The 144,179-nt window shown below is 45.5% G+C and overlaps 1 protein-coding gene across 1 annotated transcript; it reads left to right on the plus strand.

Annotated features, from left to right (window-relative positions):
- Positions 1-27,389: 27,389 nt before the first annotated feature.
- Positions 27,390-87,383, plus strand: HUNK (hormonally up-regulated Neu-associated kinase; the record flags this gene model as incomplete). Its single annotated transcript, XM_082011765.1, has 10 exons — positions 27,390-27,659; positions 46,935-47,227; positions 56,083-56,138; positions 61,733-61,868; positions 63,713-63,840; positions 71,325-71,460; positions 75,959-76,127; positions 77,222-77,305; positions 82,643-82,823; positions 86,737-87,383. The coding sequence occupies 10 exons, from the start codon at positions 27,390-27,392 to the stop codon at positions 87,381-87,383; spliced, it is 2,100 nt and encodes a 699-aa protein (XP_081867891.1).
- Between the last annotated feature and the right edge of the window lie 56,796 nt (positions 87,384-144,179).

A 144,179-nucleotide genomic window follows, 5' to 3' on the forward strand; every position in this document is an offset into this window, starting at 1 on the left:
GCACCGGTAAAGAATATGGTTAATAACTACCTTCAACAATGGGAGCTAGCGTTTTATGAGAAAACCGCATGTATGCCACAAAGTGTAGTTTCAAGGACATTTTCTAGCCAGTGGCATCTATTTAAGAGCGCATTTGTCAAGTGCTACAGTAGAGTATTTATACCATTGTCAAATCATCGCGATTTGGGGTTTGCAGTGTTGTGTGACATGGCATGTTCAAAATGTTACCGTTTAATTTAACAATTTCTTTGTTTAACTCTAGTCCAGTATATCAGCAAGGGAGTAAATTGGAAAGAGGAGACTCAGAATGTTACAGAAATTTCACAGAAAGTGTATTTGGTTTTATTTTGTGTTCTGCTGGTGAACTGTGCCTGGTGTTCAAGTTGTTAATCAAATGCAGATTACTCTCAGGAGTTGCCTCTCCCTGTCACCGATAGATGGCTGTCCAGCAGTTAACCCTCCTTAAAAGCAAATAGTTTGAAATCCAAAGAAAGTCGTCAGAGTGAATGGCCACTTGAGTAGAGCAGAACTCTTGTACTACTCAGATTATGAAATGCATAAGGCGGAGTTTGTGTACAGTTATTTATATGGCTGATATTCAGAGGAATTTTTAAAATAAGTTCTAGTGGCAAATGCAGAGCTCTGTCAGATGTCATGAATTTTTAAAGGTTGATCTTTTATCAGGAAAAGAAAATAGTTTTAGCTTTCATTGTCCTTTTTCAAAGAAAGCTGCCAAGCTTGAGAAGAGTGGGGGAAAAAGATAATATTGCCCATCTAGTGTCAGCATCTTTGCTTTTTGTGCTTTTTGCCAGTTTCAGCAAGGTAAATTACTTGATACATAGCTTTTACTACTGTTCTTGTTCATGTCACTGCCTAAAAGTTCACAAAAGGTAGCTTGTTCTGCCACCTGAAAAATAGAAACAGCAAAGGTAGACTGGGAGTATGTGGTGAGAGGTTGAAAAAATGCAAATTATCTCTGTCCAGTTCTTGCATCCACTAAAAAGCTTTCTGAGATGTAAGAATTATTTCTTTGAGGGCCCTTGATTTAGGGAGAGAGAATGAGTGAGAATAGACTTCCTGAATTGGTGATTCATTTTCAAGTTTGAAACCTGTATGCTAAATGGTGACAGCTGTTTCTATAATGTTGAGTACCTGACATTATGTTCTTTTCCGGATATACTTGGTAATACAAATACAGCACTCTCAACACACTACTAGTAGCTTATAAGAGTACAGGAAAAACAAAACCTTCCAAGGACAGGAAAGGCTGCCAGTGGTCCTGGAACATAACATTAAATTTGGGAATTCTTTTATTAAAACTTGAAAAGTTTTTTATATTATATATTTGCCTTTCATAGAGTGTCACTACAAGTTCTAGAGGTGACTCCTCTAAAAAGTGAGTATTAAATACTTTCAGTTTTCCTCATTGCTATTTATGTATTAGATATTTTTAAATCATGAATCTTATTTTTTTTAAATCTGCTTTTGTAGTATGTTTGTAATCAGACTTTGTGCATAATTGGGTTTTATGTAAATGGAGGCGGGGGGGTGACAGCAGGTGTGGAAATAATGTAGACACACCCCAATGTGTTTCGGAATTGGCTAGTACAAGCATGCTGGTAGCTGCAGTGCCTTGGTGCTTTATGGGCTAGCTGTGTTAGTGCTTACCTTGCTGTGCTAAGCTCTGTGACCATTCACCTAACAAGCTAAAGTCTGATGTGGTTGTGTCTGTGCTATAATGTGGTCCTTGTTCTGCCTGCAGTATAGATAAATCCTTAGGGTCTGTAGACCTATCCCTGGCAACTTCTGTTCATTGAGAATTAAATTCTGATTCCTCAGGGGCTGAATGTTAGGATTTGGGTGTGGGAAAAGGTGACATAGGTTAATTACTGCAGCTTTAGACTTAAGTCTGGGTTTTACTAGGCTATGGCTTTGCTATTCAAAGCAGATCTGCTTCATCAAGGTAATACGCTCAGTAATTTTGAAGTAAAATTTGCCATTGCTTGGATTGTATTGTGATTACCTATAGAGACAGGTGACAATTGTGTAACTTCTTAATGAAAAGCAAGTTCTTCTCATTATGCTTTTGTCAATTTTACACTTGCAGGTATTTGAGTATGCAGTAGGTTTATGATTTAAAGTTGCTTTTATAACAATGTTAAGCATTGTATAAATACGCAGTGTGTGATGCCCAGCATTGTGTTATATATTTGTACAAGGTAAAGCATGGTCCTTGCCTCAAAGATCATGCAATCCAGTGTGGCTCATAGAACATTTTAATATCATTCTTATTATTCCTGTAATTTATATATTAAAATATTGTTCCATATTACTCCATATGTCTTATATTTAACAGTTTTGACTTGTGTTGGTGCATGGGTTTAGTTTGTTCAGCTTGCTTACTTTTGTTTTTCAATAAGTGGGCACACCAATGTATGGAAATTGCTGTTGAGAACAAATTACGCTTACTTGATGTAATGATTCTTTTTGTACCAACTGATGAAATACATGTGCAAGTCTTATTCAGGCTTGTTGAAATCTGAAATGTTTTTGAATTCAGTACAGTCCTTGTCATTTTATACAGAATGAAATACAAGTTTAACTGAATTTCAGTTAGCTTAAGCATTTAAAGAGTTTTACATAATGATATGTCTGTCATTTTTTCGTGCAGTAATATTAAATCTTGATCTTTGAAGATGTTAAGAATCCTAAATTTTGCTCAGTCTCCTAAATTATTATTAGCATTGTGCTTCATTATTGACAACAAAAATGATTGACAACGTTCATCCATGAAAATATCATATTCCCTGTTCTTTGATTATGTATGACTGCCTATCAGTGTTTCTCTGGCTCATTCCATACGGATTATTTATCACTTGCACATTATCACTCTGTAATTTACTGGTGTAACTTAATTTCTGGGGCAACTTTTTTTTACTAGAATTTGCTGTAATCCTGTGTTCTATAGAAAGCAAAACTGTTTTTCCTGCAATGTTCAATATATTGCTGTGGCTTTGTATTCTTTATCAAAATAATATTGTACATGTGTCCCATGATTTGTAAGTATTTAGAATGTGATTGGCAGTCTGGGTAGCTCTACCTTGCATCACGGGGAGGGATTTGCTTACTGTTCTCTAAATGTTGGTATCAAATATAGGCCACACTAAAATCAGATCCCTCAAATCCAATAGGTCTTTGAGGGAAGAATTGGTCTTTCCCTCACTGTTTGTACCCTGGCAGGATTAAACTTGTAGGCCTGTGATTCTGTACTGGAGACTTAAGCTGATGCTTATGGATGCTGATCTGTTCTTTTACTGTTTGTAAACTCCAGTATTACTGATGGGCAGGCTGTAGTGGAACTGTGCCTTGGAAGGCTTTTGGAAACTTCATCGGAAAGGGGGTATTTTGCCTGCCAGCGGACTGGAGTGAATCAGTGTGCAGAAGCTTTGGACAGAGCTAGCTTTCAATTTGAAGTTCCACCGTAAGTAAGCAGGTATAGTTTAAGGTCTGGGGTTCTAACCTAGAAAATCTTGTAAAGTTTAACAGCTGGTCACCTTAGAGGTTGTCTCTCTTCCTTTGCGCTGCTGGAGTGATGGGAGTGACCAAAGTAAAACAAGGGGGTTCCGCAGGCAGCCTTCTGATGCAGGCAGCTGGATCTGGTGCTTGCACTTCAGGTATTCTAGCTGTGGGGCTGCCTCTTGTATTCTCAATGAATACCAAGATTTGAGCCTGGTGTAAAATACTTCCTTCTGTCCAGGGGGTTACTTTTGAACTACTTATTGAGGCAAGTTGCGGCAGGGGGAATTTATGGATTTTGTCTGTTGTGAGCATTTAGATTTTTATGCTCTGCCATAATGTTACTACTGTAGACTTAGCTTTAGTATTAAAAAAACTTGTTTCTACTGCTGATGAGACAATATCTAAAAGTGCTGTTGATGGGTATCTAACCACTGAGGGTGTGCCTTGTCTATATCTGATGATTAGTGTAACCATTTATTTTAATATTTTGCAGACAGGAGGAAGCCTCAGCCTTTAACAAAATATCTTTGATAACCCTATGGAAATGGGACTGCCCACTAATCCCCTGCCACCAGTGGATCTTGAATATTACAGCAGTATTTACAGGGATTCCAAATCATACAGCAAGATAATGAGCTCATTCTGCAACATCTCTGTGCAACTCATTAAGTAGATAGGGGTTTTGCACTTGAAAGCTCACAGGCTAGGATATTAACTTGGTAGAAGACAAACCACCATTTAGGTTTTCTGTGCAATCTAGACTTGCTTTTGCCCGTAGACACATGAGAACAGACTTCCCACTTTGCTCCTCCGTAGTTACCTCACCAAGCTCTTCTGGTCTGATGTGGAGGCTGGCAAGATTATGAGACTAGACAAGATTTTATTGTAGGTGCAAGACTGATGATCAAAGGATGTCAGAAATTACTTCCTTCTCTGGTAATACTGTGGTACTGCTGTTCGGCTGTCCATCAGAGGCTGCTGAGAGCCAACAGTGATTAAATAAAGACTAATTAATTCTTTTGAAAAATTCAGTGTTTAGCTGTGGCTTAATAGATGATGTGAACATATGGAATTTAAGACATAGAGCAAGGAAATAGATACAGAAATACCTATTATATGTGATGGTTAACTGTCTAGCACATTATGGGGTTTATAAGAACAAGTGTAACAAATGTGTTCACATCATCACATTGAAATTAATTATTCAGTGCTTTAGAAAACCTGCACAACAGGAAGCAAGTTTGTGGTTTTTTTTTTTAATTAGGAATCACAAATGACATTTTTTTAGTGAATCATGTATTTGAGAAAAAGCCTGCAATTCTAAGGCAGCTACCATGCTGACTCTGAGTCAATTTCTAGGCATGTGTGTAAGCCAATAGCAATAAAAATGTGAAACTGTTCACCACGTGTACAACCTCTGTCTCTTTCTGGGAACTTTGTGGTCCTAATTCTTTATCCCCTTTCTTGTTAGGTATTTTAAAACAAAGTATTTAATTGGGGATTCAATGAAGTTTTACTTCAAAGGGTTTTTCCTACCCGCCCACCTAGAAGTGAGGTGAGAAGAAGCAAAAAACCAGTTTGTGTCCAACTGGCTAGGAATTACGTTTCTTGTTTTCTGTGTTTTCTTGTTTATTTAGGAGAAGAAAAATAGGATTACACAGTCAACAGAAGCAGACAATGCTGTCTTTATGAAACCAGCTTTCAGCTTACTGTGTTTCTTATGAGTAAAGCCAGGAAACATTCACCTCTTCCAGCACCGATACCTATTTTGCAAAATTGTTTCTAAGTAGGATCAAATCCTGATGTCCTCATTTAAGCTCTGTGCTTCTGAATCTCACTGAGATAAAGCTTCCACGGGTTTGGGTGATAAGTTATTGCAGGCCTCGATTCCTTTGCTCTGTACTTCGTGCTTGGTTCCTTTACTCCGCACTTAACTTCCTACTGGCATCAGCAGGTCAGAAGCATTGGGGGCTTTGTCCTTCGTGATCATCACAAAGCCCACCAAGCTCACTTTAGGTCTCAAAAGAGTTTGTGCCAAACATCTTGCACAGAAACAATAAATAGCTCCCTGTTGTTCCTTTTAGCCACTCTCCTTCCCTCCCCGTATTACCTAGGGCAAAAGGGAGCATGGATTTTAAAGCTTCTATTTGTGTATAATCTGTTTGCAGTGTATTGTGTGGTCTGTGTTTACAGTAAGCTGTTCTGTTGAACCTATGTTAAAGTGCCTTATTTTATAGTGTCCATGTCAGGCATTCAAAAAACATGTTCAGTTCATTTTTTTCTTCCCCTGTAATGAGTGAGACTTAAAAATAGCCAGGAACTGTAGACATGCGTTTTTTAATTTGCTTTCTGTTTTTTTGAAGTCGGCTTTTTTGGTGTTTCTTCTTCACGCTGATGAGAAAGTTAGGTGTTTGTTTGTCGAGGGGGGGGGCGGGTTTAACATAAAGATGTTCATGTAGTCATCATGTAGTCACTACTTCAGAAGATGGGATTTTAAGGCAACTAAGTGTCATGGGGTGCAATAAAATTCTGGGTACTAGCAGTGATACTTGATTTACTATGGGATGTAACCATGAAGTATTTAAGACTAAGAAGGAATATGTAACTAACTAACTTCTAAGCATTTTAGGTTTTGCAATATACTGGCAAAAATTTCTAGTCAGATTATACTTGAGGGAGGAGAAAGAATTCCTATACAACAGACGATAATTCTTAGGCCTAAGCTTATGAAACGTGGCAGTGGGTAGGTGTGCCAGTCTTCCTGGGAGGTGCACGGACAGATTGCTGAGAGTCACTTGATTCAGGTGCATGCTTTCAGCAGGGTTCTGTGTCGCTGCTGCAGCCCAACAGCGCAGTACAGGGGTGACAAACGGCAGGTTCTCCAGAATTCTACTAAATTGCCCTAAGAGGGCTTTGAACGCTTTTCCTTGGTACTATTGAGAAGTACCTGTGGCACAATCCTCGTTTCTGGCATCTGTTTAGCTTTTTTCAGCATGTTGGTCTTGGGAACTCAGGATAAGCAGGATTCTCTGGGCCACTGGCTACAGCTGCCGCCAACTGGGGCGAACGACGTTGTCCAATTAAGGTGCACCTAAAAGCAAAGCTTTGCGTTTATCCTCCACTCTACCGACAGCAGAAGGATGTTTGCAGATGTGATGGCTCTGAACTTTAGGAAGAAGCTTTCACCTTCCAGATGAAATTTCTTCACATTCAAATCTGTAGGCACTCGTTCTTTCTCCACTACTACCTTTAGAACAAATAATTCTTCGCAGGCTTTATTCCTTAGATTTAAAAGTTTGTTTTGGGTTTTTTTCCCATTTTATTTTACCACTTCTCTTACAGTCCCCGTTGCGGCCAGAAGATGGCACTTATGTACGCACTAAGAAGGGGTAAATGAGGCTGATATAATTTATCTTTGCTGAAATTGTGTTTGTGGAATGGCAATAAATATCTTGGGCAAATGATAACTCGCAGGATAAAAGATCACTTTGATCTCATAGCACACAAGGGGCACAGATACAAGAACAAAGTCCAGGAACTTGTTACTCCACATAGAAATTCTTTATTTCCTCATTCAATAATAAGGATCTGATATGCCCCTGAATTCAGAAGGCAACCATCAAACAAAAATCCTGTGTGTTGGTGTTGTGGGTTTTCTTTTTTAAGGAGAATAATCTAAAAGCAGTTTCTACCACTCCTATTCCAGATGAGATTTTGTGCTACATGTTAAGACCTGGTCTAAAGATGATTTTCCGCTGAAACAGCTTTATCACCTATGGGTTTTTGTATTTGCCCTTCATCCCCAACTTATGGTATTTATGTCCTTCATGGAGACTGAGCTGTGCTGTTCTCCAGCATAACTAACCTCCCATGCCCATTTGTGATAACTTGATTTACTATGGGATGTAACCACAAAGTATTTAAGACTAAGAAGGAATATGTAACTGTTAATACGAACCTTTTCATCCCAGTATAATTTTGTCAAATATCAGGGACGTTGCTCTAAACTAGTCTTGTTAAAACAATGCAGCTCTTCCGTGCAGCCAAGTTCGAAGGGATGGAGCTCTGGATTTGCACGTTAGAGATTGCAGGGGGAGGATATAAAGTGGCTGCAATTCATCTAGGCAGTTTCCCAAGGCTGTCAGCATATTTTTGTGCAGATCGTGGGGCCCATCTAAATGGGAGCAGAAACTAGAGTGCTTTGTCTGGCCTGCTGTACATGGGGTAGCGCTGCCTAAAATCCCTGGACTCGTGCCTGTGGCATTCTCGCAAGGTCAGGATCCTGCCTCCCTATAGCCCTGCTCTTCAAATAAACTTTTTACCAGGGTTTGCCAGGGGTTTGATGATGTTGTCAGCTCATTACGCCATCAGCCACAGTCACTGACCCCTCATGATCTTCTGTCCATTTCACCTGCTGTTGCCCACAGCCTTCTTCCCACTACCATTTTTTATCACTGATTTATTTTCAGGATTCACTTCCAGACCTTTTGCTTTGCTCTCCATAAAAGCAGTAAGCATTGTAGTGGAGAGTGCCAGCTTGCATCCAAACTTCCCCAGCCTGTGAATCTGGTTTCAGTCAGAAAACTAAGTGTGAGAACAACTTGAAAACCTGTTTAATTTGTGTTTTCACCAGATGTCTCTTGGTAAGACAATCATAACATACATATATATAATATACATGTATATGTGTGTATATATATATATACAGACCCACACACATGTATACTGCACTGTGGCCACTGACAACCAGATTATTTTCTATGTTGCATGCAGAAGGATTCTTGCAGAGGATGGTTCATCCCCTGGCTCTGGTGGTAGTTCCTGTGATTCAAGGCCAAATTAAACCCTATCAAACCCCAGCCCAATCTTTGAAGATTCACATCCATGTGCTAAGCAATCCAAAGGGCTCCTGGGCCTTGTGAAGTCTGAAGACTGCAATCAACACTCTAGGAAGGGAAAGCGGTTGGAAAATACCTCCGGTGTCGATTGTATGCCAACATCAAATCCTTGACTGCTGGCAGGAGATAAAAGGCTACGGGCTGTGAAAGGAGGAAGGACTGCACGGAGCAGTAGGGGTGGGCTGGCTGGCTGCATCCCAACTGGCCGGGGGGAGGCTGCAGCGTAAGTGCCGGTGTCCTGGGTCACTCCTGGTCCAGAACAGGGTCTTAACTGGAATGAGGCACGGTTGTTACCCGGACTGCATGCTTTCATGTTTTGTTTTGTGGGGTTTTTTTGTGTGGAAACCAGGTCTCAGTAGTTCTTTGACTGGATGGCTACAGGTGCTTGGCAGTGAGATGTAAGCCTTCTGCTGCTGATGTGCACTGTCCAGCTGCACGGGTCGTAGGCTTCAAGCAGCTCTTGGCAGTGTGGGTGTACCTGCTACTAAATGTAATGCCGTGTATGCCGTGTAATGCCGTGCCACCTTTGACCGTGAACTGTTAGCTGGACTGTTACATGCTTCATTTGCAAAACTCACTGGTTTTTTTTGGCGAAGTAGAAATACAGTAATTTCAAATATAAATAATTAGCAAAGCAGACCCTGCCAAAATAAACGTTACTCTGCAGGTGTGAATATTCCCCTACTTAAACAGAAAAAAAAGTTACATGATGGGTACGTTGTTTCATGTGCTACCCTAAAAAACTCAAGTACTATGAAGAGAAGGGCATTGTAAGAGCCTGAGCTGGATGTGACAGAGATCTGGACATAAGGTACTGTGAGAGTCGGGAGACCTGGCTTCTTTTTGTCACCGCCCTACAGCATCCTTGTGTTGCTGCTCAGCTGCTTAGCCATGGCACCCTTTCGGTGAGATGTGGGTGATGGTGCCTCTCAGGAGAAGTTAATGCTCGCTTTGAGGTCCTAGGCAGATTAGCGTTTATGAAGCAAGTAAAGGACTTTAAGCAGTCCATTGCAAAGCAAGAGGACATGAAACATCATTACGTATCAGTTTGTATTTGACTCTGCTTAGTATGTCGTATGTTTATATTTCATTTGGGTAGAGAAAAACAGCTGCTGAACCCATTAGCTGAAATTAAGTCTACCAAAATAGCAATATACTGTTGAGATGAGGTTTTCAGCTAATTGCATAGCCTCCTACAAAACATATGTAGGTTGTTTTATCTTACACACACACAAAAAATCTCATTGTGTGCATGTGAAGTTAGCACTCGCTCATGCAGGGTGCTCGTCAATCAGGTCCGCAGATGGAAGCCCTGTATTTTTCTGCAGAAAAGCAGTAGACCGTTTGGTGTCAGCATAAATTCATTCCAGTGCGTCACACAGCACGTCTAGGTGTCCTGTCACCGTGGCTGAGGTGGAAATTCAGCCTATGGACTTTGCTGGGAAAACCAGAAGTTTCTAGTTAGGAAAGTGGTGGTTTTGGTTGCTGAAGCTCCTAAAACGGTTGAAGAGCACTCTTGAAATCCTGCTGTGAACATAGGGTGATCCTTGGTTACTTTGTGATGGTACTACAGGCAGCCAACCCAGGCCTGAGCAGCAGCACATTAAGCTCTCAAGTATGATAATGTCTTCAGGGTGCTAGAAACTCTGGAGGATGCCCTTCAGCAGCACTTGTTGTTCACAGGGATGGCAAATTTTACTTTTGAGGGTAGTCTCAAAGCTCTCTTCAAAAAGCAGCAGAGACTGACAAATGCAAAAGCATTATCCCAAAGCCACAACAGCACGCAGAAGACTGCGTCCCGCAGAAGTCCACAGGAACTGCATGGCCACGGGATGTCCTGTGTCTGTGCCCAGGTCCGTGTATGGGGAGGCAAAGACAGGTATGCGGGGGAGGGACCCTTGTCAGACGTCCCAGTTCCACCCACCTGGTAATACCACCCACAGCTCCATGAGGAGCATGGAAGTGGGAGAATGGCTGCAGAGTCTCCTCCATTGCCCTCCTGGAGGGGTGCAGCCCAGCTTATCCACGATTGCCAGTGCACATGGCGTTTAGCCCTAAACCTTCCCGCACCTCATGGAAGCAGAGAAGTCATTTGTTTTTTTTCAGATTTTCATCTTTAACTTCCTGTTAAAAAGAGCAGTGTTCCTCTAATCTCTCGTGTTACTCTGCAGACTCATTATGTATTTCTACTATATTGCCTTCTGAGAGCCTGCCGTGGCTCTCCAACCTGGCAATATTTGGGTTTGTGCACTGACTTTGCTGTTGCTATGCGACCAACCACCAACAGCAATTTCACAGAATCACAGAATCATTAAGGTTGGAAAAGACTTTTAAGATCATCAAGTCCAACCATCAACCCAACACCACCATACCCACTAAACCATGTCCTGAAGTGCCACGTCTACAGGTTTTTTTGAACACCCCCAGGGATGGTGACTCCACCACTTCCCTGGGCAGCCTGTTCCAATGCTTGTCAACCCTTTCAGAAAATAAATGTTTCCTAATATCCAATCTAAACCTCCCCTGGTGCAACTTGAGGCCATTTCCTCTCATTCTATCACTTGTCACTTGGGAGAAGACACCAACACCCACCTCACTACAGCCTCCTTTCAGGTAGTTGTAGAGAGCGATGAGGTCTCCCCTCAGCCTCCTCTTCTCCAGACTAAACAACCCCAGTTCCCTCAGCTGCTCCACATAAGACAAGTGCTCCAGCCCCCTCACCAGCTTCGTTGCCCTTCTTTGGACACGCTCCAGCACCTCAATATCCTTCTTGTAGTGAGGGGCCCAAAACTGAACACGGGATTCAAGGTGCGGCCTCATCAGTGCCGAGTACAGGGGCACGATCACTTCCCTGCTCCTGCTGGCCACACTAGTTCTGATACAGGCCGGGAGGCTGTTGGCCTTCTTGGCCACCTGGGCACACTGCCGGCTCATGTTCATCTGGCTGTCAACCAGCACCCCCAGGTCCTTTTCCGCCGGGCAGCTCTCCAGCCACTTCTCCCCAAGCCTGTAGCATTGCATGGGGTTGTTTTCACCCAAGTGCAGGACCCGGCACTTGTTAAACCTCATACAGTTGTCCTCAGCCCATCGATGCAGCCCATCCAGATCCCTCTGCAAAGCCTTCCTGCCCTCGAGCAGATCAACACCCCCACCCAACTTGGTGTCGCCTGCAAACTTACTGAGGGAGCACTCGATCCCCTCATCCAGATCATCGATGAAAGATATTGAACAAGACTGGTCCCAGAACCGAGCCCTGGGGAACACCGCTTGTGACCGGCTGCCAGCCGGATTTAACTCCATTCACCACAACTCTCTGGGCTCGGCCATCCAGCCAGTTCTTTACCCAGTGAAGACTAAACCTGCCTAAGCCATGAGCCACCAGTTTCTCCAGGAGAATGCTGTGGGAGACGCTGTCAAAGGCTTTACTAAAGTCCAGGTAGACAACGTCCACAGTCTTTCCCTCATCCATTAGGCGGGTCACCTGGTCACAGAAGGAGATCAGGTTGGTCAAGCAGGACGTGCCTTTCATGAACCCATGCTGGCTGGGCCTGATCCCTTGGTTGTCCTGTACATGCCCTGTGAGCACCCTCATGATTTGCATGACGCTTTCTTTGGACGATATTAATACACAGGAATTAGTGCCAGCTGTTGTTGGTGATGTCATTGTTCGCAACCAACCTTCTCCTTGCCTACCTCCTGCCTCTGGCATTGCTTCAAGTGAGTTACTGTATGTTGTTTGCTACTGGGAAGCGTGTAAGAATTGAATATTAACAGAAGCAGGACGTAAGTGCCATGAGGTTGTCCTCACTTCCTGAAAACATAAAAACACTAAAGGACAGAAATAAGAGTGTAGTCAAAGATTTGTGTGATAAGCCCTTATAGGCAACTGAAAGTTAGAAGGCCACATCAAAAAAAAAAAATTTTGGGGACAGTAGATGGGCAATTCAAACACTTGTGAAATCGGAGTGTGTTTTTGTGGCATGTAAGGAAACCTTTCTGGCTAAAGGTTCATCTCTCTGGCCATCCTTTTGGTGGTAGCACAGTACTCAGGGTGGATTTTCAGAGGCAGAAGTAGCACTCGGGCAGTTGATTCCTATTGACCGTCAATGGCAATTTAGTACCAGATGGCTGTCCCTGCCTTTGAAAAGTCTCTTTCATAGTGGAGGGATTTTTTTGTTTTTCTGTTTTGCTTTTTTTTTTTTTCCTCCCAAACCCGAACAGTATTGCTAGAAAGCAGTGGTTGGCATTGCAGCGACAGGCACCGCTGAGTGCCCCGTGGGCCAGCTACCTTCCCTCGCCAGCACTGCCACTCGTCTCCTTGGGGAAAGCGTTTTGGCTGGCATTTCCAGGTGGGCTCTGGCTTGTGGCATCTTTTTTCAGGCCATTCTGAATATCCTTTGTACTTCTAGAGGTGCCATTTGTACTCTAGAGTACAGCTAAGGGGTTTCTGTAAGGAGCATTCTTAATGTATTAGCTGAAGTGAATTATTTATTTGAGATCAGTGCACCGTGTTCTGTCGACGTACCATGTAAGTGAGTATATAAATAGAAGCATAACATGTTAAATATGTTATCTTAAAGTTAAACCAGAATAAATTGACAATTATGTCTTTTAATATATTTGCAAGGTCTCTACTGATAAGTTAGCTGCAGCCACAGTGCCTTCGTTAGCGTGATCCTACGTGTATGCATGTGTTTAATTTTACTAATGTTTACATGCCTGGGGATTTACATGTGATGAGAAACATACATTGTGAAGATATTTTCCAATATATTAATTACTTTATTCTGTTTTCCTGTAATTAATCTATATCCACAAATATGAGATATGTTGTAAAAATGTAAGTACATTTATAGTGGATTCTAGGAAAAATATCTTGTTATAAGCACACAGGTATAGTTGGAAACATATATTAATGTTGAATACATGTAGCTCTACATAAGATTTTCAATTAGACATTTTACTCAAATGTAGTGATTGAGACATACTTCAAAAGTAATTATTTCTGGCATTTTGGAAAGATTCTCAGAACTGTTCTGTGTTTTTGATATTACACTATCTGGAAATCAACCAGCTGGAAATGAGATATATTTGGCATGTACAGTGGAGACGTATGCATTATGCTTTGAATGACCATGAAGTTTGTAAGCATTTTATTTAGAATACTAAGAAAATGAAGCTCATGTAATTCTGCTTTTTGTACACATTTTGGTGTTTTTGAGGAATGTGGCTTCAATCTGTCACAGGATGACATATTTATCTTTGTTGTTATTGCTTAACCAATTTGGTAAAACCTTGGCTATTGAGAGTCAAAACTTTTAACTCCCTCAAGTAGTAATCGTTATATATAAAAACCATGCTGCTATATAAATAGCATTACTTCTAAAAATAAACTTTTGTAAGAATGGGCTCATTTTTAGTATTATGCTTTAAATAAATACATTTATCTATGACTTTGACCCACTTAAAACTACTTATTCTATTTGTTTCAAGAGAAGGATCTATTTTTTTTTTCATCCATCTTATTTCTTATCCTATATTATTGTATTTTAGGGGACAGATTAAAGGAATACTTACGTCATGACTGTAAGTGATTCAGAATGCCGCAGCGCACTTAATAACTAGGTATTTCGTTATAATCTCCTTGCTACATAATCTTCACTGTCTGTCAGTCAGTTGATTGTTTTTTCATACCCACTTTGTCTGGCACAGTAGACCACTTTGCTCTTTATGCGAGGGGCTTGCAGGATTTTTGGCGTCAGAAGCAAGCTGCCGATGAGAAGTAGGACTGGGCACTCGCCGCACTCGCTTTTCCTGCTCCGTCTCTGGTCCTTCAGGGGCCAGCAAGCAGCTGGAGGTGCCCTGGGTCCTGCAACTGGACATTCCTGCAAATCGAGCTTGTTACTGGTGGCTTGTACCATAGCAGCAGTTTTAAGCCATGGTAGTCTCCATTCTGAAGGGTGAGGAATTTCACGCAATATAATGCGGGCATGGGAAAGGTCTGCCTCGGGAAAATAGGTTGTGCCTTACGTTTTATGGAGCCACCCGTAGTTTTGGCTTTGCTGCCCACTCAGCTGACACTTTTCCATGCTCTGATGGTTTGTATTACAGAAGTCACTGCATCTAAGGATTTGTGAAATTTCAATTACTTAACCAAGAGGGTGAGCAGTCAACTTGCCAGGCCCCTCCCAATGCCATACAAAATATGTGTAAGTAAAGAGAAGAGGAATACAAGGTCATCAGAGATTAGATCACTTATTGTTCATAAATGAGATAGATATCCCTAACTGAAAGGAAGGTGAAGCAATTGAACCATTGGCACTTCTCAAAATTTTTGTGCCAAATTCCACACACACTCAGGAGCTCAGCACCTTTGTAATGTGTAAACCAAGATTTTCTGCATTTTGACTGTGACTAGGCATTTAAATAATATCACCAGATTCATCACATAAACAGGACTTTGTCCCATTTGTCCTTCACCCTTCCGAGTCTTGCAGCTTCTTTGCATCTTCATCGTTACTCTGCTTCTCTCTCCCTTTGCAATTCCTAATGGCAATCTTGTGACTAGTCCTTCAATCACCTTCCACGATACGTGAAGCTGGGTTCGTCAGGAGATAAAATATTTTATTAGATGAATGGATATAGCTGGAAAAATCTCCAGACAAGCTACTGAAAGCTGATCAAACTGCCTCAGTTGATTAAAAGGTAGTGTCTCTCCCTATAAACGATGCTTTTCTTCACCTTCCCGCTCTCCCTGTACCGCAATGTAACTTCCAATTCTGATGGCAAAACTTTCTCCCGATTGTCCCCAGAGAATCTGGTTCATTATAGTAGAATAATTCTAGTTTATGGTTCGTAATGCCAGATGGGCTACTGCGATGCTCTAGCCCGCCTTCCTGTTTGACACACAGCATCAGGCTTCTTCCTGTTTGAAATACAATGTCTTTTAGAAAAACATCTGATTTTGATTTAAAGAATTCCAAAGAAGGAAACTTTGCCATAACGCCTTGCTGGGTTGCTGTGGTGGTTAATTACCCACACTGTTAAAAATATGTGTCTTATTTTATAGTTTGAATTTGTCTAGATTCAGCTCCCAACTACTGGATCTCATTATAGCTTTGTCTGTGAGCCTGTGTTCATACTTAGACGTACAGGCTATGAGCAATCACCCCCTCCCTTTGCTAGGCTTAAAAGGACCAAGTTCTTCCACTGTAAAGTGTATTATTTAGGTCTTTCTTCACTCTCATAGCTCTTTTCTGAATTTTCTTCAGTTTACCAGCTTACTCCTTGAGTTGTGGGGAGCAGAACCAGATGCAGTTTTCCAGGTGGGGTTACAGGAGTGCAGAATACTCTGATCATTTAGCAGCTTTTTTCTTTACTCCTTGTTTTTCCTTTGTGTATGTATTGATGGGCCATGTTTTAAATAGACTACGATGTTACTGTTGATAGACAGAAATACTCCCCCTATGTTTCAGTCACATTATCTCTTTTGGCCGTTTAAGTTAAGAGGGGACACGGAGTAGTGAGCGTAGAAGTATCTGAAAGTGATACCAAAGCCAAAGCTTTAACGAGTAATTGCCCTTCCCTGCCAAATATTTCATGATACTTAGCGTTCATCAGCCAGGTGGATAAATCAGTGCTGATTCAAGGGAGAAAGCATGTGTTTGCTATACAAACAGGTGCAGAAATGAAAAACCTACTGGGTTTTGTAATAATCAACCTGATATCCTGGCACATTCAGACGCATCTTTGAGTGATGCTGTAATCGTGTAAATATACAAACCCAGGACTATTTTTTTCCCCTCTGTATTTTTCTTCTCCATTTCTCTAGAAAGTCTACCAGAAAAAAATGTAGAAGCTTTACTGGGACTCAGCAGGAACTGACTTCCAGTTTTCCACTGAAGGATTTACAAGGATGTGTTGACTGGAACCTCTCTGCAGAAAATTTGTAAATAGCACTTTCTACACGCAAAATGGTCATTCCATAAATATTTAGGGTGTAATTTGTAAAACTCCCTCACTAGGACTAGTCTGATTTTGTTAAACAGGAGTGTTCACATGGGCATGGATTACCTATGTAAAGGAATGTTTGCGAGATCACATCTGCCCAGAGCTGGACTAAACGACCTGTACAACACTAACCTAAAGAAAACATAAAGCAGAAGGGAAAGACAAAAAGGGCTAAGGCTTATTTTCAAGCCAGCTTCACGATTTTTGGAGGTGTGAGTAATGATTTTTAGACGCTCGGGTTCGCGTTACTGAACGAGGGCCTCCGCAGCGCCGGCTCTGCAGGTGAGCGGGCTGAGGAATCGGGCGGGAGGGCACAGGCCAGCCCTCCCGGCCGCGCTGGGAGGCTGGTTTTCAGCCTGCACCTTCAGGATCTTCATGTGGAGAAAAGGCTGGAGCCAAACAAAACCCTCTCCAAAACTGTTCTCTCAGTACGCTTTGAGGTTCGGAAGTTTTACCTCGGTACCCTTGAAGTTCAGGGGTTCGGGATTGCAGCCGGGCTGCCCCGGGCTGTGCGGATGTTGTGGGCACCCCCGTCCGGTGGCGGAGCCAGCTGCCCGTTGTTGAGGGCTTTGAAAAGACATGTCTGCTGGTGGTACCAGACCAAGGGCATTTTGGAGGCTTTATCCAGACCCGCGGTTGCAGCAGGGGAGCATTGTGCAGCGCCAGCTGCGGAGCGCCATGTCCTGCTGAACCGGCTGCAGTTGCGGCTGCCAGGCAGGCCGCTCTCGAAGGAACCCCTGTTTTCTGCTGGGCTGGGTAGTTTGCCACCCAGTTTCAGAGCCTGTGCAGCTTACTTTCTGCTAAAACCACCCAACTCCTGCCCTCTCTCTCTCCAAACGTTCAAAGCAAGTCCTCCCCTGGCATCAGCAGGACCGGAGCCTGCGTGGCCACAGCAGCCATCAGAGTGGGAGCCGAGGGCAAGAAGCCCATCTCCGTATTGAGGATACCCGTGAGAGAAAGGGCAACAAAATCTTGTGGAAAGGATTATTTCACCAACATCTCTTTTTTTTTTTTTTTTTTTCCCTTTGAGGGGGAAGTTGGAGACATGGGCAAATGTTCTAAACCACCAGTTGTCCCAGAGCTCCTACTGGTTTGTGTTCTTTGAACCAATGTGATAGCGGACTTGGGCTTGCTGCTACTATTTCAGAGACTGAAAAAGAAGGAAGAGAGAAAAAAATAACCTGGAGAGAACCAGAAAGTATATGGGAGCAAACATCCTTTGACTATGCAGTGAGTATCATTCAAGATAGATAGGCTGGTTTTGGCCAAGTTCCCCGTGAGGGATTTGGGGGTGGCTTGTGGAGGAGCTGCTGCTTGTTGCCACAGCGTGGCAGTCTCAGACGCCCAAGCCAGAAGCCGGGAGTGTGAGGGTGATGTGCAGCTGTGTGGAGAGGGAACGGTGCAGCCTTGAGAGATTCAGTTGTGCACTAAAACACGGGTGGGATGCAAATGAGCAAGGCTTTGCACAGTGTGTCCCAAGCTTCTGGAAGGAAGACTATGGTTGATTAAGGAAAAAAAAGAAAAAAAATCATACTGCAGGAGACTTTCAGGTAATTCACAAAATAATTACACAAGAATAATGTGTATGAGCTCCACACTATCAAGAGAGAGGCTCTTTATGAAATACACAGTCTCTGCATACTGTGTTTGTTTCTGGGCATCGGTTTCTGCTTCTATTCTGATGCTGCGAACCCCAGACCACCAGTTTGGACCAGTGAAACAGCACAGCTTGGACTGCGGCTGCCCGAGGAATTTCCTCTTCTCCTCCTCTAAGCACTATCTTGACAGCTGAGACCAGCCAGAGTGCTTTTGCTGACACACCCTGAATTTGAACATCTGGAGAGTGTAAGCTCTGCTTTCTTTGTGAAACATCCTCAGCTCAGGAATTTACTTCTCCCAGTGGCCTAGCAGAGCCGCCATCCATTGACCTTCAGGGCACAATGTAAGGCCCATCTGTTTTCTCAAATTTTTGCCTGAGGGTCTGGCAGGGAGGCTCATGGTTAACTCGTCCTGTAGGAGACTCTGCAAGACGAACAATGGCCAGCCTGGTATGTATCTTTTTTAAAACAATGTATATGTGTCCAGATTTTTACAGGGAAAGTAAACAAAATAATTTTAGTTTGCAGGCATTTTACAATAAATAAATTTATTGAAATAAATAAAACCCTCAGATTTTCTGCTAACTGTGCTACGAGGGTTCTTCATCCTTCAGCAACAACGTGATCTCTCCCAGGCTGTCCATTCTTGATCCTGCAAAGAAAGTGTATCTCACATACCTCCATGACAACAGACTGGCAAATATCATATGCTCTGGATTAAATCAACACCGAATCATTAAGCAGAATCAGTCCATGTGACAGAAAGCCCTTATTAAAACCAAAGGAATTTCAAGGTAATAAACATATTTTGTCTCTCTTTTTTGAGTTCAGTCCAGTTAGTCCGTCTTTTAAGCCCACAAAGGAAAAAACTGCAAGCCTGGCATCAAGCTGAGATACCTGTTCATTGAAATATCTATGGATGAAATGGTGGCTGGCAGAGTAAACAGGTACTAATTAACTCATGGAGGCTTTTGCCACAGATTTGCCATAGAGACGGGCTTTATGCCTGGTGGGAAGCAGACGTCAAAAACCTGTTAGAAAGTCCCCTAGATCACAAAGGGATCATACGATGATCCAGCTGTAAAGCTCTGACTCTGCACAGCCATCTGTTTCCACTTGAAATCGGATGCTTTCCCCCAAGTCATCCCTCCAGTCACCTACGCTCAGCGTGGCCGCCTGCTTCCTGTGCAGCAGCATCACATCTTCCTGTACCTTGTTTCTGCTTCCACCGCTCACCTTCTACACCTGCTTCAGCCTTTCAGTGCTTGCAAAGCTCAGGAACCAAGGATCAAGAGCCAGATCTTTGCCTTTTTACTTGCATGAGCTGACCTATTAAAACACGAATCTCCTAAAGAGAGAAACTGGGACTTGGTCCCGTAGTTATTTTCATGTTTGCAGAACACAGCGCACCCCTTTCTTTTTGCAAGTTAAGAATCATCCCATATAGAATTTTCTGCTAATTGTGATTTCAGATACTGAGTCCCATTTAGGTAAAATCACACAAACAGGATTAATGATTTAAAATCTATTTCATTTATTATTAAGCTAAGGTCAATATGGAAATGTTTCAGGGCTATGTCAGGTCCTGAATGTGTGCCAAAGTACTCACCTGTAAAAGATTGTGCATTTCATAATTGGGTTTCCCACCTCTGAATTTTTGATGTGGTTTCAATAGTCAGGCAAGTTGCATATGGAGACATGGCTGCAGCAAGTTAACCATGATTTGCAAATGAGATTTGCCATAATCATGCAGCAAGTCTATCCATACACAAAGGAAGACACTTGGAAAACTAATGTTCTGAGTTGCAAAGCATTGAGATGAATTTTCATAACTTAGTACAGGACTGCATTCATTTCAAGGTTTTAAATCTGATTCAACATATAAGGATTCTCAAATTCTAATTAACAGTAAATATACTAAAAAGACTTGTATTTGTAGCAGTTTTGTGATGAGATTTGTGTGCAACCGTCAGAAGGGTGGTTGGCTGAACTTTTTTATTGCTTTTCCTTGCCACACTATGCAATCGGGAAGATGTGTCATTCCTTTCCTATTTTTCCCAGGTGAAGTGTTCCCCAGGTTAACAGGCCACATATATGGTATATTATGAGCCTATGGGAACTTGTTTATTGACAGTATGGAGAGGAGTTATTACCCTGCATTGATTACGAACTGAGGAAGCCTGGGCCAGAGCAGAGATATGTGGGGCTGCTGTACGTAACATCCAGGTAACTCAAGCTAAAGCCAGCCTGAGCTGAACCGTAAGCGGGCAGTCGGCACAGTGCTGCCGACTGCGCCCTGCATGTCCACTCCTGCTGAACGCCTCTGTGCAGCACTCGCTGCATACCTTAAAGGAGGGAGCACGACTAAGTTAGTCCCCGCACACATATGGCTGATGAGGGTAGGCAGCTTGCTGCTCTCGTCCACGGAGGAAAAGCCTGCAGCAGGGCTAAAGCAGAGCTAGCAAAGACAGTGGGTGGTTTGACCCGAACGCTTCAGGTTGTGTCCTTAAGTAGTTGCCCTCCCTACCCCATACATATAGAGTATGTATCTGCGACAGTTTTGTGATAGTGCGATGCGTGCTCTTACCGCTGTAAAACTCTGCTTTCCAACAATTCATTCAGTCATCAAAAATCCTTTCAGGCTTAAACAAAACACAGAAATCTTAGTTCAGGAGTGAATCACTCTTTTGTTCACATTTTAGCACGGATGTAAACAAGGTGTTTGGAACATATCTTGCAAGAAAGCATTTTAATAGCTGACTTTCCTTGACTGAAAAAAGAGCGATTACTGTACGCACAAGCACACTGCGGACATGGGCTGATGGTGCTCAGCCTGCAGCAGCAATGGGAAAACACCAGTCCTGTATTAGACTCTGTGGTACTGGGATGTTTTCTGACTTACCGCCAAGAAAAAGGAGAAGAGTAAGGAGATAAAGTCTTAGGCTTGAGGGCATCTTGATTCTCATTATGCATTTAAATGACTCTTAGGGTGTGTTAACAGTGTACTGACATGACACCATGGAGTGACCCAAGAAGTCCACTGAACGGATTTTGTCAGCATTCGTAATGCCTCGCACCTTTTTCTATGATACACTATTTACCATGATACACTAATTCCAGAGATTCACAAAAGTCTCATTTCCTTTTTCTTTACATGTCATCTATCGCTGATATCTAAAGGCTTTTGAAAATTCAAAGTATTTCACATAGGCATAATTATACAGTACTCTTGTGTTCTCTCATATGTAAATGAAACTTAAATTCAAGGTCCTAAATTTTATGGCACCATGCATTGCAAGGTGAGCTTCACAGCAGTTTAATTTCAATTCAGAAACTGAACTTCTTAATTAATGAAATGTGAAAAAGAATAACAACATCAATACAACAACCTCCTGCTGTTTACTATGATATTAAATTCAATTTGGTTTATGATACTTCCAAGTCATCACATGCACTCGATTTTTATATTGGCTGCAGAGAACTATATTACAGAAGCCGCAGGGCAGAGAGCAAATGAGATTTTAGTGGGAGCACAGGAAAAGTAGAGCTTTTGATGCTCATAGAGACAATGACAGACAACCCCGTTGCCAACATATTTCTGTAAAAGTCATCAAATAGTTTCAATGCTTACTTAGGTACTTTTGTGTGTATATATATGTACACACTGAATATTTTTGAGGAAAAAAATTGTTCAATATTTTTCAAATACAAGTTTTAAGCTTATGAAAGCTTCACTGTAGAAGTCCTCTTCCTACAACAACTGAAAGGTGGAGTACATTCATCCTCTATGATTACATGACTACATAGATTTAGAAATACCACTGTCACTGTCAGCTGAACAGTATCTGCAGTGCCCATATGTAGGCACATAGGTCATAACATTATCAGTTGATGCCGGACATCACTGTCATACTGAAAGGGTTGTCTTCTTCACTGCTAGCCATGTTGCAGTAGAGGGGAGAAAGGGCACCCTTGCTGTGCAGGGTACATCATCTGTTGTTGTGGAAGTGCCAGTAAACTTAGGTTCTTGTCAGTCTGAACTCAGACAGGGATTTAAACACTGTAAAAAAACACGTGTCTTATAAATTCTTTAAAACGAAATACAAATACATTCTCACTTCAAAAAATATCATAAAGCCAAATGGTTTAAAGTAACGTCCCTGTAATATCTGAAACTCAAATATTACAAAACTAGACAGCTGTCAAAAGAACCACCACAACAAAAACCCCACTTATTTTAAAGCAGAATGAAATGCCAAAGATAGCATAAGCAATAACAGGATGACTTCTCCTTTTTTTAACCTGAGATATCAGTCCTAAGTCAGGGTTTCTTGTACAACCTGACTGAAGTCAGCAGTTAATCATTGACTTCAAAAGGCTTGGTGATGTAGCAGATGCATGGAGCTTACACAATTTGGCCAGAACAGAATTTACTCGTTGCTCTTGTGCAGCATACTTATGAGTTTACCTGCTTCTTCATTTACCATTGTACCATTGAAAAGAGCTGAGACTTCATCATTCCTTCACTAAAGGACCTCGGATCTCTTCAGAAGGATGAGTTGAGAGCAATTACTGTGAATTGCGTATGCAAGTGAGGCGTGAGGAGAATTCAAGCATCCCAGGCGACAGCCCCGTCCTTCTGCGAGAAGTGCTTGGAAAGCCGCCACCACCGGCTGCACCAGAAGAGGCAATAGCACAGCAAGGTGAAGCAATTTTTCTGATGGGCTCTCGGGCTCACAGACATTTCCTTTACAGTGCTATGCTCTGCTGCTGGGCCAGCGTTTTCCCGTTCTGCCCCCAGCCACATCCTCCTTGGACGTGGTACCGTACCCTGGGGACTCAGCTGTAGCATTTGACCCCTTGAAGGATTCAACCCAGGTAGACCTTGACACTGGGGATTGCGCCCAGGGGACTAAGTCTTCCTCATGGCTGCAAAACTCCTAGTCTGCAAGCTGATAATACATTTTACTACAATATTTTAAAATGCTGAAGATGGCAGAGGACAATACTGTCAGGGTATTGCTTTCATGGGTTTAAATCAAGCTCTGAGTTATTTTTAGTAGCTTGTTATTACAGCTTTTGCAACCTGAAGGCTGCCTTTAATTCATTAGTAATTTCAACAGTTAATCAGAAAATGTCATTACATAGAAAGACTGCATCTCAAAATAAAGCACACTGGAGTTAAATTTAAATTAAAGCATGGACAGAAATGAATGCAGCCTTTGATGCCCCTTCCATCCAGACTGCACCCTGATGGGCACAGCTGGACAGGATAGAAATCGTGAGTAGGCAGTAGTCTCGCCTGTTTAAAAGGATACTGTCAACTCATTAAGTCCTCAGGTTAAGTCAATTAAAAAAAATATTCACTGGGTTCTTTCAGAGCTCTCCTAATGTGTGCTGCAATGGCCATTTCTTGCCAGTTTTACTTTTAAAAGGGGTTGATTTTCAGGTGTTTGACTGAAAAACATACTGTTAGCATCTCTTTAATAATCACAGTGGCCAAACCCATGTTTCTGTTAGCCCAGTGGGAGCTGTGAGCCTAAACAAAGGCACGTACCTCTGTCTGTGTGTCTGTCTATCTATCTGAAAGCATGTTCCTTTGGGCAAGGGAAGGGTCCGGTTTCTTTTGCAGTGGGCGGCACCAGCAGGGAAGCAGATGATGAAGGCACACGGTCTCAGCTCACCTCTCCTATGCCAGTAAGGACTTACTGACACTGATGGGCATCCCTTTTTGGGCATCCATACTTACAGATGCTGAGGCCAGCGTGGGGCGGCTGAGATGAGCTCTATAGCCAGGGAGCAGAGGATGCAGGCCTGTGCATGCTAAGCATCTCTTTCTGCATAGCACATATTGCCATTTAAAAGATGCGCTGGTCTCCGCTGCTAACGAACGCGTTCTTTACCTTACAGCTCTTCCTGCCCCAGGGCAGGCTGTTGCTGTTGAAACAGGGCTACGCCTTTCCTCTGCGCTCCATCACTGCGTGTACGGATTAGCCAGAAACTGCATCCAGGCGTGTCTTCCAGCATTTTCTTGGGCAGCCTTGTTTCCTATTTCCTTGTTCCAGTTCCCTGCATAGAAGACACTTGGGAATTTTTTGCATTGTCTGTCTGAAACATGTATTTGGTCCACTAAAAAAACAACTATACAGCAAGTATAGTGGCAAACCCTCTTAGCATAGTCATATCTTTAAATAATATAGAATATAGCCTCTCCACAACTGGAAAGCGATAGGTACTTTTTATTCTTCCAATGTAACTGTCTTCAGTACAGCTTTTTCTCCCCCCCCCAACATTAAAAACTTCACGTATATCACGCTGATTGGAGAAGTCTGTGATGTAGACCCCAGCTCACCACTGAACAATCTGTCCTGACCTGTGCAAGGATTGGGTCGCCTTCCTTGCAAACACAGGGATGCTCCTGGCACCTTCCCACTTCCAGCTTTGATTTAGGAAACAGCAATAAAGTTCTCTTCTGGACTGCTCAGACTTGCTGGGAGCCAGATTTATCAATCCCAGTTGAATCAGGAGGGCCAGGAAGATCCAATGACAGGGGTGGCTTGAGGATGACATCGGCAGGGCACAGTGTGGTGCAGGGGTACCTGTGCTGCCCTGCTGTGCACTTCCACTTATGTTTCTCTGGTGGCCAGGTCAGTAGAGGAGTTGTCTTAAACTTCCTGGCACTTTTAAAAAGCCTGGATCATCTCACCAACCCTCTTTATAGCACAGCAGCACAAACACGCTGCCACAGCATTGCACCGTAGGGGAGAGCAGGGGCAGGACCAGTTTTGCCGTTAGGGATGTGCCAAAGTGCACCCCAGATATGAGGAACACAACTTCAGCACAGCAGCCACCAGTTCAGGCAGCGTGTCAGAGTCCTGTGACCCTACACCTTCCCACAGGGGACGGAACTGCTCCCGGGATAGTGGTAGGTCAGAGGATGCACAGACTTTTATTTCAGGTGGCTGTGTATCCATATATCCAGAACATGGGGAGAGTGTATGCTTTAAAACCAAAATATTATTTATTGGTTTTGAAGCTTTCCCTTCCCCAGTTTCATCCTACAGGGAAAGTGCTGGATTTCTGTTCTGTTTGACATTTCACCTGAAAACACATACATCGAGTCTGGTGGCACAGAGCCGGTCCCAGGCTTCTCAGCAATGGAACCACACTGTATTTAGCCACGGGGAATACATTTTGGAGGGGTCAGTAAAAGTTTCAGGGAGCTGAAGTTGGATGGTGGAAGGTGGCCAGCTGAGCTCCAGAAATCCGTGGTGCGAGTCTGCTTCCCCAGTTCTTCCCTGTTACGCCTCTGCCTTGCAGTAAGGGCCTGCAACCCACACTGCTATCACCGCTGTCTCCACGCAGCACGGGCTCCCTCCATCTCCTCTTCTTCTCTTCCCAGCAGACCAGACGCTTTCTTAGCCCCGCAAGGAAAGAGAAGAGGTCTGGATAAGGACTGCTCCTAAGTGTGGGAGGAGACCGGCACGACTCCTGACATGGCTGGGCCGAGAGCGCAGAGAAAGAGTGTTTGACTTGCGGCTGCATGGTGGGTGGAGAGGGCTTGTAGCCCAGCTGCCCCCTGACCAGCCCCAGCCGTGGTGTCATCAGGAGGTGGCAGGGCTCAGCGCCTCCGGCAGCAATGCCTCGTCCTGCACAGCCAGCCCCGCGCTCCTCGCCACCAGCCTCCCTGGGCAGCTGCCCACCTTTTGCCTAAAGCCAGACCCGGGTATGTTTTAATCTGATTAACTATGGCTTGGGAAGCCTGGACTGACATGGGAGAGACTTGCAAATTGTTATCCATTGCGATCGGCACAGTAAAATCATGACGTTGCTCATCTTTGGCTTAAATTAGGAAGTTTAACCAAAGAAGTGATGTCAAGGAAAGGCAGTGTGGAAGGAGCAGGTGCCTAATCAACACCCGTGCCCGCCAAAATCTGGTTAGCGACGCCGTTAGGCTGCTCCAGCGGAAGGGGTATAGAGGGGTATAGCTCTCCCAGCCAAGTGACAGAAGTGGAGTCGAGACAGAAGCGAAGGCTGATGGGCAGCTGCGTGGTGTCCGATTGGTTTGACATTTTTAAGAAGAGCTTAACAAGAGGTGGGAGAGCGCGCGGGGGGGGGGGGGGGGGGGGGAGGTGTGCTAGCCAGCCCTCTAGCGGGAAAAACACCTTCACATGGGGCGGGAGTGGGATTGCAGCAAAGCTCGAAGACGGTTTTTATCAGGCACAGCCGCATCTTTATGGGAGGTTTTCTGACAGAGCTCGCATCAGCTAGGGCGTGTGCGGTTTCTCCCCTCCCCTCCCCGAAGTAGTAACTAACACGGCTACGCGGGCAAAACTTGAAAACGTAGATGAAACTGAAAGCTAAATAACGGTCCTTGATTACTTTCCTTGTGACACCGCGCCAGAGGGAGGTTTTAGGTTAAAACCCTTACCGAGCCCTGAGGCATTTCAGTGAATTAACCGTTTTACTAGACCGTCCGCAGCACGAGCTGGAGGCGGCTAGCCTCGGTGACCGCCGGGGGCTCAAAGGAGGGCAGCTCAAAGGGCCCCCTCTCACCCCCCGCGCCGGCCTGCCCGCTCCCGTGTGCCAGGGCAGCCTCCTCGGCCGGGAGCCCCGCGCTGCGGAGCGGAAGGAGGAGGAGGCGGCGGCCGGCAGAGGAGAGCGGAGGGCCGGGAGGCACAAGATGGAGAAGCGTGTGGTGAACGAGGCGCGGAGCCGGAGCAGCGGTCACGATCGCGTCGCGGTCGCCCGTTTCCCCGCCCCGGGGGTCAGAAGGGCTCGGGAAGGAAGGTGGGGAAAAGCAGCACAAAAACCTATCCCCGGGCAGCAACAAAGCTGAGCCCCACGCAGACGGAGCCGCGGCGCTACCCGGCAGCCGGCACCCCTGGTTTAATTTCGGAGAGGGATGCGCTGCCACCCCCGATTCGGGGAAGGGAGGGGAGGAGAGGCCAGCGGGATTTGAAAACACCCAGGCCGCCGGGTTTGGATGGCATCTGCTCCCGCCGCCCGCGAGCGGATTAAATTACCGCAAACTCAAACTGAACGAGCCCTTTCCCCCTCCCTCCCCGCCGACCCCTCCCCCCGTCCCCTCCTCCCCGCTCGGCGCGGCCGCCTCGCGCCTGCAGCCGCCGCGGCGCGGGGCAGAGGAGCGGCGGCGGGAGCGAGGGCGGGAGGCGCCGGATCCAATGAGGGGCGGCGGCCCGGAGCACCGCGCCGCCGGCTCGTCCCAGCCCCGGCCCCCCGCCGGCCCCGCTCCGCCCCCCGGCCCCTCCGCCCCAGCCCGGCCGCCGGCCCTCTCCTCCGAGCAACTTTCCTGCCCGCCCGGTGACCGCCCCGCGGGCCGGGGGCAGCGGCAGCGCCGGGCATGCCGGCGGCGGCAGGCGACGGGCTCCTGAGCGAGCCGCCAGCGGTGGCGGCGGGCGGCGGCGGCGGGGAGGCGCGGCGGGCGGCGGCGGCGGGCGCGGAGGGCAGTTTGCTGGCCGCCTGGCTGAGCGCGGCGGCGGCGGCACCGCGGGAGCGGCTCCGCGACTTCCAGCACACCAAGCGCGTCGGCAACTACCTGATCGGCAGGAAGCTGGGAGAGGGGTCCTTCGCCAAGGTCCGGGAGGGACTGCATGTGCTCACCGGAGAGAAGGTACCGCCGCCGCCGGGCACCCCCAGCTGCCCAGTGTCTGCCTGTCTGTCTGGTTTGACCTGTCTCTTTCTCCCTCCCCCGTTTCTTCGCTGATTATTTCGGGGTCAGAAATGTGTTTTTAATGGCGAGACTTGTATTGCCGAGGACCGGGCGCTGCGCGCAGCCGAGCCGCGGTCGGTACGCGCAGGTACTGCTCGCCCGTCGGGGCGGCGGGTGCCTGCAGGAGGGGGTGCAGCCCGGCGACTGGGAGTTGCTGGTAGCGCTGCGCGGCGAAACATGCGATGGGTTGGTTTGTTGGGGTTTTTTGTTTGTTTGTGGGTGTGTTTTTTTCTTTTCATTTTTTCTTCCCGGGGTGCCGGTCAGAAAAGTCCCTGGAGAGTCTTTGCTTTTTGTTTGTTAATCCTGAACCCTTCAGCGGAGGCTTTTACCCATCGATCACGATATGTCACAGCGTTATAAAGAGTAGTCGGGGCTTGGCTGAGTGGGTAAACAGAGCAAGAAAAAGCTCACTCGGGCTCCCCCGGTGAAGAGTTGTTTGGAGCTATCTGACTTCTGCCTCTCTTTTATCGGATCCCTAACAGAGGGCTGCCCAAAGCGGGACGCCTCGCTCTTACTGAAAGCCCCTTGGACCGGTGGGGCTAAGTACAGTGTAATTTCCTCCAGCTCTAGCAGCACTGTAAGTCTGTTGCTGTTACCATTGCATCTCGGTAGCTTGCGTTCCTGCAGTCTTCTGTTTTGGTTTTTTTTTTTTTCTTTTCTTTTCTCATTCCGGTAAATTTGTCACGGAGTGGAATTTAATATAGAGCTCTGAATTTCATCATGAGAAGAATGATAAGGTTAGTGATAATTATCATAGAGGAATGCAAAAACAAAAAAAATTTTTGCTCTCTTCTGTTACCAAGCATGTGCTTCTCCTTGGTAACAGATACATCCAATGATCCTCTAGCTGATAAAAGGCACATGCACACACATGTCCTTCCCACCAACACGTTTTTGGATTGCTACATTTATCTGTCTGTTAAGAGGGGGGGAAAAAAAAAAAAGACCCACCACATGCCCCTCTGTCTTAGCTCCCAAACCTGATGCTTTTTTTCCCCCCGCCCCACTCAATGTCTTGAATAACATACACTGTGACAAAGCAACAAGCAGAAACTCTAGTCGAATCACACTTCCTTCCTGCTGAGCCGCCGTGTCCCTCTTTGCAGACAGGCATGATGATCTCCGAGCCCCATCTGACCTGATCTTGTACCATGGGATCAGAGGAAGTTCTTGCTGTCGACTTCGGTGGGTGAAGGATCAGTTGTGTAGTTTCAAATTGACTAATAAAAGGTCTAATCTTCCCAGAAAATCCACCTATTTAATTCCAGCTATTTATGGATAAGCAATTTGAGTTAATGGGTAGGAGATAAGAGTAATTAATGATTTGCTTCAGGTGAGGTCCTATCTCAGTGAGGTTCCTTGCTCTAACCGGAGGGGTGAATGCTTTCCATCCCACGCCCGACCCCGTGTGAGAACTTCACCCTGAGTAGAGAGCTGATGGACACTCTGCTCTTCTGGGCATATTCCTCTGCCGAGCTTTCACGTGGCCTCCAGCCAAAGGCAGCTGAAACGTGCCCAGACTGGCTCTGCCTCACAGCTGCCAGCAGCTCTGCCGACATGGAGCCCACCATGGGCGACTGAGCTTTGCCTGTGGTACAAGGAAGAGAAGAAAAACATCTGCTTATCCCGGACTCCTTTCTTTCAGAGTGCAAGGCTGTGTTGGAGAGGACGCTGAGGCTGGCAGGGGTGGGAATGGGATGGGGAGCGAAAGCGCGAGGCAGCGTGAAAGCGGGGACTGGCAGCAGCAGGTCATGGGAGGAGGTTCTGTGAGAAGAGGATGTTTTGCATAAGAAATAGTTTATCTCCATGGCAAAGTACTTCCACAAGAGCATCCTGTTACACGAAGGGCCAGATCCATTGATTAAGCTGTATTTGTACCCTCTGAGAAATATTTGTGAACAGCGGACCAGGTACTGGAGAATTGGTTACGACAGTGCCAGCATCTGAGCCCAGATGACACTGACGCTCAGCACAGACCTCCTCCTCCAGACATCAGGTGGCCAAAGTCAGGCTGGAGTTAACGGAGCTGTCTGAGACATGGCATCAGTAGCTGCATGTGATGGTTACCTTCTGTCGTCTCTCCCTACCCACGTCCATCCCAAAACTTGTCTTGTCTCGGGGGAATATCCCCCAAGAGTGACACGCTCCTCCAGAGGCTGGAAGAGATTGCTCTGTAAGGGCCTGATGCTGCCCCTCCTTCCGTGGGGTAAGCGAGCCAGAAATTGGCCATGTATAGTCTTCCATGCCGCTCGCTTGCAGAGGAAAAGTCAGTCTGCAGGAGCGTATACTTAATACGCTCGCAAGTGGAGTTCAGCAGAGCAAAATGTGGAAACAAAGCCGTCTCCCGTGGACAGCTCGCTGGATCAGTGTAATTGCTGCATTTTTCTAAGCTGATGTTTTATGAGCCTATTATTCCAGGATTAGTGCCTGCATGTATTTTGAAAGCGGGAAAAAAAAAAGTAATTGACATCTGATTTTCGTCTTGTAAAGCCGTTGTTGAGCAAGGGCATTGCCTAGATTTCAATAACGTTGCCATAATAATGTGAAGTAGAGGTCTTACTACTCTTGTCTGGTAGCTTTTTGGCAGAGCCTGGGCCCTTCGGGTCACTGAAATATCTAACTTTGGTAAGGAGAGCCCAAACAGGTTTTGATTTGCAGCAGACTTTAGCAACTCCGGAGGAGTTAATGTGCATTATTGTTTCAGAAAATTGTGTGTTTAGAAATGAAATCTGTGGATTAATGAGTCCCCAGCTAGGCTCGGATCCATCGCACTGACACAATGCATTGTACAGAATCAAGGCAATGCTGAGGTGATGCCAAAAATCTGCCATTACCTCACCCTGAACTTGCTAGAAGCTAAAGAGGTCTTCAAGAGAGCATGAGATGTTACATACTGTGGGCCAAACGCTAGTTACTTTACCAGCTGCTTTGAGGGCAGTCTGATGGATGATGCATTTTGAGTGACCTGTGTGGGACGGGAACCAGCAGCTCCTATGAGCACCTAAGCACGAGAGGGTGAACTAAGGTGAGGTTTTTAAACTTTCCCTACGAATGTCCTTAGCATTGGACTTTAAATCAAATCTTTTATGGTACTTCTTGTGGTTTATGTTGCCATAATGTCAGGCATGCTATTATTTTCTGGGCTTGAAAAATGTTTGGTAGTGCCTGATGCAATTACGTGTATTTTAGCTGAGCGCAGGAGAATGTTGAACAGATTATTCTTTCCATTGCTTTTGAATAAAAATATCACAGCCTATAATCTGACATTTTTGGGTAAAAGGCTGATTTGTCAGATCAGCTCAAGCAGTCTTTATTGCTAATCTTAAGGAATCATAGTTCCTCTATGAAGAGCAAGCCAATTTAGCTTTAAATTGTGGCTCTGAAACCCCGCTGAGTTAGCTGTATTGTTATTCAGCTGACTTTGGGAGCCTGTGCACAATATACTCTCAGATTGTTTCAAGCCTTCTGCTTGGGGCTCAGAAGGGTCAATCACCAGGCAATGGGAATTGGGCAAAGGCAGATACTGCAAGATAGTATTTTTTGCATTTTTAGACAGCTGAGATTATGTTGCCATCATTGCGGTGCGGGTGGTATGAGGCTCTGCTAGTAAACTGAATAGATTGTGGTATCTGCTGTGGACCTCAATGAAATGTCCAAGTAATTCCATATAGTGTTGCGGAGTGACAAATGTATTGACAATATATTGAGCCAAAGTTCTTGTAATCTCGGTTCAAATCTGTTTACATATAACTACTTTCAGGTGTAATCCTCAGTGCTACAAAAAAAGTCATTGAGACAAATTGGGTCATTTGATTTCTCATCCATCAAAAAATTAGTTTATCATTTTCCTTAGTGCTATTGTTAGGCTGGAAAAAGGTACATTTTTAGTTACAGTTAGGCAAGTGGCTTTCTGCAACAGTGGGAAGCAGCTAAAAATACAATTTACTGGTTTCTTCTATGAAGGCAAAGCAATTAATATTAAAAGTGGCCTTTTCACAGAAGGGTTCATGTTCAGAATGCATTTCTATATTAAAGAGGTGAAAACAAAAGAAGAGGCATATTTGGGCTCCCTGGAGGTGATGGCGTGGGTAGGTGGGCAGAGCAGCCTCCCTGCAGAGAGCTGGAAATGCCTCTTTCGCCCCAGCAGGCCCTCCTCGAAGGAGGGAGGTGTTTCTGAAGGGCATCTGCTGTCGCCTGCAAGTGGCACATTGCACTGCGTGCGTTACGCAAAACCACACACCGGCGTCGCAGGCTCGTTTCTGTGTGAACTTCGTGCCCTGCCTTCGCCTTCCGAAGCGCTTTTTGATGAGTATGGGGGAGGGGGTGAGCAGATCCCAGCCCTTTTGGTAGGTATGGGGTGACTGGGGCTGGAGCCACTGCCAGGGAGTCCATGTGAGATGCAGGTCGTGCAGGTTATGTGACTGCTCTACATCCGCCAAGGCAGCCATCTCCTAAAATGCTTCTCGTGACTAGGCACAGGCTGACGGTTTAAGCAGCGTTTACCTAAGTGAGAGTATAGAGAAGTCCGTTTGTGGCGGTATCGGTCCCTGGCCCCGCACTCCACCTTTCCCATTGCAAGCCCCCTCCTATGGCAGACCCCTCCATCCCCTTCTTGGGTAGGACGGAGGAGGCAGATCTCATCTCGGCCCGTCAGGACATCTTACCTGAAGCAACGTCTGGAGCGATTCGTTTCACACAATTTCTGTCTTCTAGCAACCGTTTAAGAGAATATAGGCAAGTGGACGCAGAGAAATATGGACAGAAATGGTGCCAGTAGATAACAGCAGGTGTTATGATGCTATATACACTTTCATATGTCACGGTGTTCATTTTTCCTTGAGTAAATTCACTGTTTTCCTGTGTCTTCCACCATAGACTTCAGGGAATCGAGACTTGACTTGGTGGCCAAAGGCCTTTGGGCGTGTTGGCAAGCAAGATCTTGCCCCGTTAATGCCCTTGGTAACCGTGCCTCCCCCTGCGACGCTGCTGCTCTGCATGTGGGAAACCAGCCCTGGTGGAGGCTCCCCACTGAGGGCTTCTGCGCTGGGACTTGCCATTGTCAACCTTGTCCATATCTCAAGATCTAGGGTTGCCCAAGTAGTAGTACTAGCTTAAAACCTGGGAAATCTGGTGTATGCTCATACAGAGAGTTCTAGGATCTTTACTTTTGTCTGGTTTCTGAGGTTTGGGGGCTGTGAGCGTGTGTGTGTGGGGGGGTCACTTTCAAACCATCTTGCCGACCAAACAGGCCAGGAAGTTACTTCATTGCAAACAAAAGTTGAGTTTCTAAGGTGGTTACTGCCTTTCAGTTCAACCCTTCCCTTTTTTGACCCCCAAATATTGTGAGGTTGTAGGTAAAACTGTGAAGCTTGGAATGCCTTCATTGCTTTCAGTCCCTCAGAGGGTAAAGCCACAGGATCTTAATTTGAAACTTGATTTGTTATTTTATGTTCTTCCTCCAGTGATACGTGATCAGTTTCCAAGGTGCGTTTGTTCTCTCACTGTAAGTACTTAGTTAGTAGTTCTCTTCTTACCTGTTTCTCTACATATTTTTAAATTTTAGCTATATATATATAAAAAAAAAGTTTTTTTTGAAAAGTGCTTACTGCAAATGTGCATGGTGGCTTTCTCCCAGGATGCTGTTCACTTATTAAGAGCTGCCAACTGTTGCACCTGGATGCTATGTGACTTAATTATATGCACTGAGGGAATAAAATGAGGGTGTTTCTACAGCCTGAATTTTGACATTTCCTTGCTACTAAATGTTTGCTTTCATGGCTTTGACACGATTCTTTTCACAGAGGCTTGTGTGCGTGCAGATGCTTAATTTGTATTGAAGGTACTAAACATATGCTTTTGGTAACATATGATACTTCAGAAAATGATCTGAAGGACAGTGTTGCGGTTGCAGTGACATCAGTGAGGACTTGGCTGGAAGTAGGACCAGAAGGTTGGTTGCTGTGTCAGCGCAGGATTCCCTGATAAGTCTTACAGAGCGTGCAAGAATTCGAGCATAATGCAGAATAAATGCAAACTACTGATGTGCACTACCTGCTCAGTGTGCTATATGATCACCTGCTAAGAGTTTGTTCATCTGGAGAATAACCAGTTCCATCAGGCACTTGTTACAACACCACACTCTTCCCTCCAACCCTTTTCTATGTTGCATACGTGGTGTCAGTGGGAATAGGCTTTAATAGGCGAGAAAGACTGTTCATTAGTGCAGTCTGTCTTCCAGGAAGATTGCTTTAATATTTTTCAGCTGTGGCTTGCAACTTGTTCTGCAATGAGCTGAACTAATGCACATGTGGCAGTTGCTTATCCTCTTGAAATAATCTGCTTTCAAGTTTACATTCAGCAGTTTTAAGGACATCACTAACAGTGCATGTCAGCAATGTGCTGCTTTTCGGATAGACTGTTTTAGTGGCATATGCAGGATTGAGAGAAGCCGAGTGTTTAGGCTGAATTGACACCAGGTGTAGTTCTTTTGTGATGCTCATGTCTGGATCCTTGTATTTGTTCTTGCAAGTTTTGTATTTTTAGTATATATTTAATGACAATGTAAAGCTGTATGCCTGTTTTTGTAGGCATGTGTTAGCCTATGAATGTCTTGGTAACTAAAATATGTCTTACTTTCTACATCTTGCAGTTTGCCCTGTCTCCTTTTACACCAATGAGGAGAATGCTACTGTAGCTTCATGCTTTTCAGCGGGCATAACACATTAGGCATCTTTGCCTCTCTGCCCTTGTCAGTTATTTGTTAGCCTACACTTGGGAAAATGAGCAGCGCTTACTATTCACAAGGATATAACCCCAGAAGGAAAGTGGTCCTGAGATGGCAACTGAATTGCAATAGTCTGTCTAAAACCTGAGCTGTTGTGTTGTATGAACAACACTACAAAAATGAGCTGAGAGTTTACGTGCTTACTATGGTACTCATGAAGGTTATGGAGAAGCATCTAAAACTGTCCAAAGCCAATGATTAGGTTGATACCAGCCAGAAGAAGAATTAGGTGGATTGCTGTGTTGGTGCTCACCTAGCAGCATGGGATACAACCGAACCAAAGCAAAACAGATTCAGACCATCTCGAGTACTCCTCTGCTTGCCATGTAGCCACAGTTTGCGTTACTTCAACTCCAGATTGGCTTAGCTGTTATTTTCAGATAAGCTGAATAGCAAAAAAAACCTGAATCTCTTGATTCTGTGGCTCTGTAAAACTTCTGCTGTGCTTCCCTGATGAGTTGTCTGTTGGCTGATCTCCTCAAGGGTGTGAACTCAGTGGTGCTGGTGTTTCTGGTGGGCTGACAGAGGTCGTGTTAATGAAGAGAACTGGGTAGGTTTTTCCAGTAAGCTCTACTGGAGTAAGAGAGAAGCCACCATCACAAGCACAGCTCTGGGGCCCATGCTAGGGTGGAGGTACCCCTTTCTAAGCTGATAAGGCAAAGCCCTGCGAAACCTGTGTTGATCTGTTTTTAGGATCGGTGCTTGCAGGGAGCAGGATCAAACCTCATCCTTGCAGAAGGAGTCTGGGAGAGGTTACCGTGGCCCCCCCCCCCCAAGGAGACCACCTGCAAAAAATGAACAGAAAGCTAGTGCTGGCCTGACCAAAGTTTTCTTTACTGTCAGTGCTCTTGCACTGCTGAGGTCTAGGTCCATCACCTTTAACACTAGGCCCAACAGGGCTCGTCTCAGATGCAGTGCAAGATCAGTGGTACTAGTGCTATGAGAAAAATCATTGCAACAAAGAGAACTAAAAAAAGATAAGTTATATATAATAAAGTTCCTTTGCTCTCTGCCTGTTGTGGAAGATTGTCATGGAAACATTTTTTTCAGAGAATAAATTTATTTTCTGTGAATAATGTCCACAGAGCTAAGGGAGAGAGCATATTATTTATATATAAAAACTTTATTGGAGACACCCGTCTCTTGGCTCCCAACAGTTGTAATGTTTTATTGGCTGTGTTTTAAATCACTACAAAGGAGGGTATTATCTGGGCCTCAAAAGCAGTGACTCTTGGGTTTTTGTTGTGGGGTTTTTTTTCTTTTTCCTCCTTAAAGCCATAAAGCTATATTGGTATTAAAGCCCTTTAAATCAGGGACACTTAGTCTTCCGTAAGTCCAGTTATGCATTTGATCACGAAAATGTGAAACGGGGACTATTTAATATGAAACACATAATGAGTCTGTGATACGGACGATGGGAAGTGGCAGGAGCTGCCAGGTTTCTCCTGTAGGGATCGGTGTTGGAGGAATGTCGTTTTGGCATCGCCCCTCTGCTTCTGCTTCCCCACACGTAACCTGAGATCTTCATCCATCTCGCTGTGACAGAAGAAGTTTTCAGCGTTAGGAAGGCAAGTTATGGTTTACCAGAAACAGCTGGATGGGATACAGTTAGCTTGCGACCGAGACGGCATCAACCGTGCCTTGCCATGCCCCAGCTCTGGTGGCCGCTTCTTGTCCTGACAGCCTACTAGGGCCACGTCTGGGCGGAGAGGGCCTCCGTTTTCCATCAGTTGTCACGCTGGCCTCCTCCGTGAGGGGGTTTGTGGGTAGCCATCAGCTTCCATGGACGTGAAATAAGGACCTTGCTGGTCTGAACGGGTTTTCCATCTGCTGCAGTGACTGCACGTCAGGCTCTCCATGCGCTTGTGTGACAGGCCCTGAAAAATGTCCGTCCCGTTAGCTGGTCATACCTTGAGCTCAAAGAGTTTTCACATTAAGTGCTGGGCGGTGTTTCAGCGTGTCAGCCCTACCTTATGAATGGGGGTCAAAAAGCACTTTTCTGAAAAACAGCTAATATTTGGAAAGTGGTACTTGATGAATATTTTACATCTCAATGGCAAAGCCAAGCCAGCTGTCCCAGGCGTTCAGAGACACGCTTTCCCCTTGCAGGCAATGGCTCTGGCCCAGGGTCTGGTTTTGACAAGCTTGTAAGGATTTCTTTTGGAACCTCTTTAGTGCATCCTCATGTATCTCTGCCTCTGGCTTTCTGCCGCCACTACTTCCATCAGACTCTGTGTAATCTCTCCTGACTTGTGTAGATATCTTTAGAAGCCAGGGAGGTAAAAATGTGCTACTCTCCCTCGGGGAATGCAATTATGGCTACCCCATTAATTAGTTGACGAGGAGAGTGGTGAAAGGTCACTGGAATTGGTTTCTTTCTGCCAGAGGCGGGATAGATCCCCTTCATGACCCACTCAAGACATGTGTTCCTTCCCGTGGATGGGGCTGGGCCGTAGCTGTGCAGGTTCCGGCTTCCCGGGCTGTGCTCTGACCCTGTGGCATCCGTGCGTTGTACAAATTCTGCTGCTTTGGACCTATAGCACCGAGAAAAAATGTAATTCGTGGGGGTGTCTCTGTTCAGAGTGGCTGGGTAGGGGCAGAATTATGGCATCTTCCTTGCCTCAAAACCATCTCCTGCTGCTCCCTGTGCTCTGAAGGCCTGGCCATTTCAGGTGGCAGAGATGCCACCTGAAAGAATATGTCTGTCTTTCAATTTTCTGAAAAGGGAGTGAAGCAGCAGATGAGAGGGAAGGGGGCAGCTGGCTTTATGGAAACAGCAGTGCAGAAGCATGTCCAGGAGAGGATAACAATAGTTGCCCATGAAGTATGGCATGAAGTTACCCATAAATATGACATGAAGTAAAAAGCATGTTGAAGAGAAATATGTCTGAGAATGGCTCTGCTCAAGTGAAGCTGAGCTGCTCTGTGGAAATGGACCACATCAGACAAGGCATTAAATCAGCGATTACCTGTGCTCTGTTTCCTTCCTTCCTGACTGAAGTAAGAGGAAAAGGGAGGAAGAGCTGCAGAAATACGGGGGATGCCGTACTGTGTGGAAGGGCACCAAGGCAGAGCATGGGGGAGCCCTGAGGAGTCCGTGCGCACAGCCTTGCAGTACCAACAGCCTTAAAACCTTCATGTGGTCTGCCCTTGCTCTTAGCATAGCAGGAGCAACCCCACAGTATGTCCTTAACAAACACCAGTGCCTCGACACATCAAAACTCTTGTCTCCCCATGGAAACGCTAATTTGACTGTGCCGATACAGTCAGCAGCAAAGCCGTGGGTGATTTGGGCTGTCTGCAGCAGCATCAATATTTGCACAACTCCTCGTGACACTTCATGTCTTCTGCACTGGGGAGCTCCAGCAAGGATGTCAGAGAGAGCCTGCAAAATTTACATCCCTTGATGTGATTGCTGATGGCTCCCAGAGCGTCTTGCCTAGGTCAACCCCCATTCTTCTGCGTCGTGCCTTGTCCCTCACTGCTCTCTACAGGGACCAGAGACTCTTTGCATATGCACAGGGACTGAAGCCCAAAGGGATCACAGCAATCATACAGCCTGATGTTCTACAGAAGACAAGCCCCAGTATTTATTCTCTTCAGGAGTATCTGTATCAATGCTTTGTTGAGCTATTGCATACTTTTAAGAGAGGGTGGAAAAATTCAAGATCTACATTCATCTCTCTGAGATGAGATGTTTCTATCATTACTTCATCGCACCTAAAAAAACATGGATCGTGTTTATAGCCTGTGTTTGCCCAATTTACCTTTTGGGAAGTTAATTTTAATTTTATTAAAGAAATTTCTGTTATCAGGAATCTTTTCCTTGTGTAGGTACTTGCAGAAAATCGTCAAGTCAATGCTTAATATTCTCCTAATTAAATAGTTTGAACTTCAGTCAGTTACTATGACAAACAGTTCTTGGACCTCAAACTGTTCCTGAAGCTCTTTTCAGAACTCTTTCCAATTTTTTAACATCACTTTTAAATTACTGGCACCAGAACTGGATACAGTAATCTAGTAATAGTCCCCAGTGCCTCGGACAGGTGTAATTAATACCCTTTCTTACTTTAACAAATACATCCTGCTTATGCTTCTAGGGATTATTTTTAAGTTGGCTGTGGCATCAAGAGGGCTTATGTTCATTTGCTTATCTAAAGTACTCCTGAATCCTTTGCTACATTGCTGGATACTGTTGTCTTTGGGCTGTAGGCAATGGTAAGATTTTCTTTTTATGCCTTGGCGAGTTGATTCTTTCCGTTCAAGCTACCTTGAATCTGAAGTGTATGAGTGAACATACTTGGAACTACTTTCTTATTTAGAAGAGTTTATGTTTCTTCGGGGGCTGATTTCAGGCTTTCTTGACTCTGTCTAGCCTGCCAGCAGAGAGAGTGGCCTCTGCCTACGGAGACATTTATCCTGTACTCGTCTCTACAGCAGCTGGTTTTATGTATTGCTAAGCTTGAAGCTCTTGGCTTATGCTGTCAGAGACTCAGAAGAAAAGAGAATACTTTAACAGAAGTGACTCCGCTCTACCTTTTTTGATTGCTGATTTTACTAATGTCAGAAATGCAAAAGGAAAAACTATATATTCAGCTGTCCTACAAAGAGCAGATATAAAAACTATCAAAGACTGAGCCTCACCACTCAGGTGTGAAGCAAAGAGACAGTAACAGCTTGTTTAATGTAAAACCTCAATGCATCTCTAATTGTATACCTACTGAGCAGCCATTTCACAGTGCATATATGTGCACGTGCCTGCACATGTTTAACTCAACTTCTGTCCCCCCTATTCCATTTGTAGCAAGCATACAAAGCAAATATAAAAGTTATCAGATGGCCGTCACTGAATGGTTGTCCTTTCCTATCCTTGATAAATAGGAGAGGCCTTATTCTTGTGGAAGAGTCTGCCTTTACACGTTGCTGTGGGTTCGGATGATTGCTGTCTTCCTTGAAGTGAATGGCTAAGCTGCAAGCAGAATGGTTAGCAAGTCACCTTGTGATATCTTGTGATACCTTCAGAAATGCTCTGATTTTCTTTGAAAGCAGTTCTTGAAAGGTGAATAGGATGCTAACATTTGTTAGGGAACTGGGAAGCCACACAGGATAGCCAAAGGGAGTCCCACCAAAAATGCCACCCCGGGAGCCTCTTCAGACAGTTTCTCTGAATTGAGTGGTATGGGCTGCAAGGTAATTTGACAAATGCCTAACATCAAGCATATTACCTTTCTTACAGTTTCATTGTGTTTACTCCCATGGTGAAAGTTAAGTTTGTGTTACTGTGACGGGGTCTAGACCCATCTGTGTCTGACAGTCCTAAGGGAAGAGCTGTGATTTCTCTCTGTCTTGAGTGGGATATGTGTGGTCCTTTCTGAAGGTGCACACTTCATTTATTTCTGGTATACATTTGCTTGGATGATCCTTTCTTTAAAGCTTTATTTCTTAAAATATTGGAACTTGCTATATAAAAAAGTTACTCCTTTGCTGTACTGTAAAATTTGTTAAGCTGTAACAGCTAAAGGAAGGAACGCTACCCAGTGAATGAAGTTGGCATTTTCTAATCCTTGGATTCAGTTGTGAAAAGCCCAAACTGAGATACCCTTGAAGGAATTGCTTTCAGGACCGTGCTGACAACTGTGCAGGCTTCAAAGTTGGGTCTGTTTAATATGATTTGAATTGGCCACCCAAAATCACCAGCCTGTCTTGAAAACTAAGTTCAGATTTTTGTGGTGAGAACAGTGGTAAATACAAAGCAAGCTGCAAGTGTTGCCAGAAAGCTATCACTGAAAGGAAGGAAGAAAAGAAAATTAATTCATTGCATGAGCCTTTTTGGGCACTTCAGAAGAGAGCTGGAGATGGGCTTGCACTAATGATGGCTGTAAAATATCTGCATGGTCTGGCTCTTCATCTCATTCTCCTGGCTAAGCTTAAACCAGACAGTAAAGGTATGTGGGTTTAGGTGCAGAAGTCCAAGTCTCAGGCCTTCCCAGTGACTGTCCCCCCCAGGTGCACCCTGTAGCTTGCAGCTTTGAACTTCATCTGAGTGTTCAGGGTGCACCGGGCCTTCTGTGGCCCAGGACGGTACTGAGAGTCAGCACTGCTGTCTGGCTTGGCATCATCTCCGGCAGGTCTGCCAGAAGTAGGCTCTGGTAAAAAAAAGAGGAGGGGGGGAAGCAGGGAGAGAGAAAAAAAAAGAGAAAGAAAAGGCAGAGGGGTTGACACTCCAGGAGTTGAACAGTCTCTGCAGTATTTGAAGTTGCTTCTCTTGTGCTATGTTGGTCTCCTGGCCAAGTCCCACAGTGCTTGCTGGATTCTTATTCAAACCAGTTTCCTCTCAATTCAGCCGGACCTCCCTTTGGCAGAGGTCTACAGGAACTGCCTTCCCCTTATTTAAAGCTAGGAGAGAATTTGCAGAAGGAAACAATTCAAGTGGTTGGGAAAGTGGGGAAAACACTTTAAAAGTCCTCAAAATGTCATACCCTAATTTTGCAAGGTCATGTGCAATCTTTTGTTCTCTGTAAAGTTAAACATGTTATAACATTATTTGCCAGGCTGGGGCCGTTACTGTGAAACTGTTCTAGAAGTTACTGCAAGTGTCTGATGTGAGTATCATTCAAGACCTCTTGACTTTGTCTCGGCAAACAGGCCGTTGAGAAAACCTGTTTTCTGGCAAACAGGAAAGCTTGCTGCCATTGGGGTGCATCCTTTTGCCAAGAGACAGCCTGTGCAAAGGCACCCCATCTGGCAAGCAAGAAGCCCGGAGCTGAACTCAGACCTGGATTCCCTGAGTGCTAATGTGTCATGTGACTGAAGTCACTGCTGGTCATATGGTTGTTACTTGGTTTTTATTCAGGTGGAATTGTGATGTGTCTTAACTAATTGAAGCTTGAGATGTACCGGGGAAACCTAGGTAGAGGGATAGATGTTTTACTGTAAAACCATAGCTTGAATAAAGCTCTTTGCAGCTCAGGGAGATCGGGAACAACCAACCAAAAACCAGAAACCTTATTGCCTTCTCTAATTGGCACAGAAATGAAAACTAAATTATAAAGCAAGTAATTACTCTGAATATGTAGCAACAGTGGCTCTTGACATTCAGCACTTCGATTTGGCTAAACCTTTGCCAAAAGTTATATTGTTGCCATACAACCTTCCATCAATGTTGTATGTAGTTGAAAATAGGTTCTACAGCAGGCTTGGATCCACCCCAATATTATTATGGTTTTGTGTTCAGCTTCATTCTGGTATCCAACATTTGGTTTCCCATCAGCAGTAGACTGCAGGCATACCATGCCTTGAAATTCTTATTGAAGCACAACAGAAATTGGAAAATACAAGTTGCCAAAGCAGGTTTCCAACACCGAGGGGTATTTATGGAGGGTTGGTCTGAAGGAAAAAAAAAAAGTCTCAGTAAGACTGAGCCGCACTCTGAGAAAAGGACACTGCTGCAGAGCAGTCAGGTGATGGTCTGAAGAGACCTTTGCATGTCCTCTGGGTAAGCAAACATCTCTCCCTCACTAACAAAAGCATTACTTCTTGACCTGTGATTTTTTCCAAGTGTGGCTGTTGGGGTTATAAATAGGTGGCGGAAGGGGAGGGGGAGAAGATGACTTTGACTTCTGCCCGCTGAGCACCTGGGAGGTTCCTCCTGCCTGGCGCAGCAGCTCCGTGGGCTCGGCGCGCTGTCGGGGCACGGGTCTAGGGAGCTGCCCGACGCGAAATGTGCCTCTTGCACAGCGATACGGACGCTACGCCGGGGCATGCTTAGGATGTGCGTGAGCCACCTTCCGTGCTTTGTTGCAATTTCTTATGTGGAGGCACAACTGTTTACAAAGAGGATGCAAAATATTGTTTTCTCTGGACGCAGCAATGATCTAGTAGCCGAAGCCCTGGCTCCCAGATTTCTCCAGGCAGTATTTGGTCCTTTAAACTGCCTCTTCGTGCTTTCTCTCAGGGCCATGCTGTGACTGGGTTCTGTGCAGTTTGGTGCCAGTCAGCTCCACCCCCCGGCCTCTCCACAAACCCTCCTAAAACACTAGCTGGCAGAAATCCTCCGCCCATGTGTGCCAAACGTGTGCCTTTGTTTGGGTGATGACACGTGCCTGTATTTGCTGATGGTGTTTTAAGCAATGTCACCATCTCCTCCAACGATCTGTGGAGAAGAGCGGTGCTTGCACTTCCCCGTCACCTCTGCTCCAGTACGCGTTAGGCCAGCCTGAACTATTTTAGTGCAACGATCGAGAGAAACAGCAATTGCTCATACGATGTGTCACACCATGAATTTCAGGAGAGTAATTCATTCCAACGGTGTAATTCTAGGACTCGGGAACCAAAAACATGGCCCATTACTCATCTTTGTACCTCATAATGCAGAATAACCTAAACCATTTATTTATTTACACAGCAAAGGCTTAGCCAAATCAAAGTGTTGAATGTCAAGAGCCACTGTTGCTACATATTCAGAGTAATTACTTGCTTTATAATTTATTTTTTATTTCTGTGCCAATATTAGCCAAGAATTCGAATCAGGAAGTAGGCAAGATGCAGAGACAAAGAGCCCCGACTTGAAACTTGGGAGAGCAAAACTGAATAATTGATGCCTCTTGAACAGGTTATGAAAGCTTGAATGTGTTTATTTTATGGTTATCTAACATCTACAGTATTTATGCTACTGAATGCTTTTTCCTTCTGCATGAACAAAATTTTCAGGTGTATGCACACACATATACATCGTACAGGAGGCTGTGTATATTAAATGCGTTGGGGCACGTTCAGTCTTCACTTACCTTGGTCTAACTCTGAATGAACTCAAAATCAGGGATATTTAGCTAAGTCAACGTTGGAGTGGCTGAGTGCAGAGTTTGATCCCTAGATTTCCTCAACATGCTTCAGAATAAATTGTACATCAGGGGAAAATCTAAGAAACCCAAACAAAAGAAAAAATCCCACCAAAGCTCTGCCTGACAGTGCTGGCCCCTTTGCACAACCCTTGTGCCATGGGATGCATTTCACTTGGAAAGGAAGTGAAAGAAAGGAAAGCAAAGTGATCCTACGAGAAAGCAAAAGCAAAAGTGCAAGGGAAAGGGTGTTGACTAGGAGGACAGAAGAGTAAGTGAAAGGAGTAGTAAGGAGGAAGACCTGGGAGGAGCAGAGAGAAACAGGAGCAAAAGCTCAAAGCTATTACAGAGAGTATCCATATGAAAGTTGGTAAGTTGCTTGTGTGTTTGGGTCAGCTACATTTTTTTTCTTTAGATAGATAGAGGTTTCTTTAAAGACCCTGGCTTTTGAATAGAGATGGAGAGGATGGCATCTGTCCATGATGTTTTCGGGGTGACCCGTGCTGCAGCACGGACCTATTTGAGGAGGCAGGGTCCCACACGCATCTGTCCCAGGAGCAAGCAGTATCACACTGAAGCTTGTTGCCTGCCTGGTGTGGGAGATGCAAGTCTCCCGTAGTCTTTACTGGTGCTTTACTCTTCTCTTTCCCCTATGCAAAGCTGTTGCCGGAACAAAACTCTTGTTTCCTCCTTTGTCAGCTCTGTCAGCTGTGCTGATGGATCTCTTGGATGCGATGCTGCAAGGGGTGTTGAAGGAGGAAAGGCGGTTCGGAGTCAAGGGTGGGTCTGACAGCAGCTTTGCGTGTCTGCTGGGGTAGGTAGGGTGTCTGACCAAGCGTCTGTCAAAACTGAGGAGAAAATTTGTCCTTGAGGCACAGAAAGCTAATTCTTTGCTATAGTGAAAAAGTCACCAAGTAGTCACGTAGCTGGCCCTGTCTCCCGGGTTCAGGTGGTTGCCCCTGCTCCCCACAGCTGTCCTCAGCCTGGGCAGCAGACGTGCCTGCGTTTAGTAATGTGCTTTTTTTCGGTCAATGAATCAGAGATGACTTACCAATATGGATAACAGATTACTGTTCCATACTGTTAATACTCCCATGTTTTGTATCCTGCAGCTGTGGAACATACCAGCTTTTTTTTTTTTTTTTTTAATTTTTGCAGAGATTGTGTTTCCAGCAGACAAACTGGCATCTCATGTGTCTATAACCCCTGAATTTGTTTGTCCTCACCAGAATAACTTCTGTGGTTTGCTGTCTAAATAATCCATGCCAGCCTCTGTGTTCTCAGACCTATCTCATTAGATGGAAGAACGTACTAATTCAAGACTGTTTCCTTGGTGAATCACCTGAGGCTTTCAAAAGTTGTGAAGTTAGGATGTGATTTGCATGTTGTCTTATCTTACGGCTAAATGATCTTTCTTTAATGTGACTAGTCAGGAATGTAGCTTCCAGGCTTTTATGGTCCTGATGCTGCTCTGGGCTTTACCGAGGCAGCTGTCTCAGGCGTGGTGTTTGGTTTTATCTCTTTTTCAAGGGTATTTCATCAGAATGATCTTTTAGCAGCAGAAATGTATCCAGCTAATAACATGCTCAGCAATCCTGACTTACGGCTCTTAAGACAGACCATGAAGCCCCAACTCCTGTAGTTTTATTCTCCAACTCCTCTACTGATAAAACTTGACTTTGATTCAAGGCGTTTGTGTCAAAGGGTCTGGATCTATTTTTGTTGTCGTATTTCCAGACCATATTTTTTTGTTACTTTTGTTCTCTAAAGGAAAACCAAAATGTTTCACTAATTTAACCTTTCCTTTGCTCACAGAAAAAAAATAAAGGTAAGGCTAGTCAGACTGGGAGCTGTCATGTGCTTGATGTGTGCTTGGCACTTTCTCAAGCTAGGAAGGCAGCCAAGTATGCTTTGAATAAGTTTGTCTCCCTGTTGCCAAAGCCCACCAGCCTGCAGTGCCGTGAATTGTAACGATGTTGTTGGCTGTAGCTGAAAGTGAGTTTGCTGCAAGTAGTTAGTTCGTCGGCAGTGAAGAAGAATTTTGTGTGAGCTGGAGATGGTGAGAAGCCTCTTGGGCTTGTGCTGTTGTCTGCATGTTAAGGCTAGGGTAAATAAAACTCTCAGGTTTTCCCCACATTTGTTATTCCTTCTCTTCGTAGGAGTAAGATAATGCAGGAGATTCTCTAAGGCCAAATCAAGGCAGACAGCAAAGATGCAGGTGCAGCATCTTTGTGCCTCCATCTGGGGTCAGATGGATTGTGGCATTTTCTGTACGTTTTGTTGGACTTGTACCCATAAAAACAAGACTCTGTCACATCATGTAAAATTCAGTGTCATGCAGGAACACCAAGCACCGTATTTCCCCCTTCCTTATCCTGACATGCAAGCAGCTGTCACTTGGGTGACGATGGGTGAGCTGCGGGGTCCGAGTGCACGCGGTGAAGGACTTCCTTTGTTGCAGAGCTCTGAGGAAATGAGGCGCCCGGGAGGAGGATTTCTCAATGCCTTTTATTGCTCAGCCTGGCACACACTGTTAAGTCTTTGCCCGGAGCAGATGACCTGGAAGTCTGCAGCACCCAATCAACATAAGAAATCTTGATAAATAAATAAGTGGCTATAAATTTGAGGCAGAGAAAGAGCAGATACTTTTACTGCAGCTACTTAGTGAATCCATTGAAACAGTAAAAGGAACCAGGTGCTTTAAGCATAGAAAAGAGCGATATCCTAACCAGTCCCCTCCCTTTGTTCTCATGTGGCATTCTGCACCAGCAGTGAAGAGGAGAGCACTCGGATCGGCGCTAGCATGTGCTGTGTTGTAGATCATGGTACAGAGTCTCCTTAGTTTTGTGTTATACTTTTAGGATGGCCTTCAGTTGACTTGGACAGCTGTGAGCAGGCATGCCGCTAAGAACTTGCATTAAAAAAAAAAAGGTTTGCCCTTTTGGATTTTGCAGAGTTGGTCAGTTCTAGAAGTAACAAGGGGATCGTCTTTCATGTATGTTTTAAAAGAGGAAAAAGAAATGTGCCAGGAGAGTTGTACCAAAATAATTTTTTGGTTTTTTTTTTTAATTATTCTTCTTTTTAACCATGCAAAACTAACATGTGGCTATAGTTTGAGCAACTTATCATATCCTCTCAAGTCATATGTCCAAAGCCAGGTACAGCCAAAAATGACACTTACAGTTTGTAAACGCCAGCCTGAAGACTTTCTGAGAAAATCAATGAAATAACTGTCCAGCAATAAGTGTACAAAGTATTTGGGTATGGTTGATGAGATTGTCTCCTCCCCTTTGTTGTCTATTTCCCTGCAATAACTTTTACCTGTCATCGTTTGAGAGGATGAAGAAAGAAATTGTCGGGAGGGGGTGTAGTTGGAAAAGCAGCAGTTTCTCTGACCTGGGCAGGTGTGCCTGAAACTGTGGTGTATCAGCTGAGACTGACATCCTTAGACTTAATTTTATTTAAAAAAATAAACTAAGGTGGTTTATACAAGGTTAAAGCAATAAATCATTGGTGTGACTGCTAACAACCCTCTCTCCTCTGTTTTTTCATTAGGTGGCAGTGAAAGTAATTGACAAGAAAAGAGCTAAAAAGGACACTTATGTCACCAAGAATCTGCGACGGGAAGGGCAGATCCAGCAAATGATCCGCCACCCGAATATTGCTCAGCTGCTGGATATATTGGAAACTGAAAACAGCTACTACCTTGTCATGGAACTGTGCCCTGGTGGCAACTTGATGCACAAGATCTACGAGAAAAAAAGGCTTGAGGAGCATGAAGCACGCAAATATATCCGGCAGCTTATCCTGGCAGTTGAACACCTTCACCGGGCAGGAGTAGTTCACAGGTAGTCTTAAAAACCCTCTCTGCTTAAAATTTATCTCAGGGCCTCGAAGTGGTATTGTGACATTTATTGGTATTGTAAGGAGTGTTCCTTTTAAAAACATTCCTGACAGCTTTTTTGGCTAATCTTCATGATATTGTTTAGATGCAGATGTTGTAGACATTAGAAAGTATTGGCAGAAAGCACTTACGTGTATCACTTCAGGTGAGCACACGGGAGCTGTGCTGACTCTGTGTCCTTAAAGATAAGCCTGTGCTTTGCAAAAGTAGGGCTCTTTTCCTGCAAGTAGCACTATTTTGCCTCTTCAAAGCGCTGTGCCAACATTAACTAATGAATCATTGCACTATTTCTTTGAGGAAGTGGTTGTGTCAGTTGTTTTACTGGTGGAAATACAGCAGTATGGGGAGATGAACTGATTTACCCAAAGCCTCGCTGTGATACCTGTGGGACAAAGCCTGCATGGGACCGCAGAAGTCCCTTGCTTCTGCTTCTTTGCTCTTTCCACTGGTTATATTGCCTTGACAGGACCTCACAAGTTTGAATACTGTGAAGTACAAGGCAGAGTATGCAACCGTTCAGTTCATCTCCCAGTGTCTTCTCAAGGGAGATCCAGAGCTATTGAGATACCTCACTTTCTTTCTGTAGAACCTTCTTTCAATCGATGTGTAAGCAGGATGTGGATGTCCTTGCATGAGGTGGATGCTGAGGAGTTAAACGTTTACCTGGTCTCAAGGAGAAACAGGACAAGTTCATCAGAGAGAAGCCTGCAGAGGGTTGCTGAATATGCAGTAGCTACCTCTGCATGAAGTCCTTGAGCAGCAAGTGGTGGAGGCTGGGAGCGTACAGGTGGAGGTATCACACGTGATTGCCTGTCCCTGTACCTTTTTCCACTTCTGTGCTCTTGGCTGCTATGGAGACAGCAGGACAATAGGCTGGGTGAACCTTTGATCTGAGCCAGTATGTCTCCTCTTCTGTTCTTAGGTGTATTTATAGGGTATTGTCTAAGAAGGAGGCTCCGCTTTCTAAATTTGGGCCAACTGGTGTTAAGTCTGGACTCCCACATACTTCCCGTATGATGCTGAGCAACTTGTGTAGGCCCTGTCCTCTTAAGTTATGTAGGCATGTCATAGGAGCTAGACACCTGAATACTTTTGAGGATCTGGATCTTCATTCCCGTGGCTGTACTGACTCTCTAGAAGATGGAGAGCTGTTGTACACACCTGTCCACAGGGCTGTTGTGCAGGCAGCTGGCAAACTGCCTGAAGACAGCCCACAGCCAGGTCCTCCAGCTGTGCCCTGCTGTGTGCTGAGCTGCCTACTGCTGTGCAGCGCTGTTGGGTGCATCGGGATTGGTGGAACTCCATGTGTTCTGAAAACTGCTGTTTTTTTGTCTTGAATCTCTCTGCATGTTCCCTGTGATCCATTAGGGATAGGTAGTACGTGCACAAACAACTTCGGGTGTACTGAGGTCTTATCTTGAGCTAAATTTCTGGTATGACTGTAATATAAATATTTGAGTAGCCACCAGGTCTATTCTGCAGGTTGTCTTATCAGCAGCTAAACTGCTGACCTCCTTAAATTATTAACCCCACAATTTGGGGCATGGAAAAGGAAGAAGACTGCTTGCTGCTCTAAAGGATCAATTGATATCTGGTATGTACAGAGAGAGAGGGGAAGGAAAAAGGTGAAAGTTTCCAAGAGGGGCAGAGGAAAACTTGGCAGGACCAAGATGATTTGTGTTTAGCTTTTAACAGCAATATTGAGTTCAGCAGCAGTTCCTCTCCCTGAAAAATTTACCCTCTGCATAGTGGCTGAAGTGCTTATGGGGGATTGGTAGGTTTGGCTTTGATGCTATTCTTTTTTCAGAGAGAATTCAGATCCACATTTTGTACCAAAATAGCTCATTCACTAGGTTCAAGCTAGAATTGACAGGCTACTGTGGTGGGAAGAAAGCAAGGCTTTGGGGTCCAGAGAGAATGTGAGCACGGGTTCCCGAATGGATGCTGCATGCTTGCAGCAGTTCTGGCCCTCACCCACTCTTCCACTCTGCTCTGTGAACATAAGTGCAGCTTACAGACACTGAAGTGTGAGGGACCTTCATGAATGGAGGGAGGAAGCAGCCCTGGAAATACTGACGTGCTCTGCTGCATCTGGCAGCTGAGCTCTCTCCGTTTAGCCCCGTGGTGTTGGATTAATCCTTACCCCAAAGGCAGCATACTCCATCCACTTCATTTCTCAGATCACAGCACGGCACAGAGCTTGTTCTTGGGAGTCTTCCATCCAGATAATGAGCAGGTCCAGTTCTGCCTAAACTGATAAAATTTGACAGAATCACAGGCATTATATCTGCAAGTATTTCCTCTAGCTTAACCATTCAATGTCTTGACTTATTCTACAAACAAAGTACAGAGAGCAGCATAGAGATGCAGAAAAAACACTGATGACGTGATCCAGATTTATTCTCCTGGTTCTCTGTGAGGAGGAGAGGGAGAAAGAATAATAGTTACCCCAGGAGTTGTCCCTCAGGGTCTCAGGCTTTTGACCATGGCAACTCTAAAATCAGACTACGCAATGAGCAACTGAAGAGGGGGAAAAAATAGTGCAGCAGTCTGATTCACTCTCACCCTGGATGAAATGGTAATGTTCTGTTGTTGTTATTGTTATTTTTAAAGAAGGTAAAAATAACAGCACTTTCATCTATGTGGTGATCTGTGGGTGTTTGCATTCAGTGTGTGTGAAACAAAACACAGCATCCTAGGCCAGAAAGCAGTCTACTGTTTGCCTCTCTCCAAATGCTTTCATCATTCATGTTGAATGGGGCAGGACATTGAAAAGTGTTCACTGACTATTTTATTACAAAAGTCACCAGCGTTTTTGTCTGCATTGTTTGGGGAATAATATAGATGACTTGCCCTGTTCTAATAACTCAGGATGAAAAAAAGCCAGATGAAACAAGTTGCATGAAATTTGGTTACATTATTTGATGAATATTACTCAGTAAGCTTCATGACTTACGATCAAGACTTGGCATGGCAGAAAAGCACTGTGATCTTTGGGCAAGAGCTGGGACACAGAACTCAATGGAAAAGCTTCTCTTAAGAGGCGGTGATGTGCAAACAGCCTAAAATGAAAAATCTTCAAGAAACCTCATTTTATTTAGAGAGGTTAAAAAAACAAAACTCATGTTTGACTGTATAGATGTATTTTAAATTATAAATATTTCATCTCTTACGATGGATGAAGACTACAAGTTCCTGAGTGCTGGAGCCACATCTTTGGTGAGGGGTGTCCAGTGTTCAGAACTCCTTGGCTGCTCACTGCAAAAAGAAATGCTGCTCTTTATATATATAATTGCATGTAATCATTTGTGTTTCATTCCTTCTATCAGAAGAGCTGGTTGGTTGCTAAAAATACACTTGCAACAAGCTCAGCTGTGAATCAGGTAGGAATATTTATCTTTCCCTCTGACAGAGGAAAACAAACCCAAATGGCAGTATCTGGTGGAGCTTTCTCTTTTCAGAGGGTGTTTACATAGGCCTTCATGCTGTCAAAAAGCAGGATGAACAATAAGCCCCTTGGGAGTATAAGGACAACAGAGAAAATGAAGTGAAAGCCTTGATGCTTGCCACTGCATCCCACAGGAAATTCTCAACAACCCTTTTAAAGTAATTTTAACAAAATTCAATCCCATTCAGTGCAATTACTGTCAGGATGTCAAAGAAAAGAATTTAATAATGTATTGGTAGCAAAGATAGCTTTCTGTATTCCCCCTTTTTTTGTCTTTGTGGCAGCACATTCATACTTTCCACTGCCATTTTGTAATTAAAAGCAGATCAGGACTTTGAAAGGCAAAAAACCCTGAGGTTTTGAGCAGAGTTTATATATTTTTCCATGATCTCTTTCCCTAACAGAGTAAGGTGGTGCCATATGATCCAGTTGCTCAGGGTGCTATGGAATTCCTGCATTGGTACTGGCTTCTTTGACACACTGGCTTTGATAACTTCCATCCTATTAATTTTAAGTTCCAGTAGTCTGGCTGCTGATGCAATATTTATGACAGATCCTGCACTACAGAACAAGGTCTCCTTTTGAAGTGCAAAGCTGGTTTGTCTTTCTACTTTATGTCAGATTTCAAAATTACCTTTGGGCATTCGTTCTTGGAGTACTCTGCTGTAGACAAACTAAACATTGTTTTAGTGAAGACAATAGACTGAATTCCTCTTTTACAGAGGTAACCGCATTGAATTCTGTGACGTTGTGACTGATAGAAGAATTGGGCTCAATAAATAATATTTTGATAACAAAATATTGAAATGTACATACATACAAAATACATACTTTGAAATGTATATTGACATGATGATGAACCCAAGTCTCTGCAACCTTTCCAAGTCACCTCTGGCTCTTGCATGGGGCTAGAAGGTGGGCTTGTGGGTTGGTAGTTAAGGAGTGATTTTTTTTTTTTTTTTTTTTTTTTTGTGGTGCTGTTCTGATTAAAAATAAGGTGCAGAAGACAGCAGCCAACAACTGCTCCTTTGCAGATGCTTGCTGGTAAAACCTTCCTTCTTACCCCTTCTCCCCTAGACAAGAAATAAAGTGTGAAAGGCAAAAACTTCAATTTTGCTGTCTGATGCCTGCAATGGCACTGAATAAGCTGCTTTCAAGAGCACACTGAGCTAACAGCTGAAGCTTGGGGTAGCTTGCTCAGCAGAGCAAGTTTGTGTTGCTCAGTGGAGTCACTGGCTGGAGTTGGGCTTTCGAAAGTGGTCTCTGAAGGTCCAAGCAAAGCCAGAGACAAATCAGCTGCATCAACAGCAGAACAAACTCCCAAACAAACCATCCCATGAAGAAGGTATATTTTCAAGTTCGGGAAATGCCAACTGTATGCTGCTAGCTTCACAAGCTGACAAGGCATAAATGTATGCTGATTCTCCACATTGTGGTAATGCAGCTTGATCTTTCTTGAGTGTCTTCATTATTCATAGATTTGACTAACTTGTACTGTACCATAGTTAGACACTCTCAGCATCATGGAACTAATCCCTCAGGAAAAGGTAATATTTTTTTTTTTCCTTTAGTATTTAAGCACTGACAATGTTTTGAAGTTTTTCAGTAATGAATGCCAAAAATTTGCTTAAGGCCAGTTGAGGGGGAAACAACAATAATCCTTTATTCCCATTTTTTGAGGAGCTATGACAGTAAGGAACAAGATCAGATTTACTTCAAGGAGGGAAACTGAAGGTCTCCAGCAACTGCATTTCTTCTCCCCACCTCAAGCCCATGCAGCATGGCATGTGCTGCTGGTATAAGGGAGTGCTTGCCTGGCCCTTCCAGTCACAAAGCAGCTGTGTCCAGCTCTGGGAACCCATCAAGAAGTGCAATTCACTTAAACTCTGAGGACCTTTGAGTCTGCAGGGACCAGCATATGTACCTGATGTTCAACGCTCTGGGTCTTCTCACTGACTTCAGCAAGGAGTTCAGTCGCTGTGTGTGTCATAGCTGGTAACTCACATTCTCCCTTGCAGTATCCAGCTATTAAAAACATACAAAAAACTCCACTGACTAAAATAAATAAGGTGGTATGTGCATGAAATTCAGGGTTCCCTAACACTTTGTGGGTGCAATGGTGCTACTTTTTCCATTGCAATAAATTAATGTAAACGTTCAAACAAAGCAGTAACTCAGGTAAGCCACTCTTGTAAAAAATAATTAAAGTTTGAATTGGACAGAACTGACATCATAAAGAATTTAGGAAGTTTGGGGAAATGAGTCCTGTCTGCAGGGTGAGCCTAAGGCAGATATGTAATTGGAGTGTACCACTGCACATTTTGTCAAAAAGAAACAGTGGGTAATCTGGTGCATTGTTAAAGTCCCCTAAGGTATTCACTGAATAACCCTTCTGTCCTGATGGCCACAGATCTTGTGCAGACACGCAGGCTCTGTTTGCACTTCTGCTGTCCTGGCTGTGGGTACCTGCCATCTCTACACCCTGCTGCCAGCCTGGTGCAGGGGCTCGGGCTGCCCGGTGCCCATGTACGGGTCCATGTCTGCATAGCAGCGGTTCTCCAACGATGGCTTAGTCTGGGAATTTTTGGTTTGGTTTTGTAGAGCTTTTGCTTAATATTTCTAAGGCTGGTTAGCATGGAATCTTCTCGTTAGGTTGTATCAAGGAGTAAAAAGCCTGTTGTCACCTTTGCTCCTGGTGTCACACCAAAAAACAGTGCTTTGATATTGACATGGATTGACAAAAACATGGTGCATGTGGACTATTAGATCAGTTACCACTTACCATCAAATCTACCGAGAACAGACATATGGGTAAACATCTTTAATTAACTGGGTTTAATTGCACTCTGTGCTGAAGCTATATTTAATTTTTTATTTTTTTCCTCTGAGCTTTAAAATGCCCTGTAATATTTACCTTTAGTTGTTTGGGTTTTTTTTTACCTTGAAACCTTTTAACCTTTTCTTGTGTTTATGTTTAGGCCTCCTGTCACTCATTTATTATTCTAATTGCCAGCATGTCTTTTCTCCTCAGCTTACAGCTTTCATCTTTCCGTTCCCTTTCTTTATTTTTGAAGTCTTACCTCTTTTTAGGTAGTGTTTAATATACTCAGAGCTTCCAAATGGCCTTTCTCCTTCAAGACATTGTACTGAGCACTGCAGCCTATGACCCAAAGTTCCATGTGCTTCTGTTGATCTGGGTTTAGTGTTGGTTTTTAGTGTTTTTTGGTTTTTTTTTTCTCTTTCTCATACTGTTTTTTTGGCAGTCTCTCCTGTTAAATTCCCAGCCCTAATATCTTTCTAGAGGCTAATTGCACTGTTGGTGAAAACTTCCACCTGCAAGCAATAAAGAGGCGAGATGTGAAGAAATAAGCCCTTTTTTGGCAGTAGAGGGAAGCAGAAGTGGGTTGATCTGGATCCGTCTGGCGGAGCACGTCCTCCTTGTATTGAGCCGTTTCTCAGCGGCAGCGGTTGCCCTATGAGGGAAGCTCCATCCGCAGGACACAGGATGGTGGGTTTGCAGTGCCAACGCAGCACATGGAGTCTCCTGTGGATGAGGAGAGGGATGCCGTGGATGCCAGCCGGGCTCATGGAGTGCTCGCCCTCGGAGCGGGAGCAGGGCAGGAGAGTGGGCTCTTTGTAGGCTGGGTCTTGGTCAAAACATGGCCGGATGTGGTTATATCTCTGCCATGGTATTTGAAATTAGCTGTCACTTTTAACGTGGCTCTCCTCAGGGTAACACACTGGGTTATTGCCAGAGGAGGGAACATAATCCCCTCCTTCTGTCTCTCAGGCTGGCATTTTATTGATTGAGTTATGTTTTTTCTCTGAGAAGAGGGCTGGTGCAGAAGGCAGTCTTCTCCTCAAGAGATGTTCGGCTGGATGCTCTAGGAAAGCCTGGATATCGCCCCTGAATACCTGCAATTTGCAAAATACTCTCCTTCGGTAGATTTATATAGTTTTTCCCCAATTTCTTTTCACATGCGAAGCCAGGAAAATGTGCAAGAAATGCTTACTGGGGTGTCGAAACATCTGTTTGGAGAAGGTCCTTGTGGTCATATTGATAAAGTGAGTGGCATCCTACCTGCGAGTACTCTTCTGCCTTAGGTTTATTTGAAACACAACAAGGGCATAAAATGAAAGGGAGAGGAATGTTTTAAAAAAGGCTTGGAGTTGGTCACAGCTATTTTTCTTTCTTTCCCAGATCCTTTCTTGTGGAAGTACTTGGTTTGGTTTGGTTGGTTTACTTGTCTTATTTTATTAAGCCTTATATCTTCATCTGTAGTAGAGGCATCCTTCATTACTCCCTTTGCCTTACAAAGGCAAAATACCATGGATGTCACTGACTTCCCGTAGTTTTAGCTGATGGCTTTATTATCCACATTTTTCCAAAGTCTGCTGGGAGGAGCATGACTGACTGACTGAGCTATTGATATGCTGGCATGGGGGCTGACTGTTAGAAATATTTTGTGTCTGGATGGGGGGAAAATTCTAGTGATAGACACAGCTGACTGCTAGAAGTCATGGACAAGTTGTGTAGCAACCTAAATTATTTTTTCATATTATACTTAATGCTTAGCCTGTACAGTTTGGGGTTTTGGGCTGGTTTTGTGTGTGTGTGATCTCTGGGATATTTTTCTTAGGTAGAACATGGCTTGGGAAAGTGCAACCTCATTCTTAAGTGATGAAAGGGCACATGGAAAGTGAACAATGTGCTGATGTACATATCAGAAGAAGGGTCGGTTGTCTTGTACAAGGAGACTACCTTCATTTTATCCTCTCTCTCACGAAACTGGTCCAAGCCTTGATCAGTACAGTGATGCTGTGGGGTTGGGCAGGGTCACATGGTGGAGAAAGCACTAATGTGGCACTCAGAAAACCTGTGTGCCTTCTTTTGGCTTTGTTGCTTGCCTTCCGGATGGCATTGGGCAAGTCATTTCAATCCCTCAGCCTCAGTTTTCACCTCTAGCATATGGGTGTACTAATGCTGACCACCTCTATTAGGAGTTTGAGTACTTCATCCCCAGGGAGGGGATTTGAAATGTTTCCAGTGTATAACATTTCTGCAAACTTTTAAGTACCTGAGAAATTTTAAGAACCTGATTAATCACAGGATGTACTGACAAATGTTTATAACGTCATTTTGTGCCTGAAGAATAGGTGTGAAACTGTGTGTGAAAGCACTGGTAATTTTGGAGAGGATGCATGGTGCTTTCTGCTTTGAATGTGGAACTTTGTGCACTGCTTTCATTATACCTGTTATTATAAATGAATCTTGTAAATACACTGATGAGAGTGTTGGGAAGGTGTTTCATTATTTTGGAGTCTCACTCTAAATATTTTTTTTCTTTCAGAGACTTGAAGATAGAAAATCTGTTGCTAGATGAAGACAACAATATCAAGCTTATTGGTATGAAACCAGTTTGGCAATTCCAGTAATTAAAATTGATAGTTTTATAAAGAGAGTTTTTGAGACTTCATAATCCTCCATGTGACAACTCCTAATGTTGCTGCAGAGAGGAGCTGAGAGAGTATAGATAGCAATCAAGCTGTTCCTGACAGCATCTTGTGGAAAAAAAAAAAATGTTCTGAATAATTCAGCTTGAACTGGGTATGGGAATAATCCTACATCTTTTAACCAACAGCTTTCATATTCAAATCAGGAACTTGGTAAAGAAGTAAAAAATTGACACTACAGAAGTAATTTATTTTATTATCTTGATAATTTCATATTTACTAAGGGTTGGATTCTGCCCCCATATGCATATGCTTCTGCTGAAGTCAGTGGGAGTTGCACACATTTTTAGCAGCTGGCAAGATTTGGTCCTATATTTATATTTGTAAAATTTGCTTCCAGCACCCAATATGAAATTGGTTTAGAGGGCTGTTAAAAAATAAAAAAGATCAACGATAGAGTCTTGATCGTATTTGGGTATCAGTTGTACGCAGCGCTCGATTCATTCAAGTTGTGCAGACATTTTAGATTAATCATCAGTGGGTACAGTCTCTCACTGCCTTTGTGTAACTGCCATTAATATTAATGTGGGCATTGAAAAGAAAATATCCCCGTCATAAAATAAACCCCAAACATCTGTTTATGTTTATCTCCATGCCTACACTTTTGCCAACAGCAGTGTCTGTGATTGCAGACTGAAAAATTTGACTGACTTTCTGTCTTCAAAAGGTTTCATGATCTGAAAAGTGACAAAAAACACTTAACATTCAGGTCAAATGGACACTCACTGTAACGTGCAAATCGCATGCATCTCCAAACAAACAAGAGGAGGATGGTTAATGAAATCTGAAATATTAAAAATTTACTTAGGGCATTCAGTCTTTGGAAATATTACCCCAACTTTTAGTCATAACTCTGTAGCAAATCAACCGACTCTGGGAAAATAATAGCAAGAGAACTCTGCATTACCTCAGCTATGGGTCAAGAGGATACAGATATGGTACCATGAATCATTCATCAGTAATGATGGATACCACCCATTATCTTGATTTAGGAGATAAGTGAGACCAGATGGTTTGCAACAGTGCTACATGAACATCTGATAGATTTAAGAATTTCTGTAACTTTCCTGTTATTGGGTGTTTGGTTCTACAACAGTATGTGAACTTGACATCCAAACCCAGACCTAATCAGATGATACATGTACAATTAAAACTCACATGCCAAAAAATTACTTCAGAGCTGTTCCTGCAGTTTCATTTGCTTCGGTTGCATAGAAAGGTCTCCTCGCAGTGGGTGGTGTGGGAAGAATAGAGAAAAGAGACAGTTCGATCTTCTGTAGCCCCACCAGCGTTGAAATAAATTGTCCTCAGATCTGCAGCCTGATGTTTTAAGCAAAGCAGATTGAACACAATGTGTATTTTAAAACAAAGCAATTAAATCTCACCATCCAACTGGGTATGTTATAGAAGAATAAAGGTTGCTTTATTAGTAATAATTTTGCTGTAAGTAAAAACAGGTTTAATATCACAGTCAGCCCATGCCGTATCTCCCTAGCAATGCTGGTGATCTCTGGTTGTTCACCCTGAAGAAGCAGTACCTCTGTTCTTCGTGTTCTGTCTGTTGTGCTTGTGGGGAAAGCTGGAGCAGGGGCTGCAGAAACCGGCCTCAAGTCCCTGGGCAACTTCGCCTCACCAGCACTTCTTTTTGCAGGTGGTAGCAGAAGTAGTGCTTGAACTGCCACACAGCTTTCCATTGCCACCAGGGTTTCCCAAGATAATGAAATTTATCCAGCACCCATCTATGGCTGGTGGAATAGACCAGATAAATTATAGACCAGATAATTTACTCCTCTTCCTCCTTCCTGCCTGTTCCCTCACTCAGCTCATTCAGCGCTCAGTAAAATATTTTATGTAGTCTGTCTTTCTAGAAATGTGATGGATCAGTTGTGTCATCACATAGTCCTGCCCAGGAAGATTCTTCAGGAGTGAAGAATATGTTTTGAGGACTTACGTGCTGCTTTTCATGCTTGAGAGCAGAGACTGTAAGCTACAAAACCAGCTCACATTAACTGTTTTGGGGTGGGAGCTTGGTCTCCATGTCTTGTGCAGCAGCAAAAACACCAGTATCTAATAAAAATGTTAGTCTTGTAATAACTGTGAAATGAGGAAAACCCACCATAAAGGAAAAAGAAAAGGTGAAATGAAGATTAAAAATGTACCAGGAAGTGACATTGAAAGTCCCTGCTTGCTCATGCATTTCCATGAGAACTGAATCCCTTGAGTCCCTTTCTTCACCCAGCTGCTTAATGGCACCTTGCTTTTGTTACTCTTTGTCATGTAGCTAAAAAATGGTTTATAATATGTTCTTAGACAGTATTATTAGAAAAATTCCCTTTGCTTTGTTAAGTGGACTTACTCTTAGCTGACTGTTACGTCTCAAATCTAAAAACATCAGAACAGCAGACACTGGAAATAACTCGCTTCTCTTCATCTACTAGCCACCTCTTCATCTACCGTGTGGGGATAGCTGTCTGATAAAGATGCCATGAAAAGCTACTCATGGGCCATGCGAAGTCCTTGGCGTCCTGCTCAAGGGCCTGTAGCACCAGAAGGACCCTTGCCAATACATAGCTCTGTGGAGCTCTGCTGGTCAGACTTGTCCATGAGCTTGGTGCTAAGGCTTCTGTTATTTAATAGCTCTTTCCCCATTCCAACTGTCACAGCTTCAGTGATAGCCATATATCCATATCTTAATGTTGATTTCCTGGAGGTGTTAAAGAGTAGTAGTGTTACGGTAGTAGTGTTATGCGGTACTTTGGGAGTAGGAACAGTGGGGGTGGTGGAGTTTCCATGTCATAATATTTACTTTGAAAAACCAAGCGTGGCCTTTGATCTGAATTCTGTAATTAGCTCAGCTTATTGAAAGGAAGCCCGAGACAGAGGCAGGAATGGCAGTGAAATTATCAATGCTGGTGGTAATAATGTTCTTATCAAGATCAGCAGTGCATCCTTAATAAAAATCACACTGTGATCACAATGTGCTGCCACAGTGTTAATAACAAGATTCCCATTTATTTTGTGATGAAATCCCTGTCCCCAAAATATGTGTGTTTGCACGCATTCTGCATTTCAACAGGCGCTAGGAAAAACAGAAGAGTATACCAGCCTAGATTAAACGAATGAGCTGAAGAAAGTGAATAAGATGTTTATAGTTTAAGCAAATAAAATAACAAAAACCTTCACTAGAGTATACCTCCACTGATAATGATAAAGGGATGCAGATTTACACCATCTCAGAATATAGCCCTTATATACTTTGATTGTAAAATATTATATTACAATCAAGTAATTTTGAGGTGGTATTACACAGTAGGGTAAAGACCATGAATAATACTGTGTGGAGATATTATTTCTAGGAGTTTTAAAAAGTAATTTATAGTTGACATAACTTATCTCAGGCCATAGCTAATAAATACGTTAATTAAGTAAATGGATCCTCGGAAGTATTTGTATAAGCCCCAGGGATAATACATATCTAGCAGAGATGATTAAGCAGTGTTCAGAGACAATTGTTTTCCATCAGAGGCAAGGAAATTGTCTTGATCCTCCCTTCAGTTTTGACAATATTCTCCAGCAAAACCCCTTTGAGCCTCTGTAGATGTTAATATGGTGATTCTTGTCTCTCTTGTGCTTGTCTCGCTCTCAGAGATGCAGCCAGTTGAGTGGAAAGCACTGTGCAGTCATTTGGGCACTCCAGCTCACATAGTCATCTTTATAATTGCATTTCTTTGTAAGCGCTATTATTTTTTTGCCTGGTTTTGTAAGAGAACAAGGCTTATGTGACTGCCCTGTCAGGGCGCTTCTAAAACCCTGAGGAACTCTTGTCTGATTTCAGCCAAATTTAACGTGGGGTGAAAGCTAAAGGACAGGCCATTACTTTGAGTCTTATGCAAATAAGCCCGCAGGTAAGGGAGAGGAACGCAAATTAATGACTCTGGAGAGAGAGTATTGCATGGGCTCAACAGTTGCCTGCTACATTCAGCCTGCAAGATGTGATGCTTTTAGCCCAGCCAGGCAGGTGGGTAGCACACACAGGAAGCTGCTGTTCTACAAGAGACATGGGTGCAAGACACAAGCCTATAGGAAGAGGATTCAGCGGTCTGCTTCTCCTGACTGCCTCATTTATGTATAAGACAGTTTTCATTTTAAACAAGCATGCATTCTGGGAATTTTTAAGAAGACTGGATCAAAAAAAAGACAGGAACAAAACAAATCTCAGTGTTCTTAATAGCAGTACTTTTGTTGTTGCTGCTGTCATCAATAACGAGTTATTAATAAATGTGAACATCTGTGATTGTGACTACCCTTGATCTGCTACTCCTGGATGTGTTGCCCGGCAGCAAAGGCCGTTCTCCCAGCCTGTCAGCGTTGCCCATGTCATCCTCCTCCTTGCAAGTTGTCTTGCTTCTTCCCCTTGTCACATCAAGTTGGTTGACTTCACTTTCAAGGCCCTTTGCAGCTTCTCCTCACCTTCTACATCAGCTGTGGTTTCATAATTGCTTTCCCCCAAGCCAAGCGTGGGCTACCACTAGACAGGGTGGGCTTGTGCTCCCCTAGCTGCACGTTGCCCTCAGCTGCTTCTGCCAGTGGTGCGACTGTGTCTGCCTTTCTTTCCTTGCTTAGTGGTTTAATTTTTTAAAATCCTTCCCTAAACCCAGCTCAGCCTGCAGCCATACCAGCACTGGAGCTGATGGGGGAAATTTTGGGAAGACCCTGCTCAGCACCAGCCTGGTCTTGGATTTGCTGAGAGCACTTGGGAAACTGCAGCCTCCTTCGGTGCAGAAAGGCTGCCTCTTGTCTCCGATCAGCTTGTGGTGCCAGCCTTTGCCAGTCCTTTGTTATTACTGCCAGCAAAAGAGCATCAGACACACCCAGGGGCCAGAAATACAATCATTCAAGGCAGAAGTCAGGGAGAGGGGAGCCAAATCAACACATTCCCCTTCTTGCTCCAAGATCTCCCTGTCTTATTTCAGAGCTGAAATGCTGGCTCTGCAGCCCTGTGCATTTGCATTGCCACAGTACTCCCAGAAAGCAACCCCCACCCTGCCTTACATCTGATGCCTCATTTACAAGATTTAGAGGAAAATGTTGAAGAAGTCCCACTTAAATTTGGCCTCCCAGTAACGTACTGCAGCAGTATGGAATCCACAACAGCCCAAGGTGGCTTTCTGCCCTATGCACATCACATAGTGCCTGGGATAAGCTCAGCTCCAGTTGTTGCCATCCAATTCCCAGTGAAATGTAGTTGCTCTGTGTATGAAATTGATAATTGTGCACATTCTAAGACTTTTTTTTATTGCTTGTGGAAACCTCTTGTTATTTAGTACCTCAGAGAAACAAATTGTATAAAATTTTTGCATGTGGATGTTTTTTTTCTTAGGCAGTTCATTGCTTAGGTTTTGGAAAAGAAATGTGCTTTTTTTTCTTTGTGTGCTAATGCAATTTTACTGTATCTCTTTCATAACTCTATCTTTGTGCCTTTCACAGACTTTGGACTGAGCAACTGTGCAGGCATCTTGGGTTATTCTGATCCATTCAGCACCCAGTGTGGGAGCCCAGCATATGCAGCCCCTGAACTTCTGGCAAGGAAAAAATACGGGCCCAAAATAGACGTTTGGTCCATGTGAGTTACTTCTCTAGTTTCTAATTGTTATTACTGTCATCGTTACCCATGGCTCAAATGAGAAATGTTATTCGTGTATTTGGTTACCCTGAGCAAGAAAATCTGTTAATTAAGTAAGTATGACTCTCTGACCTAAACTGAGCAGATTCTTTGTTTTGAAATAGATCTTTACATACCTGTATATAGATCGCTAGCATGGACAGATTGCAGTAAAGCACAACTGTTGATCAACAATGTTTAGACATAGTAGAAGACATGGCTCTGGCACAAGAGGACCAACAGCTATTTTAGTTTTCCCCAAAGGAACCTCAAGCATTCACATGGGCTCCATGCACTATCTGCAGTCAAGTCTGACAAGAGATGTGAAATCGAGTCAGGTCATCACTTTGAAAGCACAGTCATTAAAGGGGAAATAAAAATGGCCAGAAAACTTGGCCTGTTTGATCTTACTAGTGGTCAGGCAAAAGAACAGACAGAAGTCCCTGGTGCCAGAGGTAGAGGAAGCTACAAAGATGTTTTGGAGTCAATGAATTTGTCTGCAGTACTGTTGTAAACTGTGCAACTCCCACTACCCTCCTGTTGGCCATGGACATGGTGTCAGTTATCCTAGTCAATCCCGGAGAGGAATCGGCTGAAATCAGTTGAGTTTTAGCTTTTGGTTTAATATCAATAGATGTTCCCTCAATAAGTGGGGGATAATAACATTTGTATAAATTTCAATGGAATAACAGAATTTTGGTAATTCCCAAGTTGAAGTATTTGGAATGCTTGGAAAATGTAATGTACTGTATAAGTACTACTACTGCTAAGAAAGATTTGCCGTAGTTTATATATGTGACTAGGACCTGGCTCACATTCGTCCCTCAGTTTGACCTGGTGGGTCCCCTGTTGCACCTCAAGTCTCTTTAGAACTTCCTCTGCAGAAGCCTAATTTGCAGTCTATCCTCCAAGGGGACCCACAGCTTAATCATTGCATGACTACTGAATTTCTCACCAGCAATGGGTCATCTGTCCACATCAAGGGTGAGAGTACCAGCCCTGAGGAACACAGGCAAACAGAGCACAGTCATTTTTGTAAACCATTTAAACTTCTTCAGTAATAATGTCCTGCTCTTTTAATGAAAAGAAAAAGAAAATATGGTTAACTCCTAACCTTCCTCGTAGTTGAACAAATGGTGTCTGTGATCACAGTTCGTGATAGTACACCAGTTTAGTTTCTTTCTGTTCACATAAGTATTCAGCAGGCTGGGGAAACAAATTCCCAAAAGGGAGAAATTCCACTCAAATTGAATTTAAAGCCCTTTTAAAAGGAAAAAGAACAAGAGTGCCCAACCCACTTTTCAGTGGTGATTTTCGTGGGCATAAATAAGCAGTAAATTTTCTGCTCTTAAAAATGTAATTGTTCACACCTGATCTTTGGGTTGCACCAGAGGCCATGGAGGTCAGTGGAAACCTTTGGGCATTGAACCAAGACCTGTGATGTCCCCGTTGGTATGGGCAGTCATTCCACGCCCAGCGCAGCACTGGGACAAGGTCCCTGCACGCAGTATGTTTATGCAGCCTGAGGAGAGACTTAATTGTGGCGTGGCATTTAGCTGAGGAGTTGCCTAAGAGCTGGGCTTGGTTCTGTGGCTCGCAGCTTATGTCCTACACATTGTGTGACCCTCCATTAGCAAATCTCTGGGAATTCTTGCCCAAATCATTGTGTGCAACAGGAGACCTTATTTTTTTTTCTTTTTTAATAGTTGTCAGACATTAAAGATGAAGTACAGTCACTAAAACCTAAGCCTACATTTTCCCTTGTTCCTGATGATTCTGGTTTCTTTTTCTCTGTTTTCTTTTAGTGGGGTGAACATGTACGCAATGTTGACTGGAACATTACCTTTTACTGTGGAGCCATTCAGCTTGAGAGCTTTATACCAGAAAATGGTGGACAAAGAAATGAACCCTTTTCCCACCCAGCTCTCTACAGGTAATCAAGGGGGTGTGCTAGGACCTGTTCATATCCAGTTGGTCAGAACCATTGTGTTGAATTCTAGATTGTGAGTCATGCTGCCAACATGGCACACTAATTGTGGAAAAATACTCTTTTTTTCATTTTAGCCTCCAAAAGATCTGCGGGAGTTGCTGTAGTATAACTCCTTTTGTTTTGAGTTCTGTATGTAAGTTGGAGAAGCACCCAGTTGTGCTGAATATGAGAGGAACAAATCTGTGAAAATCTGTGAAATTGCTTTTGTAGAGTAGTTGGTCAGTTGTGCACATTCAGATGATTTTAACGTAGGGCATGGATGCATGAACACATTATTTTGGAATAACAAATTCCTGGGCATTATCATGACTAGGGTTCAGTGATAAGCTACCTTGAATGACCTCACATTTATTATGGAATAATGACATGCACACAGAAAGTTATTTTGGGACTGTGGCCTGTGATAACCTTTTTGTGTTCACAAAATGCAAAATTGTTGATGTACTAGTATTAGAAACATTAATTCCTGTGCAAAGCCATGTCACTAGGCAACAGGATAGTTTTTCAGCTTATAGCAAGACCGTTGTCAGCATTTGGAACAAACTCTGTTTTGTAGTTGGGTTTTATTTTTGTATGCTAAGTATGTTCATGGAGAATTTCTGTTCTTATCTGGCAGCCTGTTTACAAGGGACATTCAATAAAATCAAAAGATTGCAAATAGTAAAAGGGTAACAGAGCATACATTTTCACTTAGTACACTAAGGATGGCAACCATTGTCATGGGGCATAAGAGAAAGCCCTTGGAAGTTGTGTCACAAGATTAATTTTCCAAGTACAGATTTACCTGCGTACAGAAGGAGTAGGTAGTTAAGGATTTTCTCACACAGGTTATCTGTGGATCAAGCGGAGTATATTGTTCCTTGTTCACTCAGCATCTGTATGAAGTACACTTGTCCTGCCAGCAGTTCATATTGCTGGCATGTTGTAAAGTGGTAGGTTTACAAGTGAGCTGGGATGCTGCAACTCTTGCCGTCTATTTGATGCAATTAGAGAGTTTGGTATTTCCATTCTGGAGACTTCCCATTAGGATTTAGTTGCACAAAATGGCTATTTTAATGTTCTAGCACACGCTTTAAAGCCCCACTGAGTAAATTAAAAGAAAGATTATACTGACTGCATCGTGCTCTACTGATCTAGATGCCAAATCCTGCCTCAGTTGCAAAGTTACTCTTGAATTCAGGGACTTGCATGTGATAGTAAACACAAGTTCGGCAAAAAATTTACCCAACTTACCTCCTAGAGTGAGGCTTTTACCAATAAAGAGCAGTTATGTGATAGCTGTGTCGTGTCTTTGAACCAATGGACTGTTTTCCCAATCATTGTTTTCTTTCAGTCGTCTTTAAGTGGGATATTTCACTGACTTCACCTGGATAACTCATGCATTAAAGGCTGAATCACCCATGAAAGGCCTGTAGAAGACCAGACCTTGGGTAGCAAAAAAGATAACATTACTTTTGACAGGTTTCATTTTACTGTTTCATTCATCCTACCATTTTATAATGGAGATCAAATTTTCTCACAAATGCATCTCTGTAGCATTTGTAGCTCACTGACAGTATAGTTTCCAGTGAAAGTGGTATTTTGTTTATCCTGTGAGAACTATAGCAGCTTGAATTTTCAGAGATGATGGCAAATTAATGGAATAGATTTAAACGTGTTAACCTTTACTCACTGTGGACAAAGGTACACATTGGTTCTTGATCTAAGTCAGTGGCCTTGCGCGTTCACTGACATGGCAAACTGTGATTTAAGATGACATTTGTTCTTGCCACAGTTAGGCTTTGAGTCAGTAGGTAGAAACTCTGCTTTTTTGCTCTGTGAATTGGTGTGTTCGTCAACTTCATAGATTTATGGATCTTTTTCTTTAATCGGGTTTTCTTTTTCTGTAAATTCACATATAGAGTAGAATTTTTTTGCTGGAGTCTGTTTTGCTTGTTCAGTACATTGTCTTTCAATATTTAATTTCACAGTTACTGAACACACAGTCCCATTGTAAAAGTAGCCAGCCTTATCACTAAGCAAGAGTATATTTTATTTATATTAGTTAAAATGTTAGGTGACCATGAGCGCCCAAAGCGACTGTATAGCAACAGGGAAAATTTGGAGTTACTGTTTGACTTTCCCATTTAGGAAACCATTTTTCATTAAGCTTCTTAAACAATACAGCTGTCTGATTATTGATTTTAGGTGAGCAGAGTTCAGTTGTTCAGGGAGTTGATATTCACCTTGCACACATTCCTTTTTTTATCCTCAATTTACCGCTTCTGTGTATTCACAATCTGCCTTCTGGAGCAGAGAAATGAAGTGGAGATGAGAAGAAAAGCCATCGTCTATCCATGCCTGTAGTTTGGAGAAAGGATTTTTTTAGGTGGAGCTCACTCATGGCTTGTGGAATGACCTCATCGCATTTTCTCTGGCTGGTTTTGTAAGAAACACCTGTATAACTCATTTTAACCAGGCACACCCTCACAAGACAAGCAAGACACTTGTTTGTGAGCAAGACACTAAGTTGGTTTTGTTCATGACAAGGAACTGAGGTCTTGTAATCTCCACTGAAGCACTCTCCGTTTCTGGCCATCAATGAGCTCAGTACACTCAAGGAGGTTACGAGAGAAGTGTAGATTCTCATGGTGCTGGTCTCTCATTTGTCGAAAGAACAAAGTTTGCCCCAGATTTACACCATGGGAACAGAATTCCACTGAGTGCAGGTCACTGGCTAATGAGATTAGTACTGTCCTCGAGCTCGTCGTGAACGAGGTCTCGCATAATGAAGCCCTGGCGGGGCGGTTCATGGCACCTTGTTTGCCAGCCTACTTGGTGCAGCAGGAAGAATGGCTTCAGGCACAGTGGGTCCAAAAATTGGTTAGGCAGCTTCGTGTTTGCTTCCTGGGGGATTAATTTTGCTGTCTCACTGGGGACAGTCCAGGGCTAATGGGAAAAGGCTTCTCTCCTCCCTGTACCATCTGACAGCTCAAATCAGCCAAGGTGTTGTTACTCATCTCCTCCACGTTGCCTGGGTCTGGCCAGCCAGGGAGCCTCCTGGCGGGGGGATCTTCTCTCCAGAATTAGTTTCTCCTGATCTGGATCCATTGATCTTTGTGGTGCTTCACAAGCCTCATTTGATTAGCTTGCCTTTTGCCCAGGGAAAAAAAAAATAATTTTAAGGAGTTGTTAGCTGATTTAGTATCTGTTAGCTGATTTAGTATTTAGTATCTAGCTGATATTCCCAGCTAGAGCTCAATCTGGCCACAGTCGTAAAGGATAATAAAAAATGCTTCTACAAATATTAACAACAAAAAGAGAGGCAAGGAGAATCTCCATCCCTTACTGGATATGGCAGGGAACATTGCCTCCAAGGATGAGGACAAGGTTGAGGTACTTAATGCCTTCTTTGCCTCAGTCTTTAATAGCCAGTCCAGGTATCCGCAGGGTATTCAGCCCCCTGAGCTGGAAGATGGGGATGAAGAGCACAATAACCCACCCATAATCCAGGACGAAGCAGTTAAGGACCTGTTAAGCCACCTGGACACCCACAAGTCTATGGGACCTGATGGGATCCACCCGAGAGTACTGAGAGAGCTGGCGGAGGAGCTTGCCAGGCCACTCTCCATCATTTATCAGCAGTCCTGGTTAACAGGGGAGGTCCCAGAAGACTGGAGGCTTGCCAATGTGACGCCCATCTACAAGAAAGGCCAGAAGGAGGATCCAGGGAACTACAGGCCTGTCACCTGACCTCCTGGGGGAGATCATGGAGCAGTTCGTCTTGAGAGTGCTCACAGGGCATGTACAGGACAACCAAGGGATCAGGCCCAGCCAGCATGGGTTCATGAAAGGCACATCCTGCTTGACCAACCTGATCTCCTTCTGTGACCAGGTGACCCACCTAGTGGATAAGGGAAAGACTGTGGACGTTGTCTACCTGGACTTTAGTAAAGCCTTTGACAGCGTCTTCCACAGCATTCTCCTGGAGAAACTGGTGGCTCGTGGCTTAGACAGGTGTACTCTTCGCTGGATAAAGAACTGGCTGGCTGGCCGAGCCCAGAGAGTTGTGGTGAATGGCGTTAAATCCGGCTGGCAGCCGGTCACAAGTGGTGTTCCCCAGGGCTCAGTTCTGGGGCCGATCTTGTTCCGTATCTTTATAGATGATCTGGATGAGGGGATCGAGTGCTCCCTCAGTAAGTTTGCAGATGACACCAAGTTGGGTGGGAGTGTTGATCTGCTGGAGGGTAGGAGGGCTCTGCAGAGGGATCTGGATGGGCTGGATCGATGGGCAGAGGTCAATTGTATGAGGTTTAGTAAGGCCAAGTGCCGGGTCCTGCACTTGGGTCACAACAACCCCATGCAATGCTACAGGCTTGGGGAGAAGTGGCTGGAGAGCTGCCTGGCGGAAAGGGACCTGGGGGTGCTGGTTGACAGCCGGCTGAACGTGAGCCAGCAGTGTGCCCAGGTGGCCAAGAAGGCCAACAGCCTCCTGGCCTGTATCAGAACTAGTGTGGCCAGCAGGAGCAGGGAAGTTGATCATGCCCCTGTACTCGGCACTGGTGAGGCCGCACCTCGAATCCTGTGTTCAGTTTTGGGCCTCTCAATACAAGAAGGACGTTTAGGTGCTTGAGCATGTCCCAAAGAAGGACAACGAAGCTGGTGAGGGGTCTGGAGCACAAGTCTTACGAGGAGCGGCTGAGGGAACTGGGGTTGTTAGTCTGGAGAAAAGGAGGCTGAGGAGAGACCTTATCGCTCTCTACAACTACCTGAAAGGGGGTTGTGGCGAGGGGGTGTTGGTCTCATCTGCCAAGTGACTAGTGATAGGACGAGAGGAAGTGGCCTCAAGTTGCGCCAGGGGAGGTTTAGATTGGATATTAGGAAGAATTTCTTCACCGAGAGGGTGGTCAAGCATTGGAACAGACTGCCCAGGGAGTTGGTGGAGTCACCATCCCTGGGGGTGTTCAAAAAATGTGTGGATGTGGCGCTTCAGGACTTGATTTAGGGGACACAGTGGTGCTGGATTAATGGTTGGACTTGATGATCTTGAAGGTCCTTTCCACCCTTAGTGATTCTGTGATTTGGAGACCACGTATGGTGGTGATGGGAGCGGTGTTAGTTTGGGAAAGAATTATTTACTTTGCTCTGAACCCGTGGGATGCATGTGGTTTCTGAGACAGCGGAAGTGCTGGAGAGAGAGGAGATCAAATGGAAGAACAAGGGGTTTGTTGTTTGCTGTAACGGGAGGGATCTGCGCCCGAGAGGCATGACGGGGCAGGGAGGCGCATTCAGGGCACTCAGAGAGCAGTCATAGCATCAGCTTCCAGCAGGTTTATGAACTTGGATGTAGTTTTTTCCTGCTGCTGACACAATATTGCTGTTGTAGGAAAATAATAAAAACGTTGGGAAAGATTTAAAGTAAAGTAATCTCACATAAATCAGCGATTTATGAAGACAGAGCTTAGAAAAAACCCAGCCGATGCCTAGCTGAACCAGTAAATACGTAATTGTAACTCTCTCTGTTCCACATATAAGCTTGACAGTAGGCCTGTATTGAAATGTATAGTCTCCCAGGGCCCTCTCCAGCTGATGCTTGATTTTTTGAAGGATGTTGAACACCAAGCTTACCCAAGCTGTTCGGAGTCAGCATCCATCAGGTCTAACCCTGATTTATTTGAGGAGAAACCCACCCTCCCTCGTCCTCCACCCTGCCCTGGCACATCAGCCCAGCCGTCCTGTCCTGTACTGTGGGTGGGGGCTGCTGCAGATGGGCTCAGGGGGATAAAAATGCTCGGGGGGACAGCTAGGCAAACATGAAGGATGGCAGCAGTCTCATAGAGGAGAATCTGTGAAGGGCAGCAGCACTGTGCCTTGGTAAGCATTTATGCCCTTTTCAGATGAGGACATCATGGCCTCATGGGCAGGCGTATTATTCTTCTTAAGTTGGCCAAGCAGCTATAAAGCCGAACGGGAGGACTGGCTCATAATTTCAGAGTTTTCTAGCACTGAGGCGCTAGAATCATTGAATCTTAAAGGTTAGAAAAGACCTTTAAGGTCATCAATTCCAGCCATCAACCCAACACCACCATGCCCATTAAACCATGTCCCGAAGTGCCACATCTATATGTTTTTTTAACACCTTTGGTGACTCTACCACCTCCGTGGGCAGCCTGTTCCAATGTTTGACAATGTTAGGACATGCAGTTTGATCTGCTTTGTAGCACAAGCCTTTAAAGGGTTTGGTTTGCCTGCATTGAGCTGAAGTAGCTGCGTTAGCAAGGCTGTACTGCAGCTTACCCAGAAGACACCTCCCAGAGGACACCATTTTGTGCCAGAGATGTGCTGCCACTGCCCAGGGCACCTGTGCTAGAAAGGAGACAAGTAGTCACGACATGCTCAGGAGAGCGTAGGAGGAGTACTGCAGCTCTGCTGTGGAAAGAGGTGGAAAAAAGCCCCCAAGGTCCTGTCCATCTGACCTCGAGAAAACTGTGCTGTAGCCATCACTTCTGCCTCTTGCTTGCCATTGACTTAATTTGGGAGTCATTTGGCATTGTCTCACTTGTCTATCTCCTCTACAAAATCATTCCAATCTTGGTTTTCCCAGAATTAGGTTTCTTTATCTTTCGTGCAGCGAACTGTAGAGGACAGTTAACTCTTTACTATATTGTAGCCGATAAACTGAATCTAACCTTTATAATCTGAGGAATAAAGACCAAACCTAGTTAAAACAGAGTTTATTTTCAGCTCAGATATGCAATTCTTGTGAGTCTTTAAACAAATTACTTGATTTCATTGCTCCTAACCATATAAGAAGCACATGACTTAAAAATATCAGAAAAGTACTTTTGAGGGTTTTTGCAAGAAACTCCTGAGGGATGGTTGAATGTCACTGCAAGCTGAAGGTTCCGTATCTGAAAACAGAACAAAGTCCATTAATTTTACTGTACTCTTAATTTGACAAAAACCCCCTGCAACTGATTGTAGCTTGGGTAGAAGCCAGGAGAGAATTTGTCCTTATAATGTCAAAGGGACCCCAGTTCTCCATGCCTTCCCTCCAAGCTCTGCATCCCTCCCTTCCACTCACCCTCAGTCCACCTCCTTCTACTTTAAATACAGATCGAGTGATTGCCCTCTGACCTGGCTACAGGCTCTTGTCCTCATCCAAAAATTAAGTTTTGGTTAACCTGCTCAGAAACTTCAAACAAGCTCTGAAACAAAAGGTGCTTTTTCTTCTCTCCTTTATGACTCTATAAATCATTCTGACTATAAATTGTTGTTTATTTTACTTACTAATCCGTTATAAGGTTTTCCTTTTTCTCAAGGACATTAGAGCATACCATAAGGAAAGCATTCCTCTCCAGCATACTCTTTGTCAGGCACACACCTGTAGTAATTCAACTACCATAAAGCGTATAACATAGCTGTTGTTTTTCTTGATTTCTTCACAGCGGCTGTAAACTTTCTACGATCTCTACTAGAGCCAGATCCTGCAAAGAGACCAAACATCCAGCAGGCGCTTGCAAATCGATGGCTTAATGAGAATTACCCGGGGAGAGCACCACCTAATGTCACATATCCAAACAGGTACTGTGCGGAAGAATGGAGAAAACCTGCCAGGGTGTATATACATTAAAACGTAAATGACTCTGGTATTGCAGTTTAATTCCTTGTATGACAGTGTCCTACTGCATTTTATGGGATTGCTGTTGTGACTCTATTCTAAAAGTTGTTATGATTGGCCATTGGATATCTGTTGCTTGAAATGGTCAAAACCAATACCTTAAACTAGAAGGTGGCATATGATGCATTATTTGCAGGGTGGTCCAGGGTGCAGATCATATGATTAATTTGCTCCAGGCCTTGGAATGGCTATGCGTGACAGGTAGTTCTGACCTTCTCCTTGTTTGTCGGTAAAGCCAGGCTACTTTTCCAGAAGAGGCTATGCCTATTTGTGATACATACGTGAGGTTCTGTGGATAGGTAAGTATGCAAACCATGGTGAGAAAGGTCAGAGTTAAATGATCTTGCTCTGTTGGTTGTTGATCTTGAATACCTGTGCAATGCTGAATGTATGACTAAATGCAAACAGGTAACAAATCTTACGGCCAATGAAACATCCATCTAGAGAAAAAGGAAAAGAAAGATACTTGTAGTCCCTTTTGGTTAGAAATAATCTTACTTGACTTTAAACATCTGCAGCGTGGAGTCTACACACAAGCCAGTCAACCCGGGCTGTCATTGTAGTCAATTGAGAGAAATAAGGGCACTTTTTATAGAGTGATTCATCTGATTTCTTTTTGATTCTGCAATAGGATGACTCTGTGCCCAGGAGATCTGAGTTCCTCTTCAGTGACTGTAAATGGAGCCTCAGGCAACTCACTTAGAAATATATGTCTATTTGATCAGATGAAACCTCCTTCCTGTATCATAGCCCTGCAGCTGTCTCATGCACAATCTAGTACCTGCAGAGGATTCATAGTAGGAGTTACTTGCTTGCAGGCCGAGATCCAAAGTGACACTGAGGCAAAGACAGAAACATAAAAGCTAATTTTTGTGCGTAAAATTTGATAGCGCCCCAAAATTTCTGTCCTAACTCTGTAAGATAAAAGACCCTAAATGAAGATCCTAACTTCCCTCCTACAGTTTATTCAGTTATCAGATGTAGTGTGTGCCCAGGGGTGTGACAACTTACTTTTGCCTGAACATCTGAACTGCTGTCCTCCACCCAAAAATGATTTGGTGTTCACGAACTAGGCCATCTCTTTGTGTCAGTGCTCTAAAGGACTCAGTCCCATAAGCATGCTCAAGCCACATACAGCCAACCTTCAGCATTCAGCTCAGGTCACAGCTTTGCTGGTAAGAGTGCCTCCCACCCGTTTCCCACCCTGCTGTACCCCTAGCCAGATGGACAGGGTATGTTTCAGAGCTGTGGGTCCAACCCCTGTGGGGCTGAGAGGCACCTGCAGCACCTCCCTCTTACTGCTGAAGCAGGTGGTGAGCACTGCCACTGCTTGATCCTGCTGAATCGGGGCATAGGAAATCAGTTTAATTCCCAAATCTTAGGACAGCCTTTAGGCATTTTTGGAGACCTTTCCCTTTGATATTGCTGTCGGCTGGCTTACAGGTCGCAGCCCACATGATCCTAGCTCCTACCTGAGTCACCTCCCTTTTCCTTCTGCATTGACAGGGAGCAGAGGTGCCCTAATTTAGCAGCAAGGATTTTCCTTCCAGAGGTAGTGTCTTAACTTTCAAGTACTGCTCCATGGACAATCACTGTGACTATGCCATTCTTTGACCTGAGGAGTATAGCAGGTCTCGCACTCTCAAAGTACGGTTGGATAGATGTTGAACGGCTTGGATGCCTGGAGGTATCACCAGAGCCATCCACTGAAACAGGAAGCACAAATGTGGGGCTAGCTGCCTGTAGTCCTACACGGACAGAATATAAAGATGGCCCTACAAACAACTGTTTCACAAGGAATGAGAACAGGCAGACACATTATCTCAACGTTACTGCCCCAAATTTAATGGCAGTTAATTTGCATAATATGCTGTCCAGCAAAAGGAAATCTGAGTTTCCATGGTACATTGGACTGTACTGAAGTATGGTACATATGCACATTGTATGGTAAAGAAAGGGAAAACAAGTATAAACTGAATGAGTCATTAAGCTAATGAAATCACTGTCATAATGAGTCTAATCAATCTACTAAATGTGGCATCTGTTAAGTGAACGTAAGTGTAACTGAGAGCTGTATGGGTAATTTAATTCTCTTGCTGTGTGCATCTTATCTGCAGGAAAGAGGAAATAAGAAAGAAATATGGCTTGAATGTGCTTTCACAATTCTGTTGCATTTTAGGTACATTTTCATGCCTCAGTTTTTGGCTTCTTAGCTTGCAGTTGTCAGGCTTTAGTCAGGTTGTGGTGGAAGCATCCCTTCTAGAGTTGCTTGTCGGTACAGTTAGGTAGGTGACTTACAGAACAGGCTGGCCTCTGTTAGATAGAGTAGCTGTGCAATGCTCTTTATTTATGGAGTGCCCATTAATCATTCCCTCCTAAAGGCAAGTGAATCAAATGGAAGAAGAGAAGAAAATGCAGTGCTGAACTATAGAAAGGGCATATGTTTGCTCATGCGTATATGTGTATATGGTGATGATATTAATTCTTTCCCATTATAAGCATTTTAAAAGGGAACATCAATGTGGAATGCTATGCTTTGCTATTGAAAAAAAATCAGTTTCTTTGTTTCTTTCTTTGTCATTGCACTGCTTTTCTCATCATTTTGTCTGAAAACAAGAGAAAAGTAGATACTTGATCTATCCAAACCCAGGTTTTATGTGAAGCTGTAAAGGATAAAAGCCATACAGATTCTTTCTTTCACTTCATTTTTTGGATAGTATTTCTTTAGTTTAATTAGTTTATGTCCCAAGCTTGACCTACCTAGAATTCGTCATACTGGAGCCTTACAGGGAAAATACTCTATGAAGTTTGTAATATTGAAAGACATGGCTAGACTCCTTTTGAGCTTGCCTTAGAAAGTACCACTAGAGTCAACTTCAACAGAGTTTCTCCAAGTTATTGTTAGTGTGCAGATGTGGATAAGATGTGTTGAAATAGTTCAGAAAAATGCACTACTGAATTTGCAGGGAATCACTTCCTCTCTTAATCATGCTTCTTGTAACACAAGCAAGAAGCTGTGTTATGTTTTTGCAGTGCTCTTCGACCATTTTGGGGGTAACACCCGTTGTTCCCAAGACAAGAACTTGGTAGGAAAGGGGAGGGCATGGAGATAAGATGGAAGAACAGCAGAAACTGCCTTTTCAGGAGAATATTCTCCCAGGATTTTTATAAGCTTGCTTTTATTAAAGAGATTCCCCAAAGGCAAGCAAAAATTTCCCATTTTGCTGAGCACTTCAAGTAGAAATTGCTTGAATTTCTTTTGCTGTCCAGCTGCTTTAATGTGCAATGGCGAAGATAACCCCAAGCATTCCTTAGCTGCAGAACGAACGTTAATAAGCACACTGAATAAAGGAAAGGAGTTGCTTGAGATTTTCCAGACCATGTTTTACATCTTGTCTAAATCCTTCCCTACATCAGACCCAGGCTGCTCTCCAGGCATTCCTAACATCACAGGTGCACAGGACAGGGGGGCAGCAGGGCAGGAGTGGGAAAGGTGGAGGATAGTCCTTTTGAAGGGGGAAGGCAGGTTGTAAAAAGCCCATAACCTAAGCTCCCCTAAGTTGCCTTAATCAGATATTAGGCTCAATATTAGGAGCAAGGAATATCCTTTAGAAACCGAACAAAACCTAATGTTTCTTCAGAGATGGATGGGAGTTGAGGGACACATCTGGGAAACTAGCCAGTGCATTTACAGGCCTAAATAGGAGCAGAGTTCGTTGGAAAATCTGGTTTTAACTTACATGGAGAAGATGCTTTGCCATTTCCACAAGGCTGCTGTACTGCATTTCTCTCCTTGGCTGAGTTTGTTACAGACTTTACAAGAGAGCACGTGCATAAACATGTGTTGTACTTCTGCTTTTAACCAACATGAGTATGGCAGCATGTTACCATTTTCATAGCTGCTGTAAAAACCCTCCCTGTACGTCCCCTTTCTCGGGGGTTAAATTCCCTAGCTGTTGTGCTACAGGTAAGGGGTGAAGCTGAACGCTGTGGTGCTTGACTACAAGAAAAGGGTCATTTCAGAAAGCAAAACATAGCTACTTGAGCTGGATTTTACCTCTTTTCCTTCAAAACCAGCTGGATGATCTTGACAGTCCTTGCTGGTCAGATGTAGGGTAACAAACGGTGGTGTCCTGAGCATCACAGTGCCATTTTGCATCAGGGCAGGACATGGTGGGGAGAGTGCTGTTTGTGCAGCTATTACAGCTTCCCATGGTGCCTGTAGTTCCTGAATAGTCTGCCTTTCTCGTACCTGCTCATGGGAGGAGAGCACTAATCACTCCCACGTTACTGAGCCTTTCAGGCCTCTTCTTTACGCTCTGCCACGTCCCCCATGGCTGGCAAGGCTCTGTCATTGGGAGGATGGTACAAATGGCATGCTCTGCTTCTCCCTCTGTGCAGGATTCACCTTGAGGACCTCAGCCAGAGCGTGCTGCTCCATATGACCGAGAAGCTGGGCTACAAGAACAGTGACGTCATCAACACTGTGCTGTCAAACAGGGCAAGTCACACACTTGCTATCTACTTTCTACTTAATAAGAAGCTGGAACGCTACTTGGCAAGCCTTAGGGTAAGTACTGCTTGATACTGATTCTTTGGACAAGCAGGTGAGGAGAGTAAAAATGTGCTAAAAGTTTCCTTGCTTGCTGGCATTTGATCCCAAGGCTTTACTCGAGGTTTGGGGTTTTTTTTCTAATTTTATAGCAGTAACCATGAAGGGGAAGTATTCCTCGCAAACTGATAACATTATTTCAGATAAGAATTCCCCAGGTTGCAGAGGTAATTGCTGGTAGACCTTATGTCTCACGACTCCCTGCTTCCGTAGGAGATCCCCTCCAGCTAGGCAATTACCCTATAGCAAGGGCACTGTTGCCATGCAGAACCATACTTTGACTTGTGGCATACTTTGTATGTTGAGATAATTCTGCTGCTTGAAATACCAGTAACACGGTGTAATTTGATTCAGGAAGCCAAGAGGAAGCTTAAGAGCTATTAAGATTTTATTTAGTTTTTAAGTGAAAATGTAGCTGAAAGTTCTACATGAGGAATAACATGAATATAAAGTCTCCTAATCTCCTGCCGACCTTCCTGGCCCCCTGAGTATGGCTTCGAAGTCAGAAACCCTACTGATGGGTTTGCACCATAGCTTTCTCTAGGGCAGGAGTCTGCTTCCTTGTACATCCTAGGGAGTTGAGCTCTCTAGCCACATTTTGTGGGGTATTTGCTGGAGTGCTAGGATGGGCACAGCACACAAAGATAAGCTGCACACTCTCTTCCGTTGACCTCCCTACATAACTGCCTGGCAAGGAGCCTCAACTTGTTGGAGGTTTGTAGGCTCCTACGTGATTGCACAGGCAGGAGGGTGGGTTGTATGGAGTTTTCTTTCTTAATGTGTTGGCTTCTTAAAGAAATTATCCCCAACAGCCTTTCAATCTAACAACAGCTTCTTAGTTTTTTTCTTTTCTCAATTCGTTTAGCAAGCTTGTTTTAATGATGATGCCATCAATGATATTTAAAATGTAATGGACCAAATTCACCATCTCTGTAAGTTGATGCACCTCCACTGAATGCCAAGAGTGGATACGGTCCATTAAGCAGGAATTGAACATTAGTTTTCTCTAACTATCTTACATACTTTACTTCTCTGTGCTTCTGTCTCCACAGAAATCTGAAGGCCAGGACAGTATTTGCCACAAGAATCAACTATACCAGATAGAAAAATACAAGGCAAATAAAGACTCCTGTGAGGTAAAGCTCATTAAAGCTCATTAAGGTACTTTGAAAGCAGACTGAATTTGAGGATCCCTTGTGATTGTGATGAAGGCGATGGGTTTCTGGACCCGTGGAGGAAAAAAAGACTTGTGATCTTGCCTGTGCAGGACAAATAATTCCCTCAGTTTCTCTTTGAAAGAACAAATAGCAACCCCCTAGGGTGGAATTGTAAAGGTGACTTTCAGCTTTTATGAAGAAAATAAAAGTTTCAAGTGCTCTGTTTAGCAAAATAATACAAACTTCTTCAGGGGGCTCCGTAGCTTCATTCTGGAGTGCAAGCTGCTGGTGTTGTAAAAAGAGCATAACTGTGCTGCTTTGAGTCTCAGGACCTGGGTGGTGTAGGGCAGAGAGCTGAGTGACAGCCAGGGTGACCCTCCCTGGTCACCTGGTGTTCCTGGTGCCCTGGGCCAGCCCTGGCTTGACTGCCAGAAACGATAAAACTGTATTAGCACAAAACTCTGCCCAGGTTAGAATTTTTTTGCTCACCATGCAAAAGTTTTGCATCTTTCTTAACAGAAGTGATGCAAAACTAGCCCAGTGCATCGTGAGGGACTTCACTTGGCCAGAGAAAAGATTTAAGCAGATTACCTTTTGCTCTGTTGGTCTCCAGTCTTTTTGACTGCAAATAGAGAAGGTAGTTTGTATTAAAAGAATACGTATCAGATAATAGTAGTCTTTTCTTGGCTGGATTTTTCTTCTCTGGCTGATTCTTTGCCAAGCACTAAAATTACAAGAGTAATATGAGCTGTCTTACCTACCAACACAAAGAGCAGTATTCTTGAAGAGTCTACATATTTCAAAAGCTACTCTTCAGCGCCGGATTGATGATCTAATTGCAGGGTCAGATTTGTATCATGGCTGGTTTTGTTTGTTTTAAAGACTGCTTGCAAGACAAGCTGAACTGCAAGCCAGCTGGAAATATCAGGGCAGACTACTTATCATTCTTTCCTTGCATAAATCGAAAACCACCTTACTTAAAATGTATCAGCAGTGGGTAGACTCAATGAATATAGTATTCCAAAATGCTCTTTGACAGCTTACTTCAGACTGTTGCAGGGCAACCTTCCCCTGGAAACACAGGCAGGTACCTGGCGGCGAATGCTGCAGGTGTCGCATGGTGCATCCTGATGCTCTCTGGGCCAGCTTCCTCCAGCTGCTGGTGCCACTTCCCTGTGCAGTGACGGAGAGGCACAGGCGTGCTCCGCCTGCCGTCCAGCCATTAGCTTACAGCTCCTGCGTACCTGCCCCAAGCGGGGGAGTCTGCAGCAAGGCTTACCTGTGCACCCACACGTAGCTGAGAGAGAAATGCGTGGTCTGGTTTGGTGGTGGTCCTGAAATCCCTGTGCCCTTAGAGGGGAACTGGTGGTTGACTTCCATAAGGATAATTGAAAACTAATGGCAGTGCCGCTGCATGACCCCAGTTTGGTATGTGGGCGTGCTTCGGGATAAAGACTCTCTCCAAAGCTTCTCCTTGCACTCGGAGTTAGTCCCAGTGGAGCTATTTAGAGGATGAGGGGGTGTTATTTCTTTCTTGAAATAGGTACCTTGATGCAATCACAGTGCAAACACCGCAATAATAATACAGTATATTCTCTTGCTGCATGGGCATAGCTGAGTATAAAGCATGTTTTATGTTGCTTTAGCTGTATTTACACAAGGGGATTGTGTTACTCTTACTGTACTAGGACAGTTGAAGCAGCACACGTGGGTGAGTAGAGACCCTGGGATGCTACTGCCATTTGTAACTATGGTAGCCATCTCTCCTAAAATGCCTTCATGTGGATGGCAACGCAGCCCGGGTAGTGTCTAGCTCACGCCACTGGGATCAGTGGGTGCAACTGGGACTCAGGGGTAGGGATTTTGTAAGCTCAGGCAGGTTCATGAGCTGCAGATAGAGTCCCCTTTCCAGAGGGGAACTGGGAGGCACTGGTACCTAGGCAGACACCGCATGGAGAGCATAGCTGTGCGTTGCCATGGGAATAGCAGGCACAGAGCTGGTCAGCTTCAGCTTCAGCAGACTGAATTTCTTCCACCCCACTCCAGCGATGTGAAATAAGGACTTTGCCTTGGGTGGGGGGCTGCCTGCCAGCACCACCACCTGTTGCTGGGGCAGGCAGTGGGGGCACACGGGCAGTGGTCATGCCCAGCTCCTCTTCTCCATTAGGTTTCCTAACCTGGGGTGGTGGGATCTGTGTGCCGGTGCTGAGGGTGCTGAGAGTTGCTGTTGGTGCTAAGTAACCAGGCAGTTTTGCAGACTTGATTTCATTTTGATGCTGAGGGCAGATGGGCAGCGCAGGGAGGAGGGAGGGAGGCAGCAGTCTGTCTGTCTCTCTCCATCTCTCTCTTTTTGTTGGAGAACCCTCAGGTGATGAGGGGCCATCCCTCTAGAAAATCCAGGGGACCAGTGCTGGGGCTACCTGCCTCCCACAGGGTAGCTAGTGGGCTCAGACTTGGGGAATTCGCAATTTTTAAGAACTTGTGTCATTGTCCTATCACCATTTCAGGCATGGCCAATGCAAATACCCTTTATCTTCCTTTCAGATCCGTTGCTGGGACTAGAGTACGTTTTCGGGTTGAGGTCAGGACAGGAAATAGCAGAGGATGATGTAATGCCAAACCTATTCAAGGATAACATACCGGTACAACTCCTGCATTGTGCGACAGCATGCCATTACATGGCTGTGCACAGTACAGTGAAGAGCAAACTTTTATAACTCACTTGAAGGAAATCTTCCTTTTCTTTTAAAATATAATGGTATGTGGCACCCTGGGAGTTTAGGATTTTGGTTGTTTCCCCTCTCACAACCATCATCTAAGAGAAACAGTGTTAGGAAGTTTTAAAAATACTTATAAGACTATTTGCAATGTTCATCCAGGGTGAACTAATTAATTGCTAACACCGGATACGGGAATTTTCTTTTTCATGGGTGCTTTAATTGTATGGTATGACTGTGTTACTGCTGCTTAGAAAACATAACAGCTGTGTGAAGGCAAAGTCAGGAGCACTTGGCGGGTGAGGAGCTGCGGCTTGGTCTTGCCACCATTAGGCTAAAAATATTGCAGCATTGAAACGTCCTGCGTTCTGACAGATGCTGCAGCAATCGACATGCAAATTCTTTCCTCACCTATCCAAAATAGCAGAAAGCCGCTAACAATCTTGATCGGCTCTGTTAGGCTTAATATAGTCACCACTTGGTCTCATCCTCACAAGTACCTTTAAAAAAAGATACTCGGTAAAGCCCAGTCTCTGCTGAACTTGGCAGCAGAGTTTCAGAGTCTTGAGAGGAAAAATAATGTGGTGGGCTCAAAATTAACTGTACAGCTCCCACTGACTATTGTCTCAGGGTGTTATTCACACAATGTCGTTATTATTATTGCTGCCATTGTTATTACTGTTGTTACTGCTTCATCATCATCAACAATGACCATGCTCGACAAGATAGTGCCTGGGACCAATCAGACATTGCGTTGTTCCAAGCACAGCATGGGCAGGGAGGAAAAAATGCTCAGAGCTGGGGGTGTTTACAGCCTCTAAAGGCAAGGGGGAAGACATCAGGTGGTCGAAGAGGTATCAAGCAAGCGAAGTGGTGACAGCACCATAATGCATTGGTTTATTTCTGTGGAAAGGTTAGCCAGCTTTAGCTAGCTAATGGGAAAGAAACTGGAGGGGGTAAGGGATAGATGGAGAGAAGGCTGGGGAAAAAAGTCACATGCACAAAGGGAGACTGAGGTGAAGACATTGAGGAGCTCAGAGAGGATCTCTGGTTCTCAGTCTACCAAGTCTCCTAACCACTTGTGTCATAAAACTAGAAGCCCTAGTTCATGATTCACTGAAATTCTTCCTTCTGACTCCATAACTTCTGAAAATTCAAAGGTTAATGAGCACAGCATTGCCCAAACACCATCTGTGCAAGGGGCTGGACTCTGTCTGAGCTGGGAATGATCAAAGTGGGTGCAGTCCAGTTATTTTCCTCCTAGGTGTCCCAGTATGTTTCCAGAGCTGTGTAGTGGCCCAAGAGAACCCGAGTTGTCTTCTGCATCTTTCTTTCCTTGCCTTTCTCACATGTATGCGTGCTACTTTGCATTTGAGAGTTTCAGTAGACTTCATGTCAATGAACTTTCAAAAGAAAATCATCAAGACAGCCAGCCCTTTGGCAGTGCATCATTATCAGACAAAATACAGGCCTCAGCACATAATTGGGTGAAGGAATTTTCCTGCATTTTTAGAAGATGACTTGTAGTTACAGTGACTTTTCAATACGACACAGCGAAACACGTTGCTTAAATGAGAATTACAAACACAGAAAGAATGTCACATGCCCCTCTACAGAAACAACCTCAAAGCAACCAAAGCAAAAGCCCTACTTCTTTGAGATTGACATCTAAAACCACACCACACAGATTTGTTCCAGAAGGGTGAGACATTGTTGAAGTCTTTGAGGGATAGCAAAATATGAGCCACAGATTTGATGCCTGATTTTTTAGAAGTGAAATAAGACTTTTGGCTCCCCCTGAAATCAGTGGCAGGTAAAGAGTGTTAGGCAACTTGCAGAATAGTGATTCATGTTGAAAAAAGATACAATGAATTTTCACTGTAAAACAGTGCTTTGAAAATTGGATTCCTCTTCAAAGTTCTATTCCCAGGTTCTGTTTTCCCTCTGCCATCACTGGAGATCAAACCTAGCTTTTAGGACGTATGTGCTTGCAATTCCACCTTTATCTGCCTTCCTCATCACAAAAAGGAGTTAGGGTCAGTGGGTCAGTAATTTTCTCCCCCTCCATGTCTTCTGCAGTTGCAGAGATGCTGTAAAAGCAAGGGCTGTATTCCTCCAGATCTTGCTTGGACAGAAGATAAATGACTCAAAGAGTTTAAACTTCTTTAAAGCTTTGCACCTCACCTTTTCAAATGTCACCGGAAGTGCAATAAAGGGAAACCAAAGACTTTTCTCGGTGTTTAAATGGGGAGGCAAATTTCAGGTATTGAAGGAGCATGAACCTGCATCTGCTTGCTCCAGTGAGCTCTCCTAGGACAAATGGCCTCTGAAGAGAAAGCTTTCCTTTTCCTTTTATTTTCCAAAACCAACTTTCACACTGCATGAGTGTCAGAGCAGATGGGAGCCATGCAGTCATGTCAAACAAATCAGAGGAAAATGAGACATGGAAGATTTAGTTATTTTGCATAGCCAGGATAAGTTCCTTGTAAATGTATAATTTTCAATTCAGCTTCAGTAAGTGGTGTGCTTGTAAGTCTGGGGGTCATTTAAACTTCCCTTAAGTAAACCAAATTGTTCTTGTTTGTTTTACAACTTAAAGGACAAAAAACTCAAACAACAAGAAAAGAAAGGGGACATTCTTCACCGTCAGCTCACAAAGAAAACTGAGAAAAGTCCAGTTTCATATAGACAGCCTTCTTCCTGTCTTATCTCACAGATACAGAACACCAAGGCTCTGCTGAAGGACCGGAAAGTCACCAAGGCTGGAGGTCCAGAGAAAGGTCAGTGGGAGAAATACCAGTGGTGTGTCCCTGTGCACATGTGCACGCGTGGGTATGTGCGGTGTTAATGAAAGCTTGTTGTGTGTTGTGTGTTTGTTAGTAAATAGTCGTGGGCTTGCATTCACTGTCTGCTCTGGAGGTGGTATATGAAAGAGAACTGGATAACGCAGTCAAGCATTGAATAAAACATCCTGAGGAAACCATGATGATGTTCGGCAGTCATGAATCCTCACTGTTACTTCTCTTTTTATTTGACAGAATTCCCACAGTTTTTAAAAAAGCTTTCTTTCTCTATTTATACGTACTTAGACAAAATCATCTGCACTTCACACTGGCACTTTGAAAGCATCAACTCCCACCCCAGATCACTGACAAACCAAAGCCTGTAGAGATGCTTCTTCATACCGGCAAATGCGTTTTGCTAAGGGGGTGATAAAGGGCATCACGGGAAGAAATCCCTGACTGGAGAAGCAGTGGGCAGCAGCTGATGGTGGAAGAAGGGGAATTAGGCAGGCAAAAGGAAATGCGGGTGGGACTGCCAACCCCGGCAAATTTCAGTCAGCAAAGGGAGGGGGAAAGTCATTAATGGGGAAAGGAAAAGACGAGACAGCCAGAGGAGAGGAGAGCATTAATCACACAGGGTCAGAGGCAACCTGGGAGGGATGGGTGAGAGCTGCTCGCAAAAGGAGGCAGAAGAAAGGAGTGGAGGAAAAGAGGAGTCCGCAGGGAAAACGGGGTGTCAGTAGTGCACATGTGGATGTGAGACACTGAGGAGCAGGAAGGTGATGTAGCTGGCTGTTAAATGAAGGAACTAAACCAGGGGAGGTCACTACAGAGCAGAGGGGGAAAATATGGCAACATAAAATGTTTACCGTGGTGTCGGGGTTATTTAGAGCGGTGGCTTATGATGTTTTTATGCTCTTTCTCGTGACTTGATAATTTATCATATGATGTTTTCTACCTAAAAAAAAAAGTCAAAATGGTGTTCGTCTGGCAGCACAGGCACCTCTGCTGCAAGATAGCAGTAGTCCATGGAGCTGGTCAGAAAAGAAAAATGTAAAAAACATTTTATAATGCTCATTTGCTCATTTTATTCAGAATTTGTCATTCTTTTTGGGAGGAAGGCACAGGGGGAAGTAAGCCTAGCTCATTTTTTTATTCCTCTTTAGGTTTCTCCCTGCTTTTTTGAACTGAAACCTGAAAATCATTCAGATCTCTGCTAATGGGAACCATGTTTTGACACTTCTTAAGTGAAGTGGTCAAATAATTTTGACCAGTTTTGGAAAAAAACTAGTCAGAAACACTGCTTAGACACACAAGTGTATGGGGCCAGATGGGATCCACCCAAGGATACTGAGGGTACTGGAGGAAGTGCTCACTAAGCCACTTTCCGTCATTTATCAGCAGTCCTAGCTAACTGGGGAGGTCCCAGTTGGCTGGAAGTTAGCAAAATTGACACCCATCTACAAGAAGGGCCGGAAGGAGGATCTGGGGAACTATAGGCCTGTCAATCTGACCTCGGTGCCGGGGAAACTTATGGAGCAGATCATCTTGAGTGCCATCACGTGGCATGTACAGGACAACCAGGTGATCAGGCCCAGTCAGCATGGGTTCACGAAAGGCAGTCCTGCTTGACCAACCTGATTTTCTATGACAAGGTGGATGAGGGAAAGGCTGTGGATGTTGTCTATCTGGACTTTAGTAAAGCCTTTGTCACTGTTTCCCACAGCATTCTCCTGGAGAAATGGGCTGCTAATGGCTTGCATGGGCATACTCTTTGCTGGGTAAAAAAATGGGTGGGTGGCTGGGCCTAAAGACTTGTGGTGAACAGAGTTAAATCCAGTTGGCGGCCAGTCACAAGTGGTGTTCTCCAGGGCTCAGTATTGGGGCCAGTTCTGGTTTATATCTTGACCAATGACCTGGATGAGGGGATCGAGTGCTCCCTCAGTAAGTTTGCAGGCGACACCAAGCTGGGTGGGAGTGTTGATCTGCTGGAGGGTAGGAGGGCTCTGCAGGGGGATCTGGACAGGCTGGATCAATGGGCTGAGGCCAATTGTATGAGGTGTAATAACGCCAAGTGCCGGGTCCTGCACTTGGGTCACAACAACCCCATGCAACGCTACAGGCTTGGGGAGGAGTGGCTGGAGAGCTGCCCGGTGGAAAGGGACCTGGGGGTGCTGGTTGACAGCCAGATGAACATGAGCCGGCAGTGTGCCCAGGTGGCCAAGAAGGCCAACAGTGTCCTGGCCTGTATCAGAACTAGTGTGGCCAGCAGGAGTAGGGAAGTGATCATGCCCCTGTACTCGGCACTGGTGAGGCAGCACCTTGAATCCTGTGTTCAGTTTTGGGCCCCTCACTACAAGAAGGACATTGAGTTGCTGGAGTGTGTCCAGAGAAGGGCAACAAAGCTGGTGATGAAGGGTCTAGAGCATAAGTCTTACAAGGCATGGTTGAGGGAACTGGGGTTGTTTAGTCTGGAGAAAAGGAGAAGAGGAGGCTGAGGGGAGACCTTATTGCTCTCTACAGCTACCTGAAAGGAGGTTGTAGCAAGGTGGGTGTTGGTGTCTCCTCCCAAATTAACAAGTGATAGGACAAGAGGGTATGGCCTCAAGTTGCGCCAGGGGAGGTTTAGATTGGGTATTAGGAAAAACTTCTTCACTGAAAGTTGTCAAGCATTGGAACAGGCTGCCCAGGGAAGTCTTGGGCAAATACCATCCCTGGAGCTGTCTGAAAGACATGTAGATGTGGTGCTTAGGGACATGGTTTAGTGGTGGACTTGGCAGTGCTAGGTTAACAGTTGGACTTGATCTTAAAGGTCTTTTCCAACTGAAATGATTCTATGATTCTATTCTATGATTTTGGCCATCTGTTTGTTCGGGATTCAATGTGAAGTATGGAGCAGAGAGTTACTTAAATTAAACCAGATCTGCTTTTCCCAAACAACTCAGTGTGAGTGATTTCATCCGGTACATCCATTCAGGTCTCAACTGCTGCCAAGAGCATCCTTTTCAAAAGAAACAGGTGTGAGATTTGTGGCTTTGACCTGAGGGCTGGTAGACTTAAATTATTTTATAACCTTTTTAGATGGTTTGAGACTGAGAGACAGTGATTAACTGGTGGTCCACTATTCTTTCGGTTAGAGGGAACCTAGCAAAGCAGGCTCCTTGGACAGCTTTCCATAAAGGCAGCAAAGCGTGTTTTCTTGCGAGTAGCTTGGCATAAGTGAGTGCCAGCATCCTGTAGAAACTGAGCAGACTTCTCCACGAGCTGTTTTGTTTTACTGGGCCAAACCCTGCAAAGATTGTTCCATTTATATTCAGTCCTTGCTGGGGGAAGATGCTCGCTGAAGTCAATGCAGCAAATCTGTTCCAGCTGCAACAGCCTGAATCTGGCCGGTGCATCTACTCCATATTTACATGTGTGAAACCAAGAACAGATTTTGTTCCAAAATGCAAGTAAAGACATTAGGGATTAACTCACAGTTGTCCCCTGTGTCTCTAGGTATGTCAGTGAATACAGTACACAACCCAGTTAAAACAATGCAAAGTTGTGCTAAGAAAGGAGAAATGTGAGATTTCTCAGACATGGCCTTAGAGGATATAATTAATACAAACAACTGAAGACATCTGTGGTTTTCCATTTCATGTCCTTGTCTTACTCAGTTTAAGCACTCTTCCTGCCTTTGAGGAAAATGGCAGATAAATTACCCATGAAACAACAATGTGAGTATCAAATGAGTCAGGGAATTAGGTTCTGAGTATATCCCTAAGACCATTTGTTTTAGCTAGTGCATTTGTCACGCTCTTCTAAAATTTGTTAAAGGTGACGCCGGATGCTGCCTGCCATAAGGCAGAGAAGGCAGTGCTGTTAAATGCAATCTGTTCTTCTGGTTCCTTTTCTGATTGCTTTGCAGACTCCAGCGGTGGAGTAAGCCCTTTCCACGAACCCCTGGCAACCAAGACAGGCTGCGTCACTTCCAGCTCCCTGGAGTACCTTGAAGTCCAGCAGCCACCCCCAAGAACGCCTCGGCTCCTCAAGAGGCAGGAGTCTCCGCAGCAGGAGCCGGCCCGGGTCGGGGGCCGGGCAAAGGACTCTCCTCTCATCCTGAATATTGTGCACTCCTTTGAGTCGGTTGACAGAGAAGACCAAATAGACCAGATCTCCCCCTCTCATCAGTACAGGATTTTAGGCTCGCCAATGAATTTCCCTTACAAAAGCTCAAGTGAAAGGACACTGTCCCCGCTTTTTCAGCCAGGGAGTACGTCCCCCGTCCACCCCACCCAAGTCTCTTTCACATATGAAGAAAAAGTGTATCTGGCAAAGGAAGAAGCGGTGTCTCCTACTCAGCTGGTTTCCAACAACCCCTTGGGCAGCCCTAACTGTGTTAAAAGCAGAGGCAGATTCCCCATGATGGGGATCGGGCAGATGCTGCGGAAGAGGAACCAGACGATGCAGTCGGCGAGTGACAAGCCGCTGGAAGCGAGGATGCCTCAGCTGCAGCAGATGAGCCCCACGCAGATTTCCTTCAATGCAGCAGATGCTGTCAGCGGCCAGTGTTAGTCTGACAACTCGGATTTGCACTGCTGTTCTCTGGGACCTAACTTTTTTTTTACCTTTAACAAGAAGGGAAAGCCACAGGCATGTTAGTGTCACTACATAATACACTGCAGTGGTCCAACATAGAAAATCAGAGGTCTGCCTGTAAGGAAGGTGTTGTCCTACATATTAAAGTTGAAAGAAAAGGGCTCTGCTTGTGCTGTTAAGAAGTACTCGCATTTGGCATCTGACTATACAGTAAAACATGTCTTGAAAGAGATACATGAATATGTATTCACTGGTCTCCTCGAGTATTGCAGTAAGGTTGATTGGAAGAGCAGCGAGCATTAACAGTTTGATTCACCAAGGTAAGCTGGTCCCATCCAGAATTTGTGGTAAGACTGTCCGTGCTCCATCTGCCTGTGCCACACAGTACATGGTGCTGCTGCAAGCATTGTTCACGTGCCTAGACAAATGGAAAAACTCAAGATACTATGTCCAAAGTCAGCTTGCTAACAAGCACTGCCAAGATGATGAAGTTGGTCAATGCTTGAATGAAGACACGAGTGATCTAAACATTCAGAAATAGTGAGAGTGTTGGAAGTCAAAGCAGATTTTACTGTTAATTACATGAAGTAGCTAATAACAGAATAATTTTTTTCCTAAAGAAAAAGATGATTTAATGATGTCACTGAGAAGAAACATTATTATTTAAAAACAAGTTTCATCACATGGAAATTCACTTCACTAGAGGCCTGTTCCTTCCATATGATGGGTCTGCAAGCAGATGCTTCAAACTAATCCAGATTGCAACACGCTGTGTTTAAACAATCCAGTCACCTCCGATTTTTGTAGCGTACTAGTTCCGTGGTGCGCGTATGTGGAGGACTGCGTTAATCCCCTGTTACAGCAAGGCAGCACTGGACACACCTGAAGGCTTTTCTGAGAGACTGCAGTGAATTAAAAAGACTAATAAAGGACACATGAACCTGTACCAATGCCATTTTATACTGCAAGATTGGTAATGCAGTGGTTACCAAAAATTCGGTATCGTTATGAGCGGTGAAGATTAACTTTCTTAAAAGGCACCATGTTCTGCATACCGGTCTTGTTTTTCTAAGTAAATGATATATCTGAGAGGTTGGCAATGTTTTTTTGGTTCTGTTTTTGTCTTCAAACCATTTCCTATAAATTAGAAGGTTTAGCCAAAGACTACTCTTTTCCTTCATCTGTACTGTGCTTGTGTATGTGTTTGTGTGTATGGGACGTCTCAGCGAAGCTTGTTCCAGTCTGGTACTCAAGCAGGCAGCTGTGACCTGTGTATCCCTCATGTGCCCACCCACCCAATGTCATTTCAAAACCCAGGCAGCAGAGGCGTTGTCTTCTTCTTGGGACTGTTGCTGGAAGACAGGGATTTTGCCTCGAGACCATCAGTAGGAATTTAAGCCGTATTCTTACCAATATTTTTGCAAACGATTTTGTGGCCCCATTGCTTTGGTGCCTGTGCAGATGCTCAGAGTTACCCCTGTTTGAAAAGGCTTCCTTCCAGTTTCATGAGAGAGATACACAGGGACTGGGGGAGGAGGGCCAGCAGAGGCAGGGGAGAAGGTCCCCGGCAGAGCCCATAGCTAAGTGCACATTCCCGATTCTCAGTCTTACGCCAAAATCTGCAAGAAAAAAATTGGACGTTAATCCAAATACTGACAGAACAGATTAAGTGGACTGTTCGGTATTTTGAATGCTTGCTGGCCAAACCAGCAGAGTGTGAATGCCTAGAGCGCCCTTCTTATCCCCGCAGATGGGACCTTCACCTCGGCGCTGAAGCTGTCTGTCAGTTCAGTACAGGGGAGTCCATATGTGTCTTGGACTCTTCAGTGTGGTGAGGACACCCGCCTCTGGGATAGTTAAGCTACCTGTAAAATAATACACACAAAAATACCAATATGATAAGAGAGACAGCCCTGAAATAATTGCGCTCATTTTCAGATTGAAAAATGTCATCCTCTGCTTGTACAGAGCACCAGTGCATCCCTGGGCTCCATTTTAGCTCTTCCTTTTGTTTAAAAACATCAAAGCATTTTCTTTTCCTTCACGCTAAGAACATGTTTGCGCTGCAAAGCTAGCGAGCGGGGACCACTGAAATCCCGTCTTCTGCGTGCATCAGACTTGCATACCTGAACAGATGGCAGATACTGACTTGAATTACAAACTCAGGTTTATTTGGAACCCAATAAAAGGTTGGGGGAGGCAGGAAAGAGACATGTATTTTTTGTGAAAACCCAGTAAATATGTTTAAGAATCAGAATGAAAACAGAAATGTTAAATCTTTTATTATATTTATAGAGAATATATGAATACTACACTGCTAAAACATAACCATGTATTCAGCTTAGAAGGTAGCTATGTACAGTCAAACTGCAGTGACCATAGGAGGGACTTACTGAAATACAGTAGTGGAAATTCCAGGGGAAAAAATTGTATTTGTTATCATTATTAAATATATGTACTTTTTGAACAAGATTGCCATGGACTTGCTGACTTTGTTTGCCAGGTTACGATGTAGCAAGGGTTATCTAAGTACAAACCAACAAAACGATGAGGTGACAAGAGGATTGCCAGCACTTCTTTTACCTTCACCCGTCAAAGACTGTCCCTTTGAATCTGGCAGCTGACTTGCCGATAAACCCTGAATAAGCTGAAAGGCACAAGGTGGGATTTTCCTTTCCCTTAGCCCTCTGCAAGTTGTGCATCCAATCTTTGGTCATCGTCCAAGCTCTATGTGTCACTCGTGGAGGCCGATAGGTATCTCCAGTTCTTCCCACCTTAAAACCGAGGTCCAAAATGGTGGGAATGAAATCGCTCCTCAGCAACGCATGGCTGTTCCCAGATACGAAGGAGGGAATAGGGTCAGCCAGGTCAGATGAGAATCCAGTTTTTAGACAGCCACAGGAAGTCACACCAACATAAACAGAAGCATTTTCTGATCAGCTTTCTGCACCTCTGGACTTCATGTCTTCAAGTTGTAGGGATGAGTCCTACCTTTGCTAGCTTACCACTGCCATGCAAACTGGCAATCAGCCTTGCAGCTTCAGCTGGAGCATTTCTGTGGTGGATATCACAACTCTTCTAAGTACTGTTTCTTCATCCTCCTACCTTTTTACAATGTGTTTCCTGCAACTGCTCTGAAGACCTCCCAACATCAGCTGCGGTCTTTTTTCTGGTGTTTGCAATAGGCTTGGCACCGAGCCTGTAATGAACCTGTTTGATAGATCTGAAAACGCACTTTTGACTTCAGGTCTTGCACTGCGGAAAAGAGCACTGCTGAGCTCTGGGTGCGAGGTAGAAGCACCATGGCTTTATGGGGTCTTTTTTAGGTTCTGTTCACGTGGAGAAGGGAGTGAACTCACTCAGGGGAGTCAAGGGAGCAGCTGCGAAGCACTTGCTTAAAGATGGTTTTGCAAACTAACAGATCACTGGACAGCAGGATCCATAGTGATAAAAGTGATTTTGTTCAGGCTCTTCTGCCTGGAAAAATAGATGTCGAATTTATTCAGCAAGACAAAGAACACAAAACAGCATCTGTGGCCAAAGGTGTTGGTCTTTGTACTTCTCCTGCATATGGGCTGATAAATATTAAAATTCCCAAGTATCTAGGTTTACAATTCCCAAAAATAAATAGCAGTTACTTTCATACTTGGGCAGTTGACATCTGTTGATCTTTGCAACAAAATGCTTTTGCGTGTGGCTGCAAAAAACTTGGGTCAGGTTCGCAGGAGACTTCCTCGTCTCCAGTGCACCAGTAGGATGGTTTGTCAGCCACTCCCCGGAGCCAGCCCAGCATAAATCCGCCCAGGCCAGCAATGTGGCTGTGGATAATGTATGGAAGAAGGGAAGGGAAGGAGGAGAAAGACTTGGTGGTCCGTATGGTATTGCCGGGCAGACGGTGTGTCAATGGCAGAGCGTGAGGCCAGTCGGTAAATTCGGTGCGTTGCTGGGTTTAGGGCTGCCGCTTGTGGTAAGGGAGTTTTAGGGTGGCACAGATACACCCCTGCACAGCTGGTGTGACAAAAACCTGCAACCCAAGAGGAAGCTGACCCTTTATTTGCTCATTTGTAATTAAGCTTTAGACTCTACCGTTTGAAGGACCCCAAGCTCATAAGGGCCTTGCTTATCAAGAAGCGAGCAGAAATTTCAGGGACGCTCTCGCTGTGTGCAGTAGTTCGGAGTCTGCCTGCCCCTTCCCTGCTCTTTTAGTACTCAGTGGGCGCAAATGGTCGATTTTCTCTTTTGCCTCCCCCTCCATGTAGCTTCCCTGGAGCATAACAAAACTGCTGGGTACAGCACCAGGGCCTGTTTTTCCTATTAAGAAGTTACCATAGCTCTGTGGACGGAGAGCTACAAATCACTCACGTGCAGAAATACAGCCGTGTGGCAAATTCATGACTAGGTGTGACTCCTACGGTCTTTCGGCAAGCTCCCTGCCTCCTGGTTGTGCGACTCGTTTGCATCGGAAATGGTCTCGAGCAGGAACAGCGTGGGGGAATACTGGGAGAGGGTTCAACTTTATGTCATCGCTTCTCGTTGAGAGAAACGTGTTCCCTCAGAAGTGAGCGAGTGTCTTATTCGCAGCAGGTTTTCTGTCAAGGGAGCTGCTTGAGCCTTGACTCCTAAGCCGCGTACGTTGGCATGTGTTTCCCGGGGCGTGTTTGCATTGCCTGTAATTGTCTTTCACAGAGGTGGCTTGCAGATGTATGTAGGGGGAGGACAGGTGCAATAATTTGGAGTCCTTTCAATATTTAATATCAAAAGAAGCCTGAAATATGATGCTTTCTGTTATTGAGGTCCAGGCAATCAGCTGTTGCTAGAAACAAAGGGTGTCGAGACAGAGCCTAGAGTAGGATTTGGAGTTCACCTGAGCACCTCTGCTGTCTGCCTGCTCATGCCAGGGCAGTGAAAAGCCCAAGAGAGAAGAAATGAGAGGAGGGTTTATTGATGAAGGGGGAGGTGCTAAACTTGTCTTAAAATTTTGGTTAATATCTAAAAACAGGACCACTGCATTTTTGAGATACAGATCATAAAGGAATATATTTATTAATGTTTATATGAATACCACTTTTCTACCTATGAATGTAAAAATACCCCAATTTGTTGTATCTCCTACAGCCAGAAAAGATAGACTCAATCTAAAACAAAGAAAAGAAAAGCCATCAAAGGCTTTATTTCAAAAAAGCTTCTCTCTTTCTGTTTCATAGAAGGAAACAGCAGTATTGTCCTGAGCTTATAGCACAGGGATGGCAGTTAGATAAAATGGGTTTTTTTCCTCCCATCTCTACCTGCCCCCGGATAATTTGTTTCTGACTTGCCCATGTGTGGACTTGGACTCTTGTTTCCTGTGCACCCCACGGAGCTGATCGGAGTCTCCTTCCTCCCCGGTCACTGATCCTCATGAAACCTGTGAAAACTTCGGATTTCGTAGACCTCCTTTGGTTGAAAGCAGCCGTGGGGCCTCGGGCATTGCTCAGGAGACGGAACGGAGGGATGGACAGACTGATCTGTGATCCACGACAAAAATACCTTTTTCACCCCACGTCGACCTGAGTGTTACTGAGAGTGGTTTATTGAGGGTGGTGTCCGACGTGTACCGATGTCCCCAGCGCAAGGCATTTATCCGGTAGCAGATATTACTCGGGTGCTCGTGCAGCAAAGCTCCCGTCCACGCGTCCTGCTATCGGGCAGGCCAGCGGCCCGAGATTGCTCAATCTACGACGCCAACGCATTAGCCGTGTGAAATGACGGGGTTTTTTGGTGGCTCCACTTCTAAACCACTGCTTTAATTCAGCTAAAATGTTTCTGTCTCTTCAGAGGACAGGGCTTGGAGTCGGGAGTGCAGATTTGCAGTTGCCAAGTTCACAAGGTCTTGCAGCTTCCATCTTCGAGCAGCTCTCTGAGCACAAACCCTTCTCCAGAAAGCCTTCAAAGCGCCTGTGGGTCGCCGTTGTGCCGGGAAGTTGTCTGTCCATTCCCGTTGGAGCCACTTGCATCAGACCCATCCATAAGCGTTTGAAAAATGGCAGTGGGCAGATTTTTGAGAGGAGACTGGGTTGTTTTAGCAGCTCGATTCCCCGAAGATCCTCAGCACTGCAAGAGCGAGGGGTTCTGGGGAGCAGGCAGCAGAACCACCCCCCTGCAACAGCTAAGCGAAAGCTGGGGATGGGACACGGAGCTACCGAAGGCTGTGAAGGACGAGACAAGTTTCTGTCGTGACCTTGCTGCATGTGCTCGGCACCCGGCAGCATCGGTGGGAAGTCCTTCAAGCAGCATCCGCGGGCCTTGGAGCTCATCCTCCGAAAGGCCACCGACATAGTTGGGATGCTGCCTCCGCGAGACTGCACCTCGCAGGCACCGGGAGGTGGGAAGCCGCCCTCAAAGGCAATGCGGGGCAGAAGCTCCCCCAGAGTCAATGTCGGTAAAACCAGGAGGATGTTCTGCCCTAACATTTTAATCGGGGCACTGGCTGTAACTCCCCCAGCAAAAGTTCCTCTCTCACTTCATTGATTATCACTTTCCAAAGAGGAATGAAGTAAAAGGTTAGTGCAAAACAAACTTAGAGGGGTGAAAAAGTCTGTTTTCACAGCATGCCTTCTGAACGGAGGAGTTAGCTATCCCAGCAGAAAATGTCTTAAATCGGTGCTTAACCCTCCAGTCCCTGCAGAGGCCACCAATTTGTGACAGTTCATGGGTTAATTAGATTTTACTTTGAACCCCAGGGCTATTGAGAAAAACTTCAGGCTTTCTACTGATGGATTTAAGGCTTACCTTCTTAACAACCACGCACAACACAAACCTTCTTATTTAGTTACTTAAGCACGCAGCAAAATTGCAAGTTACAAAACCAGCCTTTATTTATGAAAACGACGGCATAGCGGGTGTTGCAGCCAATATTTTAACACGTACAGCTGTTTTGTCAAGCACCTTTGACGAGGAGAGAAGGGAAAGAGAACAAGCCTCCATCCTGCCGCTCAGCAGGCGGTTCGCTGCAGGAGAAGGCGACCTTTGGGCTGAGTCCTTCAGGTGCCAGCCCTGGGAACCGGCTGAGGGCAAGGGGGAAGGTGGAGGAGACCCAGCCGGGTTGATGGCAGGAGCCCAGGGGGGCAGCTCTCTGGTGGGACTCTCCTGCTTGTTGCCACAGCTACGATAGTCCGCGGAGCAAGCAGGTTTCCTGCATGCTTTTTGGCAGCTTCCATGGGGCAGTGTCTACTCTCAGCCCCCCAGCCCTGGGCTTGCAGCTTGGCCTTGGGAGAGGACACCAAACCCCAACCAAACCCCATAGTTCCTGAGGAGCAGTTAAGGAGAGCTCTGTCGGGCTTCCCCTTCCCTCCATGCCCCTCATGCCTCACCCGTAGAGGGTTTCCTCCTCCCAATTACTGGCCTGAGCCCACAAATGAGGTGGCACATGCAATACGCTTCAGCCAGCGCGATTTGGAATAAAACAGGGCAACAGGCTGAGGCCACCGAGGTCGGCGTGACTTGGGGTGCGCCGAGGAGGGTATCTCCTAGGTGGGAAGGTGCTGCTTCTGCCAGCTGATGTCTCGAGCGGCGAGTGGTGCGCCGCGGCTGGCGCGGGGCGTGCGCGGGGCGTGCGAGCAGCTCAGCCCGGCTTAACCGGGACAGGGAGCCGATCGGTGCTGCCTCGGGGGAACCGGAGGCCAACAGAGCCCAGGAAATTCTGATGGAAAAGTTAATAAAAGACACCTCCCTCGGAGACGGGTGTCCTGAAGGGGCAGGAGGGAAGATTTCATTTACAGCTGAGCACAAATGACCTCAGGATAACATCTGCTGGATGCCTGCTTTATTAGCACAGACCCAGGTAGAGCTCCCTCATTTGGGCTTATTTTGTACGGTCAGAGGGAAAATACAACTTCAGCCTGTACTCTGCTACGTACTGATGCTCACAGGTAAGTCCCATGCTCACGGTTCTGTGCAGCAACAGCGTGGCAGAAACCATCTCGGCAAAGACGGACATGTTTTGCTTTCTCCCAGAGCCACCACGCCAATTATTAACTCAGACGAATGAAACCAGAGGGCAGGCAGAGGGAAGACATGGGGCAGACGCGGGGCAGCTTTCCCACAGCTGGAAGCTCACAAAACCGAGGCTGCACTGGACCATCCGCCCCTTTCTTCTTGTGCCCACCACCCTCCTCCGGCTCTGCTGACCTGTTTCTGCCCTCTCCCACCCTGGGGCTGGTTTTCCTACACGTCACAAAGAGTGACCTCAGGAGGCGACCCAGCTGAAAAATAATTAACTTATTTGCTGGGTGGGTTTTCAGCTCCCCCGAGCCCGCATTCTTTCTCACGCTGGAGCGGGGATGGGAGCACACGGATGGGGTGGGGGTGCCTGTCACCCGACTGGCCAGAGCAGCCCCTGCGACCAGTCCAAGGTCCTGCAGAACTGCGCCCTCGGGTGCTCTGCTCCCAGGTGGGACCTTTCCTGATGGCTTATAAGCAGAAATCAAAGGCCCGTTTCTTCGTTTAAACCTGAGGGCATATTTCAGACGTGAAAAGCGCACCGACCTGCGTGCTCTTGCTGCAGCAAGGGGTCTGCCGCAGCCTTCGTAGCAAAACCTGCCCAACCTTTCAGGTCTGAGGCCCCAGAGGCAGGAGAATCTCTGTTTCTTGAACGTGGGAGAACGAGGAGACGGCGAGGAGACGGGCAAAGGTGTCGTCGCAGTTGCCAGGAACGGGGCCACGCTCCATCAGCATGCGATGATAACTGTGACAGGTCACCAACACTTCTGGCCCTGATCTCTCTCACAAGTGAATCTGAACGGTTTTAATCTGCTATTATAATAATTTCTGCAGCATCGAGACTCTGCCAGAGGCCACGCTGCAGCTAGGCTAGACGGCTGGGTGCAAAGCCCCAGCTGAAAAGACATTGATGCTGGGGCAGCAAGAGTGTTTAGGAGTATGAAGCTGCCAAAAAAATGTGTCCTGGATGATGCTCTGTAGCTAAGAGAATTTCATGTGCTAAATAGGGCTAAATAATTGTAGTTTGGTTTTTTTTCCCATTATAAAGCAGTGCAACCTCAGAAAATAAACATTTTTAAACTGAGTTCAAACTGCACAGAAAAAGGGGAAACCACAGGGGGATTGCTGACTGCAGCATTAAAGACAGACAACTCCACCTCACCAGTGGCTCTTGCCGTCCCAGACCTCTGTTAGGCCAATTTTGATGCCTGCATAACTTCTTTATTTTGAAGGGACCCCCTCCTGGTCGTCTGGGGTTGGGAAAGCCCCGTGGTCTTCTGGGGCTGGCAAAGCCCCGTGGTCTTCTGGGGCTACCACAGCACTGGTGACGTACAGCCCAGGTCTGAGAACACGGATTGAGATAAAATGAGACTGCATCTGGTGCTTTTCCCAAAACCGAAACCAGTTTTAACCTTTCCCCTTCCTGAGCTCAGAAAATAGCTGGAACTGATGCTTTTAAAAGCATGCCTTATCCTTTCCAGCAGCTGTGTTTTGGGTTTCTCTGCTGAACCAGCAAACCTTCCAGTACGTGCTCCGCAACGCTCAGTTTGGCTGGAGCTTCTCGCTCGCCGTTTTGCGGGCTGGTGCAACATCTGAAGGGTGGACAGGGAGCTGAAATGGAGGGTCCCCACCAAGCAGGGCTGCCTTGGAGACTGACTCAGGCCTCTCCCAGGCAGAGCAGCTGCAGCGCTGCTTTAAATCACACGTAACCATGTGTGTCCCTAAGGGCTTAGGTGCCTCTGGGTGCAAGCAGGAGAGTGGGCTCTGCAGCGTCTCCTTTGGGAGGTATGGGGTACACCTCACAGCCAGAACTGCACTGTGGCACTGTGGTCAGGCATTTCAGTGTGTCTGTCCCATGAAGAAACCACTGGGAAAGGGAAGGCGGGCAATTATTCAGGGTCTATGTCGGCTGGCTTACTCTGTGTTTACAGTAATGGAACCGGGGTGAAGCAGAGCCCCTGGAGTAGGGGGGGTTGTCTTGTGCATTACAAGGACAATATGTTACCATGCCCCACGGGCCGCTTTCACAGCATTTCATTTAAATATTTCATCCATGGATGCATCTGGATGTGACCCCTCTGTCCTTTCCCAGCAGCTGAGTAAGGACTGCTGTGGTTTAGCCCCAGCCAGCAGCTCAGCCCCACGCGGCCCCTCGCTCACTCCCCCACGGCGGGGTGGGGGAGAGAATTGGAAGAGTAAAAGTGAGGAAACTGGTGGGTCAAGACAAAGACAGTTTAGCAGGTAAAACAAAAGCCGTGCACACAAGCAAAGTAAAACAGGGAATTCGTTCACCACTCCCCACGGGCAGGCAGGTGTTCAGCCATCTCCAGGGAAGCTCCAGGGCTCCATCACGCGTGACCGTTACTTGGGAAGACAGACGCCATCACTCTGAATGTCCCCCCCTTACTTCTTCTCGCCCCAGCTGTATATGCCGAGCATGACGCCGTACGGTATGGGACATCCCTGGGGCCAGCTGGGGTCAGCTGTCCCGGCTGTGCCCCCTCCCAGCCTCCCTGCACCCCCAGCCTTCTTGCTGGCAGCCCAGCAGGAGAAGCTGGACTGTCCTTGGCTACTTAGCAACAACCCAAAACATCAGTATGTTATCAACATTTTCTCATCCCAGATCCAAAACACAGCCTCACACTGGCTTCTGTGAAGAAAATTAACTCTATCCTGGCTGAAACCAGGACGGAGGATGTGAACCTTCAACTGCGCTGGCAGTTTCACGTGGAGCTGCGCTGGCGGCTGCATCAGCAGTGCCTGGTCAAAAATTTCTCGCCTTGCTACACCGGGTGCCTCCGGATGCAGTTATTCCTCGCTGCTGTCCCACGAGTGCCTGCCAGGCTGTAGATTCGGCTCCTCCAAGGCGGCTGAAATGCACAGAGCATTCGATGCATAAATCCATGCAGTTGTTAGCCGCGGCTGTCATTCCCCTTCGCCTCCGGGTGCAACGTCAGGCAGACCTGCTTAAGGGGGCAGGGACGGGGCAGGGTTGGGGCAGGGCCGCCTGGGCAAATTCGCGCAGCAAGGAGCTGCCAGCGCTTTCGTGCAGTTTGTCTCTGATCTGGCAAATCCCATGGATGCTCTGAATTTTCTTTTTCTCAGAGCTATGCTCCCTTTTCCAAACGGAAAAGATGACATATTTAGGTGGGCTCTTCAGAAGGGTGCTTTAAACTACGTACAGCTGACTGCAGTCCCCCAGTTCGCCTGTGCTGAGACGCCAGGAATGGATGCACGTGCCTAAGGTATGTGCTAATCTCAGCTCCAAAACGTGCCCGTGCAGAGCTTGGCAGAGCGGTGTCTGACCGCCGCACCGCTCGCGCCCGCAGCGATGGGCAGAGCGATGAGGGATGCTCGTGCTCCAGCCTCCGAGTGAGGAGCTGGGCTGGCAGATGGCCTGGGGCTGTCATTACAGCATGTAACACACGTACTGTGTCTGCAAGGGACAGCAAAACGCTCCTTTCCCTGCCCCCAGCCCAGGTTTTTCCTGGGTCAAGTTCTTGCACTGCAGCCTGTGCCGGGACCGGGGAGGAGGTGCTGCTCCCCAGGGGCTGCGCAGCCCGACAGGCCGTAGCTGCTGAAAGGCGCTGTGTTTCACTCGGCGGGTTTTGTCTTCCTGGGCTATTGTGGCTGGCTGGCCTCTGGTCCAGTAACGACTGGGAGCCCTGATACGGAGACCCGAGGTGTACCTGCGCCCATCGCCATAGACCTGCCTTGGGACCCCGCGTACCTGCAGCTCACACGGATTCCTCTGCCTTTTGAGGTGATGCCCTGAATGAGCCATTGCAAGGCTTTACATACAGCGGAAAGTTGCCCGGAGGGTTAAAACCCTCCGTAGCATGAAGACCAGGAGACCTTCCGAATGAACCTGAACTTGACCGTTCCTCTGATGCACAAGCCCCACCACCTCCACCAGTAACTGGGGCCTGATCCATGTCATACGGACTCTTCCGCTTCGGGACGTCCCACCGAAGCACCTGGCCCGCGCGCTTACTGTCAGCTGGGAAGGAAAAAACCTCTCTTTGCCTTCAGGCACTGCACACCAGCCGGGGGGGGGAGCTCTTTCCAAAAAGCTGCCCAGCACCTGTTGCTTAGTGCTCAGCTGAAACACTAAGACCAAATTGGTGAGTTTGCAACAGTCTCCAGAGTGATTAGTCGTACCTTCTCAGTCAGGGCATCGTGACTTGGCAGGGGAAGTCGGATGCAGAAGCAGAAGGCCTCCTTGCTTGTAAAAGAACGGGGAGAGACACATCTGATTCACTCACACATTTGCAGAGGGATCTGGACAGGCTGGATCGATGGGCAGAGGTCAACTGTATGAGGTTTAATAAGGCCAAGTGCCGGGTCCTGCACTTGGGCCACAACAACCCCATGCAATGCTACAGGCTTGGGGAGGAGTGGCTGGAGAGCTGCCCGGCGGAAAGGGACCTGGGGGTGCTGGTTGACAGCGGCTGAACATGAGCCGGCAGTGTGCCCAGGTGGCCAAGAAGGCCAACAGCGTCCTGGCCTGTATCAGAAATCGTGTGGCCAGCAGGAGCGGGGAAGTGATCGTGCCCCTGTACTCGGCACTGGTGAGGCCGCAGCTCGAATCCTGTGTTAGTTTTGGGCCCCTCACTACAAGAAGGACGTTGAGTTGCTGGAGCATGTCCAGAGAAGGGCAACGAAGCTGATGAGGGGTCTGGGGCACAAGTCTTATGTGGAGCAACTGAGGGAACTGGGGTTGTTCAGTCTGGAGAGGAGGAGGCTGAGGGGAGACCTTATCGCTCTCTACAACTACCTGAAAGGGTGTTGTGGCAAGGTGGGTGTTGGTCTCTTCTCCCAAGTAACAAGTGATAGGAGGAGAGGAAATGGCCTGAAGTTGCGCCAGGGGAGGTTTAGATTGGATATTAGGAAGAATTTCTTCACCGAGAGGGTGGTCAAGCATTGGAACAGGCTGCCCAGGGAGGTGGTGGAGTCACCATCCCTGGAGGTGTTCAAAAAATGTCTGGATGTGGCACTTCAGGACATGGTTTAGTGGGTATGGTGGTGTTGGGTTGACGGTTGGACTTGATGATCTTAAAGGTCTTTTCCAACCTTAATGATTCTGTGATTCTGTGATTCTGAGTGGACCTGCTCTGTGTTACTGCTGCTGCTCCTTGGCCTCTCCAGGTCTGCAGAAGGTGCTCAGGCAGCAGCATGGGGCTGACGTGGAGATGAGGATTCCCCCTGTAACCCAAACAAATGATTTCATGGAAGACAATGCTCCCCGGCCTACTGCAGCTGATCCAAATGCATAAAGATATGAGAAGGCGCCGGCTGACAGCACCGGAGGATGAAAATCCTCGTGGCGTTTGCTGAATGATCCTTCCAGGAAACGGGGATGTGGCATCCACCCGAGCCCACTCACTGCCTGTTCTGTGGGATACTTGGGCAAGCTTCTTACGAAAATAATTTAAGGATGCTCAAACATTACGGGGAAGAAAGGATGTCTTAAAACAATTATCCTCCACTTTTTCTGTCCTTGCCGATGCATTCTGGGGGAGCCTGGCATCTGTGTACTCAGGCAACTGCTCCTCTTTCCAGCTTATCCTTTTCTCTGGGTATTTTCTGTTTCCCAAATTGCGGTTGCCAAGAGAGCAGCTTGCGTGGACAGCGTCATCTTCAGGGAGTCCTGCCTCATCTGTATTCAGTTACCTGCCATCCTCTTTCAGTGAAGACACCAAATCCCTAGCTCGCAGCCAGATTAGAAAACCGATTAGCTACCTGTGCCTCCCATGTTAGAAGGATAGGATTACATGGCAATTATACAGGATCAGACCCAGCCTATTTAAAGGGATGCTAGCACCTCGGAAACAATTTTTACAAGCATTTCACACTGACCATCCTCACCTCAAATCCTTTCAGGCATGTTAAATGAAATCTTAAAAGTCGGTATCTTAAAACCACTGCGTTACGTGTTTTGTGCTCAGGTGATTAGGGACAAGGAAGGCAAACTGCTGGCAATTACCCGTGTCACCCTCCGTCTCGCCTCCCGGGCAGCTCCCTGGGGACGGCACTGCTCCAGCCCAGGTACTGACCGGGAAACATGATACAGCTCGGAGCAGGGTTTTTTCCATCTCTGAAAGGAGAAGTAATTGGTGCATTAGAACGGCTGCCGTGCCTTTTTTTAAAGAGTGTTAAAGAGCTCCTGACTATACAAGTTTTTTTTAAAAACTAGTAATAGAAGCTGAGGGTTACAGTCACATATTCACGCATTTTTATATACATCTATTACTGTACGTGAACATATAACTCACAGGTGGGTGTCCGTAACCTGATTCACACACAAGGTAAGTGGGAGCAGGCAGGGTCACAACATCCTTAGTTATTTTCTGTCCCTCGGTGTGTACGTCTGTCTTCCCCAGTCATTTCCGCACTGTTGGCCAAGCTCAGCTGCAGTTCACAGAGATGCAGCAGTGACAGAAATCACATTGCTCCTTGAAGTTTCATGAAAATACACAAGGAGATAGAGAAGGTGGAGCTTGCGCTCCCACAGAGGATGGGCTGCAGGCTGCACTCGCCTTGCAAGAGAAGCCGGAGCGCCTGCTCGGGACGTAGGTGCTGCGACCGCCACAGCTGTGGGGAAGGTTCAGTCAAAGCCCGTGTCTTCCATGGGCTCCGCGGATCTCAGCCATGGGACTGATCCATGGAAGGCTTGGCTTAATTACTCCCTCTGCTCATGCAACTACTCTTTTTGTCATGCCATGAGGCCCCCCCTCCATCCCCCTTTAAAACGCAACCAGCTACTTCCAGCTATGAAGTTTGTCACCTCAATCCTTCTCAAATCCCCAGCAAGCACCAAGGGCTTTTCTTTTATCTTTTTCTTTTCTTTTTTTTTAATTTTAATTCAGGTTCTAAAAATCCTTGTGCACAACTTCTCCGTGTTTCTCCCTAGTCTATGTTTATTACAGAAGCTATTCCTCAGGGAGCCTCAGTAGCTGTGAGGCTATAAAACGCGTCCTAGGGAGGTGTTTTTCCCAGTGAAGGAGAGACATGCTTCTGACAGCCGTGGAAAGGGAGCTGAGATCAAACCCGACTAATGCCTTCCCTGCAGCTCGTCAGGCCCGTAACGCAGACGCGTGTGCTGATGTGGGCCAGCGCCGGCTGCGGGAGACATTCCTAACTCCGCTCCTGCACCGCCTCAGTGGAGGCTTCCTTCCCCGTCACTGGGGAGGGGCAGGCTCCTGCCCCCAGCCAGCTGACGGAGGAGCCGGGCTGAACGGTCTGCGTTCGCCCCGGAAAGGAGCCGGAGCCGACCCGTCTCTGCCGACTGAGGGAGGCAGCTGAGTTCCTCTGTGTATATCTTGGGAGAAGTTGCAGCTTCTGGGAAAACCTGCTGCTTTAGCACTCTCAGGCTCCCATTCCATGGGCTTGCTTTCCTGCGGCTTTATTCCTCCTTTATTCCTCAACGTGCTGCTGCAAAACCAGTACGAAACCAGCCTGTCTTCCAGAGAGGAGCCTTTCCAAAGCTGCCGTGCTTCAACAGAGGGCAATGGGAAGGGGCGGAGGGAAAAAGTTTTTGTTTATTCCATGTTACTTTTCTTCCAGTGTTTTTTTTCCTCACTTCTTTGGGAGCAGAGAAAGGGGAGAAGGTGGCCAGGACTCAGAAGGGCGCTGCTCTGCTCCTAGCAGAGACTAGGGGAAGCTGAGGTTGGGGAAATGGATCCCGACAGCCAACTGAGACACCAAAACCACCATTTCTTTTCACACATGAGACCAGAGTAGCTTTAAGAAAGAAACGTGCACAAAAAACTCACTCAAAAGCACAAACACTACGGAAAAAGCGATGGTCCTGACAGATTTTTCTCTGAAAGGAAGCCTAATGATGATGGATGCACCAGCTCCGTGAGCGAACATCTGTGCTCCTCCCGATAGGCATCTTCTGAGGCGGGAAGGCTGGGTTTCTCCCACAGCACTGGCACCCAGAAACATCCGAAACCCAGACACCCTCCCCTCCCTTCCCCTAGAGAGGAGCTGCATATGCATTGAATGCCACCAGTCACCCCGCTTACAGCAACGGCCGAAGGGAACAGCACGGCGTTTACCGGGCAATAAACGTCCCGCTGGCACATCACCCTCCTGTGAAGTGTTGGGCGGGTGACCCAGGGACAGTGCTGTTTTACAGCGGTTGTTCCCAAGGAGAAAAGCTAAATCTACTCGATCTGTCACCCCCAAAGGGTAGCGGGATACCTGTCCTTGAAGTATCTAGCAGTACAAGCAGAACTGGTCCCTCTTCACGTTTCAGGCCACAGGATCATCCTCCCTCGAGCCAGAGAGATGGGCACTTTAAAAAAAAAGGGGAGAAAAAATAGCAAAATAAATAAAAGTACTTTTAGCCCCAATCCCCCCCTGAAGGAAACCGATGATGCGTCACTGGACTCACAGGAGGTAAGGTCACCTGCGGCTCGCCACAGTAATGGACCGACAGATCTGATCTTGGATTCAGGTTCTGACTCAGGCTCAAGATTTTGGTTGTGGGTTTTTTTAAAACTGTTTTCCTTAAGTAATGATATAAAAACAAGCTGGAACAAACAATAAGCATGGCTCTTCTTCATTTTGATGGTTTAGGTTGGTCTATCCCCTTGAGGATGGAAGGATTGCTCTTATCACATGTCTGAGGCATAACAGAACTTGGCAGGACACCAGATCTTCTGTGGTTGGTGTTATTTACATGCATCTTTGCCCTTAAAACTGATGCCTGGAATATCTGTGAAAATTGTTGCTTCTGCCAGAGTTTAGAAAGTTTCCTGATTACCATTTTTTCCCCTGTAACTTCCCCTTGATTCAAAGAAATCCAAACTTAAGAAATTTAAACTCAATAACATCAAAGTGTTATTAAGCAGACATCTTTATTGCAGCGCTGGACGCATGGGGGATATCTCCTCCTAACATGCGTGCGCTGAAAGAAAAGCTCATCCTTTATATACCTTAAAGACATGAATATTCACACATTTTCCAAGAAATCACCACCTCCTTGCTTATCTGTTACATTTACGTAATGCTGGCGTTGCAAAACTACACTACGCATGCGCGGGGGTCTCGGGTGGTCGTCAGTGGTCGTTTGGGGAGTCAGCCCCCTGCTCCTTTTCCCCTTTTATGATCGTGGGTGTCTTGAGGATAATTTCTTCTCCTTGGATGTTTGCCCCTTCTGTTGTCCAGCCAGGCGGTTCCTTCTTATCATCCTTGTTAGAGCATTCCTGCCAGTCTGTCTCTATGCCCAAGGTTAAGATATCTTCTCTGTTCTCTTTAATCTCTCAGTCCTTGCTCTTAACTCTTCTTTGTTTTAATTTTCATGAGACCTGCTTTAGTCGTGATTAACCGTTTACACATAGTTACAACGTTAGCATTGAGGAAATACAGCCTAAGGACTGTGAGAGTAGGCCGTTAAACATAATCACACAGTTATTAGGCTAAAAAATTCTATACTGAAGTCAAACTAATCATGTAATCAATAACCTTCCATATATTAAGAAATTTGCAAATCTTAAGAGTTGATTAGTGACACATGCTAAAACCTTATAATTGTTTTAGATCCTTGTTTCACCCTAATTATCCGCTTATCTGATAAATAACTGTATTTTAAAGTTTACTTAAAGTTTATATTTATAAAGTTCAAGACTTCTGCTGGGGTGCCTTAGCTAAGAGAAGCAAATGTTGTTTGTTGTGTCAGCTGATGGTGATACTCTCTCACCACTCGCACGTACGGCCGGGCGCAGGAAGAGGTAAAAGGGGAGGATGAAAGGAGGTGGGGGAGACTTGGGACATAGCAGCTGTGCTTGTCTGTAGCAGGCAATGTTAAGGGAGGAACAGTCACAGGCTGTAAAGTCTCTCCAAAGGAAAAGCAGACTGCTAGAGAGCCAAAATTGAAGAAAAATACGTGGACGACCAGAGCAGGGAGAGTTGCTGCTCTGTTGCTAGGTGATAGATCTGTTATCATGCTAATGACAATAAAGGATGATACTGGTACCAATAAAGCATCTTTCATCTGAGTATTACCAAGGGTTCTCCAGACAGCGAGGCTGTATTATTCCCATTTACCAGAGGAACAGACAGCGATGAACTGATTTGCCAAAGGTCACCCAAAGCAGCACTGGCAGATTTCAGAATATGAAATTGTCCTATTTTAGTTCTATTAGGCCAATGATTGCCAAAAACTTCTCCGCGCAATCAATGCCCCTCCCCCGCCAATCAATCACCCCCATGTCCCTCTCTCCTGAGGGGACATCCTCCTGTCGTCTTTGTTATTTTTCATCCTCTTTAGATTGCAACCCCTCTGGCCCTGGAGCGTAGCTCACCGAGGATGGTGAAGGGCAGAGCAAAGGCGTGGGCCAAGCTGTGCTGGTCTGGAGCTGCATAAAGGAGAAGAAAGCATGGGGCCCAGCTGGACATAGCAGGTATGGGACTGCTTTAGGAGCCCCACGGTGACCCTGGGTGGGCTGTGATCTTGGGCTGTGGCTCCGTCAGCAGCAGCCGGGGGCACAGGCTCCCCGAGCCCCTACTCCGGTATCATCTCTCCTTGCAACGCATGAGCTGGTGGCTGCTGATGGCAGCTCTGGTATCTGCCAAGCTCGTCTGAGCTGCCCCAAGAACAGTGTTGCTTTAGCTTGGGACATAAGGGCGAGGAGTCCTGCACACCTGGCGCTTGCCTGTCCTCTTGCACCTGAGAGCAAAAACGACTGTGTGACTTCAGGGTGAAGGGCTTCTGGGCGGGGGGTCTTCAGGTTAGACAGTCATCCACGTCGCAGCCCGTGAAGTGCCAAGAGGCTGTGTGAAGAGAAATGCTGATGTTCTCCAACCCACCGAACAACACCTCTCCCCGACTATCCGCACGGCTCTTCCCGATACTGGGGCTCCTCGGGCACGAATCAGTAAAGGCATCAGCCAGGCGTGATTCTTTCTGTCATTGTTTCCCGTTAGAGATGGTGAGGGAAACGCAAGCGAGCCTGAATGCTAGCTCTCGTAGGAAAAGAGCATTTCTGACTTCCGTTTGAAGAGCCGAGTTTCCGTGATGACGAGGAGCAGCCCGCAGTTTCTTGACGAGCTGAGGCAGTCGAGCGAGGACAGCAGGGTGGGAGCGCAGCGGGGATGCCTACGTGAGCAGCTGTGCTCTGAGTCTTCGTTCCCTCGGGGGTCTGGGCTGGATGCGTATCCCAGCAGGTGTTTCCTACGGTGCTTCCAAAGGCACAAGCCCGGCAGCTCCTGCTATCTCTAAGAGGAGTGCTGGACCGCTCGTAGGCGTGAAATCCAGGCTTTTACAATCTTTATTTCCTTTTTCTTTATATGTAAAAGGGGGACGGCTCTCATTTATCTCTGACTGTCACTGTGAAGATTTAGCTAGTCTTTCTACAATACAACAGAGATACAAACTGCATTCATGGTAGGTGCTAAGCTTTTTAATGACTTTCTCTTCTGTTTTTACTACCTCTCAGAGTCTTGGCAAGTTTCCTCAGTCTCACGTATTGCAGCACAGGAGGACAAAGCCCTAAAGCAACTGAAGTGCAGGAGCCACACAGCAGCTTTGTGGGGTTTGTTGAAATTATGTAAAAGACCAAGACAATTTAAAACCTCAGGGCATGTCTGTAAAATAGATCCTACTGGACTGCTACATCCTCCTAATTGATGTAAGGCTGCCACTGACTAGCTCAGAAAAAGTCTATGTTAAACCACCAGTCCAGCAAAACACGTGTTATAGACATGAATTTAAGGTTGGTATGTGCTTTACTGGACTGGGACTGTTTTTCCCTTTCCATCGTGAAAAAAACCTCAAAACACCTAAAACCAAACACGGTGAACCGGCACTTTTTTAGGTGAATGCACACCCTGGGCAAGCAGGGGTACTAGAAGCAGCAGAGCGGCATAAAGCCAGCTAAGGAAAACCCTCTTGGCAGCCTCACGGCACGTACAGCTTAAGTTGCTCTGAGGCTTCATGTTAAGCTTGAGCCCGGCTTGCAGGGGAGCCTGGAAGCTCTGCACATGATTAATTCTTTCCAAAAGGTGGAGATGCCAGATGGATGGGTAAAGCTAGCTCTGCTCAGGGAACTCTGAAACCTCCCCTAAGCTTCGGGGACTTGTCCCCATGGGGATGGTGCTGGCACCAAGTCTTAAGTAGGTGGTATTTTAGCCAATGAATTTGGTGAGATACTGCAGTCACTTCTCCCAGCCGCCCTCCCGACTCTCGAGCTTCCAGCTTTGTTGCGCACCGGTGCACCCCACGCTCCGCACAACGCGGGGAGTGTGATGGGGAAGAGGCCATCTCTCAAGCTGCAGCTGGCAAAATACCTTCTTGCAAGGTCCCCCGAGCGCTCTCCGCAGAAGGGCTCGTCCCCAGCAGCAGTGCTATGCTGGGGCCTCGTGACCGTGTCCCACGGCCCAGCCCCTGAGCTCTCCCGTGAGCCACCAGAGGGAAGAGAAGCAGCCAAATAGCCCTGCAAAAGGGCTGGGTGCAGGGATGGGGTGTAGCAGGAGGGAGGCGCAATGAGCTGATCTGAGACAGAATTGTTTAAAACTTGGCAGTTGGGCTAATGTGTGATAATAAAATACCCACAGCTTCACTCCTGAATCATGACCGAGAGAAACAATGCTTATTTTCAAACCAGTCCTGCAATCCAGATAAGGGGTCTGCGCAACACGCGGGAACAAATTTGTGTTTGGGACATTAGGAGGAGATTAAACAGAAAAAATAACCCCAAGCTTACACTACCATTTTGGGGATATTCTCCACATATGGACAAAAAATGGTAGACCCAAACTGGTTCAGAATTGCTCCAGGTTCGCACCAGTTGCGCAGTGTGGGGTCTGGACTATGCTGCAGAGAAGTAAGGAGCACCTGAACAGGAGAACCTGAATTATTTGCCTTTGACTTGCAGCCAAGATTTTCCTCATGTGGCCCCTTTCCAAAAGCAGCAGTAGGATTTCTCTCTCAGCTACAGCCCTGGTGGAAGGCAGACTGCTACGCAGATACATTCCAGTTAAATCTGTTCGCAGCCAAGCTCTCTCCACTGTTCACCCTTCCCTTTGGGAGCCCCCTTCAAGCCCCTCTCCAACAGCAACCCTGGGCTCACTCTGAATCCTAAACCTAATCCTAACCTCACCTAAACACTAATGGATGGCTGACCTTTAGAGAGGGCAAGCTCCCCAAAAATATCTCGCACTGCCAAACTCTCTCAGCAACCCACACTTCTTTCCATCCTGATGTCAAATACAGCTCCAAGATTTCTCCCTCTTCCAGCCCTAACCCTAACACTAACTGACAACTGACTTAAGGGCAAGGAGCCCCAGGCATTGCCCAAATAAAAAATACTTTACATCCAAGTTCTCTCGGCAGCCCACATTACCCTTTCGCAGATGCTTTCTCCACCCCAAGACAACAGCAACTCTAGACATCTCCCTTTCTTAACACAAACCCAAACCCCAAACCTAACACTAGCTGACAATCAACGTTTGGACAAGATGCCCTAGACATTTCCCAAACTGAAAAATAACTCACAGCCAAGTTCTCTCGGCACCACACTTCCTCTGGGCAGTCCCTTTCCACCCCCAAGTCAAATGCAACTCCAGGCCACCTTCCTTCCTCAACCCTAGCCCTACCACTAACCTTACTTGAGGGACAGCCTTTGGACATGGCCCTCCAGGTATCCCATACAAGACGTATCTCATAGCCAAGCTCTCTTGCAGCCACCTTTCCTGTTGCACACAATGATTGTACTCCCATGCTACCTCCATCCCTCAACCTTAACCTTAATTGTAACCCTCCATGACGGCTGACCTTTGGACAGATCACCCAGATATAGCCCAAACAAAGAGTCTTGCAACCAAGCTCTCTTGGCAGCCATCAGTTCCTTTGGGCAGCTCTTTTCCATCCACATGAAAGCTGAACATCCAGGCCGTCTCCCTCTTTTGACCATAATGTTAATGGCCAACCTAATGGTAACATGAAAGTTTACCTTCAGACACAGTCATCTACATATTGCCCTAAGGAAAAATATCTCACAGCCAAACTCTCTGAGCAACCCAGGATATCCATGGCCAGCCCCTTTCCATCCTAATTCCAAGTCCTTGCAAGTCCTTGATTTCCTCCTCTCTCAGAGGTAGTCCTGATGATCAAACTCTAGACAAAGTCTTTGCCCAATCTGAAGAATACCTCACAGTCAACTTCTCCTGTCAACCCACACTTCCCTTTCCATCCGTGCTTTAATCGCACCTCCAGCCTTTTTCTGTCAGCCTCTCTAAACCCAAAACCTTACCCTAATTCTAACGATAATTAAAAGACAGGTTTTGTGTGAGGCCCTCCAGACACAGCCTAGATGCCGCACAGCCAAGCCCTCTTTGCAGCCCACAACTCCCTTCCTTTCTCACCAGCTGCACCTCCAGGCTTTCTTTGTCTCTCCAGCTTTACTAAGGGTTTGGTTTGCTCCCTGACTCCTCTTGTTTCCTCCCTGTGGCACGCTGCATTGATGGCTTTGGGATTTTTTACTCCTGATGTTCATTTTTTTCATAGATGCTGAGCATAGCCCCACATGAACGTTGAGCTCTCTGCCTGCCTTTCTGAACTCTCGGGTAGGGTTTGGTTGTCCATACGACCCAGGGTCTGGGCACCTTGGCCCAGCCCGTCCCTTCCCATCCTGGGTTTCTATTATTTTGACTGAAACGTGTATCAGTCACCAGCTGGCTATGAAGTTCCATGCTGCTAATTTTTCGAGGCAAAGCTATGAATTCTATTTTAAGGTGAAACCACTGAAATGAAAGGGTAGGACTAGTTTTTCCTCTGTGCAGCTCCACGTGTGTAAAACAAACAACCCTGAAGCTGGCGTAGCCCACAAGTGTTGATTGAGTTCCAGGCTCATTGCTTGAGTCTGCTGGGAAAACAGAGGCAGGGGCAGGATTTTATAGAGCTCTTCAGGCAGAGACGAAGCTCTGGGTGTGTGTCCTCCACATGCCCGTATCTGTTAACCAGGATCAGCAGGATTTGGGAGTCCTGACACTTTGCCTTGGGAAGATTCCACAAGGTGTGGGAAAGAGTTAAAGAACCTGAAATGAAGATACTGTTTGTTTAAATATTTGTAAGGAAACAAAGAGAACAGGATTTTAGAGGAGCGAACAATGCACGCCTGTCCCAGCTAAAGCCCTGTGAGAGAGCTACTTGTTGCTTTAATATATTATGTGGGTAGCTGGAATGCCTGGAAGACTTTGTCAAGGGCCAGCAGGGAATTTATGCTAAGTGCTGTGCAAATACCCACGATGAAGAGGGTTCCCCTCCCAAAGAATACTGCAGCAAACACATGGAGAAGGGCAGGGTAACAAGGAGTTAATTTTGGTTAGCGTGATAAAGCATCTTCTCCGTGCCCAGAAGTTGTGTCTCTTTCTTGCAGGCCCTGCAAAAAGGAGCGTTTATGTGGGGGTTAGGAGGAAAAGTCTAAATTTGTTTTACAGATGCTTAGGGGGAATTTCCCCTCAGGTACCGTGGGGAAATCAGGCAGGGCCTGTTTGTTAATGCAATGCATACAGCTCTCCTCACGGGCCCCCGGGAGGCGGGGGGTGACCCACCAGCGCTCGGACGAGGCGGGAGGCTGGGTGGGGGCCGCCGGGCACCTTGCGTGTGACGCGGGGAAGACGGGCGGCCGGAGGGTGGGCCAGATCGTGTGTCCGTCTCCCTCGGATCCCCACGGGGACCGTGTAATATGTCGGTCTGCTTTGCATCGAACAGCTGTCTGACAGCAGCCTTCCTGAAAGCAAGGGGGAGGAAAAAAGAAAAAAAAAAAATAAAGAAAAAAAAGAAAAAAAAAAGGAAAAAAAAAAAGCAGAGAGTCCTTAAAATTCAGGCACCGTCTCTTGCTTTTGTCAATTGCTCTTGTCAGAGCCCATTTGTCAGAGGCTCTGCAGGCTGTCACGTCACACGGCTCAGCACCCGCGGCTCCTCCGCTGTCCCACAATAACCTTCACAAGCAGATGAAAGGCTGAGCCATTCTTCCTCCCCATCTCCTTGTTCTTTATCAACCAACATTCATTTATTAAACCGGCATTCACACAGGAAAAATTCCTACGATTGGCTGAACCTGCTGTCTCCGTAAATGATGATGCAGTAGGTCCAGATCCGCCCCAGCACAAACGAGTCTCTACAGCAATAATACAGCAACAAAGGATGCGCTAGGAAAATCATCTCAGTGGTTGTAAAATGCTGCCGCTTGTTTCATTAACCCGTGTTAGCCTCGCACGGCCCCACGCACGCCGGGCTGCCTTGAAAGGGAACTGAAAGGCACTACGGTCTCAGCTTTCCCAGCAAGTGACGGCCCCCGGCAAGTGTTTCTGAATCCAAATGTCTTCTGTCACCAAAGCCTGAAAAATTTCTCCACGGTCCATCATGTCTGTGTGTGCCTCTGGCTGATTTCTCCTATCCGCTTATTATTTCTGTTTCAGATCCTCACGTTTTCCTGAGTTTGATAGGTATAACACCGGCATAATGATATATTCTGTTAATTCTGCACTTGACAGGAGCATGCAATATTGCTCTGTGCTGGTTGTTGTTTTGTAATTTAGGATGGTAACTTTTTCCTTGGAGGAGGACGGATGGCGATTCCAATGGCTTGTTATAATTCATTGCCGGGGTTTTTTTAATCATAAATGAAGGCGGGGGGTTCCGATGCTGCACCATCCTACTTTTAAAGGCCAAGTTCCTGTTAATTTACAGTCTTGTCTGTGGACCAGCTCAGCACCAATGGGATGATTAAATGGGATGGAACCTTCCTGACTCGGCAACAGTGGATAATGCAAAATCTCAACGGAGAAACATGCAATGTAAAGAAGCCTCTTTAGCAGCTGATTTTATGGTGTTCCTCCTCTAAAGCATCCTCTGTGGAAAAGCCATTCACTTCGTGCTCAGCACAGGGATTTTTATATAAAATGGATGCTCCACCATATATAGTTATGTCATGACAATTGTAGGACATGTTGGCAATTACACATCCCACTTGACATGCCCTATGAACGTGGGCTGAGTGATTTCAGGTTGTATTTCAATAAAAGTGACTATATTTTTCCTGCAAGCACAAGTCAATTAAAAATATCCTGTGGTTACTGCTTCAAAAATGCCTTAAAACCAACTTAATCTGGTCACAAAGACAGGGTGATGGTGACAGTCACATTAAAATACTCAGCTGCAGAGCATGCCCAGGAGGAGGTCAGTCCCCGCACGTCAGTGGGAGGCAGACCTTGCCCTGAGGAAAGGTGGGCTGCCTTTCCCCGGCCACCGCAGCCACTCCACTGGCCCCACGAGCTGCCCCTGCCGCTTCCCAGGCTGCTGGTGAAGAGGCAGCTGCTGGAGCCTTCATGGAGGCATGCCCAACGCCACCAGAACTAAACACAGGAGAGAAAAATCTCTGCCTGTGGATTCCTGTAGCACGTGCTTGAGCTATGAGATGTGCTGTCCACCTCCATCCCCAGGTCCAGGCCCCGTGCCTCAGCTTCCCCAGGGGTGCAGACCTCCCTTTCGAGGCTCAGGTTGCATGTTTGCAACCTGTCTTCCCTGGCGTCCTCACCTCTGACTCTTCCTGCTCCAAAAGCCAACTCAGCCACAATCGGGGCCCTGGGTGCATGGTCACGGATGGCCCTGAGCCGCCTCCCCTTGGGACCCCCATGCACACCTTGGCCCACGGGAGGCCCGTTGCAGCTCCCAAGGCCTGTCTCACTCTCAAGACCTCTCTCAAGACCTGCTGTCTTGCAGGTCACCTGTGCCCAGTCCTGCTACCCCAGTCCTGAGAATGAGTCCTGCCCTCATTAGCTGAGCTCCCTGCATGGACAAAAAGAGAATGATTTCACATTTTCACACAGAACCACAGAATCATTAAGGTTGGAAAAGACCTTTAAGATCCTCAAGTCCAACCATCAACCCAACACCACCATGCCCACTAAACCATATCCCGAAGCTCCACGTCTACACGTTTTTTGAACACCTCCGGTGATGGTGACTCCACCACCTCCCTGGGCAGCCTGGCTTGTATGATATTGAAAATCTTGTTGGGAGATCTGGCTCTCAGCTTTTCAGTTTTCCTTGCTGTTCATTCACTTACAAACAGGCTTCCTCTGTTCTTTTCCAACTTTGTCACTAAAGAGGAGGGAAAAGTTACTGCCAGGTGAGGGTATCGAATCCAGTGAATAAGCAAAGCTGTTATCTCGCTGTCACTGGCACAGGACGCTCTGTCGCAGGATAGGTAATACAGAGGAAGCGTTCAGTGGGGCTAAACACCACTCATCTCCACAGCAACTGCCAAAGTTGCCACCGGCCTTTTCCCTGTCACCTTACCCGCTCCTGGCAGGACATGACTCTTGCTCAGAAAACATCACAAGCACTGCAAATACGAACGCAATTCCACAGAGTTCCTCTTCCCTCACTCGGGACCCCAGCTCCCCCACAAACATTATGGAAACCAGAGACAAATACACTCTGATTAGTTTTATAAGCGCCGTAAAATATCCTTCCTTATTAAGCGGCTGAAGTGGCATTCCCATGCTGTAATCCCCCATGACTAAAGGCTACCAAAATTGCACAAGTCTTTCTAGAAACCACCAGGCAGGATTAACCCATCCCCAGCCCCTCTCAGGGCTGCCCCTCACCGGGGCTGGGGGTTGAGCCTCCTCCAGCGGGGATGGCCCTGCAGGCACGGAGCGGCTCCTCTGGTCCTGCTAAATACTGGGGCTTCGGGCCAGCGCGCTCGTACTCTTGCTGTGGGGGATTCCTCCTGCCAAATACTGCACACACCAGCACCATTTACGTGCTGCTGCGCTAGCTGGAAGTCAGTCAAGCCCTTTGCTCGTCTTCCAAAAACGAGAAGCAACATGCTGTCCACCCGGCTGCGTTGTTGCTAACCTCGCGCTGCGGCAATTGGCAGGACCCTTTCCGGTGCCTCTTGGCGGCACGAGACGCAGCCAAGGTAGAGCGTACGGGCCCAGAGCCGCACCGCACAACGCACCGGCCTGTGCAGCTTGGCTGGCAGCTCTCGTGTGAGGCGGGGAGGCGAGGGTGAGGGTTGGTGAGCTGCTCCCACGGCTTTCCTGCAGCAAGCTGGTAGTTCAGATTTGCCCACGGCTGTTGCACGACTGCAAAGAGATCACGTTGGCGTTGTCCTCAGGGAGCCCTAGAAATATGCAGAGCAAACCTGGTGAATTTGCAGTGTGGCTTTATGCTCTCTTGTTTACCAAAAACACTCCAACATTTTATACCAAGGTCCTATTTGTGGCTCTGTCAGGCATTGGAACAGGCTGCCCAGGGAGGTGATGGAGTCACCATCACTGGAATCGTTCAAAAAATGTGTAGACATGGCACTTCAGGACATGGTTTAGTGGGCATGGTGGTGTTGGGTCAATGGTTGGACTTGATGATCTTAAAGGTCTTTTCCAACCTTAATGATTCTGTGATTCTGTGATTCTGTGATTTTTTTGTTGAGAAGTCCAGGCGAATTCCCAAGTGCTTTGCTCTACCAAAGGCCAGAAGAAACATCATGCTGACTCCAGTGGCCAGCTTGCTGTCCTCCAGTTGCTCCATGCTGACTGCAGGGAAGGACATTAAACAGGCCTGGTGGGAAACCACCCAGAACAGCAGGAAGCTGAACATGGTCCTGATTAATATTATTTTCCTTACTGTGCTCATAGCCAGTCTTGGTTAAAGCTTTCATTCACCAGCTAATTTTTAATGGCTGTCATTGGGGTTATCCATGAAGCCGAGAGCTTGGTGATTAAACCCGAGAAGAGTTTCCCCATGCTGATGACACTCTCTGAGGGTCGTCTTTGTCTCATTACCAAAGTCTACTGTGCAGAGAGTGTTTATTGCCATCCGAAGAAGTAGCTACTCACTCTAGAAAGGAAAACTTGTGATTCTGTTGATTAAATTATTAAAATTTTTTATGAAGTCTTACCCTCATAGACAACAAATGTACATCCCATAAATTGTATTTTCTCTCATGCAGCTGCTGCACGACACACAGAGCCATGAACTTGACTGCTCAGGAAAAGTGGAGCATGTTCCTGTTATCGTCACAACCGTCTTAGTCGCAGAGTAGGATTTAGTTACTCCTAAGCCTGTCATAAATACCGCCAGCTGCGAGATCCAGACCCAGACCCAGAGCTCCTCCGTGGGGCGTGTGGTTTTCCCTTCAGCTCGCAGTAGGAAAGAGGGGCCCGCAGCAAGTCTGAACCCTGAATTTCCCTGGAGTCTGAATGCGTTTGTATCCACAGATGCAATCGTGCTCTCGCCTTTGCGGTACGTAAACAAGCGCCAGACACGCATTTTGAATCTGGACTTGAGCTCTCCTCAGACACTCTCCTGTTCAGGCTGAGAGTGTGAGCCCAGCTCCACAAAAAAGACTTCAAATTCCAAAAATCCAGCGTCAGGGGGCTGTAAGCTTCTTCCCGGGGGGAAGCCCTGGACAAAGTACCAAGGCAGAAGAGCGGGGGATGAGGCTGCGTCGCCGAGTGGGCTGCTGTCCCTTTCAGAGAGGAAGGAGCGGGATGAAGGCCCCGTCCATGCGGAGGGACGGAGGGCAGGGGAGGGAGCGAGGCATTCCTGCACCCTGAGGATCGGTGCCACGCAGAGACGGTACAGAGCCAGCTGGGCTGGGGTGAGTTGCTGCTTGTGCAGCAGCTTACAGGGGCGAAGAGCAGCCCTCCGGTGGCCCTGGAGCCTGCCTTGCCCTGAGGACAGAAAAGAGGAGACAGAGCAAAGCAGCAGCTGCACCCAAACCATACCCGAGCTCACGGCTTTTCCATCCATCAGAGAGCTGAGGGGCGGTGAGGGCCTCAGCTGGACGTAACTCTCCTTCAACCGATTCCATTAGGAAACACAGATGGTTAATTTTGTCCCTCTGTACCAGGGGGAAGAACTGCGGAGCTGCTTCCAGCCACAGCTCAGGGCATATCCTGTCACTGCTGTGCTGAAGATTGGATCAAGACCTTGCCAGGCTCTCAAACCTAGTCACGACTCCGTACAAGAAGGCATTTTACGGTGAAATTCGTTTTGACATATGTGTATTTATTTCACACAGATATATATACACACACACATACGTGTATGTATATATACACAGACTTATTAAGGGGAAATGAAAATATGCCGTGTCAGCTTCTTGCAAAAAGACATGTTAATTCACATATGAAAGTCTCGTGGTTGTTTAAGCAAAGCCAGGATGCCAACTGAGCAACCAACCCCAAAGAAAGAACCTCTAGCAGCTCTTAAAAAATCACAGAAGCGGTCAAAGGCCCTCATGTCTTATTATTTCCATACACACGTTTATAATTTCACTGGACCAATCGCTTTTGATTGATTGATTTCACTTCTTTGAGACACCACACATCTGGAATTATTCAGGATGTTACTGTATATAATACTATGCTAGAATAATTGTTCCATTTAGCTTTATCCCTTATGCTTACAAAATCTTAGAGGAACTTAAAATGCTCTTTAACATTTGTATGTGCATATTGGCATGTTTGGTTTACGCATCTGCAGGACAGCATAAAAATACTGTGAATAAAATGCTAAACCAAAGATCGACAGAAGTCAGGAGGATTCAGATTTAATACTCTCACAGCATTGTTAATATTCTTAAGGTATAGGTCTCCTTAAGATCCACATTTTGATATCCTCATTTGCTCAGCCTGAGACTTCATGCCAGGATTCAGCTCACTGAAGTCAACAAAACTTTGCATGTAGAGAGAGGGACTTACTGTAAACCATAGGACCACAGGCTCACCCCATGATCACGTGCTACATCCCGTCCAGTTTGTCTGTTGAAGAGGTTAAGGAAAACAGTGTTGTTTTAATAGACAATGATACAAAACATCTTCTTATTTATAGAAGAACAGGAAGGCAAAAATATACGCAGACCATCTCTCCTATGGCCACTAAGGGTTAGTTTCTGCATAGCTAAAGCTGAACTGAAAGGAAGGAAAAGGGTGTTTCCACTTGCTATAGATTTTGTGCGGTGAATGAGGATGATGTCAGGGTATTTGTTTGGCATCTATATTGAGGGAAGACAGAGTGCTCATACCTTGCTATTTGAATTGTTTGGATTCCCCAAATTGTTTTCTCTTTCTGATTAGGTCTTTGGAGGACAGGGAAACCTGCCTGAGCTCCAGCCTTCATTATGGAGAGAGAAAAACCGTAACTAGGCAGACACTTAAAAAATAGTGCCCTGGATTTCTGAGAAAAGCCAGCAGATGGATGAGAGAAAAGGCTGTCCATGGAAAATTCACCGGTGTTTTCACCATGGCATTCATTGTCACTGTTGTATTTTACTCCCAAAAGGCTTGCCAGCTATCCCACCTCTAAAAACAGTTTAAGTCAAAATGTGTTATTTATAGTGGTACGGTAAAGAAGGAATGTCTATGAAGCCTCTTACGAGATGTAAATTGTAATAGTTCCTTCAGCATCAATGAGCAGCCACACCAAGTGAGGATGTGCCAAAATGTTAAAAGATTTAACTGTCCATTGCCAGTTGTATTCTGGACTCTTTGCTCTTCCAAAAATTCGCCCAGTCATTCCGAAAGGTAACACATGTCTATGGTAGAAAGGATTTCCTAAATGGTCAAGGCTCAATTGATAGCTCTAGCATACCCCTGACTGGTGTATTTTTGCTAACATTGCTGTTTTGTAAAGCCATGTAACGCAGAAATCACTTCTACCATGCACGTGAGAATCTATGTGAAGTCGAAGCTGTTCTAAGATGCACCAGGCTACCACTGGTGTGTCATCTGCGATGAAAAAGCGTGGCTGCCTTTGCTTTCTGCATGTTGAAATTTTCAAGGGCATGACACGTGCCAGAAATTTCTGCTCTTTTGCCACCTGACCCAAATGCAGCTGGGAGAAACTTCCATAAAATTGTTCTCATCCTGTGTTTTCACAAGCGATCTTTGCTGCTTTTTCCAAGGTTTCTCTGTGGAGGTAAAGCCCTCGCAGTTTAGCGAAGGCCCGAGATAGCTGGATGCTGGCATGGCCTCCTTAGTATGACTGGAGTTCTATTGATGAAAATTTATTTTATGGCTACTGAACAATCATTATTAAGGACTGATGTCTTGGTGGTAAAAGATACCTTTATGCCAGTTCAGCTACATCTGTGTTAGGGACCATAGTAATACAATTATTTTGGCAAAAAGCACACTTCTCATCAAAACGTTATTACCAGAACAGAACTCAAGCAACCAGCAGCCAGCAGCCTCTTTACAGCTGATGGGCTCACCCACTGGAAGCTGATGAAGTAGAGGAAAAGGAATTATCCTTTTTCTCTTGCTTCTATTTTGAAACGATTTGATTAACATTTAAATAAAAAGTTTAGCAGTAGCCCTGTGTTGTATACCATGCACATCTGCAACCACCTCCTATTTAAGTTTGTTGACTGTTCAACATTTTACCTTTCTTTTTATAGTTCTCTTGGTAGCTTCCTTACCTCATTAGGCTTTTGAATTCCAAAATAAAAACTTGATGCTTGACTTCTCTGTCCCGCATTTGTTTTTAAAGCCCCTTTTGAGGACATTAAATCAAGATCAGAGCCAATAACATTCTGCTTTAGGAGCACAGAGTGACTATTTAAGGTGTTTGGAACCTCCATATGATCATTTATCATAACATTATTCCAGTTCAAATGTTTAATTATAGCATATTTTCAAATCCCTTTCCAGAAGCTCTATAAATACCTCAGCAACATCTGAAGACCAATTTAGCTGCCGATAGCTGAAACTATCTTTTCACACAAACTGGCCTTTGCTTTCACTTCTGCTAAAGGAGGTTCTGTTTACGTCTGTGTTTTGCATCTAGGAGCCCATTCATTTTGGGCCCTTTCTTTGGTTGGCGTTTGCTGGGTGCCACCAAGGGCTGAATATCTTGCTTTGCAGATACAGCCATGGCTCCGTCTTGGTCTTCCAAGGTGGCAGACAAAGGTCCTCCAAGACAGGTGAAGGTGGAGACTGAAGATTTCCCCCACCCAACCCATGTTTCTCCACGCGAGCTTGGCTCTGTTCTCCTCACTAGGGGTAGAGCCTGGCTGCAGTCCCTCATTGCTTCCATCTGATGGAAGTGCCACCCACAGAACAAGGTCATAGCATGTCAGAAGAAGACACGCCCACCTGACAGCGTCGCTCTTGGTCACAGAAGAACAGGAGACCGTTGGACAAGGATCCCACAGCTTTAAAGCTAGCAAAAGGAAATACTTTCCCATTAACACACACAGTGGCACAAGTATGACTGAGGTGAAAGTTTCACTATGAAAACAGTCAGGCACGGAAAAAAGCCACTGCTATGCTGGAAAAGCGTTTTTTTAAAAGATTGTAAAACATTTGGGATTGACCGCCTTGGTCAGCTGCTAGCCAGCACAACCAAGAGATCCCCTCCGGGTGGGTTATCCCTTGCTGTTGTTGAGTGTGCCTTTGCTTTCCTGCCAGTGCCCAGGCTTGGGCAGCAACTGCTCCACCCCGTCAGCAGCGATTTCATGACGTTTTTCTCTGAAAATCAGTGCCACAGGGAGACATTTTGGTGTCCAAAGCAGAGTGACTACCAAATGCCTTCCCCCTCGCTCTCCATCCTATACAAGTGTAATGAAAACCTCAAGCAAAGAAAGAAAACGGGAAGTTCTTCTCTTTCGCAGAGCACTGCAGTGAGGAAGCCTGCACACTTTGTGGCCTCGGGACACTTGATCCCCCTTTGGTCCCTTTCAGATGATCTCCTGAGGTGGCCGGGTCTCCACCTGCACCTGGCCTCTCCAGTCCCACTGAAAGCCTTCAGTGGTTAAAGAAAGAAATGTTAAACCCAACTTCACAGACACCAGTTTGGTTGGACTTTTACTTGCTTTCACTGCCTAGAGCACAGGAAAGCAACTTAAAAATAGACATTTAACGCATTGCATGAGTGAGGTTTATAAGACTGCGCTAGACTGGGGCAGAGCCATGTATATATATCGGCAAATAGTAAATTCATTGAGAAATGTGGCCTTGGTCTTTCTGGAATCATCAGTGGCTTTAGAACTGTCTGGGCTGGAAGTACATTTATTTGGGGAAAAGATTCATAAAACTGCCTGGAGGTTGGGAGATGGGAGTCTTTTCAGGCAGAGGAAGGAAAATAACTAAATTTACCCACATGCCAGTGAGTTCTTTCAACCCTGAAATAGTGAGAAAAGGGGGATGTTTCTTCTTGCAGTTTTTAATATCCTAGCTTTCCTTTTTGTTTGCTTTTCTTCCACAAGTCCAGAAATAGCATTTTGTTCAGGTTGAAGGGCTTATTTTGTGCAGAAAAGAATGCCTTCTTTTGGTTTTGATTTTTTTTTACTTCCAGAAGAAATGAATTTGAAATCTTTTGTAACTTAGTTCACTCCAGAGGGATTTTGAGCTGATTTGCTTTGTTTGGCTGATGTACTGAAAAATCACTTTTATTTTCTTAGCCCTAAGCAGCATCCAGTAAGCTCTCTGAAATGCTCTGTATCTAGTCTTGACATTTAATAGTGAATTTGAAGAACTAAAAAGAAAAAAGAACATTTTTCTCTTTCAACTGTATTTACACTTTAATTGCAAATCCTCTGCCTTTGACAGCTCTGCCTATTTGTAGCTGGTACGGCTGTAGCTGCACCCCTCTGAAGAACACAAAGATAATATTTAACATACTATGCAATTTCCTGCGAAGGATGATATGGAATCCAAACCACCACTACAATTAATCTATGTGTCTACCATGAAATTTTCATCACATGGTAGTAGGAAAGTAACAAGAAACCAAAGTGGCATCAATTATGGGAACAAATCAAAATTTCCATCATGCTCTAACATGAATGAAACACTGAGACGTTCAAGGTGACATATGTTAAGAATGAAACCATTTATGGAATAAATGTGAGGTTAGAGCCAAATGCTTGCCCCTTTGGTTAGTTAATTGTAGTCCCAGAGATGGGAAACTCTGATTTCCAAGGGACATCAGGCAAGGCAGAGCAAGTGACCATGTTTATGAAGACCACAATGTTGCCTTGCTTGGCTGCATAATTTAAAAGCTTTAAAAAGTTTCATAACCCAGGGCAAAATTGAGTAGTGGGAGGTGCAGCTGAGGCTCCATGGCCTGGGGAGGGCCCTGCAGGGCCAACATGGTGATGCAGGGCACATCTCAACTCAGCTGGAATCAGATTTTGGCAGTGTTTCAGATGTGCTACAAAACCTATATGCACTTACCCAACCCCTACTGAAAACAAGAAGAATAAATAAAAATTATTAATTACAAATATGCCTCCTACTGCTAGGAAAATGTCACGCTGCTCTGCTTAAAACTTTGGTGGCAGCTAAGCGGATGATACCAAGACCTCACACCCACTTTACGCCAGTCCCACAAACATTTTAAGGTAGGTTTCAAAGCTCAGTGTGTGGGCAGGTCCTACTGACGTCAAGCTGCTTTATTTTGTAATTTTCAAGGTTCTTTTACACACCTTTCTGAGAGTCTAACACCAAGTTTCTTCCTAGTTGGACGACTTCGCAGGTGTGACGCTTTCTCTTGGGCCTGCTCTTGGCCTATTCTTTCTAGTAATTTGCTGTGATTTTTCTGGTCAACCAGATTGCACCTGGTGGGTGGAACACGTCACCCCACAGATTTTAGAAAATGAGAGAGATGTTTGTGCTGAACTGCAGAATAAAGAGAAGAAATAATCCTTGCTAGAAAGCCAAAATATGAATGTGTTGGAGTCAAGGATGACACCATCTCCTGGCCCTATTTTGACTGGCTCTTTTCCAAGACCACCCACTTTAAATTCTTGGTCTACATGACTGGCCAGCACCCAGCAGACTTGCTTTAAATCTCTTGCCCCTTTTGGTTCCCCAAACCTCCGCCTGACAAATAGCTTTAAAATTCCCATCAATAACTCTGCAGTTAACCGTAACAGCGAAGGCAGGTTTCCTTTTCCGCATGCGTTAACGGACCTGGAAAGAGCACAGCTAATAATTCAAGCATCATCCACCTCGGTGGCCCATGCCAACCTTGAAGGGAGGCCTCCAGTTCCGTCGGCTTCCAGAAATGCCACCTGATAAGCATCGATTTTCTGAAAGACCGCCTCGGTACGCGCACTGCAAAACCGCTCTGTTTGGTGGATAAAATCCTAGCAGGGGCACTACGGCAAAGCCCGCGAGAGGAGCCGTAAGACGTCCTCAGTCGCCGTAGCGGAGCTTTCGCGCAGCCGGGAGCCCCAGGGCCCGGCTGCTACACGGTGGGGCAGGGTGAGACCGGGCAAGAGGCTGGATTTCAAATTTCTGCTGCCTTCAGTGAAGTTCAGAATTTCATCTTTTGTGTTTTACCTCCCACCCAAAATCTCGCTGTCTTTCTCTCCATCTTGGTGTCACTGCCTCAGCATATGCTGGGGGACATTAGCATACGCCCTAGCATATTGCGGTGACTTTGGTATGTACAGTCGCCTGATTGCAATTAAAAGTAATTTCTATTTTTGCTTACGCGCATTCAATATATGACCAGATACATACAATTGAGATTCCAAATCCTATGGTGACTTTCAAATAACTTTAAGTTATTCGACTGCCTGAGAGTTCCCAGGACTGAGACCTGTATAGGTACAGAAACGCTGAAAAAACAAACACAGACTTGAAATACTGTCTAGAAATTTTATTGCTGCTTTTGTGTTACTTTAATGTAACTTTGTATTCAGAGCGCATTCAATTTTGAAGCTGCTGACTGAAAAGGGGATTTTTCATCCTCATCCTCTTGGCTATTTGTTGAAGGTTTTAAGTTGTAGACAGAAGAGATCTGGACAAAGTTATATAAAAATAACTTCGGAAAAAAATCAACTTTTCTACTGGATGTTTGCTTATTGAAATAAGCATATACAATTTCAGGGTACAGTTATTGCAGAAAAATTTCCCTGCCAGTCCAACCTCTCCTTCTTCAGCCTTCCTTCTTTTCCATACTAGCAGTGACTAGGAGGAATTTAGCAAAGCCACATATCTTTCTCCAGCAGTGAGTTTAAGTCTGGGGGACAGGACATGTCGTCGTCTCTTTAAACCAGGTGCGGGTAACACCTGCCTACGAGCTGTGACTTTATTTTTCATTCAGCCTTGATAACAATTAACAGCACACTGTTAAGGAAGCCTTTCTCATCAGTAGTGTGAGGAAATCATAAAGACACAGCTGGGCTCCAAATCACAGTTTTTATTGCGTAGGTATATAAACAAACACAGCTTAGCTCCATATGCTGCATCCAGCTCTGGTGCCTTCCACCATGGAACACCGGGAAATGCGTCGGGGGGCTCGCAGGCTGCTCAGAGGGACACGTGCAGAGCCCGTATGGACCCCATACGCCAGACGCTGCGACGCGGAGCTGTGCACAGGAGCCACTGGGGCTCAGCTCCCCCCAAGTACATCCAGATGGCTGTACCAGGACTGTCTTGGTCCTGAAATTTCTGAAGGCTTTGGAGGCAGTTATCCAATGCTGTGGAGTTCAAGTTCAAACAAAGCAACGTTAAAGGCCCCTTGCACGCTTAAATTGAGGGAGGGTTGGTTTTAAAGGAGCTATAGGAGACATTCAGAACAAGAGCATTTTACATACGCATTCAAGTGGGTACAAATGTCCCAAGTTTGAACGAAGAAGAAGAGGAGTAACAGTATAGCAAAACATTTTTTAAAAAGAGAACAAGAAAAAAGCAGAGAAGTTGTGGTGGTGTTTTCACTGTTCAAGGACAATAAAGCCTGCATCTCCTCAGCGGCGTTTCCAAGTGGACCACCAACAAAAACGTCAGGGTGTCTTCTCCTGAGACAGCTGCCATGGGGCCGGCGCAGCCACTGCCTGAGGAGGCCCTTGGTGGTGGGCAGGAGGCATGGGCAGGATGGTCCCACCAGCAGATGCAAAGGCAGAAGCACCGCTGAAACCTTTGCTCACTGGGACATGGTGAGATGCCGAGAACCCCTCGCCCACCCCAGCTTTGGGGGCAGCCGCCGGTGCCTGACGCCTTCCCCAGATGAGGGGTGGGGGCTGGTGGGACGAGGCCCTCTCCTGCTCCCAGTGTCTGATTTCATAACCTGCCAGATGCTCTCCAGGCTCTGTGAGACACCCTGCTCCCCCCGAGCCCGCAAGACCCCACTGCGGCAGAGACCGGCCGTGTCCGCAGGGCTCTCCCACGCCGCTTTGCTGGGTCCCTGGGTGCCCTTGGCACCCTCCTGCCTGGAGGAAAGCGGTGCCGCCGAGCAGCCGCTTTCTGCTTCAACTTCGCAATATTTTAACCAAAACTGATCACTTCCTTGCAGGGTTCCTTGCAGATGGGAAGAACCCCGTATGGAAAGGGTCTTTTGAGGAAAAGGAGCAAATTTATCAGCAACATTAGCCCTGCAGGCACCTTTTGGCATTATGAGTTTTAAGAAGTTTGAGTTTTTTAAGAAAAAAACCCAAAAAACCCCAACAGGTTATGAGGTGCCTTTTGGAAAAACAGTATCCTTCCACATACTTGTCTAGAATTAGAGCAGAAAAAATTTCCTGATGTTTGTATTTTACCTGAGGTCAAGTTTCTACATAAAGGAGCAGAACAATGTGAATGATATATATGTGGAGAGGGATAAACAGCTGGCGTTCCCAACGTATGGACCTTCGAGTGCGGGAAACTAATGACAGCTCCGAAGCCCGTTCCTCTCCAATTTCCTCCGTTAATGCACACGAGCCGGTTAGAGCGCACAATTAGGAGGAGGCCACCTGTTTTCAATTAGGTCAGAGGAGGGGGACCTGCCTCTTTTCTAAATGAATTGCAGACAAAGCTTGCCAGGAGTGGGCCTCCTTCTGCCTGGGCTGGTGTAAATCAGGGAAGGCAGCGGCAGCCTACAGCGTTACACCAAGGAGAGCAGGGTCCAGCCTGCCCAAGGGTCCCATCACACCTTGGAAGAGCAATCGTGGGTTGGTCAGGCCAGCTTTGTCCTCCTTTTTTCCCCACCATTTTCCACCATTCCTTGGTTTATAATAGTTAACACAGCTGTGTTTCATTCCCTGCCTTCAGTCTGAAAAGGGTGGGGGGGGAAGGTGGTCTCTCTTTCAAAATCCTTGTCAAGAAGATGGAGGTGCTGGAGTAATCTGAAGGGGAAGGGCGAGTTACTTTTGTTGACAGGACTTCAACAAGTAACACTTCTGGCTAATTACACTGTAATTGAATTGGCATGTTAAGAGGCACTTCGAGGGACTCCCTTTACTTTTTTATCCATTACAAAGGGATTTTGAAATACAGTCTGTTTTGCTTTAAAAACAGAAACATAGCAAATAAAATAGAGCAATTGAATTAAATTTGCTAAACTCCCTCAGGCCCAGGCAATAACAGTTACCACTGAAAAGCCAATACCCCCATATGAGGAGTGCTCAGGGAAGGTTTAGGAAAGCAGATGACCAGGGTAACTGGGCAGTGATCACTCACCACTAGCTGCAGTCCAGTTTCCCCAGTCACAGTAGAGATTTTCCTATCCTTTTAATGACCTAAAACTTTTGGTTTGCAGTGATTTTTTTCCTGATCATTTTTTAATAGGAGAGAAAATAACTCTGTATTCATATGGGAACCAAAAATCTTCATTTCAGATCTACATTAAGGGGAATTTATGAAAGTGCAGCCTCTCCCCTCTTCTTCCCCCGCATGCTTCAGAAGTTAGGCCAACTGATGCTTCAAACTAATACTGGAAAAAAGCTTTCCTCTTGTCCAGCATGTTCTAAAATTGCCCAGTCCTTGTTCTGCAGCATCTGGCAGTGGTCACTTCTTGGGGTCAGGCTATAAAGGATGAATCTGAACCCAAAGGAATGGGGGGGGGAGGGAAGCTCTGCTTGTATGAGGATATATTGACATCATTGTTTCTGTAAAACGCAATCTCTACAGTGCAATAAAAGTTTCATCTGAGTGCCCATAGGTGTTCGGCTTAAAGTGCATGCACAAGAATGCTATGAATGTCCTTTGGCTTTTCTGGTCACACAACAGCTAAGCCATCTCAAGTATGGGAGACCAAGATTATGCTTTTCTCTAATATTAAATGTATTCCATGAGATTTAAAAATATGACATTGCAAAGCTGCACTAAATTCCAATATCCATCAAAAGGTACTGTGACTTTAATGTGACGTCATTTAAAATATAATACGATGTGCTGTTTTAGCCTTAATTGCCTCCAATGGCATATCTCCCAAATGCTCTTTTGCACAGTAGGTGCTTCACTCGCTGAGTTAAATGCCACCCAACATAATCTCAAAGGAAACGGTACACTTACGCAAACCAATGCCGTGCAAAAATATGGTATTTCTTTTGTCATGAAATACAGTGAAATGTTTTCTCTGCAGAAGGGCAACTGCTAAAGCTGTGGCATGGTCGCACTTAGGATACACACATGCTGGGGACGCGTCCCCGTGCTTACCCTGAAGCGCAGAAGCTCCTGCAGTCCTGAGTCCTTTGGAATCCATTGCCCTTTAAAAAGGTCCAAAGCTTTACTTTACCACTGCAGGGTCATGACTGACCTGACCCAACACTAGGGTAAAAGGATGTATCACACTCCATGTCTTGCTCCACCTTTCAATACTCAACAGTCAGTATTAAAGCTCACATGAACAGAGTCTCTGAAAACGGTGGATGGAAGGGAAAGAAAAGAAGTTTGGGCCTTTTGTCTGAATTCGCTCCTAATGACAAGGCATTTGGCTCCTGTGCTGAGTACCAGCGCAAAGACTCTCTGAAAACGTATTCAAAATGTATTTTAAAGACCTCAAAGCTGCACAAGCCTTTTGTGGATCCTCGGCAAAGATGTAGTTTCATGATCTCTGATTTTTCCCTAGAAAAACAGTGACTAGACATGTCCCTCAAAACACTGCGGTGTTGTTATTACAGTGGGATGTGTGGTGCAGTTTGATGTATGTATCCACTGATAGCAATGGAAAAACTTCCATTCAATTAAATGGGCTTGAAGCCAGGCCCACAGTGAAGCCTTGTCCGTAGCTGTTACTGTGATGGTGGATTCTATAACAACTGTATCATAAAACACTTTACAAAAGAGTCATGAACTCTGGAAAAGAGTAAGGCTTATATATTCTATTTAAACAGAGGAAGTTGCTCAGTGACTTGGCAGCAAAGCATGACCCCCAGTTATGGGTAACTGAAGCCAACATCAGAGAAACTATATAAGCAGATAGTTAATATCAAGGCTCACATCTTTCCAGTCTGTTACTGATTCTTAGGAGTATTTCTGAACTGGACCTAGAGATGGATAACAGGAAAATGAAAGTGATGTGTGATGAGGGTGACAGGCCTGGGCATAGCTTTTTGCAGTCTGTCGGGTCACTGTTTGAAATTGCATTTTCAGTGAAATCAATAGCTAAATTCCTCTTGACGTCAGTGGGGCCAGAGTTTCCCACTTTGGACTAATAAAATGTCAGAGGGTGAAGGGAAGTAGCGATCACAGAAAGAAAGAATGCAAATATAAATAGAATGAGGACAAATTAATAGCTAACAAATATTCTCTTCTAGTTATATGGAAGGTCTGGAAGAAAAAAACACACTGTAAGGAATAAGTTAATCCCCAGGTTTCTGGTTTTGGATGATAAATAAATGTCTGAATAAAAGGAGAGAGAGGAAATGAGAGGCAGGAACACATAACTTCTTTTCACTCAGAAGGGTCTGAATCTTGGCTAGGAGAAGGCTATAGTATAGAATAATTTTCTTTTATTCTCCAGCCAAGGTTTGATGGAATGGAGGCTTCAGTGACAATACTGCCTTGAAGAGGTGCCTTTCCTGACCTCTTATTTCCACTCCTGAGCAGCAGCACACTACGCCCTTACTGCATTGGCACAACTATTTGTGAAGCCATGCTGTACACAGGTTCAAATATCTGATCAAGTTTAAAAATAAAAGCTCTGCAGGAGTGTTTGGAAGCTGTTGAAAGGATGGTGATGCTGTCAGACTTGGCATGGACACAGACCTGGTAACACCAAGATGCTTGATCCGTCTTTGGATGTTCCCTGGATTTGCCAGGGCAAGCAGCCCTCCTTCTCCCCATCCTCCTAACTGCGGAGGCAGGTTGGGCTTGTGTGGTATTGTTAGGGCAACAGGTTTGGTACATTGCCCTGCATGAGCTGTACGCAAGCTCAGGACTGCCTGGCACGCAATCCTGATCGCATGATTCACTTATCTTGTTCCCTCTTTTCCCATTTATTAATCCTCCTTTTTGCTATGCTTTGTTCCTGCCTTACTCCACCCCACGCTTCTTCCAAATAAACAACCCACCCCTAATTACTTTTTCTTCATTTTGCCTAGTTTTGTTACATCTGTTCCAAATTTCATATTTCTGATACTGGTACCAGTTGTCCTTATATGGTGTTCCTGGATATGGTAACCTACGTGCTGTTGGCCTTGCGAGGTCCTACTCCCCGAAAGATTCCTCGGTGCTTCCCTCCAGTTATCAGTGAATTCTGGTCGTTGCTCTTTTAACACCTCCTTAAACCACCTGCAAAATCCAGCCACCCCTTATGGCACTATCTGTAACTTCTGTCAGCTTCTCACAGTGTTATCTCTCAGGTCCGGCAATTTCTCATGTTCTGTCCAGCAGTTTCCCATGTCCTGTTCATTTAGCTTAACTTCAGGCCAGGGCTCAGCCAGTGGCCTTGTCATCTGCCCACAGCTTCAAAAAGGAGGAAGGAAGAGGAAGATAGTGAGATAATATTTCTCAGTCATTCACTATCAACCTGGGAGACTGCATTGAGCTGTGTTCCCCAGGGATGTCTCCTGGAGCCAATGCTACTCACTAATTTCATTAATGGCTGATAAGATGCATAAGATGACTAATAATTATGCAGGTACAATGAAGCTGTGTAGGACTGTAAGTCATCTCAAGGACTGGCACAGGATTCGGATTGGTCTTGTCTGGCTGGGGAACCAGTCTGGAAAACTTTAATTGCGATCCAGCACGGACAAGCACACTGCTCTGTGTGTCCATAGAGACCATCCGCACAAACGCAGGAGAGAACAACCAGCTGCAAAGCGGTTTTGCGGAAAAAGGTTGGGTGGTTTAGTGATTGCAGGATGAACTTGGATCAGTAAGGACAAGCTGCTCAGAAGAAAGCACCAAATGGTGAGAGGTATGGACAGGAATGCCATCCATAAGACAAGCAAAAAGAATCCTTTCACTCCGTTGGGTCGAGTTGTGAAGGTGCTGGTTGGTCTGCTCTGTCTAGTTTTAGGGACAGTTCTCCAAGAAGCGTATGAGCCGAAGAATGTTTCAGAGGGGAGCAATGAGAAACCGGTCTAAGAAACAAGACCTGCGAGGAAATGCTGAAGGAAATGAAAATGTTTAGACTAAAGAAAAGAAAAATAAAGGGAAAGATGCCAGCAATCTTCGAATACAAAAAAGGTAGCTGCACAGAGGAAAGAATAAACTCCTCTTTATCTTTATCTGGCAGGAGGGGTTAAGTACAACTGATCCTGCATTTAAGCTGTGAGATTGACCTCTTAAGGTCCCTTCCAGCCCTGTGCTCAGTGAGCCCATGAAAGTTCCCACAGGGAGACCAGAATTTGCTCAGTGTATCATTAGTCCTTCTGATCTGAGTCACTAGCTGCAATCAAGGCCCCTTTGGCTGCTATTAGGAGGAGAAACTGATGGTGCAACTGGGGATCTGTGACAGAAACTTATTTGTTTACAAAAGATGGACAAAACCCTGTTGCACTGAATCCAGTAGAAATCCTACAGCAGAAGCCAACTTCTTTGCTTACAGTTTTCAGACTCCTTTCAGCCAACTCTCAGATAAAAATATCCCCAGAGGAGTTTCTAGCTAGCGTATCCCCAGTGCTAAATCAAGCTGCATCTGTTGGTTTTTTACTGCCTTCTCTTTGAATTCTTTCCATCTTTCTGCTATTCCCCTTTTAGAGATACCCAAGTCTTCACCTTCCTTTTTTCCTCCCTGCACCCCATCATCCCTTTGTATATATGTTTTCATTTTGTGAGGGGATGCCTGGTAACATACAGATATTTCTTTCAATCTGTTCTTTCAATAATTGGAAGTGAAGGAGGTTACTTAAACATGCACATTCAGAAAGATTTAATTCAAATCAAACCAATATTATGAATGACTAAAAATTCCCTGCAAACTGTAAAATGGCAACATATGCAGGCGACAAAAAATGACTTAGTGTTAGTCATGATTGTGAATGATGATTTAGGTGGAAAAATTATGAAGAGGAGCTTCACAGAGCTAGGTAAATGAAAAATATCTAGTCTATTAGTGCAAGATGCTGGAGTGTGCACGAAGTCTTGAAATTATGCAGGTGGGCTCGGTTTAGACTGTAAAAAAAAACCCAAAATCAGCTGCAAAACAGTTAATGTTAGTGGCAGATGCTCTGTTCCTCTTTAACAAGTACTTTCTGGCTTTTTTTGCCTAAAAAGCAGTGTCTCTTTTTCTCATGTTAATGGAGATGCTTCTTTTAAAAAGGCCAAGTTAAGCAGCAAAGAATAAAACATATTTATTCTAAGTGGAAAGGCAATTACCTCAGTCGTGTTCCCCTGGGCATAAAAATCTACATGCACTACTCAGTGGAGCTACAGTAACCCGCTTTTGCAAGTCGTTTAGCACGTGGAATTGAGTTGTTTTTAACTGCTTGTTGAATTACCTGGAGTTTAGGTCTCAGCCCTTTCAGTTGTAAATTGGATACAAGCTGAAGTGGGAAATACAGAGAAGCTGTGGGTTTCAACAAAAACCCTGAAAAGTGCTTTTTTCTTCATATAAGGATTTTGCAATCTGAATAGGAACTGTTCTCCCATTGAAAAAAAAAGAAATCACTGGGGATGCACCATTGAGACATCTGAACAGATTTCTTGTGTGGGTTCTCCCAGATGGAGGGAGAACAGCTTTCGGGTAGCTTTGACTTAGTTTCTACCCATCAAAGACAACAGATTGTTTCAATGTTGTCTCCAGCTAATATGAAGGAACAGGTTCACACTCATGATATGTAGTTTTGTTTGAAAAGATAAGATTAACTTGGATTTTTAAGTGGATGAGTTTTCTTGAGTTAACTAAGGATCTTGGTTTGGATGTTAAGAAATCCGTTCTGACCCCTGCTGTTAGTTTTGGGGAAAATAACATTTTCAGCAGCAACAGCAATGCAATCCTGGAAGCTGATCTGGAGAAGAAACGGTATCACCGCAAAACGTCAATGGGGTGGAAAGCCAACTGTTTGAGTCTGAAACAAACTTTACTGGTTTCTACCATTCAGCAGCTGAAACTCCCACCAAAGTCCAGGGCAAACAACCATGTATGAGCTTCAGCAGGGCCTGGCCAAAGCCCTGCAAGGGACATCTCCTTTGCTGCACCTGCCACATTGTCTCTCGCTTGGGGGCCTCGAAGTCCCTTCCTCTGCTCTGGATCTGAGCATGCTTCTGTAAAAGCAAGGCAGACCAGCTCCTCTCACTCCTCTATGACCAGAAGTAATAGTAACTGGATTTTTTGCCTCAGTCTCTTGCTCTTCCCATGCTCTTTTTTTATGCAACAGTGCCTGATTCTCCAAGAGTTCAAACATCTCAACCTTCTATGCCCATGAAAATATCTTCCCGTGTCCTTGAAGCAGTCTCCCTGTCCACAGCACTGTGCATTTGCACTGACACTGTGTTGGGATAGCAATGACGCTTTTGTGTCATCCCCACAGGCATGTAAGGACAGGCTTTTGTGTAGTCCTGATGTGGAAATTTAAGCTCTGCTCAGCCAGACGTATAGCTACACACTGATGAAGAAGAAAAAAGGAATGCATCATGAACTGGAGGCACAGGACTGCTGGAAGATTTTTAACATTTCAAACACCAGGGAAGCTGGACCTTCCAAAGCAACCCACACCCATGCTTCAGAGCCCCATAAAACAAAGCTGTGATGGCAAGAAAAAGCAAAGCCAAGGGCTGCACTGAGGATACCACTTAATACTTTGCAAATGTGTCATGTTTTGTTCTGTCATATTTGTTTGCTAAATTCCAGCCTGATGCAATTTGAAGCAACTGGGACCTTTAAGTCCTCTGGTGACCCTGGCCTTCCTAAAATCAGAACTTTCAGCACCATGTTGTTCCTGGTCACCACAGGACTCCGACTCCTTTTCATGTGGCAACAAGGGCTGTGTAGCTGCCGCCAGAGCCTTCAACACTTCTGGGTCTCCCTGGTTGCCACAGCCCTGTACCTTGGAGGGAAGCTGGCCGGCTGACTCCCCGCTCTGCCCTTTTTTACCATGGGAGAGACATGGACATAGCCTCTTTCAAGTGCTAAAACTCCATGCTTCCATTATCTTTGAGCCTCAGTGGTTGTTTACTGTGGATTTCTCCAAGTGCTTTGTACCCGGTGTGAGTGACTAAATCCCATCCTGGGGAAGGTGCTGTCAGCTGTTGCCACATGCCCCAGCTAAGAGCACACTGTCTATCCTGCTTCGTGTTGTTGCATCCCAAAGTTGCTAGGATTCTACCGCCTAGCAGGACATCGCCCATTTAAACCGGCCAAGAAATCTGGGATTCCACCTCGTTTGCTGCTCACAAGCAAAGAGGCTCGGAAAGTGAGTCAGAGGAGAATAAGCACGGGCTCTCTGCTGGAGGAGCACAGATGCTACATAGAGAGCCTACACACTGAGGTCCAAAATAGGCTGTGACAGGAAGCATCATGAAACGATAACACACTAGAGGTAGAACAACCGTAATCAAGCGTTGATCTGAATACAGTGGAGGGGCAGCCAGGAAAATCAGTCTCCATCTGCTGACTGCTGTTGCCAGCCAGCTCCTATAGCACGTGCAGCGTCAGAGTCTCCAGGCCCTGCTAGGCTGAGCTGCTGACTCCTGCCATGAAAACTGAAGGAGGAGTACGTCCAGTCAGCACATACATTACATCACACTTTTATTTTAATTTTCCCCTGCAAATTTAAACTGGCATTTTTTTTCCGGCGTGATTCAAATACCAGTCTGAGGAGGTCATTCAGAGGAAGGATTTGTTCTTTGCTTAGCTGGCTGGAAACTGGTGTTAAGCTTTAGACACGGCTGTGCTTTAAGGCTCAGCTAACGCACAAAATGCACCGTTTAGATGTCCTGCACAAAGCTGTGGCCTCCTCCTTCACCGTTCTGCAGTGAGTTACTCACTGGAGTAAGGCAATGAGGACTGTTTTTCTGCACTGACTTAGCTATCGCCGGCAGAGACAACGGCACTGCAGCACCCTCAGATCACGAGTTCTGCTTTTCACCCTGCGGCTGATTAAAAGCTTGTAGACGTTGCTGGAAAGTCTCCCATTGACTGACGGTCTCTGGAGCAACTCTGCACGCAGCGTAAACCCCTCACGGTAGGCTGCAGCTGCACATCGGGCAGCGTTCGGAGCAGGGATGAAATCCAGGCTCGTGTCCTCAGTTCAGCGCGTCGTTGCTACACGCACTCACAGGGGAGGCAAGGCGTGTACAAAATGAAGCAGGGGGAGGAAAAGGAGGGTCCCTGACCGTCCCGGCCCGTTAGCCACGTCTGCTACCACGCGTCTGCTCTCAGCTATGTGATGTGGTAGCGGCCACGTAACTCCCGAGTCCCCCCTGCTCCCCAACCTCACAACAGCTGCCTCCAGCCCTGTCCACATACAGAAATGCCCCCGAGGGAGTCGGGGTTCTGAAACTCATTCAGAGTTTCAAGCGCTCTGAAGCTGCTTGTAAGGCAGAGGGGTCACTGTAAAACACCTCTCTCTTTTCTAGTTATGTCTTTCTTAGAGGAAGTTTTTGACATGGCTTTGGTCCAGCTGGCTCTCCGAGGAGAGTCTCTCCACATACAAACCTGCTCTGAACTTTATTTTTTTTTTTTCTTTTTTACATTGACAAAGCTAAACACGTCAGTTGCCAGTTCATTTAATGAAAGAAGGGAGAGGAAAGAGATGGCTTTAGGCATGTGACACCTCTTGTTCTTAAAAACAAAATGGAAACTTGAAACCAATCAGTGCTGCATATGGGCCCAAATGATCTCTGCAGGCGATGGGAATGCAAATAAAGAGGGTTATTTTAAGAACTCAATAAGCGATCAAGTTCTCATTTAGGCTGGGCTGATCACAAGCAAATGAATAGTTCCTTCAATTCCAGAGCACGCAGCCTTGGGAAGTCACAGTCCTGCAATGGCTAGCCTTTAAAGCAGTCGCAGCCTCTCTGTGAGAGTTAATTCGAGGACAAAAGGAATAAAATAGGAAGCACACCACTTTTTTGATGTGTGATGTGTGTCTTATCTGTTACAGAAAGCATTCTCCCACAGGGAGGAAAAAGGACTGATCTTCACTGGCACAGCAAGGCCCTTCTGCTGACACTCTTACAAAGGGTCTGGAGTAGATAAAAACCTTCTCCAAAATCCACCCAGATCATCCCTGCCTGGTAATGTTTCCCGACATTTCTATGAGGAATGAGGACTATAGAGATCTCTTGGAAAGAAGCTGACAGTGCCACTGCCTCCAAGAAAAATTACTCCCGAGGCCACTTGCGGTCTTAGAAATACTGCATTGGTCTAGCGCAATAGGTACAGATGGACTAGCAACAAAATGAATATGACTGTGACTGCAGTGCACCTATCTGGATTGGCAGCAAGGGATTCTTAGTGACGGAACAAGGGACTTAGTGCAACGTGGGCTCCTGAGAGAGGAAAGGTCAGATTCAGCTCTGGTGTAAGCAGCACAGGTCTTAGCCAGCCAAGATTCCATCTGTTTTAAGTACTCCCCAAAATAAAGCCATGCCTTCCTCTGGTGTGCGGCTGTGTATCCCCAACGCAATATGAGTACACGAGTCTCTGCTGGGTCTTACCAGACCCCAGGAGCGCAGCCGCCAGGACCCGCATTGAGCTGGGTGGCTCTACGTTAGCTCTCCAGTGACTGGAGAAGAAGTTGCGTCTCCCTTGGGCCCATCATGGAAACTGGGCCCGTAAAAGGAAACCGGAGACCAAATAGCACTTTGTGAGCTTGCCTCTACCACCATGGCAAAGCCAGTGGATTCCTGGGCTCAACAGAACTTAGATCTGACCCTGGTTTAGCCTCTCATCCAAGATAAGCCAGATAATTCAATCAGCAAATCTGACTAACTTGAGTCAGATACTTTTGTGCAAAGACAGACAGCGTAATTACATAAAAATTCAATTGAATTTCTGTTGAAAATGTATTCCTAGAGTAAATACAATTATTTAGACATGTAGGAGGAATTCAGGATGAGTATAACATAGAAATTAGTTATGTTGAGTGATCTTTGTCTATGTTTTGTGGCTGTACACAGATGACAAAGACATCTAATCTAGTGACTGAGGACTTATCTCAATGTCTTCCCAAGGTGAGGACTGACATAAATAATTTTCAAGTCTGGTCATCTGCATGGAAAACAGGGAAAAATGGACAAAAATACACAATGAGCAGACTGAAAGGAATTTGTGGGAGAACTATTACCATAACTTTTATTTTAGTTTTGCTGTGCTGCTCTAAAAGTCAGAAGAATGAGTTGATAGGTACTGGAAAGCCTTTTTTGTGTGTGTCTCTGTGTACATACAGGTATCTCGCTGCATGCATTAATGTAAAAAATTTGCACAGAACCTCCTGCTTCTCAGAATCAGCAACCCATTAGGCTCAGGGCTAAGTGCAATTGCTATTGAATAAAAGGATAATTACAGTTCAATAGCAGACTACGCACTCTGTTCTCCTTCCCTTTAGAGCATTGCCTTTTCCTTGTATTGAAGCAATGCAACATCATGTTTTAAAAAAAAAAAAACAAAAAGTACAGTATAACTGTAAATGCCAGTAAGGAGAAGAAAAACACTTTTAAGCCTAGAGAAATCCTCCTGTTCTTGAAACTTTGTGGGTAAAATCTTGGACTTACAGAGCCAAAGACAAGACTCCCACTCATTTTAGCGGGGCCAAGATTTCAATATGCTTTGTGTATTCTCAGTGTGTATAACTTGATCCCTTCTAAAGAGATTTATAGCAGGCAGGAGAAACTACAACAGTATAAAATGTTGGTGTGTACATACAAAGTGAATTAGTAGACACAAAAGATTTTGGCACTTAAAGTCATGTTTGAAAATGCAGCCCTTTATCAGCTTGAGCAAAAGCGTGTAGTAAAACCTGATAATTCCTGTAGAACTGCTTGCACATTTTTGAGAATGTGGTTTCTGTGTATTATACTCTTTTTGCTTGCCTAGAGCCAGAGTCTGCAATCAGTGGCAGTTCTGTCTGAGTGAGGACTTAAGACCACATCCCTGTAACGCATTATAGAATATTCTGTTCCCAATGTATTATCTCCACAGACAGTAAGTATAGATGTTAAATCTGGAAACTTTCTGTAGGGAATTCAATTGATTTTCCATACACAAAAACACTACCTATACACTGAAACGCATGAGCTCTCATTTGCAGAGTGTCACACACCCGGGTACATAGCAGAGTTTTAAAATATTATGCCATTAATTTTGCTTCAAGAGGAAACGTGATCGAAGAATTCTAAAAAAGTCAAAGTGTGACGTTTTAAGCAAACAGCCCAGCATTAAATGAATATATCTGAGTTTCGTCCTGGTAATAAAAGACAGAAATCATGTTGACTGTGCTACATAAATGAACTCAAAATTAATCTTGAAAAAGATTTTTAAGCAACCTAAATTCCCTGATAGTTATGAAACTCAAAGCTGACTATTGATCTGGAATGAAAACTCATTTTTAAATTTCAGGGGGTCCTGTGAAATGGAAAGGCCAGCTGACTGGCAGGTTAGTGTAAAATTGGCTCTGGATTCGCTTCCGTAGCAGGTCAGACGCAGGCTGCCTTTGACTGTGGCACAGGCACAGCAGTGATCTGCTCCCAGCCTTTCATCCATGAGTTCAGTGCCTGGAAAACAGCGATAGCTTCGGTGGAGGCATTTCCGAGAATTGTCACATTCTGCTTTGGCCCCCCCAGCCCCTTTCTGCCCGCCCAGCAAGGCCAGCCATGCGCGGCACAGTGCCGCAGCAGCCTGCCCGCTGCCGTGTCCCTGCCAGCGGCCAGGAAGGGGCTTCCCCGGGGAGCGGGAGCCTAACGTGGGGGGTTGTTCCGGACCAGGCTCCAGAGCCCTGGCAGGGGGGACGCAAATGCTTCATTAGACAAAAAAATAAAACAATTACGAATCCAGCTGGCATAAGCCAACATTTTCGTTTCAAACAGCCCCAAGGAAGCTACGTAGCTGCCGGTCATTGTTAATGGCAGGTCTTTCAGGGAGACAGCGCAGCGTGTAACGGGTGTGCTGGGCTCGCACCTTCGAGGTGACTGTGCGAGGTGTGTGCCCCTGCCCGCGTAGAGATGAGCTCGTCACCACTCTGTGGCGGAGCTGCCTCTCCAGCCTCTCTGGATGGCCAGACCTTGACTCCAGCTCAGGGAGGTAGAAAATCTGCACGCAAGCAGCACACAACCAAACCACCCAGCAACGCGCCATCTTTTGATGGCCTTGCCCCTGCCGCTGCCTCTCCCTGCGCCTGCCCCCAAGACTTTTGGGCTGTGTGCCTGGCCATGGGGAAGGAAAGGGGTGAACCTGGTCCTCCTCCCTGGAGCTGGCGGGTGACCTCTGTTGTGACAGGCAATGGCAGACCGGGCCCGATGGCTTTGGTGGCCCCGCATCTTTCACCCGACGGGGTGCTGAGGAGATGGCTGGTGAGGCGCCCATGCCATCCCCAGCCCCAAGTGCCAGGGCGTTCTCCCAGCAGTGAGGAGGGCAGAAGGAGGGAGTGCCCAGGGGACTTCCCCTGCTCCTCCCCACACAGCGGGCACTGCTTGCCACTGTGGGCTCAGAGCTGGCTGGGGCAGCAGTGGGGCCATGGGCATCCAACATGGGGGCTGATAAGCTGGCTTGGCTCTGGGGCTGCGTGGGGCAGACAGCCCCTGTGGGAGCTCACCTGCACCAGGGGCAAAGCTGGGTTCTCCTGCAGATGAGGACAAGGTAAGTCATGTTGGTTTCAAGGCAGCACATTTACTTTGGATGGAGCCAGCAGTGGTGGGAGGCTGGTGGGGAGCTGAGCTCAGGCACCACAGCGCAGCAGTGAAGGCCTCTTCAGGCCATCCCAGCCGCCATGACAGGGGAGGGCTGCAGCAGCAGCCGTGGCAGGAGTGGCAGCACAAAGGACCAAATCCAATACCCTCTCCACGAAGGCACCCCAGTGGAGAAACCACTGACTACAGATGATGTCTGATCACCCACAAAACAGTAAGCAAGGCAAGCAACAGTGCAGACATCCACGCCTCCCACCACAGCCTGGTGTGCTGCCGGCCCCAGCACCCAGGGCCCGTCGGGTGTCCTCACCTCCACTGGGGAGCACCTTCTCTGCAACAAATTCCCAAGTGCAATACCTTGATGGTGCTTGAGGCTTACACCCCTCCCACCCCGAATTTCACTAGAGCTGGGTTTTAGGAGTTGCTGTGCTGCTGCACTTTGTAAAGCACAAATGGGAAGTGCAGAGAGTGGTGACTTTGTAGGCAAACAGAGTGGCCATTATGTGCTTAGTAGTGTTCAGGGCCCTGAACATTAGGGTCTGTTTTATGGAGGGAAGAAACACAGGTCAGAGGGGTGAGGTTATCCTGTCCTCAGTGAAAAAAGCTCCATGACTTCTTTAAACACTGTCTAGTCAGTGACCAGAGAGACATCACCGAAAGAGACTCTTCCAGCTCTTTCAGCCAGATTACTTTTCAAAGGTTAAATATTCAGGCTGATAATGAAGGTATTAATCTGAAGTGCTGCCTGTGCATTTACCTAAATGCCCATAAACTGCCAAGTTGTAAAAGCAAAATGTTATATTTCAAAATAGACTTGCATAACCTTAACTCTCCAGCTTGGCAAAAGGAAAATATCATGCATATAAAATACACTGTCCAAGATCCAAAGGCAGCACAGTTTCAGCCTCAGGCTTTTCCACAACTGTTGTGCTTAGGGCTACAATTAAACTTTTCAACTTTGAAAAGAAATATTTTAAAAATGAGAATATTCCTCTGAATTATTCCAACACAAGCTAGTATGTTTACTTTGCACAAATCAATAAGGAACATTTCTATACCTGCTGAAGAACTTTAAACAGGAATCAAGGTGCTGTGAGAAATTTACCACCTACAATATTCAGGCCAAGGCAGCACGGGGAGTGTTTCAGTGACAGGCAGAGGTACGTGATGGAATTAGTCAGAGGAAAGATTTATTTTCTTCTGCTTGTAGGAAATGGATTTCCTAAGATCTTGGAGCTATTGAAACATAGTTCCTAACACTTTAACTATCTATGTCATACATTGTGTACATGATACTCACTTGCATATTTCACAAAGGATTAAAATGATTAGAAGATATTATAAGAAGTTGCTGACATGAACAGTACGTGCTACAGATGGTTATAAATGCGTCAGTAGGAGCTTGATTCTAAAGATCTCATTGACTGGTGTCTGTCTTTTTTTCTAAGCACAGTGAAATACTTTGAGAGTTGAGGAAGGTTCTCAGTCTAACCAACACTTAGGCATTGAATAATCGATCATTAAATGAATAAGAGAAAAGCTATCAGGGCAAGTGTATAGACTTTTTATATATGAAAGTAGCATCATCAGAAGAACTATCCCACCACAGTCACATTTCTGGGATGGGGCAGAAGGGCAGCTGTACATCTGTACATACAGGCTCTCTGCCCACCTTGCCAGGAGTGGCTGTTCACAGGTGTTTAGGGAAGGCATACACAGAACAGGGTTGGTAGAAGATGCTCCTTTCCCAGGAAACCATCTATACTTCCAGGGACCAGAGGGTTAGAGAAAATAAGAGGCATTTTAAATCACAAATTTAAAGAAATCAAGGGTCTTTCTTTAAAGTTTGCTCTAATTACTTGCTTCCGAGATAAATCTTACCATACTTTAATTCCCAGGATACTGTACTAATTTTCATTTGTTGAACTATTTCAGTTCAATCTGAGTTTACAGCAACAATTTCTCTTGTGCTCAACTCTCCACTTCTTGCCCTGCCCCATGATCAGGAGCAAACTGATATTGAGTACACAGGTTGCTTTTTGGCTAGTTTTTATTTCTTGTTTGCACAAAAATTAATGACAAACCTGTGCTCTGAGGGGCCTGACCCACCCTGGGTTATGTGTGCTTGCCTCAGTGCAAGCCTGACTGTCTGCACACGCGGGACATTTGCCCCCACGTGATTGATCAATTTATATACCAAGAAAGGCTGACTGTGAAAATCATTTTGTCTTTTCACAGTGGTACTTCTTTCTGCTCTTGCCAGGCAAGAGAAGAATTATGTTCCCCTTTATATGACAATTTGAAAAGAAGTTGGTTCAAAGCAAACACAAAAATGAGCTTAGAGGAATTCCTGTTTCTGTCACAGCATGATGCATGTAGCCTTCTGAAATATTTGCAGTTTGTTAGAATCATCAAATTGCCTAAAGAACCAAACTATCCACCAGACACATAATTTCTGGTTGACATGATACTATGGTTTCCTTGGGCTCCAAATGCCCTTTACTGGTTTGCTTTATACTCATCTTGCAAATTCTCTGGAGCGAGAAGCATCTTCGTATCCCCTGGTTGCAGTGTCCCCAGCACAAATAGGTCCCAGCCTAAGGCTAGTGGGTGTTTTCATCACAGAAGTAATTGCAAATATCAGATTTACAATGGAGCCTCCATAGCCCCTCTTGAGGTTATGCAGTTCTGTTTCCCTTAACTTTGCAGCCTGATTTGCAAACCACACTTATTCTGAGGAGTTTCTGAGTTTCTGACAGAAACTTGGCTTTTAGTGAAGACTTAAGCCCATGAATTGTTATTACACTGTACTGAAATGCCTTCTTGAACAGGAGTGGACCGAAGTCCACACATAACATATTTTGTTGCACATGTTTTTTAAGCCTGCTTCCCTGGAAGATGTGTTGCCTGTATTACTGCTCTCCAGCCCTTAATTTCATGCGCTTTTGAGACGGATCGTTTCTCTGAGGTGACACAGTTCCTCTTCCAGAGTCTGCAGTGGGCTAGTGCCCTCAGGGAGGAAGTGTGACCCCATACAGAATGAACCAGGCTTCCTATCCTGGGCCTTGAGTTACTGGAACTGCAAACACTGTACTTTGCATTATTCATGAAAAACAGGCTTTTCCCCAAGATCCCTTCTACCAGCATCTGTGGCCAATCTGAAACATCAACTGCATATGCTACTATTCTTGCTGGGATTATTACTAATATGCATTATAATAAGAAAGCTGCTCCCTATTCCTAATGAACAGAGAGGATTTAAACATCTCCCTTCTAGAGAAAACAGGTGATTCATCTCTCTTACTGGGAGGAAAGACTGACATATGCTGAGCATATTGTATCCTCTCATGTGAAGTTATAAAGCTTCCTCTGTAGGCAAGGATCACTAAGAAGAAAATGCCTGCCTTTGCTCTCCCTTCCCCCCCAGTGGAAACCATTTGATCCTTCCCTATGCTATAAACAAAGCTGCCTGTGTGCAATTGAGAAGAGCTGTTCAAAGATGTGAGATGTACAACTGAAGTCAACCACAGAAAGAATGGCTGAGGCTTGGCTAAATTTAATTAAAGTCATTCCCTTACTTAGGCTGGGAACCCAGACAATCTAAAAATACTTTGGCCCTTTTTTCTGAGACTGATTTTCAGCATGTGCTCTGTGTTTATTTCTTTTTGGTGACAGAAAGCTTTGGTTGGTTTTATTTTAACATGGGCTTTCAACAAATCCTTTTCTGAAAGTTGGGGCATACATTTTACAGCAGCTGGGGAATAGCACATGTCCTATTCATTGGTAAGATATGTTATAATCTATAGCCATTTGTCTGTTGAAAAAATGCAGGTGCCTGGTTCATGGGGGGATTTTTTTAGACTGCAGGCTAGCTGAAGCAAAATTCTTACCCTTATTTTTCCAGCTTGTCACATAATTCTAATGCCATCAGCTCAGCTTCTGCAAAATGGACCCAAAAGTGCTCACATCCAAATTTTTCCTTTGAGCAGAAGCACTGGATTAACAAAAAGAACACTGCTTTACACCATACTGACATCTGTGTATGCGCAATGCTGCCATCTCTGAGAAATGCTCTGATCTGATCTTTCTGGCTAATTTTGAAGTAAGTCAAGAGGAATTCTCCAGCTTCCTCTGGATGACTTTCTTTTGAGGCCTGGATAATAAAAATACATTGAAGATCATGGAATCCAAAGGATGAAAGCTGAAGTTTTCAGTTAGTTGGTTGATTGTCATTATTAGAAACAGAAAGCAACCTTTTATAACAGTTTTTAGGTTATTGATTACTCCTTTCAGTTTTATTAACTCCTGAGAAAGAAAGAAAGAAATTGCCTGCCAGTCACACTGACATATAAAAGTAATAAAAAAATGTATTTTTCCCCAAACATAATCAAGAAAGTGCTGTATTTTTAACCAAAACTTCAAATGTCAACCAAAATGTTTCTTTTTTTTGGCAAGCTTTATAGCTGATTGGAAACAAGATAATATTTTCAAACTTTTCAGATGAAATTGTTGATTGAAATGAAATTTCTATATCTAAACAGATGAACAACAGCTCATTTTTTTGTGCGTATAAAAGTAAGCATCTCACAGTATGGCTGCAATACCTACATCACAATCCAAGATGTTATGAAAGAGGAATGCAATTAAAATAAAATTTTTAAAAAGTTAACTCGTGAATGGACAACGACACGACAAGAACAGGAGATAGCACGACTTGTTCTTTTCCTTTATAGTCTTAAATTGAGACGCTCGTTCTCACTCTTGCAAAACATTGATCTTCTGGGGATTTTCACAGAACATTTAACATACTGCCATACCATTTTCCTTAAGTGCCTTCAGTGTTTCTCTAAGGGAAGAGGGGCTCTCCTGCGGGTGCTCTGCCCCTGCCTTTTGGGAGCAAGCTCCCCACAAAGCTCTAGGAAAGCAGCTGTCTCACTCCAGCTACTGTGGTCACCCTGAACACCCAGTGCTCCTCTCATCTGACCTTTTGGCTCCGTTTCCCAAGCCCAGGCACTACTGCACTAATAAAGGAGCTCCTCCAAAACAGTTCCCTCCAGAGTTAGCTCTGCAGTCCTGGCATCTGCCTCTCGCTTCCCTTCTCCCACCTTCTTCTCTTTGGCTGTTTTCTCAGCCTCATCTGCGCCCACCAGCAGCTGGGGAAGAAATTGCTGCTCCGACAAACGCGTTTCTCTCCATTTGGATAGTCTGCAAAGCTTCAGGTGTGGGAGAGCCCTACTGAACATACGCACCCACGTAGTGGTGGTACACCTGCAGAGAGAGCTGCTGCATCACCAGTGTGCTTCAAGGCTTGAAGAGACAGCGACTACCTGCAAAGTGGTGTCACATCCTTCCCTACCCAGGGAGCAGGGAGGCACAGCGTCTCGAGTCAGATTTTCTGGGCTGCCCAGTAGGGCACCAGCAGGATGACCCTGGAGGCTCTGGGTGAAAACTGCTCCCTACAGGGACGACAGCAGGGAATGCCGGGATGGCAGGCTGCTCGCCTAGCCGCAGCTCCTTGGCCACACTGGCAGCCCCAGCCTTGTGGAGACTGCGTGATACACTCCTGCGCTTGGCTCTCACAGCATCTCCCGCAAGTCGGAGGTTTCACCACGTCTCCTCACCCACAGAGGAGCTGGGAGGTGACAGCCCTTCCAAATCAAGAGCTGCACCAATATTGCTGTACAGCTATTGCACACCCACCTGAGCTACCTGCAGCCAAGCTCCTCTGAGTACTAGAGAAGCCCATCTGTGGCAACAAGGGGCCATGAAGGAACTAAAAAGCAAATGAGCCTCACGTGGGCTAAGCCCCACATCTGGGGG

The sequence above is a fragment of the Phaethon aethereus genome, assembly GCF_964289735.1.
Source record: "Phaethon aethereus genome assembly, chromosome: 1".
NCBI classification, from domain to species: Eukaryota; Metazoa; Chordata; class Aves; order Phaethontiformes; family Phaethontidae; genus Phaethon; species Phaethon aethereus.